The sequence below is a fragment of the Antechinus flavipes genome, chromosome 3 (assembly GCF_016432865.1).
Source record: "Antechinus flavipes isolate AdamAnt ecotype Samford, QLD, Australia chromosome 3, AdamAnt_v2, whole genome shotgun sequence".
Classification (NCBI taxonomy): Eukaryota; Metazoa; Chordata; class Mammalia; order Dasyuromorphia; family Dasyuridae; genus Antechinus; species Antechinus flavipes.
In genome coordinates this window covers 614,074,702-614,210,574 of record NC_067400.1, presented here as the reverse complement: position 1 = coordinate 614,210,574, position 135,873 = coordinate 614,074,702, and the positions used below count along the sequence as shown (strand labels likewise).

Below are 135,873 nucleotides of genomic sequence, written 5' to 3'. Positions count from 1 at the left end.
GAATGACAACTTCCAGATCATGAGTTCCCAGTGGGGCCAGGTGAGCCAGGGCTGGGGGGGCAGGTGAGCCAGGGCTGGGGGCCAGGTGAGCCAGAGCTGGGGGGGGGGCAGGTGAGCCAGGGATCTAGCCACTGCCATCCCCAGCTTCTGAGACCCCAAGAGATCATTGTGGGGCACCCCCAAGGATTATTTAGCTGGAGGGGGCAGTGGGAGGAGGAGGAGGGGTGGGTGCATGGGGAACAATCCAAGGATCAAGACATCCTGGGGAGCCTTGTAAAAGGGGGCAACAAAGAGAAGGACCTGAAGTTTCAAGAGAATGCCGGGGTCAGGGCACTAGTGTACCTGCTGTGAGATTCTAGTCCAAATCTTCCTGATTTCCAGCCCAGAACCCAATGAAATGATTTTGCCATGTCGTTCAGGAAGGATGGGAGGTGGGGCCCCCATGGAAGCTGGTGCAGTGATCCCTAAACACACACACACACACACACTCTCTCTCTCTCTCTCTCTCTCTCTCTCTCTCACTCACTCACTCCTCATCCTCTTGCTTCCTCCCCCCTTGCCCAGATGTACAACATTTTCCCCTCCTTCCTGGACTGGATCCCCGGGCCCCACCACCGCATCTTCAGCAATTTCAAGAAGTTACAGGCTTTCATTTCTGAGGAGATCAAGAAACACAAGGACAGCAGACAGCCTGAGGAACCCCGAAACTTCATTGACTTCTTCCTGGGACAGATGGAGAAGGTTTGGTCCCTCTCCCTCATCCTCTCTGCCCTCACCCCTAAACCCCCAATAAAAAAGGGAAAAAAGCCCAGTTCCTTCATCCAGTGGCCCCTTCTCCCACGAGCCATGGCTTCTTCTCCTACGAGCCGTGGCCCCTTCTCCCACAAGCTGTGGCTCCTTCTCCCACGAGCCGTGGTCCCGTCTCCTGCCTTAGGAGAAGCAGGACCCCGGGAGCCACTTCTACGAGGAGACCCTGGTGATGACGACCCACAACCTCTTCTTCGGTGGCACGGAGACCACGAGCACCACCATCCATTATGGACTCTTGATCCTGCTCAAGTACCCCAGCGTGGCAGGTAGGGGACCTTGTGTGCGACTTCCCATCGCCAGCTCTCCCTCCCCCAGCAAAGAGAAGGGGATGGAGCTGGAGGATCTCCAGGGGTCCTGCCCAGTCTCAGTGCTGTGAGCCAGGAGACCCTGGGAGCAGGAGGAAGCCCTTTCCTTTTCTTCTTTCCACCTTTCTCAGAGAAGATCCAGGAAGAGACAGTCACTTCTATAGGACAAGGCTCTCCCCATACCAAAGTCTGAGACCATCCATCCTACCCTCCACAGGCTCTCAAACCCCCTGGTCTCAGTTCTTACATTTGTATATTGCCTAGGGGCCCCCCATACCCACACAGGGAGGCCCCCAGACTAGGTTTTCCCAGGCTCAAGGTGTTTTCTGGGTCTGCAGCCATTAAAAACCATAGCTCAGGAGCCCCCATCAGTGGGTTCACATTTACTAGACAGAGGATACAATTATTTCATAAGAGGCATTTAAATAAAATAATATGGTAAGAAAAGTAAAACATTTTCTCTTCCTGCTTGGCACATTATCCTAAAAAAAGATATTCATGAGCAGAAAACGTGAACAAACTTGGGAGTTTGTGTAGCCAGGGAAGGGTTGGCCAGGTCCCCCACACAGGTGTCACACTTGACTCCAAGGGCTGCTGATGGCTTTGATGGGGCTGGTCCAGCCTGGTGCCCGGGGTGTGCTGTCTCTGCCAGGCAGGAAACCTTGATTAGTCATTTACTTGTTTCTGGGTGTTGCTGCCTGACAGCTTTGAAGGAATAAGTTTCAGCCTTACATCCCATGGAGGTGGTTTAGTGGATAAAGACCCGGCATCAGAAAGACCTGAGGGCAAAACTGACTGCAGATACTGTATGGGCAAATCACTTAACCTGTTTCTCACTTAACAGCTTCCTCAAATGGGGATTATAATAGCATCTTCCTCCTAGGTTTGATGTGAGGATAAAATGAGTTAATTGTAAAGCCCTTAGCATAGGGCCTGTCACAGAATAAGGGCCATGGGAATGTTTCATCTTTTCCCATTTCCCTTTCTCCCACTGCTTCCCTGGTCCATGGCCACAACCGGTGACGGACAAAATCTTTGAGACTGTGGAGCCGTCCTCTGCTTCTAGCTTTAACTGGAGTCTCCAGATCCACTGCTAACTTTTTAGTCAGGAGTAGGAATTACCAATAGTTTTCATTTAAAGCCTTGAAGTTTTTCTTGCTCTAGTCCTTTCTAAAACATGGACAAACTTTTAAAAATAACCACAGATAATCAAGTGAAGAAAATTTCATTGTCTACATCCCCCAAATATACGCATTTAAAATCCATGACTTCCGTGTTGGGAAGGGGGTAACGTGCATGATTCTTCTGTCCTCTGCTTTCTGATCGGTCATTGTGTGGATCAGAGTTGTAAAGTCTTTCAAAATTGTTTCTCTTTCTAATATTACTGCAAAAATGGTTCTCTTGGATCTTTTCATTTTACCTTGTATCAGTTCATACAACTTATCTCAGGTTTCACAAAAACAATCCATTGCATCATTTCTTTGGTAAAATACTCCGTTGTGTTCATTTACCAAAAAATTTTAGCAACTCCTCAATAGATTTTGATTTAATTGGTTTTTAGTTCTTTCCTGTATGTTCTTTTCTCACTCTTTCATCGCTTTGGAATACATTATTGAAAGTGTGAATTTATTCCTTTGAAAATTAATTATTCATATACTTTATTTATTTATTGGGAAACAGCTCTTATTTTCTTATATTTGAATCAGTTCCTTCTGTATCTTGGAAACAGGAAACCTGAGTAGGGCTCTTCAGCTCTAGCATCTCCCAGTTTCTCAGTTCCAAAACTCCTTGGTTCTCTCAGTGGAAAGAGTACTAGACCAGAAGTCAGGAAGACCTGACCTCAGACACTTAGTGATTTTAAGATCACTTAACTCCTCAATTTCCTCAACTTTCACTTGGGACTAATAAAACCCATTTCCCAGGATTATTGTGAGGATCACAGGAATTAATATTTGGAAAGTGCTTAGCACAGTGGCTGGCACAGAATAGGCAGTTAGTACTTGTTCCCTTCCCTCTTCCTTTTCCCCATGCAGATGAGTGGGGGAGGAAAGAGATCTGAAACTAAACTAAGCCCAGAGGTACCAGGATATTGCCTTCTTATGGCCCAGTCCCCTTCTTGGAGTGTGCTATGGATCTGTCTCAGACTTTGGAGCGTCTCTATATACAAAAGGAAGGGGTTGGAATTGGGGGTTCCTCCAGTTCTAAATTCCATGCAAGACCTAATGGTGGAATTCTGCCTGTGCAGCGGGAGAACTGTTCGGTTCTGCAAATATGTATTGTATCTAGGATATACTGCAACATATTTAACATATATAGGACTGCTTGCCATCTTGGGGGGGGGGGGAAGAGGAGGAGAGAGGGAGGGGAAAAAACGAAACATAAGTGATTGCAAGGGATAATGTTGTGTAAAAATTATCCTGGCATGGATTCTGTCAATACAAAGTTATTATTAAATAAAATTAAATTTAAAAAAAAAAAAAGACCTAATGGTGGGAAGAGACCACAGGAGGACTGGGGCCCCAAGGCCTTCCTTTCTCCTCCCCCCTTCCCTTTCCCAGAGAAGATCCAGGAGGAGATTGACAGCGTGGTGGGTCGGGAACGGCCCCCCTGCCTGCAAGACAGAGACCATCTGCCCTACACGAATGCTGTCATCCACGAGATCCAGCGTTTCATCAGCGTGCTGCCTATGGGTCTTCCCCATGTTCTCACCCAAGACACGCACTTCTGCGGTCACTTCCTGCTCAAGGTGCCCAGCTCAAACTCATGCTCTAGCTTGGGAGGGAGGAGGGCTCAGAGCGGGGCTGGCACCGTGGTGGAATCAGACACCAGGATCCCAGACCCATCCCACACTGACAGGGGGGCTTGTAGTGGTCGGTTTGCTGAGGGAAGGGAGGAAGCTATGAGCTGATTCCACCCAGTCCCCCCCCAGCTCCGCCCACTGAAGGGGAGCACCTTCCTGCCCCCGATGCCCCAAACCAGCCTGGATGTGTCAGGGCTTACACTATCTACGCCCTCCCCACAGGGTACCACCATCATTCCGCTGCTGATCTCGGCCCACCGGGACCCGGCCCACTTCAAGGACCCAGAAAACTTCAACCCCAACAACTTCCTGGATGACGAGGGCAATTTCCAGAACAACGAGGCCTTCATGCCTTTTGCTCTAGGTTGGAACAGATAGTGGCCATAGGGGTGGGGCGGTGCGGGGGAGGAGCTGTAGCAGGGGAAGCTGTAGGGGGAGAGCTGTAGCCTCTAGTTTTCGTTGGACAGTTTGGTGTTAGTTACACAAAAGATCATCTTTTTACACAAAAAAAGCAAGAAGAACCTGAAGGAGTCAGAGATTAGAATACATGTCAGTGGTAGCCCAGGGCCTGGCTCACTCTGGGGATTTAAACAACACTTAGTGGCTGACAGCTCAAGCCAACAAAAGGCTGCCCTGATTTAATACCAGGGGAAACTCCCCAGAGGCTTTCTGGAGGCAGGTGGGAAAGCAGGGACCAGGTGGGCAGCTGCTTTCATGATTGGCTGCAGCATCCAAAGGCCGTCTCTCTCCTCGTGTCTGGAGCTGGTGTCCAAGACTGCGTCAGCTTTCTCCCTCAGTTAGGGGGGACTCGGACAAAGCCCAGGGGAAACCCCGGGCACAGACATTCGGGATGGCCCCTTGCATTGGGCTGGTGAAGTGGGCCCACAAAGGGAAGTGATCTGTCCTTGTGCAGAGAGTTGGGAGATGGCAGACAAGACAGAGAAGGGTCCGAAGGGGACCTGGGGAACGAGAGGGAAATAAGGTGGGGAGGGAGTCCAAGGAAGGGCAGGCAGGCGGGCTCACTGACAGGTGCCACCTGGTGCCCACAGGAAAGCGCATCTGTCTCGGGGCAGGCCTGGCGCGGATGGAAATCTTCCTCTTCCTCACCACCATCCTGCAGCGCTTCACCCTGCACTCCGTCAAGAGGCCTGAGGAGCTTGACCTCTCCCCCAAGTCCACAGGCCTGGGCAACGTGTCCCCGCCCTATGAGCTCTCCCTGGAGATCCGCTGAGCCAAAGGGGACTCGTCACAGACAGCTGCCCCCCCCCCAGCTCCTGTGTCCTTCGGCCAATAAAACCCCAGAATTTGGGCAAAGAGCTCATTACTCATGGAGGCTGGGGGTGGGGGGGTGGGAGGGGGAGGAAGGAGATGGCCATGGAGAGAAGCTGCAGAATACACAATTCTGGGCAAGCTTTAGGGAGCATCCACTGCACTCCCTCCCACAGCCGGGTCTCCAAAAGAAATGAGCCCCAGTGGTTCCTGTAGGGCCATCTCCATTCAAGAGCCAAATCTCACAAGCCCCCACTAATGCACTTCCTTTTACTAGTCATCCACAGAACACAATTAGCTCAGAGCAAAGGCAGTACTATAGCCCAGTGAGCAAAGTAGCAAAAGCACATCCCGCCATAAACTGGGAACCTCCTCTCTCACAAACCCTCCTTCTGCTGATGGTGGGTTTACGGGGACAATGAGAGACGCTTACAGGGACAATGAGGGAGAACACATCTGGAGGGAACATCTGGGGCAGAGACCTACACCTGGGGACCACAGGGACACGGTTAGCCAGGGTGCACACCCTCCACTGCTAAGGGAACAACGATATCCTCTGTCAGTGCGATCCCACAGCTTCTGATGCTCCTGCTCCTTTCTGTGCCTTCCCAGCGGCCATACCCACAGATGGAGGCTCTGCCATGGTTTTTTCTGGAACCCTGAACTGAAGAAGCAGCTATGAGACAAATAATGAATGATACAAAGGAATAAAGTGTTATGCTAAAAAAAAAGAAAGAAAGAAAGAAATCTAGTCCTTAAATCCAAGGTATCTTGCAGGTTAAGGGTATGATAAGGGGAAGAGAGGAAAGGGGAGGGAAAGGGAGTGGAAGGGTACGCTGCTGAAGTGGCCAGTCCCAGTTGGGTCCCCAGTGGGGCAGCTCCTCCTCACAAAGGTTGTTATTAGTCCTTCATTCTCAGAGAGGACCAGGACATCAGGGAGGAGATGCCATGACATGCAAGTGAACTGGATTTCAGCCAGCAAGGACTGGGCAGAGTCACCAGAATGACTAACTTTCTCCTCCAGAACCATGGCCAGAACTTCCCCTCCCAGGAGGATTTTTTGGGGGACAGAGTAAAAGAGGTCATTCTCTGCCTCATTTCTTACCTAGCCTTCATCACTGAGTGGGTGCAGCCTCAGCCAAAAGGAGACTCGGTCAGGACTTTAACTTAGAAAGGCCACATTCTCCCATTACATCCAGAGCCATCTCCAGTGGTTCCTGACCTCTGCCTCTGCTATTGGACCCAGATGACTCTGGAAAAGAAAAGGAGGCTGGTGACTGTGTCTATCCTTTTGCCTCTCCCTCCTTCTCTCTCCCTCCCTCCCCCATCTTCCTTCTTCTTTTCTGCTCCATATGGTTAAATATCCAGGCATAGGTGAATGGGCCACTGGGAGTTATCTCAGATTTCTCATCAGGGGATCGTCTATATTCTTATCACCTCCAGCATCAAATATAAAATCCTGTTTTAGGTTCAAAAACCTTCAGCACCTAGCCCCCTTGTACATCCCAGTCTTCTTACATCTTACATCCCACCCTATTCTCTGTGATCTGGAGACTCTGGTTTCCTGACTGTTCTTTGAGCTAGACTCTGCCATTTCCAGATTAGTGCTTTTCTGTGGGTTGTCCCCCATGACAGAGAGGGGTGTCCCTCTTCTCCACCTCCTGGATTACTTGGCTTTCTTTCCTCTCAGCTAAAATCCTCCCTCCACAGGAGCCTTTTCAGGTCATCCTTAATTCTAGAGCTCTCACTTTGCTGATTATTTTTAATTTATCCCATATCTATTTTGTCTGAATATACTTGTTTACATGCTGTCTCCCCCATTAGGCTGTGAATACTGGAGAGTAGAGATTGTTTTTTGACTCTCTGCCTCCAAGCTTAGCACAGTATCTGGCCCACAGAAGGGGTTTAATAAATGCTTGTTGACAAATTTTAATAGAAAACAATCTAGTAGTCGGCAAACTACAGCCAAAAGTCCACATCTGGCCCACTAACTGCATTTTTTAGCGTGGCTCATAAACTAAGAATTTTTTTTTATATTTCTAAAAACAATAAAAAATGTTTAGACTGTAAAAAAGCTCAAGGGCCATACAAAACCAGGCAGTGCCATCCCTTCTTTAATCTATTCACATTTCAAATTATGAGTTAGTTCCTACTATTCTTCTCTTTAAAACTATTTTTTCCTAATTGTTTTTGTTTGTTCTTCCTCTGTAAAAGCTATTTCCTCAGTTGTTTCTTTGAAGAATGAAGGAAACTTCATTTCCTCAGTTATGTTTCTTTACCCTGCTTTCAAGCAATCCTATTCATCCCCACATACTCTCTTTCCCTCATTCTTGAACCGTGGCCATGTTCTCATTTGCTATTCCTTTCTTCATTTTGAAGTTTTGTTTAACTCATTAATTTCTTGTTCTTTCTTTTATCTTGTTTTCTAATTCTTGTCTTTTTTCTCTCTCAGTTAAGTACTTGGGTAAATTCCTCCTCTTCCATGAAAAAGTAAAATAAAATAAATCCTCATTCTTCTATTTCCCTTCAATTTGCTTTATTAATTTTTGTTTCATTTTCTTTTCTTTTTTTTTTTTTTTGCTAAGGCAATTGGGGTTAAGTGACTTGCCCAGGGTCACACAGCTAGGAAGTGTTTAGTAGCGTCTGAGATCAAATTTGAACTCAGGTCTTCCTGAATTCAGGGTTGGCACTCTATCCACTGCACCACCTAGCTGGATCCATTTTTTTTTTCTTTAAAAGGATTTCTTTTCCTTATTTTCTTCATTATTTCTCTTCCTTTTCTTCTTTAGACTTTTATTCATAGTTCTGATACTTACTTTATTCCTTCTTTAATCTCTGAATTCCTTGCAGAATATCTTGTCGCTTCTAAGGGGCCTCTTTTCCTGTTAAGGGATAACCATCAGGAGCCTAGCCGAAACCTAAAATTTATTTCCTGTAGACTAATAATATTTGAGAACAGAGAGATAAAATTCTAACTCAGTCTCCCCCCTCTATGAGGAGAGAAGATTGGTAGCTTCTAGTCCAAGTTCCTGCTTCCACATCCTGGCAGGAATCAGTTTTCCTTGGAGAAGGGTAGGGGAAGAAATTCTAGAGATACCCATTCTTGCCTCCCTGAAAGCTATTATTGTTCACCCATGTGAATATACATTATCTAAATAGGCAAAAACAATACAGGGCACCCTACATACCCCTACATTTCCCCCTCTTTCAATCCCTTCCTTTGCCATCTCTTCCATTTTCCAAAAGTCCTTTTTTTTCCCCCCAGAGAAAGAACAATTTTCCCTTCACTACTTACCACTGATTTGAATAGGGGACATCACACATTCCCCTCTATCTTCATCTTCCCCTGTCCTCTTTATGAGCCTCCCATTCTATCTGAGTCACCTACAGTGATGGATTGTAAAGTGCCCTCCACAGTGTTTCAGGCCTGGTCCCCCACCAGTGATTCTTCCATTTACCTTCATTTCTCATCTGTCTCTTCTTATGTACTTTTAGAAAGGGGCATACTGTGTGCGTTCAAGGAAGCCTGATCTGCTGGTATGTGAGGGATGCTCATCTTCCTTTGGGGTTCACTTGATTCACCTGACTCTTACCTCTCAACTGTATCTCATATAGCAGGCATGGAGGTCACAATCTGGCAAACTATTTTGGCATTCAGGCTAAACCAGACTGAGGGTAACTGGGAGCTGTAGTCATAACCCTGCACACACATGGCCTGGACGACATGGCGTCATCTCACTGGAAGCAGCAGTGGGATGTGGCAGTCCTCTAGATGTCTAAGTAGTCCTTTTTCTATTTATTTAAGACAAAAACAAAATAGAAAAAGAAAAACCATTGTTATGTACATAGCAGAACATGAGAGGATTCAAAATATTAAACAACAAATCTCTATTTTGAGAAATATATATAACTACATATTGTGTTCAGAGTTATCCATCTTTTTTTATGCCTCCTTGTAGATTTTCTGTTCTCTGATGTGCACTTTTTACTTTATTCTTTTTCCCTCTTTCCTTCCCACCATCTTTCCCAAGCAGGTCACAGTTAAGCACATATAAATTTTCATATGTATATACATACTTCTACATATAGGTAAGGTTATACTATGCTTATTTCTCTGAAGATGGAAAATATCATCCTTCTAAGGTCCAAGCCTTTCCATAATTTTCTAAATTCACCAAATCATCCTATCCTATACCACAGCAACATTCCAACCTTATACTATCTAGTTGTTTTAAATAGTCTAAAACAATATTGATTAATATTGCTGACATATAATGTAGTTTCCCTATTTTATTTCTCTTTTGATTGAACCTATTTTTACTTTAACCTTGTCTGAGATCAATAATTATTGGATTTACTTTTTCTAATAAATTCTATTACTGATCATTATTATTAAATTTGTATCTCATTTTCTCTTTCTGTTGAGTCCTTTTCTTTATTATTATCCCTATTTTAACTTGCTATTACCTAGATCTACTCCCTACTCTGCAAGGATACCTCCCTTTTTCTTTCCTCCTACTCTTTCCCTTCCTCTTTATGCCATTCCTGTTAATCTACACACTTTCTAACAATTCCATTAATCTATACACTCTTCTATACATCCCCCTTATCCTATTGCCTCCCCTTATTTCTTGATAAATTTATAAGACTTATATGTCCTCCTAGATACAGAAGTATTATTTACTCTTTAACCGATTCCCAATGTGAATAGGATACTAGAACTACCAGCCTTCTTTCCCCATCTAGTTCCTGTGTTAGTTCTTGCTCTCATATATCATCAGTCTTTTTATCTTTTCCTACATAGTTTTGTTTTTTAAAATAGCATTACACTCAGCTCTAATCCAATGTTTCTTTCAAACTACCCACTTAGTAATGACAATCTTGGACATATGGTTTATATTCCCTCATATAAAGCATAAACAGTTTGTTCTTATTGAGTCATTTGAAATTAATCTTTGATATTTACCTGATATTTTTTCTAGATATTATATGTCAAACTTTTTGAGTTCAGTTCTTTTTACAACAAAATTCTGATAATCTGGATTTTTTTTATTTGGTATTATGCTTAACTTTGCTGAGTATATTTTCAGCTGCAATTATAGTTCTTTGACTCTTCAATATACAGTGTTATAAGACCCATAGTCTTTTAACGTAGCTACTGTTGGATCTTGTATGATTTTAATTGTTTTTTCTTGTTGCTCCCAATATTTTTTTCTTAATCTCAGGGTTTTAGAATGTAGCTATGATGTCCCTGTAGAATTTCCTCATAAGAGCTCTTTTAGGTGATGATGGTCAGATTTTTATATTTCTATTTTCCTCTCTTGTTCTAACACTTTGGGACTATTTTCTTTAATTATTTATTAATTATTATAGATTCTTTTTTTGGTCATAGCTTTTAGATAATTATTTATCTGAATTATTCTTAAGTTTTATTTCTTGATCTCTTCTCCAGATGTTGTTGTTCTTATAGATATCTCACATTCTCTTCTGTTTTTGTCTTCCTTATATTTTGATTTATAATTTCTTGGTATCTTATAACTTTGTTATCTTTCTCTTATACATTTCCAACTTTTAAGGAGTCATTTTCTTCCTTAAGATTCTGGATCGAACACAAATTGGAGGAAATTCTGGAAAGATGGTAGCACAGATCAGTATATTTTAAGGTCTCCAGATTTCCCCCACAAAAATAAATAAATAAATAGATTTGTACCTCAGGGTGAATCCAGAAAATCAAAGAAATCAAGAGGACTTGGAGCAGAATAGGAGGCCTCCTGTCACAACCCAAGATCTGAAGAAAGACCCCAGATGGGCATTAAAACCTGTGAAGTACTAACACCTCCAGGCTAGCTCCACACAAACACCAAGTGGGGACCCCTGAGACTAGCTGAGACGTGACTGTCACCTCCTGGACTGTTTGTGGCCCTGGACAAGAAGGAACCAGCACACCGGGAGTGCAGAAGCAAGGGGCAGGGATGCTGCTGGCTGCAGGCACTTGCAATAGAGGGCAGCTTTTGGGTTAGGGTTCCAGGTCAGAGGGGATAGCCAAAGTGAAGCTAAAGGCACCATTCCCCCACCCTACAAATAGATGTGCATATACTAATACTTCTTTAAAAAATGAACTGGCAAAGAAGAAAGAATCCCACATAGAAACGATGGGATAGAAAAGATTAAGATTCATCTTCAGAGGAAGACACTGAAGTTAAAAAAAAAAAAAAAAAAGCTTCTTCTACTCCCAAAAGGTAATGTTAAATGACTCTCTGCCCAGAGAATTTATAGAAGAACTTAAAAATGAATTCAAAAATCAAATGAGAGACATTCAGGAAAAACTTAAAGAAAAAAAAATCCAAGAAAAACAAAAAGATTATAGAAAAAAAGTTATCTTACTAGAAAAGGAAATACAGAATCTTGAAGGTTAAAATAACTCTTTGAAAATTAGAATTAGGCAAGGGGAAGCCACTGAAGCTATAAGAAACCAAGAAATAACAAAACAGCATATAAAGAATGAAAAAATAGAACAGAATGTGAAACATAGAAAAAACAATAGATCTGGAGAACAGATCAAGAAGAGAAAATATAATAATTGAGATGCCTGAAAATTGTAAAGCTTAATACAAATAATGTTAAAGAAGCTTAACAAAATAATGCAAGAAATCTTCTATTTTTTCATTTTTTTTATTTTGTTTGACTGATTCTTGAAGTCTTATTGAGTCATTCACTTCCATTTGTTCAATTCTAATTTTTAGTGTATTATTTTCTTCAGTTACCTTTTTTAGCTACTTTTGTCATTGGCTAATTGAATTGTTTTGTTCATTGCATTTTTTTTCCATTTCACAAATTTTGTTTTTCAGTGAATTCAGTAGTATCTTTTTAATGTCTTTTTTGTGGAGCATTATATGCTTTTTCTATTCCTTCTTATAATGATCTCATTTCCTTTTTTCTTCTAATTCTCTTTTAAGATCATTTATGCAAGAAAGGTCATATCTCCCTTTAGGGCTTCATCTGGAGTTGCTTTGCCTTTAGAAACCTCAAGATTTGAAGTCTGTTCTTCTCTCTCTCCATAAAAGCTGTCTATGGTAAGAGTTCTTTTTGGTTTTTTAACTCATTTTTTTAAGATTTGAGGTCTGCTCAGTGCAAAGGAGTGAGAGCTGTTTTAATTTACCTTGGGGCAATTCTGCTGATTGATTTCTGGTGTTGAGTAATTGTAGCTAGGTTCTGCGGCTTGTAATAGCCAGGCTAGCTCTCTAGAGGACCTTGGGATCATCCTGAGTCCTTGGTCTTTAGGGGGAGAAGTGAAGGAGGCAGGGGAGCTACCATATGGATGGTCAAAGATGGAGCGTGGAATCTGGAATCTGGATTCTGAAATCTCTGTGTCTGTGGCTGAGAGAGCCTTCTGTGTCTGAGACTTAGTACAATATCTCAGTACAATTACATCACTACAACCCACTGAACACATGCAACATTACATCACCATAAGCACCATGCTGTCCTAGATTCAAGTATACTTCTTCAGCATTCTGGCCCTGTACAGCAGCTCAGTGGTTTACAATTTGCCTTTTACAAAAGGCAAATCTGCCAAACCACCTGCTTGAAACCAGAACAGAGTGGCCTAAGAGTCTCACAGAAAATTCCCAGGTGCATGGAAGCTGCAACACTCTGACTCTTGGCCCCAGCTTCTTGACCAGTCTCCTTGTGCTGTGATCTGGGCTTGGCATACTGTTCCCTTGCCCATTTGAAACAGACCTGTTCTGACGTTCTTCCAAGGTATTTTATTCTAGGAATGTGTTGTACTCCTAATATTTATGGGATCTGTCACTCCAAAACCAGGTTAGAGGCTTAATCTACTGTTGGTTTGAGAGAAGGTCAGAGGAGGTCACAGAAAGTCGTGTCTGCTCTCCACCATCTTGGCTCTGCTCACTCGGAAGTTTTCCTTAAAATAATAAGAAGCAAACTTTGGTAAGAGAAGAAAAAGAGATTAAAGGAATTAGAATAGGCAATGAAGAAACCAAATTATCACTCTTTGCAGATGATATGATGTATACATAGAGAACCCCAGAGAATCAACTAAAAAGCTTTTAGAAATAATCCACAACTTTAGCAAAGTTTCAGCATACAAAATAAATCCACATATATCATCAGCATTCTTATACATCACTAACAAAATCCAAAGATACAAAGAGAAATTCCATTTAAAATAACTGTTGATAGTATAAAATATTGGGGAATTTATCTGCCAAGAGAAAGTCAGGAACTATATAAACAAAACTACAAAACACTTTCCACACAAATAAAGTCAGATCTAAGCAATTGGAAAAATATCAAGTGCTCATGGATAGATAAAGCAAATATAATAAAGATGACAATACTCCCTAAACTATTGATTTAGTGCTATACCAATCAAACTCCCAATAAAGTATTTTACTGACCTAGAAAAAAATAACAAAATTTATCTGGAAGAATAAAAGGTCAAGAATTTCAAAGGAATTAATGAAGAGAAAAGTGAATGAAAGTGGCCTAGCTGTACCAGATCTAAAACTATATTATAAAGCAGCAGTCATCAAAACCATTTGGTACTAGCTAAGAAATAGAGAAGTTGATCAGTGGAATAGGTTAGGTTCACAGAACAAAATAGCCAATGACTATAACAATTTAGTATTTGACAAACCAAAGGCCCCAGCTTTTGGGATAAGAATTCACTATTTGACAAAAACTGAAATTGGAAACTAGTATGGCAGAAAGTAGGCATTGACCCACACCTAACACCATATACCAAGATAAAGTCGAAATGGGTTCATAATCTAGACATATTGATACTATAAACAAATTAGAAGAACATAGGATATTTTACCTTTCAGATTTGTGGAGGAGGAAGGAATTTGTGACAAAAGAAGAACTAGAGATCATTACTGATCATAAAATACATTATTTTGATTATATTAAGTTAAAAAGGTTTTGTACAAACAAAACTAATGCAAGACAAGATTAGAAAGGAAGCAATAAACTGGGAAAACATTTTTATATCTAAAGGATCTGATAAAGGTCTCATTTCTAAAATATATAGAGAATTGACTCAAATTTATAATAGTTCATGCCATTTTCCAGTTGATAAGTGGTCAAAGGATATGAACAGACAATTTTCAGATGAATAAATTAAAACCATTTCTAACTTTATGAGAAGGTGCTCTAAATCACTATTGATCAAAGAAATGCAAGTTAAAACAACTCTGAGATACCACTACACACCTGTCAGATTGGCTAAGATGAAAGGAAAAGATAATGACAAATGTTGGAAGGGTTGTGGGAAAACTGGGACAGTGATACATTGTTTGTGGAACTGTGTATGGATCCAGCCATTTTGGAGAGTAATTTGGAACTATGCTCAAATCCTTTGGTCCAGCAGTGTTTCTACTGGGCTTATATCCAAAGAGATCTTAAAGAAGGGAAAGGGACCCACATGTGCAAGAATGTTTGTGGCAGCCCTCTTTGTAGTGGCCAGAAACTGGAAAAAGAGTGGAAGCCCATCAATTGGAGAATGGCTGAATAAATTATGGTATATAAATGTCATGGAATATTATTGTTCTGTAAGAAATGACCAGCAGGATGATTTCAGAGAGGCCTGGAGAGACCGACATGAATTGATGTAAAGTGAAATGAGCAGAATCAGGACATCATTGTACAGGGCAACAACAAGACTATTCCATAATCAATTCTGATGGATGTGGCTCTCTTCAATAATGAGATGATTTAAACCAGTTCTACTTGTTCAGTGATGAAGAGAATCATCTACACCCAGAGAGAGGGAACAGTGTATGGAATACAACATAGCATTCTCACTCTCTCTGTTTTCATTTGCTTGCATTTTGTTTTCTTTCTCAGTTTTTCCTTTTCTTCCTTCTTGATCTGATTTTTCTTGTGCAACAAGATAACTGTATAATATGTATACATATATTGGATCTAACATGTATTTCAACATATTTAACATGTATTGGACTACCTGACAGCTAGGGGAGAAGTTGGGGGAAGGAAAATTTTGGAACAAAAGGTTTTGCAAGGGTCAATGTTGGAAAAATTACCCATGCATATGCATTGTAAATAAAAAGCTTTAATAAATGTAATGTTCTGGTTAGCTTTCTGGAGGTCTTGGGAGCAACCTTCTTTTTAGCAGAGTAATCACCACAAAAATAGCAAGGGATAAAGTCCAGATTCTTTATTGTCTCCTTCACAGTCTGTCTCCTTGCCTGGGGCCCAGCTAGCTTTCTCATGGTCTTCAATTGGGCCTTGGTCTAAATGGAGAAATGCAGGAGGACAGGCCAGCCACTACAAAGATGGGAGATGGAATATCTCTCTGAGACTGGAGCTCCTCCAGTCCTCTGTCTTCTCCAAATATGTCTCCAAGTCCTCCTCTGGCTAAGTTTGTCTCAGTTAATATGCTCTATTATAATTACATCATTACAGTATACTGAGTATAAACCAATCATTATATCACTAGGGTAATCATACTGAACAAGAGAATTCACATGCTAAACCAGTCTTATCAATTCCACTGAGTTAACACCTTGTTTAAATCAATCATCCTGCCCTTTACAAATAAAAAAACAATTTTTAAAGCAGCATCCATCTAAAACTATCAGCAAGCATTATTTATAATGGAGAGAAGCTGGATACATTCCTAATGAAGATTGGGGTAAAACAAGTATGTCCATTATCATCACTTTTATTCAATATTGCATTAGAAATGTTGACTTTAGCAATAAAAAAAGAAAAAGAAATTAAATGAATTGGAATAGGCAATGAGGGGATAAAACTATTACTTTTTGCAGATGATATGATGATATACTTAGAGAATTCTAGAAAATCATCCCCAAACCTACTTGAAACAATTTACAGCTTTAGCAATGTTGCAAGATATATAATAAATGCACATAAATCATCAGCATTTCTACATATTATTAACAAAGCCCATAAGTTAGAGATAGAAATTCCATTTAAAATAGCTCTAGAGACCTGAGTTTCAATTGATAAATGACGGACAGAAGCAGCTACACCCAAAGAAAGAACACTGGGAAACGAATGTGAACTATCTGCATTTTTGTTTTTCTTCCCGGGTTATTTATACCTTCTGAATCCAATTCTCCCTGTGCATCAAGACAACTGTTCGGTTCTGCAAACATATATTGTATCTAGGATATACTGCAACATATCCAACATATATAGGACTGCTTGCCATCTTGGGGAGGGGAGGGAGTGGAGGGAGGGAGGGGAAAAATCGGAACAGAAACGAGTGCAAGGGATAATGTTGTAAAAAAAATTACCCTGGCATGGATTCTGTCAATATAAAGTAATTATTAAATAAAATTTTTTTTAAAAATCAGTAAAAAATAAATAAATAAAAAAATAAAATAGCTCTAGACAGAGGGAGGACTCTGGGAAGATGGTGGAGTAGGTTGGTAAATGTCAAGCTCTCCTGATTCCCCCCACAAATAGAACAAATTTGTGCCTCAGGGCAAACAAAGACTGATGAAAAATCAAGAACAACTTGGGGTAGATCTGAAGAAAAAACCCTGAGCTAGCTCCACACAAACACCAAATGGGGACCCCTGGGGCTAGCTGAGACTTGGTTGGAATCAAGCAAGGGATCATTTACCTATCATATCTGTGGAGAAGGGAGGAATTTATGACCAAAAAAGTACTAAAGAACATTAATGCAAATGGACAATTTTGATTACATTAAATTAAAAAGGGTTTGCACAAAGAAAACTAACACAATCAAGATTAAAAAGAAAGCACAAAGTTGGGAGGGGGGGCGGCGGAATTTACAACCAGTATTTCTGATAAAGGCTTCATTCCTCAAATATATGGGGAACTAAGTCAAATTTACAAGAATACATGTCTTCCCCCAACTGATATGGATATATCAAAGGATATGAACAGACAATTTTCAGATGATGAAATTAAAGCCTTTTATAGTCATATGAAAAAAAATGCTCCAAATCACTATTAGAGAAATGCAAATTAAAACTCTGAAGAACCAGCTCACACTTCTCAAAGTGATTAAGATGACAGGAGAAGATAATGATAAATATTAGAGGGAATATGGAAAAACTGAGACACCAATGAACTATTGGTGGTGTTATGGAAATATCCAACCATTCTGGAGAGCAATATGGAACTATGGTCAAAAGGATTCTATAAAACTGCATACCCTTTGACCCAGCAGTTCCACTACTGGATCTGAATCCCAAAGAAATCATAAAGGAAGGAAAAGGATCAATATGTGCAGAACTGTTGTAGCAACTCTTTTGTGGCTTTAAAGAATTAGAAAATGAGTAGATGCCCATCAAGTGGAAAATGGCTGAAAAAGTTATGGTATATGAAAGTAATGGAATATTATTGTTCTATAAAAAATTATGAACAACCTGATTTTGGAAAGATCTGGAAAGATTTACATGACCTGATTCTGATGGAAATAATCAGAACCAGGAAAACATTATACACTGTAACAAGAAGATTGTGTGATGATCTACTATGAAAGAATTGGTTCTTCTCAATGGTTCAGTAATCTAAAGCAATCCCAATAGACTTTGAACAGAAAATGCCATCTGCATCCAGAAAGACAACTATGGACATTAAATTAAGTCAACACATGCTATGCTCACTTTTTTTTCTGTTTTTTTTTTCTCTCTCATGGTTTTTCCCTTTTGTTCTAATTTTTCTCTCCCAACATGATTAATATACATATATAACCAGAAAAAATAAAACAATTCATTAAAATATATGAAAATAAAGTTTTTCTGTGAATTCTTTTTTGGCAGGTGACCATTTGACATTACTCTTTGGGGTAGGAAATGGTTTTGTTTTGTTTTTAATTTCAGTATCTTCCTCTGAAGAAGAATGCAAGTCTTCCCTATTCCCATAGTAACTTTCTATGGTTGGGTTTTTTCTTCTTTGTTCATTTTATAGCTTTTTGTTGGCTAATTACCTCTAACTCTGAGGTATGGAAGATGGAGCCTCTGGCCTCAGATCCTCCTTCAGTTCTCCTCTCCAGCCTAGTACCAAAAACGAAGAACCCCACCCTCCTGTAAGTGCCCACAGCCAGCAGTATCCCTACCCTGTTGCTCCTATACTCCTGGGTTTGTGCTAGTAGCTTCTGCCTGGGGCTACATCTGGCAGCACCTCTGGCAGCACCACTGACCTAATACAATACATTTGGGGCCTGGAGTTCCTTCCTCCAGGGGTTCCCTCATTCTTCCCTGACTCAGATACTGGACTCCTCATACCATCTGGGAGCTGAACTTTCCTGTGGCTAGAGTCCAGGCTAGCACTGACATAGCTAACTCCAGAGCTCACCTGCTATTGGTTCAATGGAACTAAGTAGAGATGGTTATTCTTCACAGGGGTCAAACCTCCAATATTCTCCATTTTTTCCAGAAGGACCACTGTTTTGCTCCATTTTGTTTTTAACTGTTCTACATTAACCCTGAGGTACAATTTTGTCTTGTTTGGGGGAAAAATCTGGAGAGCTTGGAATTTTCTGACTTAGTCCACCATCTTTCCAGAATACTCTCTCTATTTTATTGTTTTTTTTCCCTTTTCCTCTCCCTCCCACCTCTCCCAAGCAGGCTACAGTTAAATAAGGATATATATTTTATATATACATATATATATATGTATGTATATATATATCGCATACATATAAATATGTATATATGTATGTATAATATAGGTATATGTGTACATACATATAATGTATGTTTATATAAATATATGATTTAAAATGTAATCTATACATACATATATACATTGTGTATACACATGAGGCACACATACCTATACATAGATATCTATAAACATCCACGTATAGACACATATCCATTCATTATCTAAGGCTGCACTACACTGGGCTGTTCTCTGTTTCTCTGAAGGTGGTTATCCATCATCCTTCATAAGTCTAAGTCTTTTCCCATTTTTCTAAATCCACCAACTCATCATTTCCTAAACCATAGCTATATTCCAACCTTATACCATCTACCTAATTTACAATGTAAAATAAACAACATTGATTAATATGGCTGACAATATCGTGTAGTTTAATCTTTTGATTAAATCTATTTTAGCTTTATCTTTGTCTGAGCCGTTATTTAAAGCACCACACTGTTCACCTCCTGGTGTGAGGAAGGGGCTAGAAAATGCCCCCTAAAAGTTGTCTCCTTAACCAATCATGGCTTGCAGAAAGTGGGAATCTTCCTCACATCACAGACACACACGCACATGATGTACAAAAACTTCAACAAAAATTATTCCACTCATCATCAGTACATTGAATATGCTCACACTTATGGGCAATACAAAGTCCAGAGGCTCAGAATTCAGCATTTACCCAAATAGCATCCCTGAGGGAAATAAGCTGGCAGATGAAGGCCAGATTCATAAAGTAGTACAGCTCCACACTTACTCGTCCGAGTCAGAGAACCTGCAGACATCCACTGGTTTGGAGAAAACTATGGGGAAATTCAGAAGCTGCCATGTAAAAAACTAGAACTCCATGGGGCTTACCAGCAGAACAGCTCATCTGTCTCTAAGAAAGCAGCATTCAACGCCATCAAAAATAAGTGCAAGCTTAGAAAGATGCAGAATTCTTGGCTCAGTAAGAAAACAGAAGAAATTAAGCTTCACCCTGATAGGAAAAATCCAAAGCCCTTTTATAATATCCGAAGATTATTTATGGGCTAAAGACCTAGGTGCATCTCAACAGATCACCACCAATCGATGCTGAAGCCATTGATTGTTTATCCAGGATGGAGTCAATCTCTCTCTAGCCGAACTTCCCACTGAATAAGATGTTCTGAAGCCCATTAGGTCCCTCTCCTGGGGCAAAGCATGTGATGCTGATTCTATTTCATCTAAGATTTACAAGGAAAGAGGGTCCACTGCTCATACAAAAGCTGGTTGAAGGTTTCCAGGTTGCATGGCAAGAGGAGGTTAAACCCAGGAGTTCAAGGACGCCTCCTTTGTCCATCTCTGTAAAGGAAAAGGAAATAGATCTGGCCAGAATCCTCCTTAACAGTCTGATTCTGGAAGATGGTCATCCAAAATGGCTAAAAAACGACTGCTATGACCAGCCCAGCAACTCCAAGAGAAATGACAAGGGCAGAACAGAGTTCTGTGCACATGTTCATAGATCTGAACAAGACCTTCCTCACAGATAATCACAAGGACCTATGGGAAATGATGTAAAATCTGGTGGCCCAGAGAAGCTCCACGATGGTGTGGAAGACTGGCTTCGGATAACGGACCAGGCTCTCACGCTTTCCCAATGGAGGGAAGCACGGCTGCGCTTGCTCTCGGGCTTTCTTTAGCATGATGTTTTCAGCAGCGTTGTCAGATGCCTTCAGTGGAGGAGGAATATGGCATCAAGGTCGCTAATGAACTGATCCTAAATTACTTAACTTGAAGAGGCTGCAAGTCAAGGCTAAAGGGCAGAGGAGTTGGTACATTTTGTTGTTGTTCGCGGAGGATTGTATTCTCAAAGCAGTCTCTGAAGCTGAGATCCCACAAAAGTAGGATTCAGTTCTCTGCCACTTGTGCTAATTTTGGTCTAACAACTAACACTGGCGCTGCACCAGCCAGCACCGCAATAGCATCTATACGTGGAATCATTGGTTATAGCTAAGGGAGAAGTTTTAAATATCATGGATATTACCTCGGAGGTCTGCTTCCCAAGGATGCACGCACTGATGATAAGGTTGATGTTTAGCTCAGTGTTTGGGAGGTTCTGAAGGAGTATTAGACTGACGATCAAACTGAAGGCCTACAGAGCCATTGTGAAACCTGGAACCAGCCAGGAAACTGGATTACTTCCATTTGAATTGTCTTAGGAAGATTCTGAAGGTCACCTGGCAGGATAAGATAGGACACTCAGGTCCTTTCCTGAGCTGAAATGCCTAGCATTCAAACTGTACTACAGAGCTGCCATCTTGTTCAGATTGCCTAAAAAAAACATTTTACAGAGAACCTTGTGAGGAAGGTGCTCCCATATGGTCAGAAGATGCAGGACAAGGATTCTTTCAAAAATCTCTTTGAAGAACTTTGGAACTGAAGGAGTGACATGGGAGACACGAACAGGACCACCCAGTACGACATGACCACATCAGAGAAGGCATGTTTTTCATTGTGTTTTTGAATGAGGTTTCCTTTTCCAGAGTCATATTTCTGTCATAAATCTCATTCCAACAATTCTCAGGAATACCTATGAGACTCCCGACATTAATTCTCTAGTTTGCCTTATTTGTGTCACGGACTAGGGGACAAATATTTCAATTTTCTCTGAATCCTCCACAGTTGTTATCCATGTATCATACATTTCTGTATGGCCTTCCTAGGCTCATGGTTTTATTAATGAATCATCAATTAATCAATAGGAATTAGTAAGTATCTATTCTGTGCCCAACTCTGACTGAGTGGCTGAGGATGCAAAGACAAAAGGAAGAATCCCAGCCCTCAAAAACATTATATTCTATTATATTACTATTCTATATTATAATATATTCTATATTTATATAGAATATATTCTATTACTATTCTACATTATAAATGATACTACATTATGTTGTTAGCTCCTTTCTTGTATTTTTTTCCCCTTTTATTTTACTTGTTTTCATTGTTACTCTCCTTCCTACATTGAAGGTACTCTCTGTGGCAGCTTGGTGCACACATAAATGATCTTTTGTATGAATGATCCTTTGTGAGGAGAATGAGAAGTTAGGTTTTCATGGGTATTGTCAAACAAGAAAGGGGTGAAATATCGGGTTAAGATATCTCCAACCAATCACCGTGGAAGGCAAGGAACTGGCTAAACAACAAAGTTGTTAACATGTGAGACCTGGGACACCGGTGTTGGCCGAGGAGAGTGACTGGACAAATCCAGGGAAGAGCAAGCGGCCAGCTACCACACGAGTCAATACATGGAACAAGGTATGAAAATTTGGGGCAATTATGGTCCTTGTTGGTCCAGGGTCTTCCTCTTGACTAGAGCAGCCCAGTGAAGGACCCTCTGAGGAAGATTCCTAGAATGAGAGGGACAAAGGCACCTGGGGTGGGGCGCTCTAATCTTAACCCTAATGCTAAGCCTCCCCAAAGTTCCCCAGAATAGTCCACTGGGAAAAGGAGAAAAAAGGGAGTAAATGTTAGTGTGGTCTGAGATCAAGGGACTGTGGAGGATTTCCACACAGAAAGGCAGAAAAGATCTGCACAGGGATGTTTACAAGAAACTCTAGGGGAGAAGGAGCAAAGAAGTGGGGGGGGGCGGCAAAAGAGAAGACCCTCTTTTCCAGGAAACGTTCCTCTGAGAGGAGGTGAAAATAGGGAACACTTATCAGAAAAGAAAGGAATTTAAAAGGAGTGTGTGTGTGTGTGTGTGTGTGTGTGTGTGTGTGTGTGTGTGGTCTTCTGTTTGCTTCTCGGTCAGATGAATCACAAATGAAAAGTTCTGGCCAACTAGAATTATTTAAAAGAGGGATTTCTATTTCTGGTCTCTGTCTCTGCTTGTAAGGGCTCTCTCTGTGAACATTTTTTCTCTTGGTGATTCAAACTGAATTAAATTTTTCTTAAAAGTTAAGTTCTCAAAAGATAAAAGTAGCTTCTAAGCTTCTTTCCCTTACAGACACTGGGAAATGGCCAGCTTGGGGAACAGTATTCCAGTCCAGCCTCTCTAAAGAACAGTGGGCTTCCCAAAAACCCCACCCCATACCCTGGAGGCAGCCTCAGTTTCTCTCTAGGTGTTTCTGATCCCAGAGTCCTAATAGCCTTCTCTGGGGGACTCAGGATTCTGCAGAAGGATGTAATCTTTAAGATTAGATATACTTTCCCCCTCCCTCTCTCTAGACAGACTTCCACATAACTTGGAAAAAGAAATTTTACCAAAAAATGATTTAGATATTACCTATATTCTGAATCTTAAGGTTTCTCGTGCTTTCTTCATTTAACAAAGAAATATACTTAAAGGATAAAGTTCATAAAATTCGATAGAAATTTTTTTAAAGGGGTTTTAAAAAACAAGGGACAAGAAAGCTTGTATTGGCATTAACGGGAGTCAAGTTTGTGGGCCTGCACTAGAGAAAATCTCAAGGTGAAAAGGCTTATATCTTCAGGTAATAACAGGCACTTAACCCTTTCCTGGGTAAAAAGAGAGAAAAGGATCGTGTGAATTGGGAAACAACCAAAAGGTCATTGAATTTGAATGGAACATCTAGTTAGAATTTAGGGAATCTCACAAACTAAAGTACTGGTTGATTATTAAATAATTGTTCCAATTGGTGTGTGTGTGAAAATTGGAAACTTATTATAAATTACATAAGATTCCTATTCATTTCCAGAATACGCTGTTATATCTGAATTTTAAGACTATTTGACTAATTGTGAAATTGTTCATCAAGTCATTTGGGGTGATTGTCATAATATTGGATTCTAAAATTGATAATTACTATGAGTAGAAAAAGCCTATGGTAACTCTAAGAGTAGAAAAAGAAGAGTTGGACTTAACCTCTGCTGTGGGGTCCCTTCCTCTAATTTGTAAACTTGTCAGGTTTCTTGAAATGATTTTTGGTAGCAAGATCATCAATACCAGGAAAAAGCTGGGTTCTAGGTATAAAATCTCAATCTCTTCACTTTTAAATTTTGGAAAATTCTTCATTGGGATTTCTGGAATCTGGAATAATCTGGAAGTTAGGATTGAAAACTGTATACTAGTTATTTGCATAATTTCATGTTTTTATTTTAGATTATTTGATTCTGAAAGATGAGAACATAGTCCACCCTTCCCCTACTGGGTGTGGGTGCTCCTTAGCCTTGGCCTGGGATGGGAAGTGAGAAGATAAACCCAGTCACTGATGCTCACTCCCACCCTCTCTAGGCCCCCTGCTGGTTAAGTGAAATTGCTTCCAGGATTTAAAGGGATAAATTATTCCTCTAATGTTGAAGATCTACATAGAAAAGATGCTATTACATGAGTCTTAATGCTTAGCAATGCAAAGAACTTTAAGAGAAGTTTGTTAGATTGCTGGTTGATTGTAAATTCTCTGAAAATGGTTATTTCAAAGCCCATTTTTCCACCAAGGTCTCAAATTGTCTTCAACAAATTATTTAACATTTATTTAAGTGCATCATGATCTCATTGCTTAATGAATAGAATGATAATATGATCAGTAGCTTTCTTAAAATGCCTAAAAATAGGGCTTTAACCGGATAGACCTGCATCCAGTTTTGACTAGGCCCTGCAGACATATGACAAAAGAGAAAGCATGGCATGAGAATGCTTGCCATCTTATAAGCCCTGAGATGGTTTAGCTTATGCACTATGATTTGTAAGTTTGCTTTTTAGATCTGAAGCCTTTGATGGGGGACTTGGCTATCTGAGAGAAAAATTAGTGGGACACCATAGCTAATATTTCTCAACTTTGAATCCAACAAATTTCTATATTCAAAGCAAGTGGTCTAGCTTAAAAGCCACGAGTAAAGTACAAATATAAAAATCTTATTAAAAATGTGTAGTTCATGCACACCTCTCAGAATGGCTAAGATGACAAGAAAAGATAATGATTAATGTTGGAGGAGATGTGGGAAAACTGGGACACTGATACATCGTTGGTGGAACTGTGAACCATTCCAGTCATTCTGGAGAACAATTTGCAACTATGCCCAAACGGCTACCAAACTGTGCATATCATAGATCCAACAGTGTTTCTACTGGATCTATATCCCAAAAAGATTATAAAAAAGGGAAAGGGACCCACATGTGCAAAAATGTTTGTGGCAGCCCTTTGTTGTGGCAAGAAACTGGAAATTGAACAGATGCCCATCATTTGGAGAATGGCTGAATAAGTTATGATATATGAATGTTATAGAATGTTGTTTTTTATAAGAAATAATTAGCAGGATGATTTCAGAAAGGCCTAGAGAGATTTATATGAACTGATGCTAAGTAAGCAGAACTAGGAGAACATTGTACACAGCAACAAGATTATATAATCATCAATTCTGATGGATGTGGGGCTTTTTAACAATGAGATGATTCAAGTTAATCCCAATAGACTTGAGATGAAGAGAGCCATCTGTACCCAGAGATAGGACTGTGGGGACCGAGTGTGGATCAAAACATAGTATCTTCACCTTTTTTGTTGTTGTTTGCTTTCTTGGATTTTTTTCCCTTTTTTATCTGATTTTTCGTGTCCAGCATGATAATTGTGGAAATTTGTATAGAAGAATTGCACGTGTTTAACATATATTGGATTACTTGCCATCTAGAGGAGGGATGGGAGAAAAAGGGAGAAAAAAATTTGGAACACAAGGCTTGGAAAGGCTGAAACTTGAAAACTACCTATGTATATGTTTTGAAAATCAAAAACTTTAAATTTAAAAAAAATTAAGAAAATGTGTAGCTCTTTGGTAAATGACTGTTTTCCATCATTCAGAAGATGGATATTTGGCCTAGTCATCTGCCTATTACTAATTTATATCTTATTAGAAATGTTTGTATAAATATGTAAAATTCAAAATAATAAGAACTTGGAGCTACAGATACTATTTGTGGGACTCTGCTGCTATTTTATTATTATTGAAACTAAAGTTGAAATATCTTTAGTGTAGTTAGGAAAAAAGTATTTTAGTGTATTCAGGTTTTCTTGAAAGGATGTATTTTCATATATTGTATTTAACATATACTTTAATATATTTAACATGTATGGGATTGCCTGCCATCTAGGGGAGGGGATGGGGGGAAGGAGGGAAAAGTTGGAACAGAAAGTTTTGCAAGGGTCAATGCTGAAAATTTACCCATGCATATGTTTTGTATCTAAAAAGCTATAATAAAAAATAAAATTTTAAAAAAGAAATAAAAGAAAAAGAAAGAAAGGCTGTATTTTATTACATCAATGGGAAATTCAGTTTAAGTTTATTCCTAATGTGGGAATAACATGTTTGTCCTGTATATCCCGTGGCACAAACATGTTTTCTTTTAAATAATTTATGGAATATGAAAAGCTGCTGGCCAATCAGCTGGCCTTTTTCAGTTGATCCTACAACAGACCCTGACAAACAGGGTATATACTCTTCCCCCTCTGGGTGGTTTTAAATCTCCTCAGGCCAGTTTCTAATCCCAGAGACAAGCCAGTGGAAACTTCTCTTAGGTCTGTGCCAGGCTCCCAAAAAACTCTTCAGTCTTGTGAAATCTCTTTTCACTGGTTACTATTAGGTGGAAGGCCCAAGAGAGAGGAGATCTCTCTCTCCAACTCACCTACCTCAATTTTTTGGCCAGACTTCAGGCTGTGAGACGAGCCTCCTCTGAACATTTCACAAGGCCCTGACACGGGCATTGTCTCCAACTGGAGACCCCCTCAGCAATCGTTGTCTGTCTCTGACCTCGGTTTCTTAGGTTCGTTTTCTTCTAGCTGTATCGACCGGCTTCAAGGCTCTGACTCAACCCACTGGGTCTTCGGTCAGTTCAGCGCCTCTCCAAATCGGGATGCTGGAGAATGACTCGGCTCTATGCCCAGTAGTTTCAGAAGATGGGATCATCGCCCCAAACCCCAAAGGACTGTGGGCCTCATTGGTCTGGGGAGGAACTAGAACTGGCTGGTGAATGGACCCCCAAATGCTCAGTGTCTGAGCAGGTCCCCATGAAGAGGGGAGGTTATACAATATTAATGCTCCTCCCCTGCTACAATATAGTATTAGGGACTTAGAGTAAGGAATATCTTTTGTCAGTTTGGTGTTTTTGTCAAATTTTAGAATGTAGAGGCCTGCCTGGCCACAGAGACGCGGTTACGGTATTTGTGCCCTGATGGAGAAAGGTTTCATAAAGCTGCCTTTCCAAATTGGGATAATGTTTGGTTTGGTACAAGGGTCAGACCTGTAGAAAATGAGACCAAAGAGTAAGGTAAGCATGTTTGGGAATCCATGCGATAAATACAGGTCTCTTAGGAAGACTTGGATTCATGGATGAAACTCAAGGATGTAAGGCAAAGGCTAGGTATCAGTGCCTGGACAGAATTGGTGAAGTACTCAGGAAAGAGACGGAATAAAAGCAGTTCTGTGTCTGTGCTTCTGGCTGCCCCATTGCCCAGATAGGACCGTTCCCTGTGGGTAGGGAAAGATATGAGGGTGAATTCAAGTGTGTGGTCCTCCCCTGCTGGGGAGCACTGCCGTGCTTGGTTCTATCCATTCTCTTCTCAGAAGAAACAAACCAGGCTATACCAGCCCTTCATCCAGTTCTGGAGTTCTCTCAGCTTGCCTCTCATGGCAAGGTGAAAGGTTCCCAAACCTAGGGACCCTGGGCATGTGCCCAAGGCGGAATGTGCCTGAGGGTAACCCTGGCAGTTTCTCAGGGGGATGCACACTTAAGCAACTTTGGGTTGTACTGAGGAAGCAGGACTCTCAAAGCCTCTTTGCCTGGGAACCGAGTGGGCACCTGGGCACGGATCCAGTTTGGCTCTTCCTTCTACCCCGGCAATGGAAGAAACAAGACCAAACCAGGAAGAATGAAGTCAAGGGTAGTACCTGGTGGGTTCAAGGGTAGAATTCAAGTTAGTTCTGGATCTGGAGCATTCCCACTCAGGTTGGTAACTAGTATTATTATATTTATTATATTAGATATAATTATTATAAGTTACCTTAGGGGAGGCAGTAAAGGGCACTGCCAGCCAGTTGGATGCTGCAAACAGGATGGCCTGGAGAAACAGGATGGCCTTGGACATGCTGTTGGTAGAAAAAGGAAGAGTAGGCAAGATAGGAGGAGGCAGTTGTGCTTTTATACCAAATAATATTGCCCTCCCCGCCCCTCCTTCCCCCATGGAACCATCACTAGGCTCTAGAGGGGCTTGCTTCCTCTCTAGGGAACTAGCTCAGAATTCAGGAATAGGCAATCCCACCACAGCCTAATTAGAATCCTGGTTTGGCAGATGGAGAGGAAGGGCAGGATCAATCTTCACTGCCCCAGGAGCCCTTTCTGGCTCTCAGCCTTTGTGTAATCCCTTGCAGTAGTTCACAGACTCTTAGAGACCTCGGGACAAAGGGGACCCCAGGAGGTCTTCGACCAATTTGCATTTGATGGGGCCAGAAAGTGAACTGAGGTTACAAAGGCTGGAGGAGGCAACAGGAAGAGTATCAAAAGGTGTGGAAACCAAATCCCAATAAAAGAGAAATGGGGGGATTGGGAGGAGCAGGAAAAGTTAGGTTTCCACAGATTCAGATTGTGTCAGAAAAGGGGAAATGTCTTGTTAAGAGATCTCCTGTGTGAGCCAAGGAAGTGGCTAAATGACAAATGGGTCGGGGCCTGAACTGGCCCAAGCCAGCGAAGGTCCAAGCCTTTTGACATATGGAATGGGAGAAGAAAGAGGATTGTAAATCTGACCAATTGTAACTCCAAGTATAAATCAGATCAATTTTAAGTAACTCTGATTGTAAATCTGACCAATTTTAAGTTACTCAGATTGTAAATTTTATCAATTGTAACTCCGAGTGTAAATCAGACCAATTTTAAGTAACTCCGAGTGTAAATCAGACCAATTTTAAGTAACTCAAATTGTAAATTTGACCAATTGTAACTCCAAGTGTAAATCAGAGCAATTTTAAGTAACTTGGATTGTAAATCCAATCAATTGTAACTCGGAGTGTAAATCCAACCAATTTTAAATAACTAGGATTATAAATCTCATCAACTGTAACTTTAACTATATTAAACCAAGTCTAAATTACTTGGATTGTAAATCTGACCAATTGTAAAGCCAAGTGTAAATCCAATCAATTGTAACTATGAGTGTAAATCCAATCAATTGTAGTAACTCAGATTACAAATCTCATCAATTGTAACTGATTAATTGTAAATCCAATCAATTGTTACTCTGACTGTAAATCCAACCAATGATGAACCTTATAGGAAGGAGTAAGAAACAGCAATAAGAGTATAAAGCTTGCTGGAGCTCCCGTATTCAGTGTGTGGCTGGCTCATCAGCACACCTGATTCTCATGAGAATCACTGAATAAAAGATTCTTCTCTCACTCTAAAAGTATATGGTTTTAACTCCTACACCAACTTGCAACTGGGGAAGGAGTGGGCAGCAACAGCTTGTTCCAGGCTTGTTCCCCAATCCATGGAGTCTTCTGATAACATCTTCGAAACTGTTTTCTCTCACTCCTGCCTTTTCAATTTTTGGTTCAATTTATAAGACTGTAAGTAAAAATTTTACCACCTTTTGTTTTATCCCTTCCATCCCTGGCTAGGATCCTATCATTCCTATATTTTAAGCCATGATTCACAAAGGCACATCCAATCCTTAAAGACCATCTTCTGTTGCTCGCCCCAAACCTTGTCATTTTCAGCAATGTTTTCTAGATTTTCTCCGGCCCGATATTTTATGTGATTCACCAGAGAGGGACAGGGGTCGTCTGTACTGAGGAGTCCTGGAAGATTTTGTATCACATCTTGGATCTGGGCCCTGGAAAAACAAAACAGAGTTACACTGTCAAGAAAACACAGCTCATAAAAAATATATGTTTTAATGTACAAAACACACATAAGGATGGGAGTTGATTTGAGTAAATCAATTGCTATCCCACCCCATTTAAAGTAAGGGATGGCAATGGAATAGTTATGGTTCTATAAAAAATTATGAACAAGCTGATTTTAGAAAAGCCTGGAAAGAACTGATGCTGAGCAAAATGAGCAGAACCAGGAACAGCTTGTACACAATCAGAGATTCAAAACAATCCCAAGAGACTTTGGACAGAAAACACCATCTACATCCAGAAAAAGAACTAAGGAGACTGCATGTAAATCAACACATGCGATGTTCATTTCTTTTTTCTGATTTTTTAAAATCTCTCCCATGGTTTTTCCTTTTTGCTCTGATTTTCTCTCCCAACATGATTCATAAAGTAAGGTGTGCTAAAATAAACAAACAAATCAATGAATAAAAAAATAAAGTAAAGTAAGGGATAAAATGCTACAGCCTAATGCTTTAAGAGGTTGAGAACATCTCAATCAATCAATGAGGTTTAGATTAAATGAAAAGGCCATGAGCAACTGCATTGCATGGGCAGGATGTTTGAACTGGCTGAGAAAAAGTCATGATGCCCCATGGGGCTCATGTAGGTGGTCCACATCCACTTGCTGTGTACCAGGCACTTTGTTATGTCCTGGAGAGGTGAAGGAAGAAAAAAGCAGCCCCTGCCCTCTGGAAGCTTACGTTCCAGTGGAAGAGACAAAAAAAAAAAAAAAAAAAAAAATGGGCTGGGGAGGCTGGCCCATCAGGAGAGGGCTCCGGACTGAACTGGATTTTAGGGAAGCCCGGGGAGCCAGGAAGTGGAGATGGAGGGGAGGAAAGAACATGGCAGGAGCTAGTGCAGAACCAAAGAGATTCAGGCAAGCAGAGAACAGGCATTTTGGCCAAACCATTCAAAGGGAATCCATGACACAATCTCGAGTCTTAGTCTCCCCCCACCTTTAGACTGGAAGACAAATCTCAGCGTTCTGGGAAATCTCCCATCTACCCACTGGTAGATCTCCCAGAGCATTAGGGAAGGCAGCAGACAAGCCTTTATTAGGGACTTTCTATGTGCCAGGCCTGGCAATACTTAGAACTTTACAAATATTCTCTCCCTAGATTGGATCCTCTCAGCAACTCTGGGGGGAAGATGCTATTTTACACCCCAATTTTACACAGGGAAACTGAGGCAAAGAGCACTGAAGTGGTTTGTCCAAGATCACACAGCCAATAAGTGTCTAAGGCCAGATTTGAACTCAGATCTTCCTGACTCTGGGCAAAAGGCTTTATCCGATGCACCAGCTATTGAGTCCAGTCAGCTGATAACAGTGTCATCAGGGCACAGACAGACTGAACAGAGATTCAATTCAGGTTCAGAAAGCTCAGCAGAAAATGTCACCATACTTGAGGGATTCTAGCAAAACTTCGAAGATCTGTGTTACTTCTTGGTCACATGTGTTCTCTAAGCTCAAACTTTTCTCCTGGACTCCATGTATTTTGATGGGAGAAAAATCATAATCCTGACAAGTTGTTTTGCACTGTTTTCTGCTTTAGTAAATGCCCCCTTTTAACCCTAATTAAACTTGGATGACTAATTTATAATTAGTTGATAATGGGTGAGGGAAATCAAACCAGTGGGGGTTTCTGGACTATATACCATAAGAGAAAAAAATACACCTGACCTGAGTTCAAATCTTGCCCCGGTTTCTTATTAGTTATGGGATCGAGAAGATCAAAGATTAGGAAAAGGATCTACATGTCCAAAAATATTTATAATGTGATGGCAAAAAATTGGAAACTGATGAAACCCGCTACCCACCTCCCAATAGAAAAATGATGAACTCAGACTTTTTTTTTAACATAGCCAATGAGAGAGTTAAGTTTTGCTTGACTATACCTATGTATAAAAGGGATTTTGTTTTTCTTACTTTCTCAATGAGAGGAGGGGAAGAAAAAGCCTCGAGCTTCTAACTTACCGATCAGGATAATACCCAAGTTCTCTTCGTGTCATAGACCATCTTAGACCATCCGCTTAGCAAGAAAACCTCGTCCAGCTCTGGCCACAGTTATGATGAAGACTGTGGCAAAGAAGAGACTTTATCATTGTTGATGTTCAGTCCTTTCAGTCTCGTCCGACGGTTTGTGTCCCCATTTGGGGTTTTCTTGGCAGATATACTGGAGCGGTTGGCCATTTCCTTCTCCTGATCACTTGACAGATGAGGAAATGAGGAAACACAGCGAAGCGACTTACTGAGGATCACACAACTGGTAAATGTCTAAGGCCACATTTGAACTCAGGGCTTCCTGACTCCACACCCTGCACTCGGGCTATTGCACCAGTTAGTTGCTCCCCAAAATGGCGGAGATGATCATAAAATACAAAAGCAGTCCATTGAAATTATACAAAATTAAGAAATTCCAGTTAAAGCACATGAATGCAGATAGAAAGGAGATCTACTTGAGGGAGCAGAGATCCCTCTGAGGAACTCCCAGGTGGGGAAACTCCCTCCACGAGCACAGATGAGCACCTTCTCTGCCTCTCATAGTCTTGGTCTATTGTAGAGAGCACCGAGAAGCAAAGTAATTTGCCCAATGTCAGCCAGCCGGCATGGCCATCAAATATCACTGAGGAAAGCCTGATATCCCAGGTCTACAGAAAGATCTCAAGTGCAAAAGATTTCCTTTCCCATGAAATCGAGGATTAAAAGAAAGAGGAACAGGAAGTTTTGAAAAGAACAATTTCCAACAATCTACCAGCAGCTAAAAGAGTCTGGGACGGAAGCCATGGTTTTATTGGTTTAGGAAACTCCCAAGTAGAAAGTCCCTCGCAGGTAAACCCGTTCTCTGAGCTTTCCGGAGGCTAAGTGACATCTGCAGGTCCCACTGGTGGTGTACATGCCACAGAGGTCCTCCAGCCTGGGAGTCCATCCTCTCCCCACCATGCCTTGCTGCCTTTCAGCGTGAGATCAGCTCCCCGTCACTAATCCAATCACAGACGCACATTTCAAGTAGCTTTAAGATTTTACCTCCGGGTGAGCAACTTGGCAAAGATGCCGGTGGAAATCCTCCCCCAAAATGGAAATTATCCGTGTTGGAGGGTGTGGGGGAAGAAAGGCCCGAGAAAATAGCCTTCTGGGAAAAAAAGCGGGAAAAACCACTAACCTATGTATGCCCTTTGACCCAGCGGCTTCAGTGCTGAGCAAGGTCTTCCTCCCTACTCGGCTGGGTCCAAAGCTGAGGCTGGGGCCCAAGTGCCGGTGTCCGGCCGCCTGTGGCTGATCAGAGCACGGCGAGGTCACGGAGCCCAGGACCAGACACCACGACAGGAGGAAGGGACGTTATTTTTTTTTCTCCCCTACTTGTTGCGGACTTCTGGGAGCAGTCAAGGGCTGCCCTGGGTCTGGGGGAGAGGATCCGGGAGGGGGGAAGAGGAAGGAAACCGGCTTCACCCAGAAGGTCACGGGAAGAGCAGGAAGGGTCCCGTGAGGCCCTCCTAGTCCATCCCACTCCCACGCCCATTTTGCAGATGAGAAAACTGACGGCGGCTGCCCCAGATAACGGCAAGCATCCCAGGAAGGCGGGGGAGCCGCATCTGCGCCGGGGAAGCAGGAAAGTGGCGACTGGCGGCTCCGCTTGGCTGGCGCCCTCTCGTGGCCCGAAGGAATATTGCTCCCTGCCACAAGGTGTTGTCTCTCGGCACACACTCCGGGGAAGCGCCACCTGCCGAGAGACTCGGACACTGCGTCCTGAGTGGATCGAGCCCCTTTCGAGGACTTTGAGCGTCCGTCCTGCGCTCCGCGGGCCCCACGGCGAACGGGAGCTCAGTGAGGGAGGGGCTCTCCTCCGGAGCCATCTGGCTCCAGGGCCCGCGCGGAAACCGGGCCCGAGCCTCGGCCCCCACGGGCCCGCGCTCTCAGAGCCTTCTGCAGCTTGTGGGAGGGTCTCCCCGCTGAGGGCCCCGAGAGCGTTTGCCCGCGCGGTGCAGGCGGACACGCACGTGCGCGCACACGTCCACACGTGCGCGCACACATCCACACGTGCACATACGTGTGTGAGTTTGTTGTTGGATCCTCACTCAGGTCTGCCGGGAATGGCCCCATTGGCGTGTTCTGCCATTTCTTTCTGCAGCTCGTGCCACAAACCGGGACACTGAGGCAGGCTGGGCGAAGGGTCAGAGCCACCCAGCCAGGACGCGCTGCCGCCGGATTTGAACCGGACGATAGGTGCTCCTTACTCCGGGCCCTGCACCTCGTCCGCTGGGCCATCTAGGGAGATCAGTTTGACAGACAGTTCCACTCAGCTGCATGGAGCAGGGAGGGACTTGAGCGGGAACCAGCCCCAAGGGCCTGCCCCCTAGTGACCTCCTTGTCAAAAAAGAGAAGCAGGTTCCTGGAGCGATGTTTTCGGGGCAGATCTGGAACCCGTGGGAGATGGGGAGTCATAGGTGGAGCTGCCCTCAACGTCCTCCAGAAACCAGGAAGGGAAGACTTGGGGAAAGATAAGGAGGCCTTGAGTGTAAGAGGTCACAGGCTGTCTTGGCTCTAGATGTCCTAGAGGAAGCTGAAGAAACACGCCTGGAGGTCGGGAGAAAGGGGATCCCAGAGCCATCCCAACCAGGTGATCAGTGCATCCACTGAAACTGATGATGAGAAGTTCGAGGGAGACAGAGGAGAAGAGGGCCCAAGACAGAGTTCTGGGGAACACTCATGGGCTGAAGAGCCAGCAAAAGACTGAGAGATGGGAGGGGGACCAGGAAGAGCAACGTAGGGAAAGCCTAGAGGGGATGAGGGTCAGAAATGGCATTTGGGGGCAGCTGGTGGCGCAGGGGAGAGAGCACCGGCCCTGAAGTCAGGAGGATCTGAATTCAAATCTAGCTCAGACACTCAACACTTCCTGGGCAAGTCACTTAACCTCAACTGCCTCAGGAAAATACGTGCACTATGCTCAATCCTGTGCTCTCTACTTCTCTTCTAGATTCTCTTTTCTGGATCTCACATCCCAATGGAAAACTATCTCCCTTGACTCACAGAATCAAAATTTGGAATCAAAAACTTGAGAGATTGTCTAATCTACCACCTCCTTGTTTTAAAGAAATCATCCATATTTTTTCACATCATCGCCATTTCCCCATATCTCCCTTCCTCCTCTCTCCATCCTCCACAGTTATCAGCCTAGCAAGACCAACCTAGACATCAAGCTCCACAATGCCCCTTCCACTTCAGCCCCTCACTCTGTCACCTCCCCAGAGAAGGAAGGAGGCCCATTGTCTTCTCTCATGTTTGGCCTTTACTGTTGATGCTGTTCAGTCATTTCGGCCCTGTCTAACTCTTCAGGATCCTTTTGGGGGGGATATCTTGGCAAAGATACTGGATGGCGGTTTGCCATTTCTTTCTCCAACTGATTTTACAGATGAGGAAACTGAGATAAGCAGGGTTAAGTATTTGCCCAGCTAGAAAGGGTCTGAGACTGGATGTAAACTCAGGAAGATGAGTCTGGGCTCATAGTGCTTCTCCCTTGTGTCCCCAGCTGCTCGGGGCTTTACTATTATAAAGCATTGTTTCCATATTTGTTGTTATTCTTTGCCTTTATATTGCTGTTGTCGCCATGTGATTACTTTACCTATCTCTATTTCACTCTAGTTCCTTCCCATGATTCTTTGTATCTTTCGCATTCGTGACTTCTTCCCATTCCGTTATATTCCATCACATAAAGGGACCACAACTGCAGGGCCATTCCCCCATCAAGGAGCATCTACTGTATTTCTCGTCCTTGCCACTGCCAAAAAAGGCTTCTCTGAATATCTGAGGGCACTTTGGACCCTGAACCTTCTTAGAATAGATGTCTACCAGTGGGATGTCTGGTCAAAGGTTATGGACATTTTGGTCACTTTCTTTTTTTTTTTTTTTAACATGTCCAAACCGTTATTTTGCTGTACAGAAAGACTTGGACTCTGAAATAGTGTACAATTAGCCTGTGAAGGAAATCAAAAAATGCAGGCGGGCAAAAATAGAGGGATTGGGAATTCAATGTAATGGTTCTTAGTCATCTCCCAGAGTTCTTTCACTGGGTGTTGCTGGTTCAGTTCATTACTGCTCCATTGGAACTGATTTGGTTCATCTCATTGCTGAAGAGGGCCACGTCCATCAGAATTGATCCTCATATAGTATTGTTATTGAAGTAAATAATAATCTCCTGGCCCTGCTCACATCACTCAGCATCAGTTCGTGTAAGTCTCTCCAGGCCTTTCTGAAATCCTCCTGCTGGTCATTTCTTACTGAACAATAATATTCCACAATATTAATATAATTTTGGTCACTTCCTTAAGATATTTGTTTCTGAATACAATGGAAACATAAGAAATTTTGTTTAAGGCATTAGCAGGAATTTAGAGGCAGAAGAATAAGGAAGAAGACTTGAGAAATAAAAAAGGACCTTTGAAATATTTTGACCTATAATTCTAATAAATGTAATATGTCAACATCATCCTATTTTTAAAAATTCCCCAAAATAAAAACCCCTCAAAAATCTTCATTTGAAATTAATAGGAAGTTCAAAAAAAGTTTTAAATTTAAAAAATTTTAAAAAAAAAGAAATATTTGTTTACTAGCTGGCCTTTCTACATTGCTTTCCAGAATCATAGAAACAATTCACAGCCTCAGGAACAATGTCTGAGGGACTTTCTTTCCACATCCACTGCCACGTTAACCCTTCTCCTCCTTCATTATCTTTGCCAATTTTCAGGATGTGAAGTGAAACCTCAGAATTATTTAGATGTGCATTGCTCTTATCATGAGTCATTTGGAGAAATCCTCCTTAAAATTACTAACAGTTGGCTTAAAAAACACACAATTCTGCACACATCCTTCAATGGCTTCTCCATTGGAGCAGCTTTTTGGTTGGGATGTGGGTGGAATGACATTTGGGCCAGGTGGCCCCCAGTCTTGATCTCCATTAAAGACTCTGGGCTTGGATGCTGGGAAGCTGACCCAGAGAGGGTCAGTTTCTCTCTTTGGATCAGTGCTTCCATCTGGAAATGTCTCGAAAAGTCTCTAAACATTCTCCTAGTGTAGCTTTAGAAAGGCACAGAGGACAGAGAGGCAGCCTCGGAATCAGGAAGGCCTGCTTCTAACTCCTTCTGCTAACACGTACTGCTCAGTGACAAGGAGAAAACCACTTAACCTTTCAGAGCCACCCAAGCAGCTCCCTAAAATTACTCATTGCTGAACGGTAGCTAATCGAAATTGGAAAAGGGAGGTTTTTATCAGGAGTCCGTTATAAGTCTAGGTTAGGTATGTCCAAAATGTATGCAGCAAGAGTTCCCAAATCCTTTACAGGCCCTGAATGGCCTAGATGCCTGTCAGGTATAGGACGGCCTCGATTTCCTGCCCAAACACAATGGATAAAGTTGCAAAGGAATCACAAGAATTTATGAGCACACGAACTCTATGAGCACTATAGGGTTAATGAATCATAAAGCATTCGAACATCCGGTTAGACTCTCTCCCCCTCCATGAATGAGTAAAAAGGTCTTTATTGAATCTCCCAGGGTGCCAAGCTCAGAGGGAAGGAATACCAAAAGAAAACACCTGCTTGTTCTAGCAGAGGAAACAACCCTATAGGGAAGGAGCAGCCAGGGAGATCTGGGTTTAGAAATGGGACAGTGAGAAGGGATATGGGGGTCCCAGAGCCCTTCCCCAAAGCAGTGATAAGAGTAGATTTACTTCTACTTTGGGCTGGAGCAGGAGGTGGGGTGAGAAGATGTCCGAAGGGTGAAGAGAGCCCAAGGGAACCTGGGACTAGATGCAAAAACCAATGGGGTATTTCTGGTGCAGCATGAGAAGTGGGGAAATATGCACAGAAGAACTGCGTGTGTTTAACATATATTAGATTACTTGTTGTCTAGGGGAGGGAGGACGGGGAAAGGACGGAGAAAAGTTTGGAACACAAGGTTTTGAAGGTGACTGTGGAAAACTACCTTTACATGTATTTGGATAATAAAAAGCTATTACTAAAAAAAAAAAAAAAGAATCAGGACAGCTGGGGCCCAGGGCAGGAATTCGGGAATGGAAGGTGGGGGCTGCGTACATATCTTCCCCTTCACATCTGACCCGTACTGACAACTCGGGGCAACAGCATGGAGGCAAGGAGAGGTCCAGATCTGCTTCCTTGGACATCAATCAACTTACCAAAAATCAAGAAAGTCTTTATTGAGCACCCACTGTGTACCAGCTGCTGAGCTGCTAAGGTTACAAATGCAAAAATGGGACAGTCCCATCTCCCAGGAAGCTTCCATTCTTCTGGGTGACAGTATTTATTCATAGACGTGTAAGCACAAGATAGACATTAAATAAATACACAGTGATAGAGGAAGAAAGAGGCATCATAACAATTGGGTGAATCAAGAAAGGCCTTTTTAAGGGAAGGGAAAAAGAAAAAACATTTATACAGCGCCTACTGCGTGCCAGGGACTATGAATCCCATATCACCCCTGGTGCTCCACAGCCTTCAGAAATTCTGACCATAAACCCTTCTCCTTCCTTCTCTCCCTGCCTGCCTCACTCCTCCCCAAAACCTATCCCATTCCTCTCACCCCTTCCCTCCAAAGCATCTTCTCAAGTCCATATCCCAGCTCTCAACCCCATAGTTACCAGGCCAGCTCCCCACTATCCTGCACTATGGAAGCCTTCCTTCCCTGATCCAAATATAACTAATCCTTGCCAAATCCCATCCCTGCCTGGCTCTCCTCCTCTTCCTACTCCTCCTCCATCTCTCCCACTCACATTCTGTGCAGAGCTAACAGAGGTTGCAAAACTGTACTGACCACATCGACTATAAATCCATGTTATCTCTTCTCCCTTACTCCTTTACTGGAGAATAAAACAAATTTTGTCTAGTCACGGTGACTCCTTCTTTAAGCTTCTTCCCTCTCACACCCCTGGACATCACACTCGCTCTCTCCTGCTTTTCCAGAGCCTCCCATTCTGGGGAAGGGCCCTTCTTGCCACCACCAGCCCTCCACGTGTGTCTTGGATCCTGGACCTTCCATCAGCCCCAACAGGTTACCTCCATTATCACCCCTCAGCTCACCATCAACTCGCTCTGAGCTCCTTTACTGTTGCCTATAAATGTGTCCAAGTCTCCACCATCCGGACACAGACCTTACCATCCCCTTGAGCTATCATCCTATATATCTATCTATCTTTCTTTCTTTCTTTCTTTCTTTCTTTCTTTCTTTCTTTCTTTCTTTCTTTCTTTCTTTCTTTCTTTCTTTCTTCTTTCTTTCTTTCTTTTTCTTTCTTTCTTTCTTCCTTTCTTTCTTTTTTCCTTTCTTTCTTTTTCTTTCTTTCTCTTTCTTTTTCTTCCTTCCTTCTTTTGTTTTTCTTCCTTCCTTCCTTTCTTTCTTTCCTTTTTTCTTTCTTTCTTTCTTTTTCTGCTGAGGCAGTTGGGATTAAGTGACTTGCCCCAGGTCACATAGCTAGCAATGTTAAGTGTCTGAGGTCACATTTGAACTCGAGTCCTCCTGAACTGGTGCTCTCTCCACTGCAACACCCAGTGCTCTGTAAATGTCTTTTTCAAAAGCTCATAAAGTTTGCTTGGCAAATTGCTAACGGGTTGGGGCTCACAAGCAATGCTGTCCCTGACACTTACCCTGAGAGTCTTGAAAGGAGCCAGCCAACCTCTAGAGACCAAGCATTCCCAGAGCAAGTGCAGAGGTAGTGTGGAGGTAGGAAAGAGGATGGGGAATGGGAGGAAGGGGGGGTTCCCATTAGGCTATAAGGTCCTGGAAGCAAAGAGCATTTTTTGCCCTTCTCTATATCCCCAGCAAAATACCAACACATAAAAGCCTTATGCTTAATTAATGCTGACTGATTGACTGACATTCTCCCAATTGTTGGTGCTTGCCTCAAACTATTTCTATTTATTTTGTGTGTGTGTATACATATATATATATATAAAAACATATATATATATATACATATATATATATCTTGTATATACTTATACTTATTCTGCTTACATACATGCATGTCTTTCTCTAATAGAATATAAACTCCTTGAGAATTTTCATTTTCTTATACTCATATTTTCAGCACCTGGCACATAATAGGTATTGATTGATTGTTTGATTGTTGATTGATTTGGTGCATTTTGCCTTAGGAAACAAGTAGACAATCCAATAAATAGAGCTCTATGCCTACAATCCAAAAGACCTAAATCTAGCCTCACTCGTGAATGATGCAATTCTGGGCAACTCAATACTGTATAATGTATAACCCTGTCTCCAAGGGTCTTATGAGAAGATTTCTGTAAAGTACTTGCAAATCTATGTAAATATGGAATATTATTATTTGGAGACAGCCAAGGGGTAGTGTCCTTAAGGAACTAAAGATGTGGTGCTGGTTCAAGGGAAAGATGAGAAATAGACGGGTGGATATAGGAGATATTTCCACTGAGACCATACTTGATGTCATGAGATCCCTGAGAGAAAACAGAGAGGTAAGGTCCGGTTTCAAAACCGAGCTTTTGGTTACACCTGCAGATGATGAATAGACAAATAAAAAGAAACAATGGGGTTTGTAGTCGCCTAGTCTGCAAGAAAAGCCACTGAGGCAGAGCTCTGAGCCACTGGCCCTTTATAAAAGGGTCCAGGGTCCCTATAATGAAGTGGATCTCAGATCTTCCTCATGCTCTGGTTTGGCCCCTTCCTCCAGGCCGTTATTCTTATAGGGTTTGATATCAAACACTCTAGGGGGAACTACACAAAATACAGAATCCCATTGGTTGACAGACCTTGCTTCAAGGACCAAAAATGAGGACTTCAGAGTGCAATCAACATGATCCCTCATCCCTGTTGGAATCTTTACAAACTGCTAACTAATTAGAGTTGATCTAATCTTACAAGAAGATATTTTGGGCAGAACCTGAAACAAGATACTAAGTAGAACTAATTAATACAAGGCTTGTATTCACACCTTTACTCATCGGAGTTCACAAGTACGCCAGCTTCACAAAGTAAACTTTGTAATTTTGGGAATTCACACCTCCCTTAAAGCTCTTAGGGCCAGAGAGCACTGTGGGAGAAAACCCATAATCCCTCTCTCTCGTATCCCACAATTCCTCCCTCTTGTATAAAAGAAACTGACACAGAGCACTTTGAGAGATTTCTCCGGAATGACATGAAGAGTGGAGCTGGCTGGAGGCTGAAGAAAGCAGAGGCAGAGGCTGAAGGACAAAACCTTTGGATTTGGCGACATTCAGAGGGAGCTCTTAGAACCAAGCAGAGAGATAGGCCTCTAAGCTAACCGGGTTATATTGGAGATAATAAAAGATCTGAACTTTTATCACCTGGCTGCGTTTTGAGAAGAAAAAGATCACAACATTTTGGCGCCCGAACAGGAACCGACAAAATCCTGATTCCAGGGAAGGCACCCAGAGAGAACTTTTATAATATTTTAAAGAAGAACAAGAACCCAACATTTGAACTCCAACATTTTTTTGGACTCACAAATGTAGTTGAAAGAGTAACTCAAAAACCCTTGGAAATATCAGTTTTTGCTACGAAAGAAGCACCCACAGCAGTCCTTCATCAAGGAGACAGTGTGATAGAGTGGGTGAACCTCCCAGCACAACCAGAACAAAGCCTTACGCCTTACCCAGTGCTTGTGGCTAGGATTCTCTTAAAGGCCATTAAGCGAGCAGTACAATTATCTGGGACAAGACCTGACAAGATATACACCTTTTATACAAATGCACAAATTAATGTATGCTGTGAAACCATCCCAGAGTGGCAAATTTTATTGGCCATGGCTCCAAATTTTGCACATGGATCTCCATTAAAGATAACCAGACTACTGCATAATTGGCAGTGGATTTTTGAGGAGAAGGTTTCTAAGGTTCCTCTTGAAGGACCAACTATTTTTACAGACGCAGCCAAACAAAATATTTGTGCTGTATACTCTCATGATTTAACCGTAAAAAGAGTAGTCAGAACTCCTTTTCAGTCCACTCAGCAGAACGAATTATATGCGATCATGCTAGCTCTCACTTATTACCCAGGCAACATAAATATAATATCTGATTCAACCTATTCAGTAGGTGTGGTACAAAGAATTGCCACAGCCCAAATAAAATTTGCAGCTTCTAATATATATCAGCTCTTTAAGGAACTTCAAGAGCGAGTGAGAAAGCATCCAGGAAAGATTATATCCTGCATGTCCACTCACATAGTGGACTTCCAGGTCCTATTTTTGATGGAAATTCAAAGGCAGATAGCCTTTTAACTATGTTGGCCAGTACACCTTTATTTCAGGAGGCCCAGGAATCCCATTCTAAATACCATCAGGCTGCTCGAGCTTTGCGTTTACAGTTTGGGATTAAAAAGAAGAAGCTAGGAGCATAGTGAAAAGCTGTACAGCTTGCCTTCCCTTCCACGCTCCTACACTGCCTCCAGGGAAGAACCCTCGTGGTTTGAGACCCAATGAAATCTGGCAAATGGATGTGACTCATTATAAATCTTTTGGTCGTCTGTCTTTTATCCACGTTGTGGTAGACACCTTTTCAGGATTCACTTTTGCCATACCAGCAGCAAAAGAGACAGCCCGAGTGGTCACTGAATTCCTCATTCAAGCATTCGCAATTATGGGTGTGCCACAAGAAATAAAAACAGATAATGGACCGGCATATACCTCCAAACATTTTGAACACTTTTGTGCACAGTATAAGATTTTACACACTACTGGCATACCCTTTAATCCTCAAGGTCAAGCAATAGTAGAAAGAAGAAACAGAGACATTAAGACACTCCTCCAAAAACAAAAGAAAGGGGGAGCCACGGGTAACCCTAGAGAACTTCTAAATTTAGTTCTCTATACCATTAATTTTTTAATCTTTGATAAAGATGCACTGGCTCCAGCAGACAGGTTTTATAACCCACCAGAAGAGCAGTGTCCAGTGCGAGCAGCTCCACTATCTTTAGATAATCGCCAGGTGATGTGGAGAGATCCAGAAAGTGGTGAATGGAAGGGACCAGATAGGCTAACTGCTTGGGGGAGAGGATTTGCTTGCATCTCTACATGTGGAGAAGGAATCAGATGGGTGCCGACGAGCCGCATTCGCCTTGTCCATCGCAGAGAGATGGAGCAGACCCTTGAAACAAAGGAGAAGACCCAAGAAATATCGGGTGGTCCTGTTGCTGATTGTGCTCACCATTGAAAGAGCATAGCTGACAAGGAGACTGTTAAAAAGACTTTTAAAATCTTCAGGGATCATTGGATTTCCTAACACAAGATGAAACTGTTTTAGTTCTTGAAAAACCAGCGAGAATCATTGGATTCCTTAAGATGAAAAATTGTTGATGAGACTTTTGCAGTACTTCAGGGCTTACAGGAACTATTGGATTCCTGGCACATGAACTAATGGACAATGGATTCCTTATGGACTATTTCTAGGACTTATGGACATGTGTAAATTTTCAGGTTGATTCATGTTGTTACATTACTACTAGCCTGTGTTATATTGCTATGTGCTTTTGTAAATTATGTATAATGCCTCCCATATTGATGGATTTATGTATACCATGTATATCTGTTACAAAGTTCTGGCCCATATTGATGGATTTATGTGTACCCCTTCAGAAACCCACTAATCTGATTAGATTTCCTATTTCCTTTGGTGTTTTCATCTAACAAAAGAAAGGGGGAGATGTTGGAATCCTTACTAACTGCTAACTAATTAGAGTTGATCTAATCTTACAAAAAGATTTTGGCTAGAACCTGAAACAAGGTACTAAGTAGAACTAATTAATACAAGGCTTGTGTTCACACCTTTACTCATTGGAGTCCACAAGTATGCTAGCTTCACAAAGTACACTTTCTAACTTCAAGGGAGTCCACACCTCTCTTAAAGCTCTTTGGGCCAGAGAGCACTATGGGAGAAAACCCATAATCCCATTCTCTCAGAAGATTCACATATAAGGCGAGACAGCCATTCCAGAATACATTTTTTCCTCTTGGCTGGCTGGTCGCAGAAGAGAGTTCAGCTGGACTCGAGAGGAGCGACTCTGGTGGCAGACGAAGGGTTTTCAGAGGATAAAGCTACGAGTGGAGAGTTCAGTGGACAACCAGATTCATCTTTATCTCACACCACTGTAGTTGGTGGCTGGGCTCCCCAGAAGGAGAAAAGAGAGACATTCCATCTCTGTGTTGGTTGGAGGCTGAAGAAAGCAGAGGCAGAGGCTGAAGGACAGAACCTTTGGATTTGGAGATATTCGGAGGGCTCTAAGCCTCTAAGCCCTGTGTTTCGAGAAGAACAAGAACTCCAACATTTGAACTCATAACACATCCCAATTTCAAAATGCCTGTGATAAAAAGCTAGCATTCATTTCGCTTCTTAAGGTTTGGAAAGCATTTTATACCTATATTATTTCATTTTATCTTCACAATAACCTTTGGAACATATGTAATATTATTATAACTAATTAACACCTAAGTAAACTGAGACTGACAGATGAAGTGATTTACATGAGGTCCTAAAGCTAGTAAATGACTAAGACTGTATTTGAACTCAAATCTTCTTGACTGGAAAAGATGGGAGGAACTGGGATTCAGGACACATGTAGAGGGGTTGGCTTTGCCAAGGAGAAAGTCCACCTCTTTGCCAAACTAAGTGAAAGGAGAAGAGAATGAGCGATGATCTCAAGTTGTTGTGAAATGAAGAGAACAGAACAAGGAACTTGCTGTGAATGGTCTCAATTTTCTCAGTAAAATAAAAAGTCCTCATTTGAGAGAGACAGACAGAAAGAGAAGAGGGAAAGATAGAGAGGGAGGGAGAGAGAGAGAGAGAAAGAGAAGGAGACAGAGAGGGAGAAAAAGAGAGACAGAGAAAAATGGGGGAAAGGAAGTGTCTGAGAGACTTGAGGAGAAAAAAGAGACTTGTAAAAGCCATTGTGATGAGAAGTATAGAGAAACAGGAAAGTGAAGGATTTTTTGCTATAAGTAGGGCCTAGCTGAGATTAACTACCACCAGGCTCTTTCAGTGCAAATAACGAATCCCCTGCAGTGGTCACAACAATTGAAATTCATTCGGACTGGAAGTAGTTACCATGCTTTACATGACTATAATTTCAAGTAGTGAGAACTTTCTAATGTTATAGGCCTATCTAAACATAAATTTATGGTGGACCTAGTCAACGGGATGGTGTGACTTCTTACAATTCTATTAAAAACAAAAAAGCAAAAAAACAAACAAACAAAAAAAAAAAAAACCAACCAAAAAAAACAATTCTGTTCAAAGTAGAAGTGGAAAAAGCAAATTGTGAAAGTAACCTAGGACTGTTGTTTGGCTAGAAGCAAATGTCATGCTGGAACATTGGGTGTGGGATAAATCATGCACTGTTAGACGTAGTTCATATGTTGGCTAACTTTGCCAAACTCTTTTTAAACCTAGTTTGAGGGATGGTTCACTAGGTGAAAGAGAGAAGAGGAATATGTTCAAAAAAGAATGTCATGTACATAAAAAAAAAAAAAACTATCAGTAGAAATGAACTAATTTTCTTTAAAAAAAATAATAAAGCAAAAAGTATCCTCTGCTCTTAGTAGAAGAATGAGATTTTTTCTTGAAATATCTGACACGCTCAGATTCCTTATTCTTCAAACTAAAAGGGTTTTTAACTGATCTTTGTTTGTTATGAACTCAATGGCCTACATTGTCTGATACTCTCTTCTGGATCCTATCTATCTTATCGATTTTCTTCCTATACTGACCTGAACACGACACTCCTGTTGAAGTTTAATGAGCATAGACTGCTATAGGACTACTGCCTTCCTGGAAGCCATCCCAGGAGTTGGGCTGAGACAGGGAGGAGAGATTTAGAATTATTACTTGAGGGAGTTGTAGGATCAAGTGAACTTTTTTTTTTTCAGTGAAGAGATATAAGCATATTTATAGGCAGTAGATAAGGAAAGGTAAAAAATCAGGGCAAGAGAGAAGGGATGATTGAAGGGGCAGGCATTTGGAGGAAGCAAGGAGGGGGATTGGGCCCAAGGGTCCAAGTAAAGGGGTTGTAATTGGCAAGGGAAATGGTCGTCTTATGCTCTGAGACTGGATCACAAAGATGGGTTGCAGCTGATATAATTTAAAATGTGGAATTGAGGAGAAAGGGGAACTTGAGACAGATGAGTCCTCCATTTTTCATAGAAGGATGAAGCTAGTTCTTCTGCTGAGGGACAGGCTAGGGGCAAGTATAAGTGGCTTAAGAGATGAGAGGGTCTCCAGTGGCTGAAGAGAAATACAATTAAGGGTCAATCACGGAAGCATAAAATGACTATCCTGAAGTAGCAAAGGCCCAGCTAAGACAGGCTAACAGAAATTTATATGGAATCACAGAACATTAGAAGAAACTCATGTCCACCAGATCATGTTCCACAAGGGTCATCCAGTCTCTGCTTGGAGACCTCCAAAGAGAGGAAATCCACCATCTCTTGATGTGGGTCACTCTGTTTGTGGACTGCTCTCATTAGCATTTATTGACATCCAACCTAAATTACCCCTGCCTTAGCCCTAGCACAACAAATTAATTCCTTAAGACACCCAAGACACCTTAAGTTCACCATCTCCCCCTTTCTGCTTTTCTCCCGGCTAAACAAGCCCAGTTCCTTCAATGAATCTTCATGCTTCAGGGACCCAAGGACCCGACTGCCATACTGTGAACACTATCCAATTTATCATTGTCCTCAAACTGCTCTCATAACCCAACACAATATTTCAGCAGATAATGTTGGACAAATAAATCCAGAGTACTTTGTACTGTAGATGAATAATAGCTAGCAATTACATAGTACTTCCTATGCGCCAGGCTGAGTGCTTTACAAATATTAACTCATTTGAGCCTATCTCCTTCCTGTTTCTGTCCCTGAATATCACCCAAAACTTCATTAGCTTTTTTATTGCGGCATATCGCGGCTGACTCATATTTTGCTTGTAGTCCACTGAAACTACCAGATCTTTTCAGAACAACTACTATTTAGGCATCCCTTCCCTACCTGATTCTTGAAAGGTTGATTTTTTGTGCCCTAATGTAAAACTTTACCTTGCTCCCTGATGAACTTCATCTTAGCAGATTCTGTCCAATTCTCTAGACGATCCTTTGGATCCTGACCGTCATACAGTATATTAGTTGTTACTCCCTCACTCCTTAACCCAGCTTGATGTTCTCTGCAAATCCGATGGACATGCCATTTATTCCTTTATTCAAGACTCTGATTATTTACAAGTATAGATATTTTAAAGCACAAGGTCAAGCATAGATCCCTGGGGTCCTCCACCGGTGACCTCCTGATATGTTGATACTAAAATCTTAACAACTCTTTCACTCTGACCATCCAGAGTAGGGCTGAAGCCATCTAATTATCCTATCATCTCATCCATTTCTCTCCATCTTCTCCGGAATAGCATAAGGTTTTTTAGAAAAAGATTTGCTAAAATGGGAGTAAACGCTCACCTTAATATTCTCCTCATCCACTAATTTGGTGATCCAGTCAAAAAAAGGAAATATCATTGGTCTGACATGACCTGAAGCCAGGTTGGTTCTTTGTGATCACTGCTTTCCTTTCCGGATGTTCATCAATCATCTCTTTAATGGTCCATCTTAAAATTTCCCCAAGAATCAAAATCAAGCTCCCTGGCCCGTGATTTGCCGGCTCTGTTCTCTCCTTTTAAAAATGAGGGAATTTCTCCTTTTCCCAACATCTCTCCCACCTTTCCCATAATCTTTCCCATATCACTTACCCAGGCTCAGCCATCACATCTGCCAGTTCTCTAAGGACTTGAGGATATAGTTCATCCAGACAAGGTGACTTGAATTCAATCAAGGAGGCCTTCCTACTGTCTTTCTTATCTCAGATATCAACTCTCTGTTAGTCATTTTTGTTCGGTTGTTTCCAGCAGAGAGGTCATTTTCCTTTGCAGAAAATAAAAACATAAGATTTAAATAGTTCTGCTTTTTTATGTTGTCAGTTTATCACTGTCCCCTTATTCAGCCCAAGAAAATCCCCTCTCTTCACTGATCCTCCTCTCTAGAGCTAACAACAACCAAAAAAAACCCTCTCTTGCTTTTACTTTGCTTCCCTTCCTTGACAGACTCAGCTTCCCTCAACATTCACCTTCCTGATTCTCTTTTTACTGTATCATAATCTCACATTTATCTTCCATTATCTAACCTTGCTTTTATTTGCTGTGTTTTGGGGGACCTAAAGTGATTTACTGTATGATAATCTCATATTTATCTTCTATTATGTGAGCTCGATTTTATTTTCTGTATTTTGGGGATCTAGAGACCTAAAGTGATTTATTATATGATAATCTCATATTTATCTTCTATTATCTAACCTCGCTTTTATTTTCTGTGTTTTGGGGGCCCTAAGGTGATTTACTATATCATAATCTCATATTTATCTTCTATTATCTGAGCTCACTTTTATTTTCTGTATTTTGGGGGTCTGGAGACCTAAAGTGATTTACTATATGATAATCTTATATTTATCTTCTATTATCTAACCTCGCTTTTATTTTCTGTGTTTTGGGAGCCCTAAGGTGATTTACTATATCATAATCTCATATTTATCTTCTATTATCTGAGCTCGCTTTTATTTTCTGTATTTTGGGGGACTGGGGAACCTAAAGTGGTTCTTTTCTACAGAGAATTCACCCATTTATCCCTTCAATGCAAGCATTTCCCTTTGTGACATTAGAATTTTAAACGTGAGCATTTCTCCTCCTTCCCTCCAAAAGTTCATGCATAGAAAAGTGAGTGAAAAGGCTGAGGTCAATGTCGTCCAAAGTTATTGGAAGTTATATGGATGAATATGCAGTGAATGAAAGGGCTTTTGGGAAATCTAGGACACTGCTGAAAAAATTGTGACTTGGTCCAACCATTCCAGAAAGTACTTTGGAACCATCTCCAAGAGTTACTAAATACTGCATATTCTTTGACTCAGTTATACTATCACTACTATACTAAGTTGATTCCCCAAAGAAATCAAAGAAAAAAGGGAAATGACCTATATGTACTATATGTACTAGTTCTTTTACAAGTTAGTAAAACATATATATATATAGTAGGTTTTTTTATGATTTTTTTGTTTTAATATTTTATTTTATTTTATTTAATAATTACTTTATATTGACAAATATAGTAGTTTTTTAATAAATTATACTAGTTCTTTTCATACTAGCCCAAACCTGGAAATTAGGGAGGAGCTGGGGAATGGCTACATAAACTGCGGTATATAAACGTATGGAATACTACTGTAATGTGTGGTTATTGTTCAGTCCCGTCCAGCTCTTCGTGACTCCACGTGTCGTCTTCTTGGCAAAGATACCGGAGTGATTTGCCTTCTTCTTCTGGGGTTCATTTTACAGATGAGGAACTGAGGCAAGCAGGCTAAGTCACTTACCCAGGCTGACACATCTAGGAAGTATCTGAGGCCAGATTTGAATTCTGGAAGATGAGGAAACTGGGAAGATGTCTCTGAAATGGTGCAAAATGATGAGAATTAGGAGAACAATTTATACAGCGATGAGCACATTATAGAGAAAACAACTTTGAAAGACTTTGGAACTCTGATAAATCTGTGATAATTGTGAAAATCAAACCCAGGCCCAGTCATTTGCTGGTTGTGTGATCCTGGGTAAGACAGCTAACCCTGCTTGCCTCCTCCCCTCCCCCCAAAGGCCTGAAGATGAAACAAGACCTCCCCCTCCCGCCAGAGAGACAGGCATTTTGGGAGATGGCCAGTGTGAGGACTTTTTTTTTTGCCAAACTTCGTAGCTTTGTTATGAGACTCTTATTTTTTGTTGTTGTTATTAAATTGTCAAAAAAGACCGTGAGACAGTGGAGGGGGGAAGAGAGAGAGAGAGAGAGAGAGAGAGAGAGAGAGAGAGAGAGAGAGAGAGAGAGAGAGAGAGAGAGAGAGAAGGAACGGAGGGAAGGAAGAAGGGAGGGACAGGAACAGGGGGAGGAGAGGAATGGGAGAGATATTGAGAGGGAGAAGGAGGGAGAGAAACAGAGGAGAGAGAAGAGAGAGAGAAAGGGAAAGAGAGACAGAGAGGAAGATGGGAGGGAGACAAAAAAAAGAGAGACACAGAAAGAGAGGCAGACATAGAGAGGCCATAACTACCCAGAGAGAAGAAAGGTGGTGAAAGTGCCAAAGGTCATGAAGGAAGAGGATAGGATCAAGGCCAGTGGAAATCTGAGGAGCAGTTTTGGTTGAAGGGTGAGGTGGAAGCCAGCGAACAGAGGGAGAAGGAATGAGAGGAAAGGGAATGGGGGCCATCGTGGAGGCTTTCCCAAGGATGCTGACTAAGAGAGGGCTAAGGGAAGCTGGCTCTGGGGGAAGTGGCAGAAAACAAGGAGCAGAGGGAAGTGCTAAAGGACTCTGAGGTTCTAGCATTGCTCAGACACCCCCGGCCCCACCGTGAGAAGCTGCCTCCGGACAAGGGTGGCTGTTACTCCCGGAGAAACCAAGGGAGACGTGCAAAGGCCTGGAGAGTCAGAGACACTGGCCAAGAGATTCAAAGCTAGACACAGAGGCAAAGGGACAGAAAAAGGGAGCGAGAGACAAACAAAAGCAGAGAGAAACGGTGGGAGGGACATTTCTCTGAAGACCAGACAGAGATGGGGGGCTGGGGGGACAGAGACAAGAACTTTCGGGGGGGGAGGGGGAGGTAGAACAGTAGGGCCCTGGAGCCGGGAGAACTGAGCTCAAACCCAGACCCAGCCATTTGCTGGTTGTGTGATCCTGGGTAAGATCTAACCCTGCTTGCCTCCCCCCCCAAAAAGGGGGGCCCGGAGCTAGGAGACAGACTCTGTGTCACCCTGAGCCCCTGCCCCGCTCCCTGCCTCAGTTTCCCAGCAAATAAGGCTAATCTAGAGCAGTCTGACCGTTTTGGGGGGAAAGAGGGCACAGAGAAAAGCTGACCTTTGACTTCTCCTCGATCTTCCCGGTCTCCCCCAGTTCAAGGAGAGATCGTCCATCCAGGACCCCAGGATCCAGGGAGGAGCACTGAACAGGGGAACCTCCTCATCCCAGCTGTCCTCCAGCAGATCTCCCCCCACAACTCACTTGCTAACTGTCTCTGCCAGAGATTCAAGGCCAGAAGGAGGGGCCGGGGGCAGGCAAGGGGGGCTCCCCCACAGCGGGCGCGGGGCACAGAGACCCCAGGCCGCAGTGGCTGCTGCCAAGGGGCTGTTCACCTGTTCCAAGCTGTTCCGTGGAAACGGGAGCAGGCGGAGGGGGAGTCCCGAGGCTGGAGGCTGGGAGGCTCGGGTGCTGGCCTGCTGATGGATCACTGGAACAGAAACAGACAAAAACACGTGGTGGGGGACAAGGCCGAGTCATTCTGGGGGAGGGGTCTGAAGGAGGGGCAAAGAAGCTACCGGGGAGGCAAAATCCTAAGCCCGAAGCTAGAGGGATCTGGGAGGTCGCTTCCCGCCTTTTTCCAGCTGGACAAGCTGGGCCCAGACTAGAGACTTGCCCAGAATCCCCCACAAAGGCGGCAGAAGCAAATCCGAGTCCCCCACACTCTTCCCGCCGTAGCCCCTGGTTTTGCCGCTCACTGCCCTCCTAACGTTGGCAAGTTCCTTTCACTCCTCCGGTTTGCTCCCCTCTGAGATGGGGACGAGGACGCCTGCTCCGCCAGACTGCGATTCCCGGTCCTGGGTCCGGGGGCCAACGGGCTGAGGAAGCGGGAGCCCGGGACGCTGGGACTGGGACCCCAGTGACTGATAGCTAACTTGGAGCACAAGGCCTGGTCCGCATAGGGACTTAGCAAGTGCTTGTACGGGGGCGCAGAACATCCAGGCCCTTGAAGAGTGGGGGGGAAGGGAGACGTTTTGAAGGAACAGGGTCCCAAGGGGCAGGGAGCCCAGACACTGCGGCTTCAAGGGTGGGGGTGGGCTTTCTAGAGGCCGTGTCAGAAGATCCAAGGGGTAACAGGGCAAGGGGGGAGGGGGGATGGAGAGATCGGGGGGTAACGGGGCAAGGAGGGGGGACGGAGAGATCGGGGGGTAACGGGGCAAGGAGCGGGGACGGAGAGATCGGGGGGTAACGGGGCAAGGGGGGGACGGAGAGATCGGGGGGTAACGGGGCAAGGAGGGGGGACGGAGAGATAGGGGGGTAACGGGGCAAGGAGCGGGGACAGAGAGATTGGGGGTAACGGGGCAAGGGGGGAGGGGGGACGGAGAGATCGGGGGGTAACGGGGCAAGGAAGGGGGACAGAGAGAACAGGAAAGAGACGCAGGGACTAGCCCAGCCAGACTCCAGTGTCCCAGAGGGAGAACTGGCTGGAGGGGGAGCGAGAATGGAGACTAGTTAGTAGGGGCTGAGAGCCGGGGGCTGGGGTCCCAGGTGCCAGGGTCTTAGCACTCAGAGGCTAATAGGGGGTGGGCGGTACGGGGAGGACACCCAGAGACCAAGATGCTTGATTCTCCAGGATTTTTAAAGGCTGAGGCCCAGAATGACAACATCCAAGGCGGGGCCCCAGGACTAACTTCCCATAAGTTGGGCTTCGAAGAATGGGGGCCCGGCTGCTGAATGACAGGGATGGGATGCCTGGCTCTCACTACTGAGGATGTGAGGGGCCTGGATCTCCTCAGCTGGGGGGGGGGAGGCGTCCAGGGTCCCAGTGGTGCCCAACTCTCAGTGCTCAGGATGTGGGGGGCCTGGGTCCCCTCAGTTGGGGTTCAGGATCCCAGTGTCCCAAATGAAGCTCTTGGGTCTGGGCTGGTGGGGGAGGGGGAGGAGCGAGGTGTCTAACTCTCAGTGCTCAGGATGGGGGGGCCTGGGTCCCAATGTCTATGAGTCTGGGCTACCTGTAAGGGTGGAAAGGGGTGCCCAACTCTCAGTGCTCAGGATGGGGGGGCCTGGGTCCCCTCGGTTGGGGTTCAGGATCCCAGTGTCCCAAATGAAGCTCTTGTTCAGGGCTGGTGGGGGAGGGGGGAGCGGGGCGTCTAGCTCTCACCGCTCGGGCTGGGGGCTCCCGGACCCCCCGAGGCGGCGGCCGGGGGTGCCCCTAAGGGTCCCCCCTTTTCTGGGGGCCCCCCCTCCGAGCCGCGGCCAGGGGCGAGCGCTCCCCGCCGTGCTGGGCGGCTTGGGCTGGGCTGCGGCAAGCGCTTCTGCGGCAGGGGGATGCCGCCAGCTCGCGGAACTAAGCCCGCGTTCGAGCGTTTCACCCGGGGCAACGGTGAGCGAGCGAGCTAAAGCGGGTGGGCGGGGTGGGGGGGGGCCTTTCTCCCGCGTGTGTCTGTCCGTTCGTATCTGTCTCTCCACTCCTCGTGTCTCTGCTCCCGCCTCTGTCCCCAGCGTCTTTTCCTCATGTCTCTCTGCTCGTCCCTGTGTTCCTATGACTGTCTGTACCCCTCGTCTCTTTGTTACCCCCGTTGTTACCCCCGCTATTCTTTGTCCTCGTGTCTCTACCCGTTGTGTCTCCCTCCCCCTCTATCCCTGTGTCTCCCCCGTCGCCGTCGCCCCCTGTGCTCCCGAGTGTGCTCCCCTTGTTACCCCCGTTGTCCCTTCCCTCGTCTAACGTGCTCCCTTTTCCCCCGCCTCTCCATCGCCTCCTCAATCTGCTCCTCCTACTCCCTCTGCTCCCCCTGTTCGTCCTATCTGTGTAACGCGTGCTGCACTTCCTGTTAAGTCTGGGGCCTTCGGGCCAAAGTAGACCCCTGGCCCCCAGTCGCCGCCGTCGTCGTCGTTCCCCCCCGGTCCTTGTCGCCCCGTCCCCCATGTCTCTCGGTGTTTGTTCGTCCCCCTGGGCAGGGATCGCTTTCTCCAACGGCCCCCGATGGCACACGCTCCGAACGCTCACAATGGGCGCCCTGAAGGACATGGGGTTGGGGACGCGAAATATTGAGGAACGGATCGTGGAAGAGGCAGCCGCCCTGTGCAACGAACTCGGCCAAAACCGTGGTGCGGAGCCCCGCCGGGGCCGGAGCCGGGGCCGGGCCCGGAGTCCGGGGCCGGCCAGGCCCGCCGGGGGGTGGGGGCGGGGGGCCGTCCGAACCTACCGGCCGGGGAGGGAAACGGCCGCCCGCCGCGGGGAGAGCTCAGACTTCGAGGGACAGGGCCGGGCCTCAGGGGCCGGGGCCGTTAGAGGGGCCCGGGGGCACCCAGAAATACCGACGGGAAGGGGCGGGGGGAGGAGGGGGGGCCAGGACGCCAAAGGATCGTTAGGGGCGGGGGGCGGGGCCGAGACGCGGAGGGACGGGGGCGGGGGGCGGAGCACGGAGACAAAATGGGAGTTTCCGAGAAAGACAGAGGGAGAGACAGAGACCCAGAGACACAGGGAGAGACAAGGAGACAGACAGAGACGGACAGAGGGAGAGACAGAGACCAAGAGAGGGACAGAGACAAGAGACCAAGAGAGTCAGGAGAGACAGAGACAGAGACCGAGAGAGGGAGAGACAGAGACAGAGACCGAGGGAGAGACAGAGACCGAGAGAGGGAGAGACAGAGACAGAGACCGAGGAAAGGGAGAGGCAGAGACAGAGACCGAGAGAGGGAGAGACAGAGACAGAGACCGAGAGAGGGAGAGACAGAGACAGAGACCGAGGGAGAGACAGAGACAGAGACCGAGAGAGGGAGAGACAGAGACAGAGAGAGACAGAGAGACACAGAGAGAGAGAGAGACAGAGAGAGACAGAGAGAAGGAGAGACAGAAACAAGAGACCGAGGGAGAGACAGAGACAGAGACCGAGAGAGTCAGGGAGAGACAGAGACCCAGAGACCCAGGGAGAGACAGACCCAGGGAGAGACACCCAGAGACAAGGGCGGGGAGAAACGCTCGAGAGCAAAGTTACCGAACGATTGTTGGGGGGGAGGGAGGGGGGAGGGGAAGACACAAACAAAAGCAGCATTTTTTGGATGAAGACGCCAAGAAAAGGGGGAGGGGCCAGAAACTCGAAAGGGAAGAACATTGGGGAGCGGAGATGTCAGAGGGCTCCGCCTTCCCCTCCAGAAGGGGAACAAACCGGGGCAATGGGGCAAGGAAACGCTTGGGGGGAGGCTGGGGACGGAGAAATATGGAACACTACAGAAAGGTCGGTTCTTAATGGGCCCGAGGTAGTGACCGGCCTCGGGACAGGGAGAGTCCGGAGACAGCGGAGAAACAGTGGGACAGGGACACCCGGAGAGGGGAAACACTTATAACGGCAGAGACAGAACTGACAGGAGGGGAAGCAGGGACGGACACACAGACCAGGGGTTCTAAACCTTTGTTCTCAGTATCTTCACGTTAAAAAAAAGCCCTGTGGAGGCTCTGTGCAGAGAGTTTTAGTTCCCGTGGGTTATATTTATAGCTATTTACTCTATTAGAAATAAAAATGATTCTGAATTTGCAGCCCCTGGGAAAGGGTTTCAGGGACCCCAACCAGTCTGGGGCCTACACTTTGAGGACACTAATCCAGACCCGGACGCTGAGAGGGGCAGAGGCCCTGGGAGGGAAAAGGCAGACAAAGCCAGAGAGAGGCAGGGCCTGAGGGCAAGTGAGACCCGCACCCAGAGAGGGCAGAGACAGACACTGAGACCTGCTGGGGGGCGGGGGGACCCTCAGGCAGAGGGGAGGAGGCCAGAGCCAGGGCCAGGCTCTGGCTCTGCCCGGCGCCTTCATTATCCGCTTTTTCTCCAGAGGCTCCATTCAACCCCCGGCAGCTCCTGTGCAATGCTGTGTCCAACGTCATCTGCGCGGTGGTGTTTGGACAACGCTATAGCTATGAGGACCCTGATTTCAAAACCCTGTTGGATTTGCTGAACGACAACTTTAAGCTTATAAGCTCGCAATGGGGCCAGGTGAGCCCTGCTCGGAGGAGCCGGGCGGGGGCGCTGGGACTGGGAGGGGGCATTTTGGAGGGCACCGAGGCCGGAGTCCTGGCTCCCACGTGGCCGGCTCTCTGCGGTTGCCGCGGCTGCCACCCTGACCCTCCTCCTCCCGGCCTTCATTTCAGATGTACAACATGTTCCCGTCCGTTATGGACTGGGTCCCTGGCCCCCACCAGCGAATTTTCCATAACTTTGAGTTGCTGCGGGCCTTCATCTATGATCACATATGGAAACACCAGAAAAGTAGGAAGTCAGGAGAACCAAGGGACTTCGTGGACTGTTTCCTTGATCAGATAGAGAAGGTGGGTCCCTGCCCCACGCCCATCCCTTCCCTTCCCCATGCCTGATCTCCCTCCCCCCCCCCACCTCTCCAGCCTTAAGCAGCGACCTCCTCCTTCTGCCACAGGAAAAGCAGGACCCTTGGAGTCACTACTACATGGACTCACTAGTGATGACAACCCATAATCTCTTCTTTGGGGGCACAGAGACCACAAGTAATACCCTTCGCTATGGACTGCTGATTTTGCTGAAGTATCCTGAAGTGACAAGTGGGTACCTTCTCCTGCAGGGGCCCCTCGTGGGTAGGAGGAGGCTGCCCCGGGGAGCTTCCTGGCGCGCTCTGCCACAATTAGAAAAGGCAACGTGGTGCCCGAGGAGTCCAAGGCCCCCCCAGCCCTCTGCACCTGAGGGATCCCAGACCAATTCTCTTATTATATATAAAAAGGGGGCTGGGCTAAAGGATCCTGGGACCCGAGGATCGAAAAGGGGAACTAGGGGCATGAGAGGACTGTGTCTCAATCTTCCTTCTCCCTCCCTCTGCTTCCCCAGAAAAAGTCCAAGAAGAGATAGACCGTGTGGTGGGTCGGGATAGGGCTCCTCGTCTGGAAGACAGAGACCACCTGCCCTACACCAACGCAGTTGTGCATGAGATCCAGAGACTTGTCAGCGTCTTACCTATGGGCCTGCCCCGAGCCGTGACTCAGGACACCCATTTCCGTGGATGCTTCCTACCCAAGGTGCCCACTTTGGATCCATAGCATCCATGGAGGACTGGGAAGATGCATTAGGACAGGGGAAAGGGGGCTGACAGGAGGAGGAGGAGCCCAGTCAGTCAACAATCATGGATTAAGCTCTTAAGTGCCAGGCACTGTCAGTGCTGGAGCTAGTTTAAAAAACAGAACTGAAATCTCCTTGTCTAACTGGGGAGACAACTTGCAAACAATCATGGAGACAGAAATAGAGATAGACTGAATAGAAAGACTGAAGATAAAATAGGATGAAAAGACAAAATGAATAGATGAAATGGATAGGATGAATAGAAAGATAAAATGGATGAATAAATTAAAATAGATAAATAGGATGAATAGAAAGATAGATGAAATGGATAGGATGAATAGATATTTAAGGATGGTTAGGATGAATAGGTTAAAATGGATGGGTAGGATAAAAAAATGGATGGATAGGATCAATAGAAAGGTAAAAGGGATGGATAGAATGATTAGATGAAATTGATAGATTGAATAATAAAGATAAAATGGATAGAATGAATAGATAAAACAGATTGATAGGATGACTAGAAAGATTTAGATGGATGAATAGATAAAATGAATGTATAGGATCAATAGATAAAATGGATGAATAAAATGAATAGAATAGATAAAATGGATGAAAAAAATGAAATGGATGAGTAGGATGTTTAGAAAGATAACATGGATAAAACAAATAGATAAAATAGATGGATAGGATGACTAGAAAGATTTAGATGGATAAGATGAATAGACAAAATGAACATATAGGATCAATAGAGAAAATGAATGAATAAAATAAATAGAATAGATAAAATGGATGAAAGAAAAATGAAATGGATGGGTAAGATGAATAGAAAGATAAAATGGATGCACAGAATGAATAGAAAAATAAAGATTGGATATAGATGAAATGCATAGAATGAAAAGAGATGAAATGGAGAGATAGGATGAATAGAACAATAAAATGGATGATAAATAAAATGAACAGATAGAATGAATAGAAATATAAAATGGATAGGATGAATAGAACAATAAAATAGAAAGATGAAATATAGATAAAATGGATAGAAAGCTAAAAGGAATAGATAGATAAAATGGATTGAATAGAAAGATGGATAGGATGAACAGAAAGCCAAAATGGATGGATAGGATAAAAAGATAAAATGGATGAATAGATTAAAATGGATAGGATGAATGGAAAGATTAAATGGATAAATGATGGATAGGATGAATAGACAAAATGGACAAGATGAATAGCAACATAAAATGGATAGGATGAATAGAAAATGGAGACAGAAGAATGGGATGGATGGATGGATGAATAGAAAGACTAGATAGGATGAGTGGATAGATTGATGGAGGAATAGAATGGTGGATAGATGAATGGACTGATAATAGACAACATAGATACATGGATGGATTGTGAAGTGTTTAAGAGCATTTTGAATGGGATCCCAGAGGGAACTACTAGGGGTTGCCTTGCTCATGGAACAGCCTTAGCGCTTATAGACTTGAGCAGAGGAGTGACATACTCAAACTTGCACTTTGGAAGATCACTTCGATGGCCGAGTCAGACAGACGGGAATGGGAAAGACTTAAGACCAACCAGAAGGCTATAGTTGAGGCATGAGGTGATGAGTGCAGCCCACCAGACCTGAAGGCTCTTACCCAGCATCTCCTCCCTCCTCACACCACGGGTGCCGCCTCTGGTGTTCTCAGTTAGACACCCCGTACAATCTGGCTTTTGACATCAACACTCAGCTAGTCACTCTCTCTAAAATGACTCTTGGTTCTCATGGCCAGACCCAACGGCCTTTTCTGCGTCCTCATCCCCCGATATCTCTGTGGCCTTCTGATGCTCTGCGTCTCCCTCTCTTCCTGAGCCCTCTTTCTCCAAGTCTTCCGAACACCGACTCTTTTCTACTCCTCCTCTGACCCCCCAGTCTCCTTGACTGGATCCTCCTCCAGGTCATGCCCTCTGACCCTCCAACATCAGGGCTCTGTCCTGGGCCTCCTCTCTTCTCCAGTACTTGGGGGAGTTTCCAGGGATTCACTGTGTGTCTGCAGATCATTTTCACAGCTCCATCTTCAACCCCACCCCCTCTCCTGAGCTACTCTGCCTCTTAGTCCAAAACTCAACCGGTAACTTTTTCCCCCGACCCTTCTTTTGAACTTGCCATTAATGGTCAAGAACGTCATCCTTCTCCCAGGCTCAAAAGCTCCCTCTTAGATCCAACTCACTTGACCAAAACACTGCCGTCTGTTGCCATCTTTTCTCCTCTCCTGCACTGACATAGCCAACCCTTCATCACCTCATTTGGACCACTGCATAGTACTATACATCGGATCCCCCCCCCGCCCAGGGGGTCTCTCTTCCCCACTCCAGGCCACCCTCCGACTGCCAAAGTGATTTTCCCAAGCACAGGTCTGACTCCCACCCCTCAATAAATCCCAGTGGCTCCTATTATCTCCAGGATCAAGGGTTCTCTTGGGCTCTTGAAGGCCATGCTCACCCCTCTCCTAGAGCACGATAGCCAGTTTCCCTGCTGATTGTCACTGGGAGCCTGGTAGTCGGCAGCAGACTGGGTGGTATGTGGGGCCGGCTTTTGGCCCCCTCCCACCCGACTGGCCAGTCTGGGATTCAGTCATTCAGAGCCACCTGCTGCAAGTTTTCTCCGCCTCCCCCTCAGACCCCCGGCCAGTGCCTCCCACAGGGCCTCGCTCGCGGGACAGCCGCCTTAACGCTTGTATCTGGCTCCCGTGGAGCGCAGGAGAGGGGGAATCACTTCCAGGCCAATACAAGGCTGCCCGCGGGTTGGGGGGAGACGATGGTGACGGCCTCGATGGCCCCGTTTGGAGCTAGAAACCCAGATCTGGGAGCTGGGGCCGTGGAACCCCCGCTGTGCCCCCGCTTCCTCCTCTGCCCAACGGCCCTGGTGAGATCAGACGAGCCAGTGAGGGTGGAAGGCGCTGAGCCGCTCGGGGCCGTGGCGGCCGGAGAAATCCCAGGAGCGATCCGAAGGGCAGGAGGGAGCGTAGGGACCGGACAGGGAGGCAAACGGGGCAGACCCGACAGCGGAGATGGCAGAGTCTGCAGTGGCTGAAAGCGAGCCCGAGGTCAGGAGGAGGGACTGCATAGAACAGGCCGCGCTCGCCAAGCTTAGTGGCCGAGAGGGACGCTGGTCAGTGAGGACGGCCGGACCGAGGACCGGGAGGGGGAGCGTGGGAGGCAATGGGGGCTCCCGTGCTGGGAGGGAGGGGGAAGGGCGTCGGAGGCTGCGCCGGAGGAGGTCCCCGCGCTAACTTGTCTTCCCGCTCCATCAGGGCACCCACATCATCCCACTGTTTGTCTCCGCATACCGGGACTCAATCCAGTTCAAGGACCCACAATGTTTTGACCCAACCAACTTCCTGGATGAGAAAGGGGCCTTCCGAGCAAACAAGGCTTTCATGCCCTTCGCTACAGGTAAGGGCGCCGGGGCAGGGTTAGAGGCGGGGGCAGGAGGGGGGAAGGGGGCCCCGGCGCAGACCTTCCCCAGCGGCCCCTGACAGGCTCTGCTCTCCGTGCAGGGAAGCGCATGTGCCTTGGGGCAGGCCTGGCCCGGATGGAGATCTTCCTCTTCCTCACCACCATCCTCCAGCGTTTCAAACTGACCCCAATGGAGAAGCCGGAGGACATAGACCTGACTCCTCAGTACACAGCCCTAGGCAACGGGCCCCCACCCTACGAGCTCCGCGTGCTGGCCCGCTGAGCTCCTGCCCAAGGGGACACCTGCGATCCCTCCCACTCCTTACCTTTGTCTTCTGTCCAATAAACCCCCCACCCAAAAGGCACATCTGTGTGATCAGCTTATTGGGGAGAGGGGGCGGGCGGGGTGGGGAGGGGCCGACAAAAGGCGACAAGAGGCAGTGGGCTCTGAGGTAAACTTTATTTGGGGGCGGGCGGCAAGTCTGCAGCCAAGGCTCCGCTGAGCACCCCTACCCCCACAGGAGGCTCAGTCGAGGGGAGGCCAGGGCCAAGGTGGGGGGGACACTTCACATTCCAGGCTGGAAGAGGGGGGCAGGAGTCCCCCATCCCCCCTTGCCAGCAAGAGGCCATGACCCTCCCCACCCCCAACGATCCAATCTTGTATCCTGGTTAGAGGGGCAGTGCCAGGGCAGGGCCCACTGGGGGGCAAGTCCATGGAGGCTCCCGCCTCGCGGAGCCGGGGGAAGGGGAACCGGCCCGCGGGCCCGGGCGCTGCCTCTCCCTGCCCAGCTCCTGTTGTGCCAGGAGGTAGGCACTGCTGCTCCTCGCAAGGGCTGGCAGTAACCCCTCCGCCCACACGGGGAGGGGGAAGGCAGGCAGGCAAAGGCAGAAGCAGCAGGAGAGGGAGCGGCCGGGGCCAGCAGAGCAGCACAGGGCGAGGGGAGCGACCCCTTCGGAGCCTCTTCCCTAGGTCGGCTGGCCCGGCTGGGACACTGGCACTTGGATGCCCTTCTGGCCTGAGGCTAGAGACAGGAGAGACACGGAATTAGCTGGAGGCCCAGGGGCAGCCACGGGACTGACCCGGGGAGGGGGGCTAGGAAGGGAAGCAGACTTGGGGGGGGGCGGCGGCAGGGGGGATGGGGGGGGGCAGCGGCAGGGGGGATGGGGGGCGGGGGCGGCAGGGCCCCAGGGACCTCCGGAAGCGGGTACCTAGCTGATACTTGTCCTTGGCTGCGGCCCGTTCCTTGGCATCAAAATACCAGACCGTGATGGCGTACCTGGGCACACAAAGAATGCCCACCTCATGACCCCAGGGGGTCCCCACGGCGGGGATGAGCCCCCAAACCCGCCCAGGCCCGGGGGAGGAGGGGGGCAGGGGCGCACCTGGTAGCATAGGCAGGCTTCACCTCGTGGGGGTTCCTGCGGTCCGACCAGAAGATCAGCAGCCGGTCAAACAGGGGCTCGATGTTGGCCACCACGGGCCGGCCCTCGGGGAAGATCTGCAGCAAGCCGCCGTGGGTCTGTGCCAGGAAACAAGCGGCCGAGTCAGCGCCTGCGCAAGCTCCCCGCCTCCCGGGCCTGCACTCCCGGGGGCGCCCCGCTAGGGGGCGGACCCCGCCCGGAGACTTTCCAGGCCCCAGGGTTCCCCACCAGGGGGCGCAGCGCTGGGGACGCTGCAGCCCCGCCCCGCTCCTAGCTGAAGCGGACAGAGGACTTCCCATCCCAAAACCCGTTGCCATAGAGATGTCCAGGAAGCCACCAAAGACAGGAAGTGGGGGGAAGGGGGATGTTTATTACAGACCAGGCGGGGCGGACTACACCACTCGGTGCAGGGGGTGGGGGAAGGATGGAAAAACTCGCCCTTCCAGGTTGGGGAGAAAGAAGGGGTGGACCGCACCATTCCGTGCCCTGGGAGGGGGAGCCACGGAGGCGGCCACTCGGAGATGGGGGGCTGGACCTCCCGAGGGCACCCCCCCCATGCACCCGCTTCCCCTCAGGGGCCCTACCTTGATGTCCCAGTTCTGGTTCAGGTAATAGATACAGGTGATGCAGCGCCCGTCCCCGTGGGGGTTGTCCACGTGCCGCACATAGCCCAGCCCGTTGCCAGGGTAACAAGCCACCATGGCCTGCGGGAGGCACACAGGGGCGGGGCCGTCAGGAGGCCTCTCCCCCAAGGAACCAGGCAAGTTCAAGGGAGGCTCAGCGCCTGGCGGCCCCTGCCCAGGAGGCCCGGGCAGGGCTGAGCGGATGCCCACCTCCCCGGGAGTGTGAAAGCCGGGAAAATGCTTATACCGGGAGGGGCTGGGAGGAGCCCCGTTTTACAGATGAGGAAACTGAGGCAGGTTGCGGTGACGGGCTTGCCCTGGGGTCACACAACCAATAAGCCGGAAATCAGGTCTGAGCCAGGAAGCCGCGCCCCCAGCTGCACTTTAGGAAATGAGGTTCTTCAGGATGACAAGATTGTGCCCCTCAGGGAGGCCTGAGGACCCGTGGGAAGAGGTTCTGGGGAGACAGGGCCGGGGGCAGCGGGCAGAGCTGGGCCCTGTTTCTTCGCTGTAAAAGGGGCATCTGCAGACAGGAACAATGTGCTCCGAGGATACATTTCTTGGGCCACAACAGGAAGAATCCCCGGGAGGCCGTCCTCCCTGAGGGATCCTTTCCTCCTTCCTGCCTCAGTCTCCTCATCTGTAACAAACCTAACAGTAGCCAGCGCTACAGGGCGGCGGGGACAACAGGGCGACAGTGAGACAAACTTGCCCAGTGCTATTATCTGTAGTCCAGGAAAACTCAGTTTAAGACAGACCGGGCTTCCCGCAACCACCCCGAAGGACTTCCCAACCTGGACCGGGCAGCGAGCAGGATCCCAAGATGGCCGCCAGGCGTGGGGACTCCAAGAGGGGCAGTGGGGGGGCTGCCCGGCCTCAGGGGGGAGGGAGCGCGGGGCGTAGTCCCGGCCTAGCCTCTTCACTCCCTCCCGCTGCAAGAGCTTAGGCTCACCCCTTCAAGGTTCACTTCCCACCAACTCATTCCGAGCCCGGGCAAGCCTGGACCACCCCACGCCAAAGCCCTGCATAAAGGTCCTGTGCAGGCGCCCCCACACCCGAGCCCACTCCTGCTCCGCCCGCCCCCTCGTGTTCTTGCTCCCCTGAGCCTTAGGCCCACCCTGGGAACCACCATTTTACAGAGGACGACACAGGGGGCCGAGAGGGGTTAAGGTTGCTGGAAGCACCAGAAATCGTGCAATCTGAACTCAGCCTCTGGATTCCTGGCCAGGGCTCTAACCACTGGGCCAGCTTAGCTTCCCTGAATGTTAAATGGGGAGGTTTAGGAGGTGACACAGATGAGACGGTGAAGAATAAATAAGCTGAAGGTAAATCCAGAAAGGGCTAAAGAACAAGGGAAATGCCTCTGGCATCAACTGCGTCCAGACCCTATACCCGGCCACGGGGCAGTGCCACCCGGGACCTGGGGCCTCGGCTCTCCCCGCCCGTTCCGGCCTCCCCTCGTCTCCCAGGTTTGCTGCCCCTTCTGCTCCCTGGCACCTGGGAAGCTCGAGTTAGCAGGGGAGCGAGAGCCCCAGACGTGGCTGGGACCACCGGCCTTGCCAAGGATACCCTCGCCCGACGGGGGCAGAATCAGAGCCTGGCAGGGACCTCTTCGGGGACCACGGCCCAGCCCCTTCGCTTGACTCGGGGGGGAAGGCGGGGCAAGCTGAGGATCAGAGACAGAGCTGGCACCTGGGACTCCACCAAGGTCCTCACTACCCAGGACTACAGACAAATGGCGCCATCTCTCAGTTTTCCTCATCTGGTCATTGGGGAAAAGGGCTTGGACCGAGGAGCCCACTTTGGGACCCTTCCCATCTGCTCAAGCTAGTGCAGAGGGTTAAGGTGGGACTGGAACCTAAGCCCCCCCCAGAGGGGAGCCCATCGGTGGCACACGGCCAGCCGAGCCCCATCTCCCCACGAGCTCCCAAGCACATGCCTCGGGCTCCCTCCTGGGCAGAGCTCCAGGGCCCCCCCACACACACCAGGGGAAGGCAGACCCTCCCCACTAACTGTGAACCCTCGGGTAGAGGCAAGTGGCCGGGGTCACGCCAAGCCCCACGACCAGGGGGCCGGGAAGTGCCCTGGCCAGGTCAGAAGCCCGCCCTGCTGAAGGCCTCCCGAGCTATTCTGACCATGAGCCTGGCACCCAGTGGGGTCTCCTCAGAGGCAAAGCCGGTGTCGGACGGAACAACGCTCGGGCCCACCCTCTGGTCTCACAAACAGAGACTGAGGCCCAGGGAAGGGCCTGCTAACGACCCACTGCAGCCAGGCTCCCCCTCCCAAGGCAGGGCCCCGGGCCAGGCCTTCCCCGCACAGCTTCCCTGGAGCCGGCCTCTTCCCACAAGGACTGACGCGGGCCGGGAGCACAGGGCCAAGGGCAGGGCCGAGGCCTGATGTCTGCCCACAGGTGTGTGCGTGTGCACACACACTCTCACACACACACTCACACATACACACTCTCACACTCATATACACATTCTCACACTCACATATACACACTCACACTCACTCCCACTCACTCACACACACACACACACACTCACACATACACACTCTCACACTCACATATACATATTCTCACACTCACATATACACACTCTCACACTCACATATACACATTCTCACACTCACACACTCACACTCACACACTCTCACTCACATATACACACACTCACACTCACATATACTCACACACACACTCACATATACACACACTCACGCACACACACTCTCACACACTCACACACACCTACACTCATACTCACACTCACACACTTCCAACAGGCCTCAAAGCCAGTTTCTGAAGGGGGGGCTGGGCCGGCTCAGGAAGGCCGCGAGCAGCTGCGATGGGGCTCCCCCTCTGGTGTGGAGGAGTCTCAGTCTCACCAAAGTGCAAGGACACCTGTGGGCAGGCCCGGCACCGGGCAGGGGAGAAGGGGGGCAGCGGCCCTTGGAGGGGCCCGGGCCCGGGCTGGCTTCTGGCTCTGGGAAACCTCCACTCCCTGCTGCGGACCCCAGGAGCAGAGTCACAGCACAAGGTGAGGTGCCCCTGCCCCGCGGCCCCCTGCAGGGTGGGAGCCCCATGTCTGCCAAGGGAGGGCTTAAGGGCCCCCAGGCTAGACTTCCCAGAGGCGGCAGGCCCCGCCCACTCAGAGTTAGGTCCCTGGGCCCAGCCTGTCCTCCCCTCCCCCAGGCAAAAGGCTGTGTTGGGAGGGGGGGGGGGGGGATAGCTGTGCCCGCAGCCTTCTATGAGCCCCCAGCCTTGCCCAGGTTTAGCTCCAACAGCCTGACTGACGAGGAAGCTCAGGGCCACAGGCGGAGGGACTGGGCCAAGGTCACGTGGGTGAGATGCCCCATGGTGGTCAGTGGCACACGGAGCCAAGTCACCCCCAGCAGCCGGAGGAGCCCAAAAGTCACCAAGCTCTGGGGGGAGGGGAGGGAGCCCACCCGAGAGCTGGGGCCAGGCCAAGAGAGAAGGACCGGGCGGGGGGAGGGGGTCCAGTGGCCCAGGCCTTCCAAGGAGAGCTGGGGGGGAGGGGGGAGGGGAAGAGGGCTAAGAGGAAGGCGAGCCAGTGAGGGGCAGAAAGGCCCCCCCGGAGACAGACACACGGAGGCGCGGGCACAGGCCCCCCCACCCTAGGATTCCGCAGCGACGGACGGGTGCAAACCCCTTCACTCCAAGGAGAGGTAGCCGATGTGGCCAGAACCACGGCGGGCGACGAGTGCCCCCGCCCCCTCCGGCCGGCCCGGCCCGAGCCCCCCCAGAAGCAGACGAAGCTGGCGCCGGGGGCCCGGCCTCACCTTGGTCCGGCCATTGATGACGTAGCCGCCCAGGCGCCCGGCGCAGTGCAGGATCACCTCGTCCACGTGGGCCATGAGGACCCCGATGCTCTCGCAGCCGGGCTCACGCCCCTCCACCCAGGCGATCTGGTCCCCCCGGATGCTCCGCGAGGGGATGGCGTGCTGGCTGACCAGCTGTCCGTCCCGAAAGCGCCCGCCGCGGTTCAGGGCCTCCACCTCCGCCAGCACGCGGCCGCCCAAGGCCGGCCCGAGGAAGCCGTCCTTGACGCAGATGCCGTAGCAGCGCATGCAGGGGACGATGTAGTCCACGGCCAGCCGCTCCGAGGCAGAGAGCCCGGCCTCCCGCTGCACCGGCGTCTCGCTGCCCGCGCCCGCCCAGCGCCGCTTGCCGGGCGGGCTGTCGCCGCCGCTCTCGGCCCGCCGGCGCTTGGGGGCCTCGGGCTGGGCCCCTCCGGCAGCCAGCAGCGGGCACTCCCTGGTGATCAGCACAGTAGCCCCCTCGCTCTGCAGGGGCCGCAGCTCCCCTCCCCCCTGCCCGCCGCGCCCCTCGGGCATGGGGCTGGCGGCCGCCGAGGGCAGGCCCGGGCCCGGGGGCAGGGGGCCGCCCCCGCTGCCGCTGGGGCCCGCGGAAGCCTCGCAGGGCCCCGAGAGGTGGAAGGAGGGCTGCGAGGGGCAGGACACGAAGCTCTCCAAGCCCATCCTGGCGAGGCCGTGCCCAGGGGTGTCTGCAGTGGGCAGCTGAGGGAGACTCCTCAGGAGGTCGGGTTGGCAGGGGCTGTCCATGGCAGCGTCTTCATCCCCCGGGCACGGAGGACACTGCCCGAGCCCATGGTGCCAGCCTCCTCTCACTGCAGCCGGGGATGACAGGGGCAGAGCCTGGCACGGGACTGGCGCGGACGGGGCAGGCGGCCCTTCTCATAGCCCGGGAGCGCGGCCCATGATTCCCCGAGGTCCCCGGGACTCTGAGAGGCAGCAAGGAGCCCAGGAGGTGGCCTGCGGGGGCTGGAGAGAGACAGGGAGCGTGAGGGCCAGAACCGCCTGGCGGGGGGCAGGGGGGCGGGCGCAGGGGGCGGCTCAAGGCCCAAAGAGGAAAGGGGGGGCCGATGGGGAAAGGGGATCCCGGGGCAGGGGAGGGGCGGGGCAAAGGGACTTGGCGAAATGAGGGGGGAGAGGAAGCAGGACCTTGGCCGGAGAGCAAGAGCCGGGGTCTGGGAGGTCCAGGGGGGTGGGAAAGGGGAGCGAAGGAAGACCCCACGCCGGAGAGGAAAGGGGGCAGAGGGACTGCTGGAGGTGGGCAGTACAGGAGGGAGATGGGGGGGGGGGGAGCTTGGTGAGACAAGGGGGAAGAGGGAGAGGGTCTTGAGGAAGGGGAAGGACTGGCCCCTAGCCCCAAGAGTGGGGGCCAGAGAAGAACAGGGGCGCAGAGGGGTGAGGGGAGGGGGGAGCACTGACGGAGAGACCGACAAGGGATCCAAGAAGGCCAGCGGGGAAGGAGGAGGGCAGGCCGGCCCGGGGGAGGAGGGCGCTGGGGATGGAAGCCGGGCCGTGGAATCCAGGAAAAGGTGGGGGACCAAGAGGGCCCGCAGGAGGGGGATGGAAGGGGCTGCGGCCCGGGCGGCAGCAGGGAAAAGGGGGCGCTCCTGGACCAGCAGGGAGGGAGGGCAAGAAGCCCGGGGGCAGAGGGGGAAGGGGCTGCCTGGGGGAGAGGACACCCGGCAGTGGGAAGTCAGCGGGAGGAAGCAGGGCCCGAGGGGCGGGAAGGGGCCAACCGGGAGAGGTCACTGCTGGGCAGGGGGCACAGGAGGGACCCGAGGGCGTCGGGGAGGTCAGAGGGCAGGAAGGGGCTGGAGGAGGGGAGGGAAGAGGCGAGAAGAGGTCCAGGAAAGAGAGGGGGAGCGGAGAGAAAGAGTGGGGGGCAGGTGAGGGAGAAGAGGGACCAAGAAGCAGAAAAGAGGGGGCAGAGAGGGGAGGGGAGCAGAGGGGAGGAGGCGGGGATGGAGGAATGGGGGGTCAGGAGCAGAAGGGGTGAAGAAGGGGCCCGAGGTGAGGAGGAAAGGGAAGGTGAAGCCAGAAGTGGGTCCGCAGGAGCAGCGGCAGCCTGGGGGGGAGGAAAAGGTAAGGGCAGAGGAAGGTCCCGGGGCACCGATCGGGGAGGGGAGAGACCGGGCAGAGCGGGAGAAGGGATCTGGGGGGGCGGTGGGGGAGGGGAGAGGGGACGCAGAGACGGCGGAGGGGGGGAGAAGGGGTCAAAGGGGTCGGTGGGGGAGGGGAGAGAAGTCGCCAAAGTGGCAGAGGGAAAGAAGACGGGGTCTGGGGAGTCAGTGGGAAAGGGGAGAAAGGACGCAGGGGTGACAGAGGGGGAGAGGAAGGGACCTGGGGAGTGGGTGGGGGAGGGGAGGTGGGACCCAGAGGTGGCAGAGGGGGAAAGGAAGGGACCTGGGGAGTGGGTGGGGGAGGGGACGGAGGACCCAGAGGTGGCAGAGGGGGAGGGGAAGAGGCTTGGGGTGTGGATGGGGGAGGGGAGGAAGGACCCAGAGGTGGGAGGAGAGGAGGGGAGAGTTCCTGGAGGCTCGAGAGGGGAAGAGACGGGGAAGCCAGAGCTGGGAACGAGGGAGAGGAAAGAGGACTCTGAACGGGGAGAGGGGCGGGGGGGCGCGGGGGTGCAAGGAGGACCCAGGGCAGTGCAGGAGGGAGACGAGCCAGGTGAGCGCCCCCCCCAGCCCCCTTCCCCCCCCCTCCCCGCGGGGCAGAGCCGATACGGCAGCGGTTGGGGGTGGGGAGAGCTGGGGGGGACAGCGCGAGCCCCTCACCTCCCCCAACGGCCGTCCCGCCCGTCCCCCGCCCCCGGCGCCCCCCTCCCCCCCACTCACCGGGGTTTTTCCTCCGGCCCCGGCGCCGCCGCCTGTGCCAGCCGCCCCGCGCAGCGCCGCGCGCCATCCCCCGCCCCCGGCCGCCCCCAGGCCCCGCCCCGGGGGCCCGCCCCTGCACGTGACCGCGTGGAGCCGGCGGGGGAGGGGAGGAGGGGGTGCGCGTGCGCACGAACCGGACGGGGTGGGGAGGGGAGGGGGCTGCGAGTCCAGGCCCCTCCCCCAAGGACTCCTCCCGGGGCTGTTTTTTCGGTCACTCTCCAGCCCCGGTCCCCAGAGAAGCTTCCCCGTGTCTCCCTCTCCCTGCCCCAGATATCCCTAGCGACCCCCACGTAGTGTTCCCTCCATCTGCTGCTCCCCGCAGTGATCCTTGCCCCGTCTGTGGCCGCTCTCCACAGCGGTTCACCCCACCTCGTCCCGCATGACGCCCCCCAGCGTCTCCCCTCCCCGTACCCCCCGTGGCTCCTCCCTCCGTTGTCCCCTACGATCGCTACACCTACAATCCCCGTGGCCCCTCCCCCGCGTCTTTTCGCTCCCCCCTCCCCTTGTTCCCCCCCCCCCCCCCCAGTGCCTTCTTCACGGGGTTCCAGATTTCCAGCTGGAAAGAAATCCCAGAAGTCAGCTCGTCCAAGCCCCCATTTTTACCGATGAGGAAACTGAGGCCGAGAGGCGAAAGGATCAGCCTGAGGGGACCCAAAGTAGTGCTGGGACCACAGACACCTCCCCTCCTCCAATGCAGCGCTCTCCCAGGGGGGGCCCGATCCCCCCTCTGCCCAGTTTTAGGGCCCTGGCCCGGATACTGCCCAGGGTTCTCCCCTCCCCTCCCCCCCGAACATTTCCCACCGGAACTGGAGCTGGAAGGGTCCGAGGGAATAGTTCCCGAGCATTGACTTAGCAGCTACGAGTGCGCCAGGCGCATTCGGGGACGCACCGAAGCAGGGTCCCTGCCCTCAGGGGCTCCCGCTCTGGGCCAGGGCAGGTCCGTAGCTGCAGGGAGACTGGAGGCAATCCCGGGGCTGGGGGACGGGGATGTCAGCTTGCTATCCCTGGAAGGGGGATTTGCAGGACTCTATAAATACCCCCTCCTGTGCCCTCCACTCACCCCCTTCCCTGGCAAGGCTGCCCCGCAGGGCCTGGGACGTGGGGTACGTGACCCAGGCAGCCGAGGGGCCAGGAGGGGCCAGGGCACATTCCATGCTCCCTCCCCTCCCCCCACCCAGAACAGGTGGAAGGGGGCTGGGAGCCTTCCAGGAACTGCCCAGGCCCGGATGCTTGGATTGTAGGGGCCGAGATGTGTTCGGGGAACCCCAGGGAGGGGACGGAAGGACACCACTCGTCCCTCTCTTCCCCATCCCCCACGCCACGGAGGGAATTCTCTCCTGAGCTGATGGGGCCTCCTAAAACAAGGCAAGGTATGAGTCATGTCTCAGAGGGAGGGAGTAGGGAACCCCAGCCCCCACCCCCAGACTCCCACCTGCCCTTTATCCCAGTCTCCATTAGGGACCTCCAACTGCAGACCCAACCTCCTTTTCTCTCCCCCCTCTCCCCCCTCAATTCTCCAACCTAATCCCTGACCCCTACCCATCCAACCAACCACCTCTCCCCTTTCACAGTCCCCTCTCTGGCCTGGGACCCAGCCCAGGCCCCGCCCTCCCAAACCTCATCCCTGACCTAGGCCCCCCACTCCACCCCAACCAATTCATCTCCCAGGCTTCAGACCCCACCCAGGCCAGTCCACCCCAGCCAGGACCTAGGGCAGTCCCCATGCCAGCCTTTGCAAGCTGCCACATCCTACACCCCGAAATTGTCATTCTAGAATTCCCGCCCCTTGTCCGGAATTTCTTTGACCCCAAGACTAAAGAAACTCAGACAGCTGAAAAAAAACAACACATCGTTTTATATATCAATATATAGTGTGTGCGCGTGGCGTGTGTGTATGTGGAAACTGACTTGTGATGGTCCCCTCCCCACCTAATGCCCCCCCAGACTAATAAATACCATTTACATGGGTCAGCAGGGCCCTTGGGGTTCTGGGAGGATAGAGACTGGTGGGGACTCAAGCCCCTGGTCCTAGAGTTTCGATAATGGAAAAGGTCATAAGGTTGGTAACAAGCCAGGTGTAGCTACTCCAAGGCTCAGGGTTGTAGATGGGGGGAGGGGGCATTCCCTCAGCTCCACCCCCAATGGCTCAGACGGGGGTCCCTCCCAGGCCCCCCCGGAGTGCAGAGGGAGCCCACTCTGTGTTTAATGCCCTCTCAGAGAAACTGGGGCAGAATGGGAGGGGGAGGGCCACGGGCCAGATCAGGCAAGGAAAGGGAACTGAATGGGGGAAAGGAGCTGGACGTAGCTGGTCCCCGGGCCCCGATCCACAGCTTCTCTCTGGCATCCCGGAGTGGGGGCGGATGTCCAGCCCTCCAAGCCACAAGGGAGAGAGGAAAGTCAACAGCCGCACTGCTGTCTGCTCTGGGCCTGAGTGCCCCGGGGCTGGCGAAGCTGGCGTAAGGAGGCGTCGCCGTACTGGATACCCGACCCCATCCTCTCTGGGTCCAGTTCACCTGGGGAGAAAGGGACAAGGGAGAGGAAAACAGGTATGGGACGTGACAGGCCCAAGGAGCGACACCCACAGAGATGCCCAGAGACAGGCCCGCAGATGGAAAGGAAGGGGGCCCTGGCCGCCCCCCAGCCCCGGCCCTGGCCGCCCATGGGACCTCACCCGAGTCGATCTTGTTCAGGATGGTTCGGGCACACTTGAGAAAAGCTTCTTCTACATTCTCGCCCGTCAGGGCGCTGGTCTCCAGGAACATCAGCTCTGTCAGGAATCGAGCACCACTTGACCCCAGGGCGGAGACATGGCATCTACTTCCCTCCCCCCCAGCCTCTCGAACATGGAGTTGGAACCATGGGGCCCTGAGACCATAGTGTGTTTTGAAGAAACAGACCCCAGGGAGCAACCTCAATGCCAAATGTTACCCTAAGACAGAAAATCCTCGAGGCAGCCTAGATCAGTGCTATCAGAGCCCTTGGGGCAGCCCATAACAGTGTCACAAGTGGACAGAACCTTTGGAGTAGCATAAAAAGGGTATCGTGAGTGGACACAGCTCTTGGGATATCCTAGAATACAAACGTTCCAAATGGACAGAACCCTTGGGACCCTTAGAACACAAGTGTCCCAAGTAGATGGATCCATCCCAAGTGGACAGAACACTTAGAACACAGATTATCAAAAACAGAACTCTTGGGACCTCCTAAGAGAACAGAGCATCCTAAGTGGACAAAATGCTTGCGGCAGCCTTAAAATACAGTGCCACAAGTGAACAGAACTTGGGCATCCTTGGAACACAGAGTGTCCCAAGTTCACAGAACCCTTGGGCTATCCTAGAACAAAATATTACAAGCAGAATCCTTGGAGTATCCTTAGAACATAGGGCCACAAATGAACAGAACCCTTAGGATATCCTTATAATAGAAAATATCATAAGTAGACAGAGTCTTTGGAGCATCCCAGAATACAAGACAGTAGACAGAGCCCTTGGTTTATCCTAGAACAAAGTGTCATCAGTAGAACTCTTGGGGCATCCTTAGAACACAAGAATGTTCTTCTTTAATGGACATTCTCTTTAGCATCCTTAGACCAGAGTATCATAAATAGGCAAACCTTTTGAGGCATCCTTAGAACAGAGTATCATAAGTGGAGACAGAGCCCTTAGGGCATCCTTAGAACAGAGGTCACAAGTGAACAGAACCCTTGGGATATTCTTATAATAGAAAATATAAGTGGACAAAGCCTTTGGGAGACCCCAGAACACAAGACAGTAGACAGAACCCTTGGTTCATCCTAGAACAAAGTGTCATCAGTAGAATCCTTGGGGCATCCTTGGAACACAAGAATGTTCCAAATGGACAGAGTCCTTAGCATCCTTAGACCAGAGTATCACCCTTTGAGGCATCCTTAGAATATAGTATTGTAAGGAGACAGAACCCTTAGGGCATCCTTAGAACAGAGGTCACAAGTGAACAGAACTTATAATAGAAAATATAAATAGACAAAGCCTTTGGGAGACCCCAGAACACAAGACGTAGACAGAACCCTTGGTTCATCCTAGAACAAAGTGTCATCAGTAGAACTCTTGGGGCATCCTTCGAACAGAAGACTGTTCCAAATAGACAGACTCCTTAGCATCCTTAGACCAGAGTATTATAGACAAACCCTTTGAGGCATCCTTAGAACAGAGTATCATAACGACACAGAACCCTTAGGGCATCCTTAAAACATAGGTCACAAGTGAACAGAACCCTAGGGATATTCTTATAAGAGAAAATATAAGTAGAGAGAGCCTTTGGGGCCTCCTAGAACACAAGACAGTAGACAAAACCCTTGGGTTGTCCTAGAACAAAGTGTCACATGTAGAATCCTTGGGGCATTCTTGGAACACAGAGTGTCCCAAATGGACACAATCCTAGAACACAATGTCTCACAAGTGGACAGAACCCTCGGACTATCCTTTAACAGTGTCTCAAGTAGAACCCTTAGGGCATCCTTGGAAACACAAAGCAGCCCTGGTGGACAAAGCTCTTGGGATAACCTTGAAACATAGCATGTTACCCAGTGATGGAGCTCTCAGGACAGCTGCAGGCCCTTACTGGTGGGGAGGTGGGGGGTCTGCTCCTGTCCCACCCCCCTCAGTTGGTGCTGGGAGCTCACCATTCTCCTGGGCAAATCGGGAGGCCTCCAGGAAAGTGACCTCTCGCTCTGAGTCCAAATCCTTCTTGTTCCCACACAGGATGACCACGATGTTGGGGCTGGCCAGTGTCCGGGCATCCGTGAGCCAGTTGGTCAGGGAATTGTAGGTTTCTCGGCTGAGGAGCGGGAGGGCAGGCAGCAGAGACTCAGAGGCCGCGTCCCCCCTCCCGCTCAGCTTCCAGCCGAGTCCCCGTCACCCACCTGGTAATATCATAGACCAGCAGCGCTCCCGCCGCTCCCCGGTAGTAACTTCTCGTCACTGACCTGCAAAGAGCAGCGATGGGTCCTAAGCCGGCCCTTCGAAGGGCGAGTCCCGGGCCCAGGCCAGCCCCGTTTCTTCCCCACAGCCCCCGCGTCCCCACACCTGAACCGCTCCTGGCCGGCCGTGTCCCAGATCTGCAGTTTCACCGTCTTTCCACCCACGTTGACCACCCTGGAGCCGAACTCCACGCCGATGGTGTGGTTGGAATCCTGCTTGACTGAGGAGGGGAGGGGGCGTCAGCACCTGTCCGGGGCAGAAGCCCCCCCGCAACACCCTGACCGCCTGGCTCCCTCGGCCCCTTTCCCAATCAGAACCACGGACACGGGTGGGGGGTCCTTACACTTGTTCTCGATAAACTGGTGAAGGAGACACGATTTGCCGGTGCCGGCGCTGCCAATCACCAGGAACTTGAAGAGGAAATCTGCGGGGACAGGGCCGGTGATGGAGAAGGGGCCCGTGATGGAGACAGGGACTCGCGGGGCCCAGAGAGGGCAGCGCCCAGCCCGGCGTCACACAGCATCGCTGAGGAGGAGGAAACCCAGGGTTCCGCCCCGCCCCGGTCCCGTCCCGGTCCTGGCCCCGGCCCCTCCTCACCGTACGTCTCGGCCATGTCTAGCCGCGGCGGCCGCGGCGGCTCTGGCACCGGCTCCGGTTCCGGTTCCGGCTTCGGCTCCGGCTCCGGCTCGGGCTCGGGCTCCGCCCCCCCAACCTCCCGACACCGCCTTCTCCTCCTCCTCCTCCTCCTCCTCCTCCTCCTTCCGGCTCTCAGCCGCGGTCCCGGTCCCGCTGCGGCCTCCGAGGACACGCCCCCTCCTGGAGGAGGCGGAGCCGCGACCCGAGCAAGGGATTGGTTCTGAGGCCAGCGCCGGGGAGCGAGGATGCGGGGGACGACCAGCAGAAAGGGACTAGAGAAAGTAGGCAGGGGCCTGATCCAGTAGCTCGATTAGTCCTGGCTTCGGAAAGAGGGAGGAGGAGACCGTGGATTGGTTGAGCCAGCAAGGAAGGATTGGAGGCCGGAGTGGGGCGGGGCTTGGCAATCTGAGCCCACGATTGGTCAGGAGAAGGAAGAAGGTGGGCTATGGGATAGAAGGCGGGGCCCCAGGAAGAGACAGCATTTGGAGCGCAGGAGGAGGGACCTGCCGCGGTCCGGGATAGAGTAGGAATGAATTCAAAGGGTCAAGTGGACGGCAAGGGATTGGCGGAAAGGAAAGGACTCGGCAGTCGAAGCCGAGAGGGATAGGAAAGGAGTGAGCACGGGACCGGGACTAGCGCAGAGGGCACGGGAAGAGACCAGCAGCGGCGACGAGAGCACGGAAAAGGGCATCGCCCCACCCCCCCGTGACGACTGATCCAGAATCATCGCTGAACCCCGAGTCCTGTCAAGAGAAGCCGCCTCTCACCTAGGGATTTTTCTGATTGGCTCGGTGATTCCCAAGAGGCTTTTTGTTGAGTGATGGCGACCCTGCTTCGTGATCTGATTGGTCCGTTCCCACTGGGCCCCGCCTACTTTAACATGCCCCATTGAGTAGTCCGTTCTTCCAACCCTAAATCTCTGCCCTTATGGCTCCACCCTTCTAGCCTAGTCACACCCCCACCTTCTGATTGGTTTATTTCTAATGCCTTGCTGGAAAGAGGCAAAAATAACCGGGTCTTCGGATCCCTCTGAAGGGAAAGTCTGCCTAGCAACTAATTACACCTACACACGCTAACGCGTACACAAGCACATACAAATTCACCACGACCAGACTCTGCTGCACACGGGTGTTATTGGCACAAAACTGGGCAAGGGGCACGGGAAGGGGAGGGGCGGCAGACGTCCCGGGGCTCGGGCCAACATCTGCTTCTCCAGCCGGGCAGAGACAGGGCCAGGGGCAGCCTGGACTCACTGGCAGTAAAAGTCCCACTTCTGAAATGAGAGATGAGGTGGAAGGGCAAAGGGCGCAACCTTGCGGGCGGGAAGAGGGGGTAGTGGAGAGTGGGATGCGGAGGGACGCGGGAAATAGCAGTTTGGGCAGAAGGGGAAAGGGTCCCCAAAATGCCAGTCCCCGTGTCAGGGAAACCAAAATGTTTCTACAAAAAAGCTTAGGAGCCAGGGATTGGCAGGGCAGGCAAATATCAGAAGAGATTAACCAAAAATGTGAGCCTTAATAAAGGCGTTAGAATGATTTCATTTAACTCTTCCCAAACTGTCAGATGAGGAAACTGAGAGTAGCTCGGAGAAGCCATCGGTCTGAGGCTCTCAGCCAACAGCCGGGGAAACTGAGACCCAAGAATGGTAAAGGGGCTTGCTTGCCTCAGGCCATTGGTGGTTACTTTGGTGGGTCAGGGATTAGAAGATAGGATTTAATCATCAAGGGAGCAAAAGGGGGAGAAAGGTAGTGACGGGGGCTGCTGGTCACTCACCTCCGTTTTAACCTCCACCTTTCCTGGCTTCAGGACATGGTCCTCTCGGAGGATGCTGCTTGGGAAGTAGCCCAAGCGGGCAGGCTGGGCCCCATAGTACTCCCCCTGAACCTGGTATGGGGGGTAGGGAGCATATGGTAAGAGCTTGCAAGCCAGAACCACCCCCGACCATCCCAACAGCCCTGCAGAAATAAGGCTGCAGACAGAGGTGATCTGTTCGGAGCCAAACAGCTAATAAATATCTGAGGCCGGCTTAAACTTAGGCATTACTGTGCTATCTAGATCTCTTAAAAAAAAATGGGGGCTTCAGGATCCCTTCCACCACATCTTTTTCTCCCCACCCTCATCCCCAAACCCCAATCCTAGCGTCCCTCCCAATTTCAGGGTCCAGCCAAGACTCACACTGCCTCCCCAGAAGAGGCGTCCTCGGCCCATCAGCTTAGAGTAGACAAAGACGACTTGGCCCTGCTGTACAGATAGAAAACGGCAGTCTGGGGCTGAATAGTCTTGCAGGGCGACGGCCTGAGAGATAGGGTCTAGGGCAGAAAGGATTGTTGGGGGATACTTAGGAGGCGGTTTCCTGAATGTACTCTACTCCGGAGCAGCCACAGGAAAGCCCAGGACTGTTCAGATCCAATCCTGGCACCGGAGATGACATTTGTTCCACTTTCTGGGAAAATAGAAGGTGCCCATCGCAGTCCCTCTTTTCCTGGCCCAAAGCACCCACCCTGTCCCCCTCCAGCACCCGGTGCCCACCACCCCCCATGCCCCAAAACCTCACAGCTGCATTCTTCATCTGCACACAGCTTCCTGGCTGCCAGTTTGGCCATCAGTCGCCCCCCAAAGCCCAGATTGGGGAGGCTGCTGAGAATAATGGCAGCAAGGAGCAGAGAAACAGGGGTCCGGATCATGATGCGCGGATAAGTTTGGGTCTGTATGCGGTCTAAGGGACAGACTGAGACTACCAGAACTCCCTTGTCGCTTCACCTGGGGGGTCTGCCTGTCAATTCTGTAGTTGCCATCCCCGCCCTGAGTCCTTCTCCACTCTGTAAGCTGCCAAGCTCTCACCAACTTGGACAGATCCAAGTCTCCAAGTGGTTTAGGGAACTGCTATTAACCCTGCTCTTGGGGAAATAACTAGTCTGGTATTTCCTGCCCTCCTGCAAATGCTGAAAAAGAGCTCTATTCTCAAAAGCTGCCCAGGTCCCAGCCAGCATCAGCTCCCAACCTCGAATCTTGCCCTCCTGCACCGCCTCTGGCCCCTCAACCAGAGAATTCAGGCGAGGAAGGCAGAGCCTGAGAGGCGGCTCCCTCTCCACCCAATCTCCTCAAGAGCCTCCTTGTTCCCTTGCCATTCCTCCCTTGCCCACAGGAAATTCTCCGCAGGATTCCAGGCTCTGCCTTCCTCTCCTGACTTCTCGGGTTGTGGGGCCGGGAGGCAGCGCAGGAGGCCAAGATTCAGTTGGGATTTGATGCTGCCTAAGTTCTGGGCAGATGATAGAGAGGGGCTCCAGGGGGACCAACCCCCTCATTTCAGAAAGAGGAATAAGAAATGGAAAGTTGGAAGGCACCTGCTCCAACCACTGCACTTTACAGATGGAAGAGTAGAGACCCAGGAAGGGGAAGAGACCCCTAAGGTAATGAGGGAGGGAGCTGCAGGGCTGAACTCGGGTCCTGAATCCAGTTGTTTTCCCCAAAGCACCAGAAACCCGTCATCTTATACAAGTGGGAAAAGATCCACTCAAAGGGGGAAAGACAAAGTTGAGTTGTCACAGACTCTAATTTAGAAGACTTTGCCAGGGCCTTCCTCCAGGCCACACCAGGGCAGGCATTTGTCCTACAGCATCCTTGATCGGTGGTCGTCCAGGTAGGAGCCTCCAGTGAGGGAGCTCACTACCGTCAGCTCTCAACATCAGCCGATACTATATTTGGATCCACTGAGCTGAAATCAGCTTCTTCCATGATTCCTTTTTGCTCCTCTGCCACCTGCCATCTTTTGAGCAACACTAGGAGCCCAAAAAATATTCAATGGAAGCCTACTGTCTACCTGTCTCACCAAGGCCCTTCACAGCTCTTCCATTTCTGGGGAAACTCTTAGTTCTCATCCCACCCCCTTCTACCTCATGAAACCTGGCATGACTGGGATGGAGGTTCCTTATGGTCTACTGAAGTATTTCCAAGGTTCAACAGATGTGATTTCCACCCTGACCGTTTTGGGGGATCCTCCTGGGACTGGGAATCCCTTCCAGCTCCCTCATCCCCAGCTCCTCCCAGGACTATATATTCACCAGGAGGGCAAGGCCGCCATCACCAAAGCAGTGCACTCAGCATAGCCTGGGATTCCAATGCCCCATGCAGGGGTATGCTGGGATCCTCAGCCCCGGCCCTGTCCTTCCTTGGTCTCCCCAAAGCTTTCTCCTCCCATCATTCCCTATTAATTCTCCCATCATTCCCTATTCTGTGTCCTCCCATCATTCCCTATTCCGTGTGTCCTCCCATCATTCCCTATTAGGTATCTCCCCTACTCATTCCTGAGCCTTCCACCTACAAATGTGCCCAGGTCTCCCATGTTTTCAAAAATTCATCTGGCCCTGCCTGCAGATGGTCGATTCCTTCCCTTTTCTCCAACTTTTCAGCAGGTTTTGACACTGTTAACCACCTTTGCCAGACCTTCTTCCCTTGCCTGGTCCCAAAGCATGTGTGTCACCCCCAGGCCCTCTTCTGTGATCTCAGGGCTCCATGGGTTCAATTTTCAGCTCTAATATGACTCCCAAATCCACATGTTGCCCCCTCCCAACTTTTCAACACGTGTCATGGATGCCTGTACGCTACCCATCACCAGCTCCTCATGAAAGGTTGTAGACCTCACCTTCTCCCCCAAATCCTGTGCCTCCTTTAGGCCACTTGAGAGCACTCCCTGGGAGTGACCCAAGTAGGCTATTTTGGCCCTGACTGCTTTCTTATTCCCCCTAGCCATTGCTTCGTCTCATCTCTCCTCAATGTCTTCTCTTCACTCACATTGATTAGGTCTCTAAATCCATTGTTTCTTGCTTTTAACCTTTTCTTTTGCTGAGGCAACTGGGGCTAAGTGACTTGGCCAAGATCACACAGCTAGGAGGCATCATGTGTCCGAGGCCAAATTTGAACTCAGGTCCGGTGCTCTACCCACTGCGCCACCTAGGTGGCCCTCTTGCTTTTATCAGCCAAATATGCTCCTTTTCCCTTTCAAGCATCACCCTTGACCCAACCCATCTTCCAGAGTTACTTTAATACCCTAAATCCTAAGTCTGAGTAAAAATCCTCAGCACCTCTTGCCGCCACACTCTTGAGAAGAAATGAAAGTCCTGCTGGGTACAAGCCACTTCTTCCCACCCACCCCTCCTTCCAAACTTCGCGGTAGCCAGGAGGCCGATCGGAGAGCCGGCCCGGAGCGCCAGTGTTGCCTGTGGCCCACGAGCATCATTAACCCTCTTGGGCAACTAAGTCACAAAGACAGGCCTGACCTTCCTCGCTGGAGTTCTCCATGCAGTCCCAGGTCTCATCCTCCCTGGGGTTCCAGCCACGCTAGGATCAGTCCTTTCCTCCCCAGGCTCACAAAGCTAGTGCTGGGGGCCAGATCTGAACACCGGGCCTTAAGGGCCAACGCCCTACGTGCTGCACCACCTAGCTGCCTCGCCCAGCCCTTTTCCCGAGTCCTCCAGGTCCCTGGTTGATGCAGAGATGAAAACCTCCCGTGGCTGTTCCACGCCTTGCTTTGGGGTAACTGATCTCTAAGAAGAAAAATCACAGCAGCTGCTGAGCCCACGTGGGGCCTAGGAAAGCCATTTGAAGAGCACCCATGATGGGGAGCTGGCCAAGGTGCTAGAACATGCCATCACCAAGCCTCTGCCTTCAACCCCCGGCCCCTCCTCCGAACCTTCCCTCTGGTCACCCCCATCTTCCCCGAGCAGGATTTCTCCCCTCTCTCTGCTTTACTTGACTGCACCCTCAATCCTGCGTTCTGTTCCCAAAGCTTTGGGGAGGTGAATGCCCCTAACTTCCTGGCTCCCTTCCTCCCCCGGGGCAAGTCGGTCGCTCCCGCCGTCAAAGGAGCACAAAACTAGGGCTCACAAGGTGCCCCGTTTGCAGCTGTGCAGTCACTTGGGTCGGGTCTGACTTGTGAATCCATTTTGGGGTTTTCTTGGCAGAGAACGAACCGCAGGCTTTGCCACTTCTGTCTTCAGCTTGTTTTACAGAGAAAACTGAGGCAGACAGGGTGAAGTGATCTGCCCAGTGTCGCACAGCTAGGAAGTGCTGGAGACCGAGTTTGCACCCAGGATGCCAGGCCTGGTTCTATATACTGACACCCCAGTTGCCCTCCCCATTTTACAGAGGGGTTACCCAAGGCCCAGGTTTTGCCTGGTCATGCATGACAGATGAAGGGCACTGAATCAAAGCTCATGCCAACTGCAAATCCAGACGTGTGTGGACCCTGCTGCCAGTTCAGGAGCCAAACAGTGGGTGGGAAGCAGGCCCCGGGGCCCCCGACAGGGGGTCTGTCCTGAAGAAAGCAGGGGGTCACGCTCTAGACAGATGCTACACAATCCACACATCCTCATGTAGGGAGAAGTCTGATTTGGGTGTGCGCACTCCCGCCCCCGGGGTCCAAGATTGACTGACCCAGGCCCCGGCTCGAAGCCCTTTTGCCAGAAAGGTGCCCCAGACCAAGACTACGTGCCGGGAGAAAGCTGGCAAAGGGGTGCAGACCGGACAAGCCTTCCTGGGCCAGCATCCAGGCCCGGCGCGGCAGGCTCCCGCGTCGCAGGGGTCACGGCACCCTGCAGCCCAGGCCCCCCTTGCACCCAGTGGGAGGAGGGCGAGCGCCTACTAAGCCCAGCGGCCCAGGGGACCATGGGAGAGAGGAGGACCACGCAGTGAAAAACCAAGGCTTGCAGTCTTTTATTTTGCCCCACAGCTCCAGGTGCAATGTCTGTAGGGCAGACTCTGGGTACAATGCTGAGGCACATGCACGCAGGGCAGGCACACTCACGCAACAGGGGGAGGAGGGAGCAGGGACTTACCTTCAGGGGACGACAGCCCCGAGCAGAAGAGCAGGGGGAGGGTCACCCTGGAAGGAAAGAAGGGGGAGGGGGGGCCGGGAGAAGGGGCGGGGCTATTTCTTGGCAAAAGAGATCTTCATGGCATTGTTCTGGGTGATCTTGAAGCCCTGCAGGGCGTCTCGGGCAGCCCCAGCCTGCACCTCGTTGTCAAACTCCACAAAAGCGATGTCGTGGCGCCCAGGAACCAGGCGCACCTCCTTGAAGCCAGGAAACCTGGGGGGAAGCAAGGCTCTCAGATGAAAGGTCCCAGACGGAAGCTCCGATCCCCCGCTTCTTACACAGGGGAAACCGAGGCCCACAGAGCCGGGATTCAGACCCTCGGCCTCCACCTCCACTTGGAATTGTGGAGGTGACGGCTGCCGACACAGGGTCACGAACCCGGCATTTGGCCCAGAGAGGGCAGAGGGACCTACCCAACGTCCCGTGTTGTCCAAGGCCCAGCTGTGGCTGAGCGTGAAGAGGGGAGGGGGCTGCTCCAGAGATGGGGATGATGGTCTGCACTGGCCTCAGGCCCCCCGACCCTGGCTCTCCCAGGCCCATCCCCAAGACTTACTGATTGAAGAGCATAGACAGCATGAGCTCGTTGGTCTCCTCTGGCAGGTTAGTGAGGAACAGGATATGGTTGGGTGGGTTTTCAGACAGCTACGGAGGAGGAAAGAGCCGGCGTGAGGTGGGGTTCCCAGGCTGGACCTCAGCCAAGGCCGCTCCCCCTCCCCCCTCCCCCCCCCCCCAGCCACATCCCCAGCGGAGCAAAAGGGACCAAGCTGGGCTCACCGGCTGGGCGGGCGGCATCTGTCCAGGCATCATCTGCTGCGGGGGCATGGCGCCAGGTGGGATCTGCCCAGGGGCCAGGCCGGGCGGGGGGATCATCCCTGGGGGAGGCATGTATGGTGGCTGCCCTGGAAGATGGTGCATGATGCGGGGGGCCTGGGTCATGGGCGGCATCCCCTTGGAAAAAGAAACAAAGGATCAGAGACCCGGACAGGAGGCGCGGTGAGGAGGCCACGGGGACCGCCGATCAGGGAGGCCGGGACACTCACCGGGACAGGCTGGACAGCAGCCACAACCGGGGCCGCCGCCCCCCCGGGAACAGCCTTCTTGACCGCAGGGGTTTCTTGGCCTTTGGGCTTTCTCTTCTCCCGCTTCCGGTCACGCTCCACGTAGGTGCCCTTCATCTTGGCAATGATGTCGGAGTCCGACTTGGCATACTGGATTCTCTGAATCACCCAGAAAGATGAGTGAGCAAAGGGCTCCCTCTCCCACCCTCCCCCATGGGGCCAAGCACTTGGGGGGAGGGCCGGCAGCAGACGGGCCCTGCAGAGGCCCACAGAGCCAACGCAAGCCCGCCCCTTTCACAGATGAAGAGCCTGACATGCAGAGAGGCACTCAGTGCCCAGGAGCAAGGACCACAACCCAGGGCCGCTGAGCCAACTGAAGCCTGACTTTCAGACAGAACCCAGGGCCTCTTTCCTCTCCAAACAAGCAAGAATTAGCGAACCAAACTAGCCGGGACTAAGATGAGCTCTTCCTCTACAGATAACGAGGTCCCCATCACCAGTCCCTAACAGAACCAACAAGATGTGTCTGGTCAGGTGACCGAGACTTCTCAGAGCTTCCACTGATTCCTGGCTGAGGCTCAGGGCTTACTACACAACATACTTTCCACTTTACTAAGGTTCAAAAAGCACTTTCTTTATTCCGTAAAACCAGCATTTATCAAGCACCTACTGTGAGCCTGAAGGACTTTGTGAATATGTTCTCATCAAGTCCTCATAACTCTGGGAGGAGGGGGCTGTGATCATCCCTACGTTACAGGAGAGGGAACTGAGGCAGACAGCAGTGAAGTGACCTGCCCAGGATCACACAGCTGGGGATATCTTGAGTCCAGATTTGAACTCAGGACATCTTCATGGGTCCAGCCCCAGCTACTCTCATCTTTATCCTGCATGACGCAAGCTCCCCGAGACAATCTTTGCATTCCCTATACTCGGCACATAGTAGGTGTTTCCAAAACATCAGCTGAGCAATCCCTGGCTCTACGAGGCAGGTGGTTCAGTTACTCCCATTTCATGGAAGACACTGGCTCCCAGAGTAACTGACCACGGGACGGTACAGAAAACAAGTGGGCAGGAGCTCAGATCTGACCAGATCTGGAAGGGCTCTGGGATGCAGGGAGATCCTGGGGCTGAGGAAGGATGGGACGGCCACTTCTCCCAATGACCCGAAGGCCCCAAGGCTGGCTGGCCCACCCTCAGGGGTGCAGCAATTCTCCCGCTGGCTGCCAAGGCCTGGAAAGAACTAGGGTGCCAGGGCCCAGATTCTAACACTGCCTCTGATGTTTACCAACTGGGTGACCTCACTGGGCTTCAGTCCCCTCCATAAGAGAACTGGAGGAGACGCCTTTAAGGGCCCTTCCTGCCCTAGGTCTGTGGACCAGTGAAATTTGGGCCCAAGGTACACAGCAACCCCTTCTCCACGGCTTGCGGAAATCCTTCTCAGGGCTCTAACACCCTCGATGCAGGAGCCAGCCCGCCAAGCCGTGGGATCTCTGTCCTCTCCCAGACAGCCTTCCAAGAGCTACGTCAAAGATCCTGGCCAAGTCGGCCCAGACGACTCCCTGCGCAAAAGTCTTTAGGGCCGAGGGACCACCACGGGACCAGGTTAAAATAGAACTGAGGTTTTCTGGGTGGGAGGCGTTCAACAGCCCGTTTTAACGGATTCCCACTGGCTTATGGCTAAACTACCAAGTCCTCCTCATTAGAAGGTGGGCTTGCTGACTCAGCCTCCTAACTGGGCCTCCAGCTGCACTTTGCACACAGTGAGTTTTATTAGATGCCTTTTCATTTATCCGCCCGTAAGCAGAGACGCCTCTCACCTACTTCTCCCATCAGCTTCCACCTCCACATTCCAGCTTCGTGTTACCAGTCAGGACGTTCCCTCGCCAGCCCCCTGCCCACTCGCTCCGTCTGCTCCACCTCGTTCGGCCTTACTGGCCTGTGCTCTACCTCTATCCCCTGGACCGTGGGTGGGGTCTCAGAAGACCGATCAGTGTTTTAAACTAAAGTGAATCTGTCAGAGTTCTTACCATGGGCTTGTCGTAGAAGGGAAAGCCCTGCATGGATCGGAGAGCGTTGGTGGCGCTGCTGATTTCCTTGAAGATGACAAAAGCCTGGCCCCTCATCTTCAGGCTCCTTGATACCAGGATGTCCAGAATCTGACCGAACTGGGAGAAGATGGCGTAGAGGGATTTCTTCAATTCTGGGGAAAGAAGGCCCAGAGACGGGGCAGTCAGGCCAGGCCTCAGACAGCAGCCCGGGTGGGGGGGAGTCAGCGGTATGGGAGGAGGGGCGGCAGCAGAGCCTCAGACTCACCATCCTTCTTTATCTTCTCATTAAGGTTATTGATGTAAATGGTGTGATTGGGGCGCGACTCCGGCACCGCCATAGTAGAAAAGTCTCGTGTTTGGCCTGCAAGGACAGCGGACCCGGGTTAGCGAGCCTGGGGGCCTCCTTTGGCCTCTCACCCTACAGAATCCCAGAGCCATCACCCAGGCCCTTCTTGCTCCAGCACCTCTGGTCAGAGCAGCCTCTGCCACAAGACCTCAACACCCAAGGGGCGCTTACAACTGGCCACAACCTGCCACCTCCAATTCCAGTCCAGCCCTCTAGACTCAAGTGGGGAACTCTGACTCCTGCTCCCTCTGGACCTATTTCCCTTAACTTCCATGGGACAGCGGGGCAAGAGACCCCCACCAACCCAGTCCTAGGCACCCGTACTTAGCAGCAAGCCGTCGGCCCACCCTCACACCCAAGAAACACTGATTGAATGGGGTCCCCACACCTCATGGAGGGCCTCCCACAAAGCAGGCTCTTGGGGGCTACATATGCTTGTCAGAAGTAAAGATCGCAGGAGAATCACTTCCCCGGGCAATGTGGACGCCATGGCCGCCTTCTCCTGGACAGTAAGACCAGAGGATCCACAGGAGAGGAAGGTCACGGCCTGGGGGTCAGCAAAGGGCCTTCGCAAAATCCCAAGAGATCATGGGCAAGAGCAACAGTCCCCCAGGAGCTGCTGACTGGACCAGGGGGAAATTCCCATTCAGAAGTCCTTTGGTCACAGAACACGGTCATTATCTCAACAGCCCAGAGAGGAAAGGAGAAGGAAGCCAAAAATGCAAAGAGTTCACAGGCTCCGGGGCAAAAAGCTTTATGAGGATGTCAGAGGGCAGGAAGGGCAGGACCCAAAGCAAAGGGCGCTAACTGGGGGGAGGGGAGGGGCAGTTTAACTCCTTCAGTGCCCCCCTCCCTCACTGCTAGCAGGGGCACGGCCTTTAGCTGGTCTCAGTCACCCCCTCAGGGCCAGCCAGATTAGAAAAAGGCCGCTAACAAACAAAAGAACTCCGGCGCCCAAGCACGAGGGGAACAGAACAATGTCACGTGGCTCGGGGAAGAGAGGATTCGAAACTGCGGGGCCGCCGGGGGGCGCGCTGGGGAAGCGCCGGCCCAGCGCCCACGACCTGGCTACGGGCGGGAAGGGCCGAACCAAGGCCACCGGCGGATGCCCACGGGCAACGGCCCTAGGTCCGGAGGCGGGGCTCCGGCCACCGCGTCCAGACGCCGGCAGCTCGCCGAGGCGCCTACAGAGCGGCGGGAAGAGGCGGAAAGCGAGGGGGAGGGTACCCGGCAAGGCCCAGGCCACGTGTCCCAAGCCGGACCCGGCGCGCCGCCATTGGTGCACGCTCGCGAAGCCCCGCCCTCTCCCCAGGGAGGAGAACCCCGAAGTGGGAGCCGGTAGGGAAGAGCGGGAGAATTAGAAGAGAGGAGTCGCTGAGAAGGGATCCGAGCACCGGAGGCCTAGCGCGCCGCCCGGCCGGCCCAATGACGGCCACCCACGGGGAATACTTACTAATGGCGTTCGTCCGCGAGTGCTACCGGCGACTCTCTGGTGGGTCCTTCCTCCGCGGGGCTCGGCAGCGCTAGGCTCCGCCCCCATCATTAGGGGAACCAGTCCAGATGCTTGACGCCTGAACGTCTGACCAATCAGAGATAGCCCCACCTCACAAGCGCACCCTTTGCCAATCACAATGCAACTTTGGCTCCCGCTTCGTCTTGGAATGGCCGAGAAGAGGAGGGGCATGTCTCCTAGTTTCATTCCTTCTCCGCGTCTTACGTAAGCAATGCGTGACCTATTACGGACTCCCGTGGCGTGTGATCTCATTCGGGGAGGGGGATGGACGCTGAAGAGGAAAAGGGAAGGTATCTGTCACGTGGTTCGGCGGCGGCCGCCATCTTGAGAAGGTGGAGGTTTGGGGGCGTGGGCGGGAGCCTAGAAACACCGACCTTGATACCCTTCTCTCCGCCCTACCTCCCGGGTCCCTGCCCTTTGGGACTTGGGCCCTTCAGCTCACGTGCTTTCCTGACCCTTGACCTTTCCTGGCTCCTTGATTGGGCTCACCTTGACCTTTGGCCTCTGACTTCTCTGTTGCTTCCTAGGCCATCCCCACTCTCTAGACCCCCAGACTTGAACTTCTTTGCTCAAAAGTCACTTTCCCCAGACCTGTTCTTGGCCTCTACCCCTAAAACTCGCACCCAGGTCCCTTTCTGGGTTCCCACACGCTGTAATTCTCCCGTGCCAAGCTCGGAGACTCTGAGCCCCCAGAATGAGTGCCCCGGGGTGCCCGGTGCCCCCTCCCCTGCCCCCTGCCCTCCCTGCCGCGCCCCCCCACGTCTTCGGCCTGGAAAAGAGCCGCCTGCTGCAGGAGGCCCTGGCCGGCTCCGGAGGGAGTCCGGGCGCCCGGGACGATGTGCGGCGGCTCCTGATGCACAGCAAGGACCGGTAGGGCCCAGCGCCCCTTCCCCCAGTCCGGCACTGACCTCCTGCCTCTGATGTCGGGGCGGCCTGCGTCCTGTGCTGAGTCTGCGGCAGCGAGCCTCTGGCAGATGGGGGCGCAGCAGGGGGCATCTCCTGGAACCTCTAGAACCTCTGGGCAGATGGGGGCGCAGCAGGGGGCATCTCCTAGAACCTCTAGAACCTCTGGGCAGATGGGGGCGCAGCAGGGGGCATCTCCTAGAACCTCTAGAACCTCTGGGCAGATGGGGGCGCAGCAGGGGGCATCTCCTAGAACCTCTGGGCAGATGGGGGCACAGCAGGGGGCATCTCCTGGAACCTCTGGCAGATGGGGGCGCAGCAGGGGGCATCCCCCAGAACCTCTGGCAGATGGGGGCACAGCAGGGGGCATCTCCTGGAACCTCTGGGCAGATGGGGGCGCAGCAGGGGGCATCTCCTAGAACCTCTGGGCAGATGGGGGCACAGCAGGGGGCATCTCCTGGAACCTCTAGAACCTCTGGCAGATGGGGGCACAGCGGGGGCATCTTCTAGAACCTCTGGCAGATGGGGGCGCAGCAGGGGGCATCCCCCAGAACCTCTGGCAGATGGCACAAATGGGGGCAGCACAGTGGGAGGGGCTTCCAGTTCCTGTGCGATGGGGGCAGCAGAGCCGGGAGCACCCCCAGAGTCTCTGTGTAGCGGGGGAGGCTCCCCCCCACTTCAAGTCTTTAACCGCTCACTTGCCAGTTCATGTGATACCTTTAGTGACCAATAATCCATTTCTTCATTTTACAGATGGGGAAACTGAGTCACGGGTCAGGAAGGGTTTTGTCCAAGGTCTCGCAGCCAGGAAGGGACGAGGCTCGGTCGGGGACCAGGGGCTCCTGCCTCCGTTTGTCCCAGGTGTTCGGCGACCACATGACCTCGGCTTTCTCATCCACGTAATGAAGAGATTGAGCCGGAGGAACCTCTGCTAGTGGGGGCCTGTGGGCTTGTGGTACATGGCGTCCGGGAGATCTGAGTTCAAGTGTGGCCTCAGATACTTTCCGGCCCTGGGACCCTGGGCAAACCCCTTCGCCTCAGTCTGCCTCAGTTTCCTCAGCTGCCAAATGGGGAGAATGGCCGCCCCTGCCCCCGGGCCGTTGTGAGGTAATGATCGTTGCCCCTTGCCCGGGACGAGCGCTCTGCCTTCTGGGACCGGGCTGACCCCGGAAGCCTCCGAGAAGTCTGAGGCCGAGCCCGGCCCGCTCTCTCTCCTACGTACGCGGCGCGGGAGTGAGTGTGAGGGGCCGCCGGAGGCCGCGAAGTCCCCCCCGCATTGTTGGCCCCCTGCCGGCCTCTCTCTGGGACGGGCCCGGGCCGGCTTCTGAGCGCTCCGGGCAATGTCTTCCTCCAGGTTCAGGGGGGACTTGAAGTGGATTCTCTTCTGTGCGGACGTGCCCTCTCTCATCCAGGAAGGCCCCCAGTAGGTAGCCCTTGACCCCTCTCTCAGACTCCCGGGCCGGGGGGAGGGAGGGGTCCCTCAGAGAAGGCCCCCAGAGGGCTGTGGCCCAGGGAGCAGTGAGATGGGAGGAGGGGGGCCTGGTCAGGAGGGGGCTTGGCTGGCCCCGCCCCCGCAGCTTGCCTGGGACCAGGCTCGGGCCTGTCCCCCCCTCCCCCTGGAGCACCGTCGCTCCCGTCCGGATTCCCCCGAGGACGGGACAGGGCGACGTCAGGATGCACGAAGCAGCATCAGCCCTTCGGGGACCCATGAGCCGAGTCCGGCCATGTAAACCTCGGCCAAGGACACAGGCAGGGGCCGGGCAGTAGGACCCGGTGCGGGAGCCCTGGAAGGAGCCACGGGGCTGCTGGGATCCCCGCCCCGGCTCTCGCTCATTCACCCGTAGCGTGAAGGCTTTGGACTAGTCCAGAAAGGTCCCTCCGGGCTCCAGGCTCCAGGAGGGTCCGGACGAGGGGGGCCGGCCCGCAGGGAGAGCCCCCACCCCAGCCCGGCGCTTTCCCCCCGAGGGTTCTCCCCCTCCCATCCTCCCCCGGCCCTCCCTCCCTCACAGGTGCGGCCTGGTGGCGCTGTGGATGGCGGGCTCTCTGCTGGCGCTCCCCCGGGACGTCCCCTTGGAGAGGATCGTGGCCCTGGCTCGGGAGAGGGGCTACACTGCGCACGGAGAGATGTTCTCAGGTCGGTGGGGGCCGAGCAGGGAGGGGAGGACCGCGTCTGCCCGCGCTGACCCCCTGCCCGTCTTTGCCGCAGCCGCCAGCATGGCGAGGCTGGCCGAGGAGGTCTTCGGCTGCCAGGCGGAGCTGCTGGCCGGAGGCCTCGGGGAGCCCAACCGAAGCCGCGTGCTACAGCACCTCATCTCCGGCCGCCCGCTGCTGGTCCCGTATCCTTCACGTGCCGGGCGTCCCCGTCCGGGTGCCCCCGGGGTGCCCTCCCTGCCCTGCCCGCTTTGGCCTTGACTGCCCCCGCCCAGCTACGACGAGGACTTCAATCACGAGCCCTGCAAGAAGAGGGGGCACAAGGCGCACTGGGCCGTGGGCGCAGGTAACGGGGGTGGGACGGGCCCGAGGGCCAAGCTCTGCTCCTTTCAGAGGGACCTGCTGGGCTTGAGGCACCGGGCAGAGGGCCCAGTGAGGACCCCCCCAGTGTTGGATTCATCATCTTTGGGAGGGGTGCGGGTGCCCCCCCGCCCTCAGAAAGGCCACCCTAAGTAGTGCAGGTGGCACCTTCACATCTCATTTGACTCCCCCAGAGGGCACGCTGTTATGGCGTCCATTTTACTGATGGGGACACTGAGGCAGACAGAAAGCAACTGAGAGGCTCACGCAAGGAGGAGGGCCCGAGGCCGCGTCTGCAAAGCCCCCCTGTCCTCCCACAGGCGTGCTGCTCGGGGTTCCTGGCCCGGCCCTGAGCCCAGATTATGAGGAGGACACGGAGCTGAAGGGCCTGTTCTACCCGGCCTCCGGCAAGCCCCCACCACCCCTGCCAGATCCCCCGGAGGCCATCTACCTCCTCTGCAAGCAGGGCAAGAGCTGGCACTATCAGCTCTGGGACTACCAGCAGCTTTGTGAGAGCAATCTGCAGCTGGCACAGCTGGCCCCGAGCAGGACCACCGACGGCAGGGTCTACGTGGTGCCCCCCGGAGGGGTGCTGGCCGGCCTCTGCGGCCAAGCCCTGCTGCTGCGGCCCCACCCGGGGGTGACGCCGGGGCCCGAGGGAGACGGAGCATCCAGATGAGGGGCTGACAGCCACGGCCGTGGCCGAGTGAGGAACATGGGACCCGGAGGCCCAAGGGCTGGGTCCTCTGGGCCACAACTACTTTTGGGGACCCTTTGTACGGTGGGGTGGGCTGTCGGGGCTCATAAACGGCTGTGCTGCTGTGAGGAGCGTCCCGGGTCGTTCTTCCCCCTGCAGTGCTCGATGCTGCCCCGTGAAGGGGGCTCCCCAGAACTCAACTCACAGAGCTTGTGGAAAAGTCACCAGGCTTTATTTTGGGGAGTACCGAGGCCCCCGCCCCATCCCCTCCCTCCCAGCATCAGCCCACCCCTTTATAAATAAGTAGAAAGAGCATACCCCTGTTCTCCCTCCCTCCCCTGCCCCCCGGGCCAGGAAGGAGCTTCATTAAGGCTAGGACTTGGGGGGCAGCCGACATGTAGTGAAAAAACAGTGCTGGGGAGTTGGGGTCTGGCCTAGAACCCCAGCTCCACCACTTTCCATTTCTCCAGAAGGAAACCGTGAGGAGCTAGTTGTAAATGCAGGCTCCTCCCCGACTCCTTGGGGAGCAGGAAGACAAATAAGGGCCGGGGTTTTCTCCCTCGCCCTCAGGTGCACGGATGGCCTAGTCTTTGGTTCTTGGGCTCCGGGGTTGGCCACCAGCAAACCCTGACCCGGCTTGAAGCCGAGCAGCCGGCCCAGAGCCCCGGGCAGAGGCAGTGGTGGTCACACCAAATGGGGAGGGCAGAGAACAGCCAGCCAGCCCCCCTTCAGCCTCCTTCCCTCCAATCCAAGCCAGGAAGCAGAGGCCTCTGGGGAGGAAGAACCGGACCAAGATGACTTCTCCCCTCCCCCAAGCCTGACCAAGGCAGGGCCAGGAGAAGGGGGACGCCTTCATTAAGAGTAGGAGTCACAGTGTAAGCTGGGGGCCAGGCTCCTCGTTCCCCCAAAGCTGGTGCTGGTATTGAGGTGAAAGGCCCTCAGAGGGAGGGCCTTCTCCGCCCACAGGTCACCCGCGGCACAACAAGCAGGCATGGTACCCAGATACCGAACCTGGAGGGGCAGTGCTCAGCAGCCAGCTCCCCCCCTTTGTGTTTCCTCTCTTGGGTCCCCCTACTTGGAGCCCAAGGGGTCAGGGGGCACAGACTTCTCGCTTCAGATGCCACCCCCCTGCCACCTGTAATACCCAAAAATAAATAAATCCCAGGGTGGGAACAAGGGGCCCCCAAATCAGTCCTGCCCTTGGGACCCCGGGCTCAGCTCTGGGCCAGGCTGTCCAGAAGCTCGATGACGTTGTCCAACCCCCACAGGTAACCGTCCTCCCGGTTGCCCTCTTCCCAGGGCAGCCGGTGGCTGAGGGTCTGGGGTGGCGGCAGAGGCACGGTCTTGCCAAAGTCGATCATCCAGACCTTGGCCAGACCACTCTGGTCGTGGACAAAGAGAAGCGAGCTGCCCACCACCTGGGGAGAAAGGAGAGAAGGCTGGGTCGGGGGACTGGGGAGGGCGGAACCCTCCCCTGGGTAAGGAGAGCAGCAAAGGTCAGGGAGCAGAGTCCAAGAGTGCACCGGAATGGGGAAGGGAGGTGCAGGTCAGCAGGCAGTGCAACAGAATGGGGAATCGGAGGCACAGGTGAGCAGACAATGCAACAGAATAGGGGAATGGAGGCACAGGTGAGCAGACACTGTAACAGAATAGGGGAATGGAGGCACAGGTGAGCAGACAATGCAACAGAATAGGGAAACGGAGGCACAGGTGAGCAGACACAGTGTAACAGAACGGGGGAATGGAGGCACAGGTGAGCAGACACTAACAGAATAGGGAAACGGAGGCACAGGTGAGCAGACACTGTAACAGAATAGGGAAATGGAGGCACAGGTGAGCAGACACTGTAACAGAATAGGGAAACGGAGGCACAGGTGAGCAGATAATGCAATAGAATAGGGAAACGGAGGCACAGGTAAGCAGATACTGTAACAGAATAGGGGAATGGAGGCACAGGTGAGCAGATAATGCAGCACAATAGGGAAATGGAGGCACAGGTGAGCAGACACAGTGTAACAGAACGGGGGAAATGAAGGCACAGCTGAGCAGACACTAACAGAATAGGAAAACGGAGGCACAGGTGAGCAGATAATGCAATAGAATAGGGAAACGGAGGCACAGGTAAGCAGATACTGTAACAGAATAGGGGAATGGAGGCACAGGTGAGCAGATAATGCAGCACAATAGGGAAATGGAGGCAGAGGTGAGCAGACACTGTAACAGAATAGGGGAATGGAGGCACAGGTGAGCAGATAATGCAATAGAATAGGGAAACGGAGGCATAGGTGAGCAGATAATACAACAGAATAGGGAAACAGAGGCACAGGTAAGCAGACACTAACAGAATAGGGAAACGGAGGCACAGGTGAGCAGACACTAACAGAATAGGGAAACGGAGGCACAGGTGAGCAGACACAACAACATAATAGGGACACAGGCATGGGTGAGCAGACAGTGCAACAGAATGGGGAAACAGGTGAGCAGACCTCTTTCCCAAGCCCTATTGCACCCCAGTCTAGGAGAAAGCAGACTCTGGTAAGTGCCTTACGAGTGCCCTATTCGAGCCGAGGCCGCAAGGCGGCCCTAGCCCGGCACAGCTCCCCTGCTCACCTCATGAGTTCGGAAGAAGGGGGAGTTTTCCAGGGTTCCTCGAAGCTCTTGCAGGCGTTCCACATACTTCCTCTGTGGAGATGGGGGAGCTGTTAACTTCAAGACTGGGGACGTGCCTCTGCACTCCCCATGGAGTGAGCCTGAGCTCACTCCTGCTTCCCAGAGAAGGACCCCAGGATTCTGAGCTCATCCGGTCAGGACCAGAGCTCTAGGGCTGGAAGGGGCTTTAGAGAGCAGCGGTCAGCTCATTTCACAGAAGGGGAAACTGAGGCTCCCCAATATTCAGTGAGCTAGAGGGTGAGACCAGGATTTGCACCAAAGGCAGGGACAGGGATCTGGAACGGATGGGAAAGGGGGGACACAATGTTTCGCTCACCAGGAGGTCTCGGTCACCGTTCACAAAGTCCTCCAGGACCCGGGTGACCTGCTCCGCCCTCTGAGTCTTCTTGAAGTTGGTGTTGCAGGTGCCGTCTGCCTTCTGAGGGAGCGCAGGGGGGCAGCGGGTCACTGACCGGCCCTCCCCCCAACCCGCCCCGGGGGCCACGGGCACACAATCCCACCGCCAGCAGCAGCTGCTGCTCCCCAGCCCAGCCCTGGCGCTCCTGCCTCACGGAAGCGTGGGGGGTGGTAGGGGCTGGCCGGCCTTTGAAAGGGATCCAAGCCCCACAAAGAAGGGCAGGACCCTCTTTTAGCCAGGGAAAAGGGAGCCGTTTAGCATCCCTCAAACATCGTTATTCCCATTTCATTTTAAAGGTGCCAAGTTTTTTTATGATAGCCCTTTGAGAGATAATGCAAGTTCCCATTCTGCAAATGAGAATCTCAAGCTCAGATTAAGCAGATGGCTGCAAGCTTGTAAGTGCCGGGGACCCCAGACCCCTCCCGATGTCCCCTCGCCTCTGTTGTCCTTCAGTCCCGGCCACCGCCCCCCACTCTCACCCAAAGGCCTCCTCACCTTGATGCCCTCGATCCGGAAGCCCAAAGTGGCCGTGGAGCTCACGGTCTCTCGCCACTGCATATAGCGGGGCTTGGTGACGGCGCCCTGGGCGTGCTCCTCCGCGGTGGGAGCACTGGGGTCCACGGCCACCATCTTTTCATACATGTCCCGACGAGGCCGGGGACGCTCCCTGGCCTTTGCCAGCTCTTCCTCCAGGTACGTCCTTGGGGGAAGATGCCAGAGGCCGGGCTTCAGTCAGCTCCAGCCCCTGCACCCCCCCCCAGTCCTTTCAGACCCACAGTCCCCAGAGCCCAGGAGAGTCAACGCCCCTTCAGATGCCCCTTGCGCTCCCCGGCGTCCCCCTCAGCTTCCCGATGGCTTCTGGGCCTCCTGCAGTACCCCGTGGCACCCCGCCAGAGCCCACCTGGTGCCCATCTTGCAGTCCATGATGGAAGGCGTGCTGAAGTCAGCCAGCAGGTCCTCCATCTGATTGAAGGCTTCTCCGTCCTGCTCCACCACCCCATAATAGGCAGGCACAAACGGGCGAAGGGCATCCTCCATCAGCTGCTCCAGGCTCCGCTGTTCACTCTCACAGAACCTTTTCAGGATCCGCCCATCTTCCCCGGCCTGGAAGTTGCCTGGAAGCGAAGCAGCAACTCTGAGGGGCAGAAACCGGGCAGAGCCCCCCACACACACCAGGGCCTCCAGGCTGCCTCATTCTGCTCCCGGCCTCCGTTCCCCTTTCTACCCAGAGGGGAGAAGGGACGGACGCTAGTCGGGGCCAGAGCGGCTCCATCCCCCCCAGGCCCAAACCTGGCGCGTACCCTTGTGTCCGGACAGCTGGACCCAGGGATAGTGCTTCCGGAAGGACACCACGAAGGGCGCGTAGTGCACGGCCGACTTCAGCTTCCTCCAGGACACGTTCTGACCGAGACAGAGAACAGATGACCTTTAAATGGGGGAAGGGGAAGGTGCTGGCAGAACTCCCCAGCCCAGAGAGATGAGCAGAAGGATCCAGGAGAAGACCCTCCCCACCAGGGGCTCCCCATCTCCAGCCAAGGCAGCCTTCTCAATAAGGATCATGGGAGGATAGAAAATGGAGAGAGACAAACAAAAGGAGAGGGTGAGGAAGATGGGAAGACAAAGGGAAAGCTTTGGGAATGGGAGCTGGGGAATATGGGGAATGATGCTAAAGGAAAGCCAGGTTTCTAGAATAACATTCCCCCCCCCTCAAAAAAAAAAGCCCAAACTCATTCTGGGGACTGAGATGGGGGCACGAGGCTGGGGTCTGGCTCCAGCCCTCCCTGGACCAGCTTAAAGAGCAGTTCGATGGGGTGTGAGTCGGGGGAGATTAGTGGGTGATGTCCAAGTAGTTGGGGTGCGCTCTTGCGAAAGAGACAGATGGCCAGAGGCCAAAAGAGCCCTGTTCCGAGATGGGACCCTGGGGACTTTCCTCACTGACTCACGGGACCGCAGTGGGAGAGTCCCCATCCCCTCGGCCTCAGTCTTCCCGTCTGAAAGGCCTGGGGTGGACGGGGTCCTTCCACCTCGGAGACGGAGGGGAGACGAGTCTGGGAGGCCGAGAGCAAGGTCACGTGCCAGGCTCCCGTACGCACCGGGCGGCCCGGACCTGTCGGGTCATGTGGCTGTTTACGTGCCCCTGGCCCATCCACCTTCATGCCTAGGCAGGAATCCGGCTGCCCTCGGAGTCCCTGCCCGGGTGGGGGAAGGGGCCTCTCGTGAAGCTCCTTCCCAGCATGAGAAGCCCACCCAGGCGGGAGGTGGCCGTGGGCAGCCACAGCTGGCACCTCTTGCCCCCAGCGCCAGATCAAAAGGATTCCTGCTCCCTCACTCACACACCTGGCCCGGGCCTTCCAAACCAGCCTGGCGAGGGCTGGCGGGCCCTGACTCACCAGGGCCCCACCCCATGTTTTTGAGAGATGTGGGATGGGACAAGGAGGAAGAACAGGCCGAGTGAAGACCGTCCTTCAGGGCCAGTGGGGGGGTCACAGGGCAGGCCAGGGCCGGGGGGGGGTCACAGGGCCAGTGGGGGTCACAGGGCAGGCCAGGGAGGTGGGGGTCACAGGGCAGGCCAGGGCCGGGGGGGTCACAGGGCAGGCCAGGGAGGTGGGGGTCACAGGGCAGGCCAGGGCCGGTGGGGGTCACAGGGCAGACCAGGGCTGGTGGGGGTCACAGGGCAGGCCAGGGCGGGGGGGTCACAGGGCAGGCCAGGGCGGGGGGGGGTCACAGGGCAGACCAGGGAGGTGGGGGTAACAGAGCAGACCAGGGCCAGTGGGGGTCACAGGGCAGGCCAGGAGGTGGGGGTCACAGGGCCAGTGGGGGTCACAGGGCAGGCCAGGGCTGGTGGGGGTCACAGGGCAGGCCAGGGCCGGTGGGGGTCACAGAGCAGGCCAGGAGGTGGGGGTCACAGAGCAGACCAGGGAGGTGGGGGGTCACAGGGCAGGCCAGGGAGGTGGGGGTCACAGGCAGGCCAGGGAGGTGGGGGTCACAGGGAAGGCCAGGGCTGGTGGGAATGAGGAAGAATAGCTCAGAGCCAGTGGGAGTCAGAGGGAGTCCCACCAGGACTGGTAGGAATGAGGAAGGACAGACCAGGGCCAGTGGGGGTCAGAGGCAGACCAGAGCCGGGGTCAGAGGGCAGACCAGTGGGGGTGAAGGAGATTAAGAACGTTGTCTGGGTGTGTGGACACCAGGGACAGCGGGAGGAGAGGGGGGGCTCTATTCACCCTGGGACCCTCCTCAGCATCACTGCCGCCTCCGCTGCCGACGACCACGTCATCCTCGGACTCATCGAAGGACGAGGCAGATGACAGGCCTCCGCTGCCTCCAGGGCCCCTGGCCGGGGACCCCACGGCATGGGGCCAAGGGGCTTCCTGCTCCCGGCCCTGCGGTCCGGCCCCGGGCTCGGGGGTGATGATCACCCGCGGCACGGGCCCCTGGGGGCCCCCGGAGAGCAGGGTGTGGCACCGCTCTTCAAGCAGAAGGAATTCCAGGGCCCCGCCGGGGCCCCCCAGCTCCAGCTGCCCCGGGGGGCGGTCGACGTCCAGAGCAGCCAGGGCCCCAGCACGGACCAGCCCGGGTTCAAAGCCGTCCCCGAAGTGTCCACAACCCCCAGGGCTCTCTGGCCTTCCTGGGGGGCCGTCTCTGAGCCCCACGTCCAAGGTGTCCCCGTCCAGCCGCCTTCCGGGGCCAGCATCTCCGTCCCTTGGTCCCCAGAGGCCATCCTGCTCTGCCCCCAGCGGGGGGCCGTCTCTGCGGGGCTGCCCCGGAGGGGCCTTGCTGTCCAGCCGCGGCTCAGGTCCACAGCTGGGAGGCCGTGCCCAGGCACCGGGTGGCTCTGCCCTCCCCAGGGAGTTAGCCCCGTCTCTGTCCGGAGCTCCCATGGGGACATCTTCACCCCGCCGTCCCCAGGAGCCAGCCCTCTCTGGCTCCGGGAAAGGACCGTCCCCGGCGGCCTGCTTCCCCAGAGGGCTCTCGTGCTCCGGCTCGGGTACGGGGCCGTCTGTGCCCGGACAGCCTGGCTGCCCCTGGGCCACGTCACCGCCCAGCCTCCCCGGCAGGCCCCCCGCACTGTCTGCCCGTCTCCAGCAGTGGAGTGACCGTGCCTCCGATCTGTCTCCCTTGAGCCACCCGGGAGCAATCTGAGCATCCAGCCTCCCCGCGAGACCCTCACCAGCTGGCCCAGCCCCAGGGCCCTCTGCCCCATCCAGCTGGGCCCCGAGGGGGTCCCCCTCCGGGTCATCTCTGTCCGGCCAGCCTCCCAGGGCGTCTCTGCTCAGGGCCCCAGAGGCCCTCCGCTCTGGGCCACACTGGGGGATGGCTGCATCCGACGGTGCTTCTGAGTGGTCCTGCGGCCCCCAGGGACCCGCCTCCCCCGGGCTCAGCCGGGAGGGGTCGGTGTCGGGCTGTCCGAGGAGGCCGGCTCTCTCCGTCCCGGGCAGCTTTGTGGCTCCTCGTTCCCCAAGGCCAGCCGTGTCCCCGGGTGTCCCCTGGGCCCGGCCACCGTCTCCGTCGCTCCCCGCCCAGGGCCCCGCTCTGCCAGGTGTCGCCGGCTGATCCCCGGAGCCCTCCTGCTCTGGCCTTGTCGGCTCCCCCGGGGGGCGGCCTCCATCCTGCCGGGTCTCAGAGCTTTCCCCGGCCTTCAGTTCCCAGGGGCCGGCGCCCTCTGGCCATCCCCGAGAGCCTTCTCTGTCTCCGTCCGGCGGTCTGCAGGGCCCGTCTGGCTGGTCCTGGGACCCGAGAGTGACCAGCATCCCCAGAGCTCTGCCCAGCTGATCCCGGGGTTGGGTGGCGTCGGGCTGCCCGGTCCCGGCGGGGTCTCCCTGGTCCCGGGGCCCCGCGCTCACTAGGTCACCTGGTGCCTCGGTGCTGCCCCGGGGCCCCCGGAGCCCAGCTCTGCCCGACCCACCTGAGGGCCCCCCGACATGCGGCTGAGGCTCAACATCCCCAGCAGTCCCGGGATCCCCGGCCAAGGCAGGGACCAGCGTCCACTCGGCCCCGGCGGTGTCTGGTGCCCCCCGGGGCTCAGTTCTGTCCGGCTCATCCGGAGCGCCAGCGGTGTCCAGCATCCCCAGTTCCCCGGCAGAGTCCGGCGTCCCCCGGGGCCCAGCAGAGTCCGGCGTCCCCCGGGGCCCGGCAGTGTCCAACGTCCCCTGGGGTCCTACAGTGTCTAGTGTCCCTCGCGGCCCATCCCGGCCCCCGGTAGTGTCCGGCGCCCCCCGGGCCTCGGCGGAGCCCGGGGGATCCCCGGCGGTGTCCAGCGCCCCCGAGGCCCTCGCGGCGTCCGGCCGATCCCGCGGCGGCAGCAGCCCGCCCCCCTCGGGCCCCGGGCCTCGGCTCCGCCGCCTCCTCGCCTCCGTGGCCGGCGGCGCCCGGCAGGGACAACGTCTCATGCCCTCCCAAGGCCGCTTCTCTGGCTCCGGCCGGCCCGGCCCGGCCCGGGATCCTCTTCGGGCCCCTTTAAAGCCGGGGGTGTGGCCGGCCCCGGGCGCCGCGGTTCCGGGTTTCCCTCCCTCCGCAGCTGCCGCTTCCTTCCGGCCAGACCGCGGCGACCAAGGGGTTAACCGAAGCCACGCCCCTCCCGGCCCCGTCCCTCCCCGGGGAAGCCCTGGCCCCGCCCTAGGACGTGCGTGCGGTGACGCACCTAGGGGAGGGAATCCCTGGCCCCGCCCCCCGCCTTTCTGACCGAAACTCGGCTAGTCTCGTGAGCTTCTAACCCTGCGTCTTCTAAACATCCGGGGCGTGCCGCAGCCGGGGGGCCCGAGCCGGATTCGGGGGGCTACCAGGCCCGGGGCCCAGCTTTAGTTCTCTTAGCATTTCTCAGCCCCGTCCGGGCCCTGGTCTATAAAAAGCGACCGCCTCAGCCTCAGTCTCCTCCTCTGTAAAATGGAACCGCGAGCTCTCCTCGCCGTGCTGACCCTCTGCTGACTATTATCGTTTTTGTTGGAAGCGGACGGGGGGAGGTCGCGGCTGCCGCTCCGTTTTGTCCTTTCCCTGGGCTGATGCCCAGTTGTACCGAGCGAGCCTCTTTCTCTACCCCGGCTTGCTTTAATCCATTTAGGATCATCCTAGAAAATGTCAAGGACGTCCCGAGCTCCGAGGCTCCAATCTCCTTATCCGGAGCAAAAAACCTCTCACAAAGAGAGCGCTTAACGATCGCTCATTGGCCGCTTCCTTAGTTGGTGTGTCCTTGGAAACGCTAAAAAACGCTTCTTTCCTTTAGAACAATCTGAGCATCCTCTTTCAATTTAACAATAAGTGCCTTCCACGCCCGGATGGCCAAGCCCCTCTCAGCCAAACTGCTGGATGAGAAAACCCACCTTCTCTTGTGTTATTCTCTGGGGGGGAGAAAACACACATCCGGTTCTAAATAGACAGCAGTCATCCCCGGACCCTGGGGGGCAGTGTGTGTCACGCGTGGGAGGGAACCCACGTCAGTTTGCTCATTTGGGAGAGTGGCTGGTACAGAGCCCGAAAATGATTGCAGCGTTATTGTTGTTATTTTAGGGTGACAATTCCTACGGCCCATAACCCATTGGGCTGTTTCAAGCCTCTGGTGAAACGTGTGGAAAGGGATTTATTAGCCTTAAAACGAAGTACAAAAGTTATTATTATTGTGAAGGGGAAAGTACCGGATGCACAGAATCCTCAGCCGAGTCAAAAGTCAGTCTCTTTGAGCGATGAGCATTTATTAAGCTCCATGTATATACAGTGTGTGTGTGTGTGTGTGTGTGTGTGTGTGTGTGACAGCGAGCTTTAAGGGGAAGGCAGAGGGTGGGATGAGGGTCTCGGTGGTACTGACTGGCAGTGTCATCTCTGAAAGAACTCAGGCTCAAGCATTTCCAAACCAAGCAAGGGCGTTTAATCGGGGCGCCCCCTTAAGGGCAGGGGCAACCCAGCAGAGTGAGTAAGGGTTATAGAGAGAAGGCGAAGGAAGCAGCAGAAGAAAACCCGGCGATTGGGCAGAGCAGGAAAAAAGGCAGGATCTCAGGGGAGATTTTGCAAAATCCCTGATTGGTAAAAGAGAAAAGGCCCTTTTGTTCTAATGAGATCCTGGAAAGAGACAACGACAGGATTATTGGGGCGGGGGAGCCGGGGGTGAGGGACCCACAGCCTTGGAAAGCGTCTGGGTCGGGACGTCTGCACCGGGACGGGTCCGTCAGCAGCCCACCCACCCACCTGACTCAGAGGCCGGCGCCTCACTGCGGCTAAGCCTGGTGGGGGCGAAGAACAGGGGGGACTTTCAGCTGAAACTTGAGTCACTTGCAGGAATCGGAGTCAGGTACAGCCTAGAATGAGTCACGAGGGACCGGGCTGAAAGTGGGGAGATTCCTGGGCCCCGTTTTCTAGCCCCCTGGGGAGAATGGGAGCCAGAAGAACGACAGGTGCCGGGATGAGTCAGCGCCTTCCCTCCTGGGCGGTGTGAGTGGAGGCCGGAATTCTCCCAGGCCCTCCCAGCTGGTGGCCTGATCTCCTCCCCCGCCCCACCCCCGAGTTCCTAAAATGCCCGGGCTGACTCAGGTCCGGGGGCACAGGCCCCTCCCCCGCCCGGCCCCAGTTCTTCCCCTTCCCCCACACCTGGTAAGGGGGGGGGGGGGGGGAGCGTACCCACCCGGGATGGAGATGGGTGTGCGAGCGAATAGCCAGGAGGGAGAAGAACCACTAGTGCTTTAGGAGGAGTTCAAAATTAATGAAAAAAAAAAATCAAATGAAGGCGGCCTAGCTGTACCAGCTCTAAAATTATATTATAAAGCAGCAGTTACTAAAACCATCTGGTATTGGCTAAGAAATAGACTAGTTGATCAGTGGAATAGGTTAGGTTCAAAGGACAAAACGGCCAATAACTTTAACAATCTAGTGTTTGACAAACCCAAAGACACAAGTTTCTGGGATAAGAACGTAGTATTTGACAAAAATTGCTGGGAAAATTGGAAATCAGTATGGCAGAAACTAGGCAGTGACCCACACTTAATACTGTACACCAAGATAAGGTCAAAATGGGTTCATGACTTAGGCATAAAGAATGAGATAATAAATAAATTGGAAGAGCATAGGATAGTTTACCTCGCAGACCTGTGGAAAAGGGAGGAATTTATGACCAAAGAAGAACTAGAGATCACTATTGACCACAACATAGAAAATTTTGATTATATCAAATTGAAAAGTTTTTGTACAAACAAAACAAATGCAAACAAGATTAGAAGGGAAACAATAAACTGGGAAAACATTTTTACAATCAAAGGTTCTGATAAAAGCCTCATTTCCAAAATATATAGAGAACTGACTCTAATTTATAAGAAATCAAACCATTCTCCAATTGATAAATGGTCAAAGGCTATGAACAGACAATTCTCAGACAAATAAATTGAAACTATTTCTAGCCATATGAAAATATGCTCCAAATCATTATTAATCAGAGAAATGCAAATTAAGACAACTCTGAGATACCACTACACACCTGTCAGATTGGCTAGAGTGACAGGGAAAGATAATGGGGAATGTTGGAGGGGATGTGGGAAAACAGGGACACTGATACATTGTTGGTGGAATTGTGAACACATCCAGCCATTCTGGAGAGCAATTTGGGACTATGCTCAAAAAGTTATCAAACTGTGCATACCCTTTGATTCAGCAGTGTTTCTACTGGGCTTATACCCCAAAGAGATACTAAAGAAAGGAAAGGGACCTGTATGTGCCAAAATGTTTGTGGCAGCTCTGTTTGTAGTGGCCAGAAGCTGGAAAATGAATGGATGCCCATCAATTGGAGAATGGTTGAGTAAATTGTGGTATATGAATGTTATGGAATATTATTGTTCTGTAAGGAATGACCAGCAGGATGATTACAGAGAGGCTTGGAGAGACTTACATGAACTGATGCTGAATGAAATGAGCAGAACCAGGAGATCATTATATACCTCAACAACGATACTGTTTGAGGATGTATTCTGATGGAAGTGGATCTCTTCAATAAAGAGAGCCTTAATTGATCAAAGATGGACAGAAGCAGCTACACCCAGAGAAAGAACACTGGGAAATGAATATAAACTGTTTGCATTTTTGTTTTTCTTCCCGGGTTATTTCTACCTTCTGAATCCAATTCTCCCTGTGCAACAAGAGAACTGTTCGGTTCTGCACACATATATTGTATCCAGAATATACTGTAACCTATACAACATGTAAAGGACTGCTTGCCATCTGGGGGAGGGGGTGGAGGGAGGGAGGGGAAAAATCGGAACAGAAATGAATGTAAGGGATAATGCTGTAAAGAAATTCCCCTGGCATGGGTTCTGTCAATAAAAAGTTATTAAAAAAAAAAAAAAAAAGGAGTTCAGAAAAGAACAGCGATTTTAACCTTTATCTCTTAGGATCCCGACGAGTCCCGGCTGCCCATGAGCTATTCTCATTGGGGAAACTGAGGCTCCGAAAGGTTAAAGGACTCGCCCAGAACCAGTTATCCCGGGAGGGAGGCAGGACTGACATCCAGATCTCCCGCATTCCAAGCATTTCCTACTGAGGGGCAGGAGAGAAAAGAAAGCAGGGTGAGGGAGCAGAAAGGGGGGCACCAAGCAAGGGGAGAGAAGGAAAAGCGTGCAAAGGAGGGGGGCAGGAGGGGGGCGTGCACTGGAGGGGGGAAGCAGGAGGGGGGGCGTGCACTGGAGGGGGAGCAGGAGGGGGGGCGTGCACTGGAGGGGGAGCAGGAGGGGGGCGTGCACTGGAGGGGGAGCAGGAGGGGGGCCGTGCACTGGAGGGGGAGCAGGAGGGGGGCCGTGCAAGGAAAAGGATGCAGAAGGGGGGACCTGCACTGGCGAAGGAGGGGAGCAGAAGGGGGGGTCGTGCGAGCAGGAGGGGACCAGAAGAGAGGCTGTTGAGGGAAGAGGAGGGAAAGTGGGGAATGGGAAGGAGGCGTTGGAGGGAAGCTGGGGCCGGGAAGGGGCGTACGCAGCCTAATCCCGCCTCGAGGCCCTGGCCCCGCCCCCGCCTCTGCTCGCGCACGCCCCGCCTTCACTCCGGCGACGCGGCTCCCGTCAGTCTGCGCGGCTGCCCGCCCTCTCATTGGCCAGATTTGAGAAGAGGGGCGGGACCTCCCGGAAGTTGGGGGACGGTGCTGAATTTGTCTCCTGGCCGGGGAGGAAGGGGAGCCTAGCACGAGGAGGAGTTGTAGGTGCTTAGCAACGGGGAGGAGGGCGTCTGGCGGGGCAGGGAGGGGGTGGGAAACGATGCCGGGCGGGGGGCTCAGAGAAAGGGGAAAGGAGAAGGAGGAGGGGCCGAGAGGAGCACGGGGAGCTGCGAGAGCGGGAGAGAAAGGGGGGGGGGGGGTAGGGGCTAGAAAGCCCGGAGAGGTAGAGGAGGGGTCAGAGAAGAGGACCCAGGGGGAGAGAGAAGGAAGGAAATGGAGGATCAAGGGCGAGAGAGGAAGGGGGGAAGGGAGGAGGAGAGGGAGAGGAGGGGGAGGGGCAGCAAAGAGCCACAGAGGGAAGAAACGGCCAAAGGGAGAGAGTGGAGAAAGGAGAAGCAGAGTAGGGGGCGCGGGGACTGGGAGGCAAAGACCCCTGACCCCCAAACAAGGGGAAAGGAGAGGAGGCCCCTGGGAATGAGGGGAAGACCGCAGACCCTCCCCTTCTCTCTCCCCTAGGCCATGTGGACCCCGCACTTGGGAGGGTCAGCCCCCCAGAGACTGGGCCGCGTGCTGGCCCCGCCCACTGTCTCCAGAGGGAAGTGCCCGTGGCCCCCTGCCTCCCCCTGCCACCCCCACCACGGCTCCCAGGCCAGGACTCAGAACAGTGCCGGGCCGGCCTCGGGCCGACTGAGCAAAGAGGACATCCAGAGGGCCCGGGAGGCGGCCCGGCCCAGGGTGGGGCTGAGGCCCCAGGTAATGGCTCCCCGAACCTCCCCCGGGGCCTCCCCCGCCCCTCTCGCAGCTCCCTCTGTATCACCTCCCGATGGCTCCCACTGACTCCCCCGGGCCCCTTCCCCAGGGCCTCAGTAGTCAGCCACCCCGTTTCCCCCCAGCTGAGTGAGCGCGCCCAGGAGCGGAAGGTGCCCGCCTCCCGGATCAGTCGCCTGGCCAACTTCGGGGGTAGGTACCAGTCTGCAGCTGGGGGCACGGGGCGGTGCCCGCCAGGCGGGCCCTTGGGGCCCAGGCTGGCACCGGCTCCTGCCGGCAGAGAAACAGGCCCCTCCCCCACGGAAAGGCTCCTCCTACAGAAGGAGCCAATCGGGCCCTGGCCCTCAGCGGACTTGCAGTCTCCGGGGCGGCCCACAGAGAGCCAGTGTCCTGGCGAATCCTGACACTGCGAGGGACAGAGCTGGGCCTTCAGGGAAGCTCTGGAGTGTCTGGGGAGCAGCCAGAGAGGCCCCGGGGTGGGGTGGGAGGGGCTTGGGGCGCTGCCCTCCGCAGCTGTTGCAGTGATCCCGGGAGGAGGGAGTGAGGGCTGAGCCAGAGAGGAGGTGGGCCAAAGGTGAAACACCTGGGCCATAAATCGGGCTGGAGAGAGACTGGGAGGAGTCCCAGGTCACTGCTGGGTCAGGAGGAGCACCTGGGAGGAGGGCCGCCTCTCCAGTAATGGGGGAGAGGGAGGGTTTAGGGGGAGGACGGTTGGCTAGGAGGTGTTTGCTGCACATTCACTTCAGGGTGCCCAAAAGGCAGTTGGAGGGGGCGGGGCAGAGCCCGGGGGTCCCGAGGGTCAGAGGGTAGTATCTGGGGAGACTGGAGACCGGGCCATTATTACCTTCTCTCTGTTTGGGGAGAGGAGGAGCATAAACCTCCAGGCCGCCCTGCACCAGATGACTGTCCTCTCACTCCTCCCTTTACATTTGAGGAAACTGAGGCAGAGGTGCCGGCAGGGGCTGCTGCAGAGCTCGCACAGGCTCCTCCCGCCCAGCCTCCCCCCCTCGGGCACCAGTCTGCTATAGGGCAGGGCCGGCTTCTGTGTGGCCGCAGTGCTCCGCACACAGTCGGGGCTTAATAAATGCTTTGTGGATGCATAAGCACTTGGAAGCGCCCGGAGGTGATGAAGCCTGAGGGGAGGGGCAGGCGGTGGGGTTGGCCACATCTCTCTGAGGGACCACCCTGCCCAGCCCCATCGGGGGGTCGACAGGGAGAGCGGCCTGTGCCAAAGCAGGGAGGTGGGAGACGGAGCGGAGGTCGGGGGTCAAGGGGGAGAACAGGAGGCGGAACAGGAGGTGGGGAAGGAGCAGGATCCGGGGAGTCCTTCAAGGGAGGTGACCCAGAGAAGGGGGCTCTGCCACTTAGAACCGGGTGCCCTGGGCAGATTACTTAACCTTTCTGGGCCTCGGCTTCCTCATCCCTTCCCTGGGAAAGCTTTAGGACAGGCAGCTGAGAGCAGCGGGTGTGGGGGGGTCTGGGGTGTGGAGGGGCCCTAACTCTGCCTCCTGCCCTAGGACTGGCCGTGGGCCTGGGTCTCGGGGCCCTGGTGGAAGTGGCCCGGACGTCCCTGTCAGGAGCGCAGGCCGGCGGGGGTAAGTGAGCAGGCTGGCGGTCCTGAGGGGCGGGCGGCCCGGAGGGGCTCGGCCGTCCCAGCCCCCACCCTTCCTTCCCTAGGACGCGGCCCCGCCCCCTTCCTCTCGGAGGCCAACGCGGAACGCATAGTGAAGACCCTGTGCACAGTGCGAGGAGCCGCGCTCAAGGTTGGCCAGATGTTGAGCATCCAGGGTATGGAGCCCGTCCTGTCCCTGACCCCTTCCCCGGGCCCCCTCGGCCCCCTGTCCCTGACCCCCCTCCCTGGCCCGCTTGGGCCCCCATCCCTGACCCCCCTCCCCAGGCCCGCTCAGCCCCCATCCCTGACCCCCCTCCCCAGGCCCGCTCAGCCCCCATCCCTGACCCCCCTCCCCGGGCCCCCTCGGCCCCCTGTCCCTGACCCCCCTCCCTGGGCCCACCCGGGCGCCCACCCTGACCCCTCCTGCCCTCCCCAGATAACAGCCTCATCAGCCCCGAGCTGCAGCGCGTCTTTGAGCGGGTCCGGCAGAGCGCCGACTTCATGCCGCGATGGCAGATGATGGTGAGTGCCCGGGCTGGGCCGGGAGCGGCTCCGGGGGCCAGGGCTGCCCTCGTGACTGCCCGGGCCTGCCGCCCTGCAGAGAGTCCTGGAGGAGGAGCTGGGCAGGAACTGGCGCAGCAAGGTGGCCTCCCTGGAGGAGAAGCCCTTCGCCGCCGCCTCCATCGGCCAGGTCCATCACGGCGTGCTGCCCGACGGCACCGAGGTGGCGCTGAAGATCCAGGTGAGCCCCGGGCCGGGGCGGGGGTGGTGCACGGGCCCCCAGCCCGGGAGCAGGCTCAAGGGGCTCGTGTCCCTCCCCACAGTACCCCGGCGTGGCCCAGAGCATCCGCAGCGACGTGGAGAACCTCCTGGCCGTGCTGAAGATGAGCGTGGCCCTGCCCGAAGGTGAGCCGCCCCCGGGGCCGCCCTCGTCAGCGGGAGACTGGCCCCCGGCCTCTGACCCCCGGCCTCCGGCCCCCCCCGAGGTCAGGGCCTCCTGTGGGAGAGGGGTCCGAGCCGCTCGTGCCGCCCTTTCTCACAGGGCTCTTTGCTGAGCAGAGTCTCCAGGCCCTGCAGCGGGAGCTGGCGTGGGAGTGCGACTATCGCCGGGAGGCCGCCTGCGCCCGCACCTTCAGGTGAGCCGGCCCGGGGGCCCCGAGAGCAGCCGGGGGGGGGGGGCGCCTCGAGTCCTCCTGAGCTCCGGCCTCCTGCGCTGGGGGAGGGGGGAGCGGAGAGCACGCCTGACCTCCTGCACACACGCGGGGGGGGGGGGGGGGGGGGTCGTGGCGACACTCGCATCCAGGACATGCTGGTTCCTCTCAGAATTCCCCCCCACCTTCCTCCCGGGGGCAAATGATAAAATATAGAACAAGGAAGTTAGAGAGAAGTTCCCAAAGCTCCGTGTGTCAGAGAAGCCCCCCCCCCCCCGCCTCCGCCCTTAGAAAGCCCCTGCTGGGCGCTGGGCACGGGCGCGCGAAGCCTGGGACCTCAGGCCCTGTGGCCCAGGAAGGCCCTGCTCGGGCTCACGCCGGGCCCTGGAAGCCGCCTCTGTTGGGAGGAAGCCAGGTAAGACCCGGCCCGGAGGAGGCTCCCGAGGAGGAGCCGGGCCTCGAAGGGGCCCGCGGGGCTCATACGCAGAGCCAGGTCCCTCTGCCAGGCCACGGAGGGCACAGCCGGGAGGTCACGCGGCCCCTTCCTCTGCACCTCCCGTCCCTGTGACTGCAGGCAGCTCCTGGAAGGGGACCCCTTCTTCCGGGTGCCCGCGGTGATCGAGGAGCTGAGCACGGGCCGGGTGTTGGCCATGGAGCTGGCCAGCGGGGTGCCCCTGGATCAGTGCCAGGGCCTGAGCCAAGATGTCCGGAACCGGGTAAGGGGGACCAGGGACTGGAGCAGGAGTCGGAGCCTGCCTTGGATGGGCGGGGGAGGGGGGCCCTCGGGGGGCCTGGGGGCTCCGTCTCGTGGAAGGTCCTTGGTGGTCAGCTCTGGGACCACTGGGGGAGGGGTCAGGGTGGAATCAGTGGGGTCAGGGCGGAACCTGCGGGGTCAGGGCGGAACCTGCGGGGTCAGGGCGGAATCAGTGGGGTCAGGGCGGAATCAGTGGGGTCAGGGCGGAATCAGTGGGGTCAGGGCGGAACCTGGGGGTCAGGGCGGAATCAGCGGGGTCAGGGCGGAACCTGCGGGGTCAGGGCGGAATCAGCGGGGTCAGGGCGGAATCAGTAGGGTCAGGGCGGAACCTGGGGGTCAGGGTGGAACCTGCAGGGTCAGGGCGGAATCAGCGGGGTCAGGGCGGAACCTGTGGGGTCAGGGTGGAACCTGCGGGGTCAGGGAGGAATCAGTGGGGTCAGGGCGGAACCTGCGGGGTCAGGGCGGAATCAGCGGGGTCAGGGCGGAACCTGCGGGGTCAGGGCGGAACCTGCGGGGTCAGGGCGGAATCTGCGGGGTCAGGGCGGAACCTGCGGGGTCAGGGTGGAACCTGCGGGGTCAAGGTCTCTGCCTTTGGCCCCTAGATCTGCCGGGAGCTGCTGCGGCTCTGCCTTCAGGAGCTGTTCGAGTTCCGATTCATGCAGACGGACCCCAACTGGGCCAACTTCCTGTATGACGCCTCCAGCCACAAGGTGGGTGCCTGCAGACCCGGCTCACCCGCTGGGAAGGGGGGCCCGCGCGGGGTCCTCGGTGACCCCTCGGCTTCTGGCCCCACAGGTGACCTTGCTGGACTTCGGGGCAAGCCGGAAGTTTGGCTCAGAGTTCACAGACCACTACATTGAGGTGAGTCTCTCGTCCTGGTGGAAGGCTGGCTCCCCGCGGCCCAGGTCACGCAGGGCAGTCTCCCCTTGGGTACGACCCCCCAGGACAGGCTCGGCCTGTGCAGGGACCCCCAGGGCGGCGCTCTGATGGGAAAGTCTTGCTGTCCTGCCTTCAGGGGCCTCCGGGGCTAAGTGCAGGCCAAAGCCTGGGGCACCAGGGGTCACATCCCCCCCCCCCCATGCTTGGCTGCCGCTTTAGGCTTTGCCTCCCCTTCCTGAGGGGCCCCGGGCAGGGCGGCCCCCCGCTGCCCTTGACCCAGACGCCGTGAGGGGGGGCTCTGAGGCTCCGGGCCCTGCTCGCCCTCTTCGAGAACGTGATCGGAGGCTTTAGTTAGAGGGAGGAGGCTTGCCCTGTTTGCCTCGGGGCCAGGATTCTAATGGGACCAGAGGGGACCTGGCCTGGAGTCCTGTGCTGCGACTGCTGCCCCGGCCGCGTTCCTCAGCTGTAATAGTCACAGCACCCGCCTGCCGGGGCTATTGGGAGGTGACACAGGGAAAGGATGCTTTTAGTCTTAAAGTGCTGTTAATACTCTAGAGAACCTACGGATCCCCCAAATCCTCCTCTTTCCCCCCACAAACCTGCTACTGTGGTGGCTTCTGCACGTCCATCTCCAGCTCAGCCCCCTCCCCAGAGAGCCATCCCTCGGAAGGAAGAATCCTTTCATAGAAAAAAGGTGAAAAAAGCAGCAGAGGCTGGCGCAGGCCGCAGCCCCCCCTCCCCCCTCCCCCCAGCGCGCCCTGGTGGTCCTGCTTGTGTCAGCGCCTCGCCAGGCCCCCTCTGGCTCCAGCTCCCGGGCTCTGCGGCCCCCTCCCAAGTGGCTTCCAGCCCCATCGTGGCTCCTGGCCATGGACTCGGCCCCGGGAGCCCGTCGGAGGGAAGCAGGAGGGCTCCGGCCCCTTGGGGCACGGCCCCCGCCCCTCAGGCCGTCAGCGGCTATTTGGCTCCCACTGCTGAGCCCTCGAGGAGCTCCCTGCGTGATGGGGCGCGAGGGGGCGAGGACCGAGGCTGCCCGGGGTCCCATGGGGGACGGCCCCCCGAGCCCAGCTTGCAGACTCGGTGGCCAGCTAGGCCCCGTCCGGGGGGGAGATGCGTCTGGCCTGGGCCCCGAGGGCCATCTTCGGTTAGTGGGGGAGTCCTGGGCCCTCCCCGGGCCGCCTGGTCTCTCACAGGCGTCCTGTCGGCCCCTCCCCCGTTTGCTGATGGTGGAGATCCTGGGGCCGGGTTTTGTCCCGTCCTTTTCCATCCAAAGATCACTCTTGGCAGATTAAGGGAGGTTGCAGAAAACTGGGCAGCTCAGGCCACTTCCCCGGCCTGGGAGGCCATGGTCACTCCCCCATCCTCCTCAGCTTTCCTCAGCAGCCTCCCCTTGTTCTGGAGGCTGGGAATCCGCCATACAATGCCGGGTGACCCCTGGCCTCTACAGAAAATGCCCTCTGACCTTTGACCTCTGTCCTCTTCCCATCCTCCCTGCTTGCTCAGGCCCAGCCCCTCCAGGCTCAATGGAATTCTCAGTCTCCTCCCCCTCCCGCTTTCTGTCCCCCTGCATTCTCTGCAGTGTCTTGTCCCCAAAGCCTCCCCAGAAGGTCTGGGAAGGACTGACATCCCCTCACGATGGCAGCTGCGAGCCCCGGTTTCTCCTCGGGCTCCTCCAGCCCACTCCTGGCCTGTGTAGGGAGGCTTCAGGGGCCCCCGGCCCCCTTCCTCAGACCCCCCAGGTCATTGTACCCTGCCCTGGACCTCGGTCAGGGCCCCCGGCCCTTCCCCGTTGGCAGAGCCCGCTGCCCCCACACCGCGGCCCTCCCTCCCCCACACCGGCCCACCCTCTCTGAGACAGCCCCTCGGGGTCTAGCCGCTCCTCCCCCTCTCTGGCTGGGCCACAACCAGGGGTGTCCCTGGTGGGCTCTGGGCCTCCTCTGCTGCTGATCGCGCCCCGCTGGGCTCGGGTACCACCTCCAGACAGCTGGTTCCTCCCCAGTCCGACATCCCCGCCGTCCTCTGCTGCAGCTGCACCCTCAATTTCTCTCAAACCCGCTCTTCCTCCGTGCTCCTTTGCACACTCAATCCCTCGCTGCCCCCCCTCCCCGCGGCATCCTGGTGCCCCTTCCTCCACCGTGTCCCTCGCATCCTTCCCCAGCTTCTCCCGGGGCAGGGCCCTCCCTGACTCCCTTTGTTCCATCCGGCCAAAGAGTCTTCCCCAGGCAAGGAGCCCACCCCCACCCCCCCCAAAAAAAAGAAAAGAAAAAGAGTGAGAAGAGCAGGGAGTCGGCAAATCAGCATAGACAGCAACAAATCTAAGGTGGCCTTGTCGAAGGGGGGGGTCTCTTTTATTGTTGGAAAAGTGATAACATCCTTTATGTCCTCTGTGCCCGCGGGTGTGTTTATATACACACACACTCGTACATAAACACGTGACCCGGGTTGTGGTTATAGTCTTTATGCCCTCCCCACATGGATGTGTACACACGTATGTGCGCATACACACGCGTACGGTACGTTATCCAGGCTGCCCAAACCCAGAAGGTCGGAGGCCCCCACAAACTCTGGGCGCGGGAGAGGCTGCCAGGTACCGGGCTCCTGCCCGGTTTGTTTGGGGGTGGGGGTGGCCCCCGAGCCTGTGTTCTTCTGTCTTCACCCCAATTCTCCCGACTGTTCACACTCCTCACTCCCACAGCCCTCTCCTCTCGGCCCGGGCTGTGAACCCCAAGCCTGGAGGGGAGGGTCCGCACCCTCCGCTCCCAAATGGTTCGGGAATTCCTTTCTTAGCTGGGGGGACGGTCTGTTCCTGACGCGGCGCTGGCACAGGACCGCTCGTCCTGGTCAGCATCAGGGGCTGGGGGGGGGGAGGAGATGGCGGGGCGCGCTGGCTCTGCCCCGGTCTATCCCCGTTCCCAGATCTCTCCGCGCCCCCTCTAGCTCCGTCGGCTTCCATGTGCTCCCCAGCCACAGTCTGTCGCAGCAGCCCAAGGGGGGCTGGGGAGGAGCCGCCGCCGCCGCGCTCTCGGCTACCCTGGGGAGCCGTGTGTCCCAGCTTCACTGGGGGTCCCGTAGCTGAATGGGGGAGCGGGACGCTGCGGTGGGTGACCAGCCAGTGCCGGGTTTGTACACTCGTTGTAGGCCCCGACGTGCTCGAGGTCACGTAGAAGGGTCTCGGCGCAGGCGCCACCTGTTCTGTCACCGGCCGCTTGTTGAGCCCCATTCCCAGAGCACAGAATGACCTCACTGTGTCAGAGCCAATGGGACCCGTCCGCGCTCGGCATGCCCCGCCCCAGGCGGGACTAGGGGAAGTCCGGGCTGTGGTGCTGCGGGAGCAGAGCCCCGTCTCTGACAGCGGCACCTCCCATGGCGGGCAAGCCTTCACTGAGAGCGTCTCTATGCCGCGCTTGCCCTGGGCGAGTTCTCCATCAGATAATCTTTTGCCTGGAGCAGAGCTTATGGCACTTTAGTCTCTTTACACGGTCCGAGCTGTTTTCCAGAACAGTTGTTTGGGGCGGCAGCTCCACCCACAATGCACCGCGGCGCCCCTCTTCCCGCGACCGCTCCCCTGTGACCGAGTGCCCCCCTCGTCACTTTGCTGGCGCCTGGGGAAGGCCAGGGCCGGCCTTGCGCTTCCCAGTAGCTGCCCTTCTTTTGATGCCGATTTGCTCAGACCCATCCTTGGGCTACTTTTCTGCCGGCCGGTCCCGCTTTTTCAAACCCAGCTCCTGCCCCGTGGCACTTGCTCCTCGGTCTCGCTGGAACCGCTTCTCTCGGTGCCTCAGAAGTTGGTTCTTGAGGGAGGGCCGTCCCTGCCGACTGGGGCAGAATTCTAGCCCTCTTTCCCTAAACTTCCTGAAGTCTCCTCCTCCGGGAGGCCCCAGGCCCTCGGGCAGCTTGGCGGCCGCCGGGGCTCTGTCCAGGAGCTTTCCCAGGCCCAGACCAGAGTCGCCGCTGCCTTGGTGCTGACCCCCCAGCCTCGCTCTCTTGGGCTGAACTTGCGCCCCCTTTGGCCTCCTTGGCTCTGGTCGCAGGGGAGCGCCCGTTCCTGGGTTCCTCCTCACTCTCCGAAGCCGGGACTGACGGCCCCCGTTGGCCACCAGCCGCGGGCTCGCCCGCTTTCCTGCAGGTGCCTGGGCCTGGACACCGAGGGTGGGGGCCCTCTCCTAGATCCGGTCTCCTGTGAGATTCTGGGTGTCTCTGTGGCCCTTGGGGTGTAGAATATTCTCTCCCCCCCTTCAGTTTCTGCTCTCTTTAATTTGATCTGCTCCAGGAAAATGAAATCTGCTCAGCCTTTCTCAGGTGCATTCGGTTCAGCCACTGCTGTGTGCCTGGCCCTGGGGGAAGGGGGAGAGGGGGGAGAGAAAAGCGGCCCCTTCCCTTCCCTGGAAGCTTCCATTCTCACATCAGGAGTCGCTGTGGCCTCGGCTTCCCCCTCTGCACCATGGGCCCTTTTGTAGTTCTACTTTCACGATGACCGTGGGCCCCGGGGCTGGGGCCGAGCTGCTCCCCTGGCCCCCTGGCCCCAGCCGTCCAAGAGCAGGGAGCCCCCTGGGAAAGCCCCGGTGGGTCAGCAGGGGCAGCGCCAAAGCATGGGAGGACAGTCTTGGGGCTCGTTAAAGTTCACAAAGTACTTTAAATATGATTTAACTTGACCCTCAAAACACCCTACAGAAATAGATGAAGGAAGGGATAGGAAGGAGCATTTATGTAACACCTACTGTGTGCTAGGACTTTTTACAAATCTCATTTGATCCTTAGAGGAATTTTTGTAATCCCAGTTTACCTGGGGGAAACGGAGGTAAATGGAGTGAGCTACCCACTGTCAGGCCGCTAGTGTCTGAGACAAGGATTTGAACTCGCGTCAGACCCCAAGGCCCAGCACTCTCCAGCAGGCTGCCCGCTGCCGCCAGCTTTTCTTGGTGATTGAGAACTCCAGGCTCTGGGGGGTTGGTAGAGGCCCTTTGGACAAGCTGGCACCTAGGGGTCCTTATGCAGGGCACCGATGGCAGGCCTGTGTGCCGCAGGACGGGGCCCTCGGAGCAGCAGCCATGCTTTTGGGCGGAGCTTGGAGGTGTGAGGAAGGACAGGCCAGAGCCAGGAGATGAAGGGTCGGGGGCCAACGTGGGGAGGGTTAGAGTTAGCCGTCCCGGAAGCGAGAGGCAGGGGCTGCCAACGCTTCTTAGACAAAGAGAGCCTTGCTTGGGGCACAGAAACCTGGGGGCTCGGCTCGTCTGTGGGAGGGAGAACCTGGGAGTGGGGAAGCCACAGATGGGGCAGAAACCCCAAGACAAGGACCACGCCGGAGAGGCGGCCGGCCCAGAAGGGGACACGGCGAGGGAGGGAGGCCTCGGACACCTCCCAGCTGTGTCACCCCGGGCCAGTCACTTCACTCTGCCTCAGTTTCCTCCCTTGTGAAATGAGCCAGAGAAGGAAATAGCAAATGCCTTCACCCCAAATGGGATGCAGAGAGTCAGGTGGGACTCCGTGGAAGCAGAGAAAAGGAAGAGGGGCGCAGCCTGCAGTGGCGGGCTCCCAGAGCTCCATTAAGGAAGAGAAGTGGGGGCAGGATCAGTCAGAGCTAGAAGGGACCTGAGAGCCCGGCGTCCAATCTAGCCTCATTTTGGGCGGGGAAACTGAGTTCCAGAAAGGCCACAGCACTTGGTAGATGTGGGTGACATCCCCATGCCAGACTAGGCTGGGGATGGAGATGGAGCTGGAGCTGGCCCCGGGCTGGGCCTAGGGGTGGAGCTGGGCCTGGGTTGCTGCGCATCCCACTCGGGGCCCTGCCGCAGAGCCGGCTGCTGCGAACTTTGTGTGGGCAGAGGGAAGTCGGGAGGGAGGGGGGGGCAGCCCTGGGGAGGGCAGTCTAGGCAGTTCCCAGCAGATGGCCTTAATTTTCCCAGCGAAGTGGGAGGCTAAATCTTGAGCTCTGAATGTGCGGATTTGGGGGGGTGGGCCGGGCTTGGGGAGTAGCTGTGGAGGAGATGGGGTGCGGATAAGAATAGAGCTGGTCCCCCACCCCCACATGGTTCCTGTGGCTGCCTGCCTGGCCAGGGAGGGATCAGCCAACTCGGAGGCCCCTCCCCCTCCGAAAGGCTGGTTGGCTCCCTGGAAGGGGGCAGGGGAAGAAGTGCCATTGGAGCACCAGGCCTCCAGTTCCCCCTCTGAGGGAGGTTTTTGGGCCAAGTCCCTTCGCTTGCTGGGCCTCAGTTTCCCCTCTGTGAGAGAGGCGAGGCTGCAGGGACCTGCTCCCTGGTGCCCTCTCCCAGGCCCTCCAGAAGCAGGGAAGGCTGGGAAAGCAACCAAGGCCCTTTTGGGATGTGGTGCCCGAGGCCATCCTGAAGAAGGGTCCCCTGGCTGGATGCTGGGGACCAGGGAAGAGCCTCCATTGGGAGGAGAAGGGTGAGAGCTGCCCAGAGATCAGAGACCCCACCCCTGGCCATGCCCGCTGACTGGGGGGCTCATTCTTTCCCATTCCCAGGTGGTAAAGGCTGCTGCCGATGGGGACCGGGTGAGGGTCCTCAAAAAATCTCAGGACCTGAAGTTCCTGACTGGCTATGAAACCAAGGTGAGGGTATTTGGGAGAAGGGGGGGGAGAGGCACTGGGTTGGGCCTTCAAAGCCTTCCTGACCCCTCTCCCACTGTTCTGCAGGCGTTCTCGGAGGCCCACGTGGAAGCCGTCATGATCCTCGGGGAGCCCTTTGCCAGTGCCGGCCCCTATGACTTTGGGGCAGGGGACACGGCGCGCCGGGTGCAGAGCCTGGTCCCCGTGATGCTGCGCCACCGGCTGTGCCCTCCGCCGGAGGAGACCTATGCCCTCCATCGAAAGCTGGCGGGGGCTTTTCTGGCCTGCGCCCGTCTTAGGGCCAATATCCCTTGTGGGGACTTGTTCCATGAAGTCTACCACAATTACTGGGCTCCCCGACCCTCAGGCCGGGAAGAGAGTCTGTGCCCCCCCTCACTGCAGGCCCCAGGGACCTGATGCAGCCCTCACCGACTCCTCAGAGACTCTGCTTGGGACCAGCCCAGAGCTCCCAGAGACGCCCAAGGAGCCCCTCCCTGGCCTGACGCTCAGGGATTCCAGCTCCTGTCAGAGGCTGAGGGACCCTGCGGGGCCCCTCCCCCCCGGGACTCGGGGACCATCCTCTCCCCCCATCGCTCCCATCTGGGGGAGTGGACCTCCAGATGGCCTCCCACCCCCACCAGCTGTCTTAAGCCCAATGGGCAGTTCATTCAATATTACCCTAAATAAAGGGGAACCTCCCTCCCTTTCTCCTACCCCTTCTCATTTTCTGGGATTGGGGGTGGAGTGGGGCTGAAAAGATGGGCGAGGCTTCTGGGAGTGGGGACTCCAGGTGCAGATGGCCTGACCCCTCCCCCTCCCTCAGCCCTGAAAAGCCCAAGCCCCCAACCATCTGTTGCCAAAGGGACAACCTCCCTGCCCCCCACGTGCTGGCCACCTGCTCTGCCAGCTGACAGCCTGGCCCCTACCCCCCCCACATCCCATCTTCTTCGGGGGGCCGGGGGACACCCAGGGGGGCCGGCCTGGCCCTGGGGTCTAGACAAGAGGAGGAGGATTGGGGTGGTGATGGGCGACCTAAATGAGGGTCCCTGCTCTGGTCATCACTGCTGGCCAAAGAGAGATAATTTGAACTGGCCAGCCTGCTAATGGATCTTAATGCCCAGGCGGGGCGGGTTGGCAAGCCCACAGGAGGAGGGGGGCTCGGGGCGGCGGCAAACAACCCCACCCACCTCCCAAAGGGCCGCTGCCTTTACCGGACGTAGTCTCCGCCACCAAGATCCCCCCAAGCCCCGAGGGGCTGAAGCAGCGCACAGCCGAGAACGGGCCTGGCCCAAAGGGTTACCAGAACCCTGATCCACCCCATCACCTAAGTCCCCCTCCCCCAACTCGGGGGGCTCGGGGTCAGAGGCTGGACAAGAGAAGCTATTGTGGGCGCTCGGCTTGAGTCCTCGAGGCGAAGGGCGCCGCGCCGCGGACCCCCGGGATTGGCTGGGCCCGGCCGGGAAGAAGCAACTGTTAGTGACAAATATTTTCGGGGGGCGGCCCAGGGCGGGGTCTAGGAGCGCAGGAGGAGGAGGGGCTGTTTTGCATATTGAGCAGGCGCTGGGCCAATGGGCGGTGTCTTTTGCATACTGAGTGGGCGGTGGGCCAGTGCGGGGAGGTGGGCTCTGTCGGGGATATTGAGCGGGCAGTGGGCCAATGTGGGGGGCACGGGGCGTGGCCAGGCGGCCAGCTCGGACGTGGCGGCGGGGAGGGCTAGGTCGTCGTTTGCATATGGAGCGGGCGGCGGGCCAATGGGCGGGGACGGGGGCGGGGTTTTGAGGGCGAAGGGGGCGCTGTGAGGGGGAGTCGGGGCTGGGGCGGGGGGGGGGGGTGGCCCCCCCAATGGAATCCTCCCGGGAGCCGAGCAGGCGCGTGCGTGTGCGGCCCCCACCATCCCCCGGCCTCCGTCCCTGTGCCCGGACTCCGTCAGTCGGCGCCGCTGCTGCAGAGCTGTCCCGGGGTCGGGCCGGGACTGGAGGGAAGCCGGGCTCGCTGGGGTCCGCAGGAGGCGGGGGCGCCGGGGCCCCTGGATGTCCCGGAGTGCGGCGGCAGCCCCCGAGACGAGCAGAAGGAGCGCAGTAAGCGGCCTGCGCTGCGGGGCGGGCTGGGATGGGGTGGGATGAGATGGAATGGGTTAGGATGGGGGGACCCGGGGACGAGGGGAAGCGGGGAGCGCTCGGGGATGGGGGGAGTCGGGGCCCGGAGTGCTGCGGAGGAGGCCGGAGATGAGAGGGGGGCTTCGCTAGGGTAGCGCCCCCAGCCCCGACGAGCCCCCGCCCCTTTGTCCCCACCCGAGCTGTCCGCGGCCTCAGCCCAGCTGCTGTGGAGGCGACTCCCGGAGGACCCCGCCCGCGGACAATGCGGGCCTGCCTTCCCCCGCCCCCCATCCGGTCCGATTCGACCTGACCCGGGAGGCCCGTGGGTAGGGGGGCTCGGGGGCGTCCCCCTGTCACCTGTCACCTTCCCCCTCACCAGCCCCCGTGGCAGAGCCAGCTGTGCGGGACGGATGTCCCTGCCCGCTCTTGGGTGTCCGTGTGGCCGCGAGATGGGTTGGGGGGCTCTCTTCCCCTTGAAAGTGGAGCTTGGAGGTCTGAGTCCCTGTGTGTGGCCGGCGGGGAGACAGGCTGTGACTCTGCAGGTTGTGGGGGTGTGTGTCCGGCTGTAGTTGCGCTTGTGAGTCTGGGCCCCCGGGGCCTGTTGTGTGAGACAGAAACGGTGCGATTGTGGAGCCTGTGGGCCCGCTGTAGCTCCCTGGGCTGTCTCCGGGGCTGCCGGGGAGTCCGCCTGTACGCGTGTGGCTGTAGCTTGCAGGCCGCGGAGGGTCCGGGCGGTGGGACCGGGGGTGCCCGCGGCCGTGGCGCCCGTCCGGGGCCGCCCCTCCGTGAGGGGGCCCGCCGTGCGCAGGGTGTGTCTCGGCTGAAACGCATCCAGGCCTTCCCTCTGTACCCCAAAGCTCACAGCCCGTTCCTTTCTCCCAAGTGGCTGAGCCACGGTCATAGCCTGTGTAAGATAAGCTGCGGGGGCCCCTGCCGGGCAGGCCCCTGGAAAGGGATGTCTCTGGGAAATAACTGGGGTAACGAGGAGGGTACAACTCCCCATCACCCCATCCCCTCATTCCCGGGGCCTCATAACCATGGGAATGGTCTCCCTGGTAACTGTTGCTATAGCAACCAGGGCAGGAGTCAGGCAGGCCAAGGCAGAAAGGGCAGGACTCTTAGGTCCCTTCCAGGGGCCTGTGCCAAAGGTCATAGAGGTGGAGCAGGGGTCAGTGTGTTCTAGGCAAGGGGAGCCCCATGAGACAGGGGAACCCCTCACAGCCTGGTCCTATGTCTGGGCAGGAGAGGCCCAGGAGGGCCGATCAGCGTTTGTCCTCAGCCCCTCCTCGCCTGGCCCTGGGGCCCCCCCAAACCTTCAGGACGGAGCCCGGTGAGTGAGTGCAACGGGGGCTGGTGGGGAGAGGGGGCTGGGGGAAAGCCCACGAGGGCCAGAGAAACCGAGGCAGGCGTGTTGGGAGGGGACTCGGGGGAGGCAAAGGCTGCTGGGAAGGATCCCATAGAAAGCTGACATCCTGCCTGGGGAAGGCCGGAGCCCAGTCAGGAGTGGAAGTGATGCATCCGGTGTCCGAGCCCCTCAGCGGCCTCCCCGGGAGGCCGGGACACGGGGCCACATGGCCAGAACCGAGCCCCCCGCGCATTCCGCCCCCATTTCTCCAAACCCGGCTGCCCCAAGCCCCGGGCCCTGACCCCGAGACCTCCCTCGCCCCCAGACGGCGCTGGCACCATGAACAAGCTGCGTCAGAGCCTGCGGCGCAGGAAGCCGGCCTACGTCCCCGAGGCCTCGCGCCCGCACCAGTGGCAGGCCGACGAGGATGCCGTCCGGAAGGGCAAGTGCAGCTTCCCAGTCAGGGTGAGAGCGCGGCCCCGAGCAGGGCGCCGACCAGGGCCGGGCCACCCTGGGGGTCGGGCCCCGCAAATCCCCCCGCGCTCCCTCCCCTCAGGCCCCCTTCGGGGAAAAAAGAGGCCATTGGGCCTGAAGACTCGGGGCAATCCCTATCCCGGCTGTTGTCTGAGATGGGAGAGGGAGGGATGGAGAAATAAAGTAGGAGGGAGAGAGAGGACGGGGGAGGGGAACGAAAGGTGGAGAGAGGAGGAAACAAGAAAGGGAGGCCGAGAGAAGAAGGGAGGGAGAGCCAGAGTTAATCCCTCTCCGTGACGTTTGCACGGCTCCCTAAGGTTTGCTTCCATCCGTTATCTCCTCGGATCTCCACCAGAGCCTGGTGAGAGAGGAGCTGCTCTGGTTCTCTCCATTTTACAAGTGAGGAAACTGAGGTTGAAAGCAGCTGATCCACCTGCCCCTAGGGAGTTCAGATCTGAGGCAGAATTGGAGGAAATGTCTTTCAGGCTCCATCCAGCTCCTCTCTCCAGCTCATGCAGGAGTAGGGGGTGCGGAGGACAGAGGGGGTGAGGAGCAAGGAGAGGGCCAGAGCCGAGGGTGGAGCTGGGGCCGAGAGGCCGGGGAGGGGGGGCCGGGCGCCCGGGGCTGGAGGTGCCACCCGCTGCCTCTTCTGCCCTCTCCCCAGTACCTGGGTCACGTAGAGGTGGAGGAATCCCGAGGGATGCACGTGTGTGAAGATGCCGTGAAGAAACTGAAGGCGGTGAGTGAGAATCCTGAGCAGCGGCCCCATTCCCTAAAGCTCAGTCACCATCTGCCCGCCCCGCCCCCCCTGGAAGCTCCCCCCGCCGTCAGCTCTGTCTGCTAGGGAGGCTTATTACAGCGGCTTTCTATGACGTATGTATATATGTACACACGCACACACACGTATATACATTTATATACACACATATATATGGTGTCTTCTGTGTTAACATATACACACACATGCATATACATACATACATTTATATACATGCATATATATATGATGTCTCGTGCGTTAGCTTATATATATACATATACACACATACATTTATATACATGGTGTCTCCTACAGTAACACACACACACACGCACGCATATACATACATACATTTATATACACACATATATGTGGTGTCTTCTGTGTTGACATATATACACACACATACATTTATATACATGCACATATATACACGATGTCTCGTGTGTTATCATACATACATATATACACACATACATTTATATACATGTACGTATACATGTTGGCTCATGTGTTGATGCATATACATACATATACACACATGCATTTATATGCATGGTGTCTCCTGTGTTAACACACATACATTTATATGCATGCACATATATATATATACACGTGATGTCTCATGTGTTAGCATATATATACACATACACATATATTTATATGGTGTCTCCTGCATTAACATATATACACACACACACATTTATATACACACACATATATACGAAATCTCTTGCGTTAACATTATATGTGTGTGTGTGTGTACACACATACACACACATACAAATACATTTATATACACACATATATGTCTCCTGCATTAACATATATATATACACATACATACATACATACATTTATATACACACATATATATGGGGTCTCCTGCATTAGCATATACATATATATATATATATATATATATACATACACACATATTTATATATGAAGTCTCCTGTGTTACCTTTTATACACACACACACACACACACACACACACACACACACACACACACACACGTGACTTCTCCTGCATTGGCTGTCTCACTTTTGTTCTGATCCCCAGGGCCTAGCAAAGTCCTTGGTACACAATAGTGCTTAATAAGTGCTTTTGAATGAGTGAACTGGAGCAAAGCTGGGAGAGCAGTGCCACCCCTTCCCCACTCCCAATACCCCCCTCATCCTAGGCTCCCTTTCCTCCCTCCAGACTGGGCGGAAATCCGTGAAATCTGTGCTGTGGGTGTCGGCAGATGGGCTGCGCGTGGTGGATGACAAGACCAAGGTATCCGCCTCCCCCTTGCGTCTCCCCACCCCCCTCTGTGGCCTTGATCCCAGGGACCCAGAAAGGCTTCTCTCCGGGAGCCTCTCCAGCGTTCCCCTCCGGTCTCTTCTGCTTTCCCTACCTGGGAGAAAGAGGTTTGGACAGAAAAGTGAGCCCTTTCTGTCCCCAGCTGGGCCCCCCTTACTGTGTGATCTTGAACGAGACTTTTTCCTCCTCTGGGTCCTGAATTCTCCATCTGTAAAACATAGAGTTCGTTAATGAGGCTCCTTCCAGCTCTGCCATTCCGGCTGTTCTCCACTGCCCTGACATCCCTCCTCTGTCCCTCCTTCTAGGACCTGCTGGTGGACCAGACTATCGAGAAGGTCTCGTTCTGTGCCCCCGACCGAAATCTAGACAAAGCCTTCTCCTATATCTGCCGGGACGGCACCACTCGGCGTTGGATCTGCCATTGTTTCTTGGCACTCAAGGACTCGGTCAGTGGCCCTGGAACCATAAAACCCCAATCTATCCCCTCGGAATCCCAGTGGGATTTTTTGGGACATTTATTAAGCACCTACTGCATGTAAGGCAATGTGTTACCTACTGGAGGGGAATACAAGGGCAAGAATGAAAAAACAAGCTCCTGTCCTCAAGTAGCTTACAGTCTACTTTGAGGGACTCGAGATATAGACGACATAAAAAAGCTCGGGCAGTTTCTGGAGAAAAGGGGCATTAATTAGCCACTGAAAAGGGCAGAGGCAAGAAAGATAGCTTTTTGTAAGGGACGGCTCCTGAGGGATGTCTGGGAGACCCGGAGGAACCAGCCTCCAACCCCAGCTGGGTGATGCTGGCTAAAGCATTTGTGCTTAAATATAGTAGGTGCTTAAATATAGTAGGTGCTTAATAAATGTTTGTTCCCCGAAAGTTAGAGCTTGCAGAAGGAGGGAGTTAAATGCTGTGCCATCTTTGCAAAATGAGATGCCCCATTTGGGAACATGACTAGGCTACTTTAGCTGGCATGGGGAAAGCCTCTGGGGGAATCGTATGAGTTAGGCCTAAAAATGGAGACGGGAGCCTGCCTTCTGGGCTCTTAATGGCACCTTGAGGGCCCGTCCTCCTCAGCTCAGCCTGATGGGAGGGATTGGCCAACTCCCCGAGATCGGCTCAAGAGCATCTGCTTTTTTGCTGGCCCTCTACAACTCCCCCTTCGCCTTCCCTTGTGCCTGAAATGGCCTCCGCCTTCACCCCATCCCTGGGTTTCTCCAAAGCTCGGCTCAAGGACTGTCTTCTGCCAAACTCTGTTCCCTAACAACCATCTCCCCTCGCTGCGGGACCGCTCGCCCCACCCCCAGTCAAGCTCGGTCAATTACTTATGATAGAGATACAGCTCGAGTGATAGAGAACATGTAACATACACAGAGCATGATGCACTTATACATCCCTAATCACGGGACCGCTCGCCCCGCCCCCAGTCAAGCTCAGTCAGTTGCTTACGATAGAGATACAGCTCGAGTGATAGAGAACATGTAACATACGCAGAGCATGATGCACTTATACATCCCTAACCACGGGACCGCTCGCCCCGCCCCCAGTCAAGCTCGGTCAATTACTTATGATAGAGAACAGGTAACATACGCAGAGCACGATGCATTTCTGTATGTCCCTAACCACGGGACCGCTCGCCCCGCCCCCAGTCAAGCTCAGTCAGTTACTTACGATAGAGATACAGCTCGAGTGATAGAGAACATGTAACATACGCAGAGCATGATGCACTTATACATCCCTAACCACGGGCCCGCTCGCCCCGCCCCCAGTCAAGCTCGCTCAGTTACTTACGATAGAGATACAGCTCGAGTGATAGAGATAATGTAACATACGCAGAGCACGATGCACTTATACATCCCTAACCACGGGCCCACTCGCCCCTCCCCCAGTCAGGCTCGCTCAGTTGCTTACGATAGAGATACAGCTCGAGTGATAGAGAACATGTAACATACGCAGAGCATGATGCACTTATACATCCCTAACCACGGGCCCGCTCGCCCCTCCCCCAGTCAAGCTCGCTCAATTACTTATGATAGAGATACAGCTCGAGTGATAGAGAACATGTAACATACGCAGAGCATGATGCACTTATACATCCCTAACCACGGGACCGCTCGCCCCTCCCCCAGTCAAGCTCGCTCAATTACTTATGATAGAGATACAGCTCGAGTGATAGAGAACATGTAACATACGCAGAGCATGATGCACTTATACATCCCTAACCACGGGCCCGCTCGCCCCTCCCCCAGTCAGGCTCGCTCAGTTGCTTACGATAGAGATACAGCTCGAGTGATAGAGAACATGTAACATACGCAGAGCATGATGCACTTATACATCCCTAACCACGGGCCGCTCGCCCCTCCCCCAGTCAGGCTCGCTCAGTTGCTTACGATAGAGATACAGCTCGAGTGATAGAGAACATGTAACATACGCAGAGCATGATGCACTTATACATCCCTAACCACGGGCCCGCTCGCCCCTCCCCCAGTCAGGCTCGCTCAGTTGCTTACGATAGAGATACAGCTCGAGTGATAGAGAACATGTAACATACGCAGAGCATGATGCACTTATACATCCCTAACCACGGGCCCGCTCGCCCCTCCCCCAGTCAGGCTCGCTCAGTTGCTTACGATAGAGATACAGCTCGAGTGATAGAGAACATGTAACATACGCAGAGCATGATGCACTTATACATCCCTAACCACGGGACCGCTTGCCCCGCCCCCAGTCAAGCTCGCTCAATTACTTACGATAGAGATACAGCTCGAGTGATAGAGAACATGTAACATACGCAGAGCATGATGCACTTATACATCCCTAACCACGGGCCCGCTCGCCCCTCCCCCAGTCAAGCTCGCTCAATTACTTATGATAGAGATACAGCTCGAGTGATAGAGAACAGGTAACATACGCAGAGCATGATGCACTTATACATCCCTAACCACGGGACCGCTCGCCCCTCCCCCAGTCAAGCTCGCTCAATTACTTATGATAGAGATACAGCTCGAGTGATAGAGAACATGTAACATACGCAGAGCATGATGCACTTATACATCCCTAACCACGGGACCGCTTGCCCTGCCCCCAGTCAAGCTCGCTCAGTTGCTTACGATAGAGATACAGCTCGAGTGATAGAGAACAGGTAACATACACAGAGCATGATGCACTTATACATCCCTAACCACGGGCCCGCTCGCCCCTCCCCCAGTCAAGCTCGAGTGATAGAGAACAGGTAACATACGCAGAGCATGATGCATTTCTGTATGTCCCTAACCACGGGACTGCTTGCCCCGCCCCCAGTCAAGCTCGGTCAGTTACTTACAAACAATCGGACCCTCTAACAGAGGACGTGATGTATGTGCACACATGTAATCTCTCTGATGCACATATATGATAAGGGAAAGCTAGATGCTGCCACAGTGCCTCGGACACCAGGTCTGGACTTAGCAAAGACTCATATTCCCAAGTCCAAACCCAGCGTCGGATCCTTTTATCTGTGTGACTCTGGGCAAGTCACTTCACCGTGTCTGCCTCAGTTTCCTCATCTGTAAAATGAGCTGGAGAAGGAAACGGCCGGTCCCTCCAGGGTTTTTGCCAAGGTCACCCCAGTCCCGAAAACTGACCAATGCTCTGGGCTGTGTGTGCGTATGTGCACGTGTGTATCGCAGAGAGTGACAGAGATGGGCTGGCCCGGGAAGCGGGGGGAGCTGGTCGGAGTCCCCACCCCAGAATCTCCGGGCCAGGACATTCGCTCTCTGCGCCCGGCTTTTCTCCAGTGTGAGCTTCTCCTCCCCAGAATTCCTTGGCCCACACGGTGCAGTGACTTGGCTGGGTTTGTGCTCTTCCCCTCCCCCCACAATGGAAAAACAAGTCCTTTGGGGGGCGGGGAGATGGCTTCCTCCTTGTCCCAGCCTGAGCATCTTCCCTCGGAGGCCCAGGGCTGGGGGCGTTTGGGGTGAAGACACAAAGTGTCCCTGAGCTCCGGCCCCCACCCGACCCTCTCGCAGATCTAAGTAGACGTAACCTGGAGGAAAGCTAGGGAAAAGTCCCCGGGGGACGCGGGCTGTGACTCAGTGGCTAGCATGCCAGACCTGAATTCGAATCCTGCCTCAGGCCCCTCAGTTTCCTCATCCAGAAAGTGGGTCCTACCGGCTCTGATCTTGTGTTTGTGTTGCTTTTGCAAGGATTTGGCCACCGAGGGTGGGGGGCGGGGATTGGGGGTGGAGTATGGGACGAGTAACATTCCCGGCAGGCCACAGGAAACAGTGCGAGCCGATGGAGGAGCACACGGAGCTCTTTCCGGGAGCACAGCTCCAGTTTGGTGGAAAGGAAGAGAGTGTGGAGGGGAGAACAGAATGAGGAAAGGCTGGGAAATAGAGAGCAGAAGGTCTCGAGAGAGAGAAGAGGCCAAAAAAAAAAGCCCTGAATGTCAGATCTAGTGCCCCCACTGAGCAGGGCCCAGGAGTACCCTGGGCTTTTCCCTGAGACACACCTGAGCAAGAGCAGTTGTTCCCAAGGCCCTGTCTATCTCCTTCGTTATTCAGATTGGGTAAACTGAGGCCCGAAGAGGGCACAGGTTGCCCAAATAATCTAGAAGGAGAAGGAAACAATTCTGGGCAGGGGAAGTGGTCCTAAGGTAACACACGTGGAAGGGGGCATTTGAATGGAGGCCCCTCTACTCCAGACTCGGGTCACTGCCAAGCTGCTTCCTGGCCCAGCCCCCCTCCCCTTCCCCAAAAAGAAGCAAGAGGAAGTCCTGGGCTGGGTTTCCTAGGAGCCACTCCCTGAGTTCCGTGTAGCCGGGGAGTGGGCGGCAGTGGGCAGAGGCCGCGGCAGGCGGGGACAGCGGGTGCCATCTGGCCCACCCTGGGCCCTCGGCAGTCCCGGGCTCGCCCTGAGCCGGCTCCCCGCCTTCCCCGGGCTTGCAGGGCGAGCGGCTGAGCCACGCCGTGGGCTGCGCCTTTGCCGCCTGCCTGGAGAGGAAGCAGAGGAGGGAGAAGGAGTGCGGGGTCACAGCCGCCTTCGACGCCAGCCGCACCAGCTTTTCCCGCGAGGGCTCCTTCCGCCTCACCGGGGGCAGCCGGCCCGCGGAGCGCCAGCTTTCAGAGAAGAAGAAAGGTGGGTGGCCCAGCCTGGGAGAGCAGCCGGGAGTCCGGGGGCTTCCTGCGGAGGGGCCGGAGTCCTTGGGAGAGGGGCGGGGGGCCGGGGCGGGGTTCTGCCCCAGCAGTCCGGGGGCCGGCCGCGTGATCAGCCTTCCTCCCCTCTGCCTCACGCCCACCACAGCAGAGGCAGCCGCCGTGCCCGCTGTACCTGCTCCGGGCCCTGCCCAGCCAGGCCACATGTCCCCAACCCCCGCGGCCACGTCGCCTGGGGAGAAGGGGGAAGCGGGCGCGCCGGGGCCGGCCCCCCCGGGCCCCGCGGCTGCCGCCATCCCCCGACGCCACGCGCCCCTGGAGCAGCTGGTGCGCCAGGGATCCTTCCGAGGCTTCCCCGCCCTCAGTCAGAAGAACTCGCCCTTCAAAAGGCAGCTGTCCCTGAGACTCAACGAGCTGCCCTCCACCCTGCAGAGGCGCACTGACTTCCAGGTCAAAGGCACAGGTGAGAGGGGGCAGCAGAAGGGAGGCAGTGGGAGCGAGGGGCGCCTGTGCCCAGTGAGAGGGACGCCAGGCTGGGCAGGGGCAGTGGGAGCGAGGGGCGCCTGTGCCCAGTGAGAGGGACGCCAGGCTGGGCAGGGGCAGTGGGAGCGAGGGGCGCCTGTGCCCAGTGAGAGGGGTGCTGGGCTGGGCAGGGGCAGTGGGACTGAGGGGCACCAGGCTGCGCAGGGGGCAGTGGGAGCGAGGGGCGCCTGTACCCAGTGAATGGACACTGGGATGACGTCCCATAGAAGGAACCCCAGTATGCCCAGTGGGGACATGGACCAGATGACTGAAGAATCGCAGATTTAAAGGCCTTAAAGAGCATCTGATTAATCCCCTCATGTGACAGATGAGGAAACTGAGGGCAGGAGAAGTTAAGGCAGCTGGGCAGTGCAGTGGTTAGAGCGCCAGGCCAGAAACCCTGAGTTCAAATCCAGCCTCAGAGCCTTCCTAGCTGGATGATCCCGGCCAAGCCACTTCCCCCGTCTGCCTCCCTTTCCTCATCTGTACGATGAGCAGGAGCAGGAAATGGCAAACCGCTCCGGTGTCTTTGTCAAGAAAACCCCAAGTAGGGCCACACAGAGTCAGACGGGACTGAAAAATAACTGGAAAACAATGAAATGCCATCGGAGAGAGGTGGCAGAAGGGGAGGAGTGCAAGTCCAGCTTCTCGGGTTCAAGACCAGGGACCCTTTCCACGGGAAGGGGCAGAGGGCGCTGGGGCAGCTGGTCCTCATGGAGGCACAGAGAGGTCCAGGACGCACGGGGGACCCCTGGAACTGAGAGAGGGGCGGCTCTTAGAACGGGGAGCGTCAGCGCGGGGAGGGAAGCCGGCCCTCTGCCCGCAGGAGGAGAGCCTTGCTGAAGGGGGTCTGCCAAGAAAGGCGCCCCCCCCTCCCCGAACGACCCCCTCAGAGACAGGAGCTCGGGGTCACCGGGCGTCCTCTGGGGCCACCTTTGTCTGCCCCCCCCGAGTCTGTGTCCCCAGCCTGGCACAGTGCCCGGCACCCAGAAGGGGGTCCACAATGCTTTCTGTCTCCCTGCCAGTGCTGGAGATGGAGCCCCCGGGGGCCACTGACAGTGACGGCATCAACGCCCTGTGCTCACAGATCAGCTCCTCCTTTGCCAACGCGGGCGCCCCTTTGGCGGGGGCCCAGCCCGCGGCCGCAGGTAACACCACGGGGTCCGCCGGGGGAGGGCGGGGCTCCCCTGCCCCCCACGTGCCATCTGCACTCATCCCTTCTCCCCCAGGGCCGGCCACCTGGAGCGAGCCCGGCCTGCCCGCGCCCCCGCCCGGACACAAGCGGACGCCCTCGGAGGCCGAGCGGTGGCTGGAGGAGGTGGCCCAGGTGGCCAAGGCTCAGCAGCAGCAGCAGCAGCAGCAGCAGCAGCAGCAGGGGCTGCCCGGGCCCCGGGCCCCCGCCGCGCCCACCTCGCTGCCGCCGGCCCTTCAGCCCTTCCCCGCTGCGCCCGCCCCCATGGCGGTTTTCCTGCCCGCCCCCCACATGCAGCCTGCCTTTGTGCCCACCTACCCAGGTCTGGGCTACCAGCCGGTGCCCCGGGTGCCCGTGGTGGGCATCACACCTTCCCAAATGGTCGCCAACGCTTTCTGCTCTGCTGCTGCCCCCTCGGCCACCCCGCTCCAGCCGGCCACCTTGGCCGGGAAAGCTGCCCCCTGCCCCCCGGCCCCGCCCCCGCGGCCCAACGGGGCCCCCTGGCCCCCCGAACCCGGGCCCTCCCCGGCCCCCGAGGCGGACCCCTTCGAGGCTCAGTGGGCCGCGCTGGAGGGAAAGCCGCAGCCCGAGCGGCCGTCCAACCCCTTTTCCGGAGACCTCCATAAGACTTTTGAGATTGAACTGTAGCCGGGACCCCCGGGCCCGTGGGCGCCCTCGCTCCAGCCCAAGTCTTCTGTACATCTCCCCCCCCGCCGGCTCCGTACTCCCCGGGGCCTCCCACCCTCGGTCTCCTCTCCCTCCTCCCCACTTCTGTCCAAAGGGAAGAGTTCGTATCCGGGTCATGGGTGGGAAAGGAGGACGTAATTCAGGGATGGGCCCATGTCACTGCCCCTCGAACACAGAACTGGCCTAGCACTGCCCCCCTTCCCTCCTGAGGCCCGGGGGGCCGTGGCCCTCTCCCCCATTTCCCTACAGATCAGTTACTTTCTTCTTCCTGCTGCCCTGACCTGGGGGTGTAAGGTGGGGTGTGCGAGGGAGCACCCGCCCCGGGGTCCACGCCGAGCACAAGACAAGGGCCCCCAGCCCGCCCCACTGCCACTGCCAATGCCCGGGGGACGTCCGGCCCGCCCTCCCGCCCGGGGCTGGGGGTGAGGGAGGAGAAGAGGGGCCTGCGCGGAGCCGGGGCAGGCTGGGGAACGCTGCTCAGTTACCTCACTTCTGTGCCCGCCGCCGAGGGAACAGGGGGCAGGGACCGGATGCTCGGCGGGCACAGGGGCTGTGCCCGTCGCCGCCTGGACTTTTCTATCTTTTATCTCCAATTTTTTTTTTGTATCTAAACCTGCAGATTTGTATTATACCATGAGAGCCAATAAAGAAGGAATATAAAGGAGCTTTGGGGGGTGGGGCGAGGGTCCCGCGTGTGTGTCTGGGCCGAGGTGAGGGGCAGGAAGTTTGGGATGGCAAAGGGCTAGGGACCAGGGTCCTGCGACCCCAGGACAAGCAGGGAGCTTCTACTTTAGTGCTTGACATGGTGGGAGAAGGTCCGGAGTTGGGGGGGCCTATTTAAGAGTGGTTGACACGGTGGGAGAAGGCCCAAGGGGAGCCCCGGAAGTCCCTGGGGAAGCGGCGGGGTACCCCGTGTTGGAGAGCAGGAGGAGGGGCGGCCGTTAACGGAGCGAGCCTCTTCTCCGGGCCAGGCCCCGGCGCTGAGGGCCTCCTGGGGACTCTGGGGGTCCCCGCCCTCCCGGAGCTTACGTCCTAGCTCCTCTGAGGTCACTACAAAGGGAGGGAAAAGGAGGAGGAATCAGAGACGGCTTCAGGTGGGACTCGGTCCTGGAGCCAAGTCCTGGGTGCGGATGTCACCTCATGAACCTTCCGCGGCACCCTGGAGGTGAGGGCCATTAGCATCCCCATTTCACAGATGAGGAAACTGAGTCTGAGAAGAGTTACGTGACTTGCCTCGTGGTCACCAAAGGTACTAAGGGTCTGGGACTTTGTCCCTGGCCAGCCCAGGCGCTCCGTGCGCCGCCCAGAAAGACCCGGAGGGAACTTCAGAAAGGGGCCGCGTCCCTGCCATTCTCTTCCCCACGAGTGTTGGGAAGGAGTGCTCTGCAGACGCAGGGGGCTCCCCTCAGGGCTTAGCACCCCTCCCTGGATCAGCCATTTTTCTCATGGGAACAAGGGCCCCCAGACGCCTGTTCTCCCCGCCTGGCTTCCCGAGAGGGCTCAGTGGGAGCCGGGAAGGGCGACATGGCAGTGGGGACTCTGCCTTCGTGGGAGATACGGCACCGGGGACGGGGAGGAGCTCTCCCCTGCCTGTCCCTGCCTGGATCCGGAGCCCAGACCCCCGAATCCACCCCCAGCCTGGGGGATCCCAGGCCTCAGCCTCTCCCCGCCCCGTAGAATGTGGGGCTTGTTCTAGACCCGAGACCCCCAGGCCTGAGGCTGTGCCGGCCGGGGGAGCCTCCTGCGCATCCCGACGGGCCCGAGGCCAGTTTCTCATGGCATCTTCCAAGCATTCCGGCCCTGCCCGCAGCGCCCGCCTTTTAGCCAGATGTGCCGGCTCCCAGGCCCCCCGGCTCGGGCCCAGAGGGCGTTGCCATTTCTTCTCAGATGCTGGGGGCGGGCGTTATGGAAGGGGCCCCGGGCCCACCGAGGGGGGGAACACCCCCACCCCCCTTCTCTAGAGCTCCTGAATGAAAAACAGCCACGTTTCCCGGAACCCACACTTTGCAGGCCCATTTCCTCACAGTGACTCTGAGGGAAGCAGCATCTGCCTGCGCAGCAGGAAGCCAGGGTCACCCAGCTGGGAAGCATCTCGGTCCCGCCCCGTGTTTGCAACATGTGGGGGGAGGGGAAGTGGGCACAGACAGCATTAGTCCACTTGGCGCCGAAGGAAACTGAGGAGACCGAGTCACTCCCAGTCACACAGTCGTGTTCAGACTCTTTCCACGTGGACGGTGCTGCCCGAGATTAAAGCTGGGATGGGGGCCCAGGGCCTTTTCTGGCCCTCTACCCAACTGGCATCCACGCCACTTAGCCCAGTGCCTGGTACATCGTAGGTACTCAATAAATGCTCATTGACCAACCAACCACTCCTACTAACGCAGTGTCTGGTACATAGTAGGTACTCAATAAATGCTCATTGACCAACCAAGCACTCCTACTAGCACAGTGCCTGGTACATAGTAGGTACTCAATAAATGCTCTTTGACCAACCACTCCTACTAACACAGTACCTGGTACTCAATAAATGCTCTTTGACCAACCACTCCTACTAGCACAGTACCTGGTACTTAATAAATGCTCATTGATCAACCAACCACTCCTATTAGCACAGTGCCTGGTACATAGTAGGTACTCAATAAATGCTCATTGACCAACCAAGCACTCCTACTAGCACAGTGCCTGGTACATAGTAGGTACTCAATAAATGCTCATTGACCAACCACTCCTACTAGCACAGTACCTGGTACTTAATAAATGCTCGTTGACCAATCAACCACTCCTATTAGCACAGTGCCTGGTACATAGTAGGTACTCAATAAATGCTCATTGACCAACCAACCACTCCTACTAGCACAGTGCCTGGTACATTGTAGGTACTTAATAAATGCTTATTGACCAACCAACCACTCCTACTAGCACAGTGTCTGGTACATAGTAGGTACTTAATAAATGCTTGTTGACCAACTAACCACTCCTACCTTGTTGTTAAGAAGATGAAAACAAGCATTAAGTTCCAACTGTCTACTATATGCCAGGTGAGTAGTAGATGTTAGAGATACAGAAAAAGAAAGTCCAGGAGCTTACTTAGAGGTACCTCTAGGTGAATTGGCACAGAACAGGAAGTTAGGCTTCAAGTCAGAAATACCTGAGCTGGACTCGACCTTTCTCAGACTCAGTTACCTCAACTGTAAAATGGGAGCAATAATGGTCCCTTCCTCCCAATTGCTATGAGGATCCAAAGAGATTATATAAGCACCTGGCACACAGTAGGTGCTATATAAATGCTAACTGTGATGGAAAACAATATGTATACAGACAAGTAAATACACATTTTTTTTTATATAATAGCTTTTTATTTTACAAAATACATACAAAAATAGCTCCATATTCAGTCCCATAGTCCTCTCTCTGGGGGCAGAAGGCTGTCTATTGGAACTGGCCTGAACGACCTCATGTTGGAAAGAGCCACGTCCATCCCAGTTGATCGTCGCATCATCTTCTTGTTAATGCAACATAACTTCAAGAGGCAGTAAGTGTTCACAAAATGGGAGGCTCAGGAGAGGTCCACCCAGATGGAGGATCTGAGGTTGCCGGAGGAACAGGTCTCCCAAATCCGGTTAGAGAACCTAGGGCTCCCGATTTCCTGTTCAAACTCCCTTGTTCACCCAAGAAGAAAGAACCCAGAGACAGAGAACTTGCCTAAAATCATTAAACCGTTTGGAGGTAAATTATTGTGATGTGGAGGAGGAAAGAAAGAAAGATAGTCCCGTCAGACTCCTAGTGACAGGATTGGCCAAACTAGATGGACTGGGGGCTGAAGAGAGAGGACCGATATCCCAGAAGTCCAGGGACTAATCACGCCCTCGAACCCAGCTTCCTGGCTTTCCTTTCTTTCCTTGTCCTAAGAGGAAATGAATTTCACGATCTCCTCCTCCAAAACCTCACCTCCATGTGATGAGGTCTAGCTACGGGGCACCTAAATGACATTAGGTTTAGTTGAGGTCTAGTGGCAGGTTCGGGGTACAGGGAGTCAAACAGAGCTCTCCTGCAACCCCTTTGGATTCGGCGCAAGGATACGGAGTTAAATGAAGTCTACAGAGTTCCCTATAAAGGAATTTATTGGCCCGAAAAGCTAGATTGATGAGAGGTTTATTATGGGGTTTGAAAGTAAGGTTCAAGTCTAGTTAAGGAAATAGGAAAAGATAAAGAGATAAGAGGACACCGGAAACAGGCGTTCTGCAAAGAGGGGGTCCCAGCTTGGCCCCCTTTATAATGGGAGAGTTAGCTGGAGGGGCCTGTGGGTGTGGCCCCAAGTTGGCTCAGATCCCGGTGGGCCTGGAACAGGCCAGATCTTCTATTGGAATTCAAAGGGACCAGGATTTGTGAATCAAAAGGTCCTGGATTGATCAACTAGGCGAGGTTGGGAGTCAGAAAGGAATAATCAATTCTTTTTATTTATTTATTTTTTATTAAATAACTTTTTATTGACAGAAGCCATGCCAGGGTAATTTTTTGCAACATTATCCCTTGCATTCACTTCGGTTCCGATTTTTCCCCTCCCTCCCTCCACCCCCTCCCCCAGATGGCAAGCAGTCCTTTACATGTTAAATAGGTTACAGTATATCCTAGATACAATATATGTGTGCAGAACCGAACAGTTCTCTTGTTGCACAGGGAGAATTGGATTCAGAAGGTAGAAATAACCCGGGAAGAAAAACAAAAATACAAGCAGTTTATATTCATCTCCCAGTGTTCTTTCTCTGGGTGTAACTGCTTCTGTCCATCCTTGATCAATTGAAACTGAGTTAGCTCTCTTTATCGAAGAGGTCCACTTCCATCAGAATACATCCTCAAACAGTATCATTGTGAGATATATAATGATCTCCTGGTTCTGCTCATTTCCCTCAGCATCAGTTCATGTAAGTCTCGCCAGTCCTCTCTGTATTCATCCTGCTGGTCATTCCTTACAGAACAATAATAAGGAATAATCAGTTCTTAAAGGGACCACACCCGCATCACACTGAGCTGTGACATTTTTCTCCTAATAACCAGGTTTTTAATGTTCCTTCAGACCTCGCTGTGACATTTTCCACCTCCCCAGTCCCTTTGTTGTTTTGTTGTATTTCAGTCACTTCACTCTTCGTGACCCGATGTGGGGGTTTCTTGGCAGAGATACTGAGGGCTTTGCCAATTCCTTCTCCAACTTATTTTACAGATGAGAAAACTGAGGCAAACAAGGTGAAGCAGCCCAAGGTCATTCAGCTGAAACGTGTCTAGGGCCAGATTTGAACACAGGAAGCCGGGCCTTCATGGCTCCATTCCCGGAATCCCGTCCACTGCACTACTTGGGGAACTGCCCTACCCCATGCTTTTTTAGCCTCATCTTTTTCTGATGAGTCTGGCTAGGGAGCACAATAGATTAAAAGCTGGACTTTGGTGTTGAGGTCTGAATTCAAATCTAACCTCAGACATTTAGTAGCTGTTTGATCTTGAGCAGGTAGCAACCTCATCTACCTCAGTTTACTTACCTGTAAAATGGGGATAATAACACCTCCCAGAGGGTTTGGGAGGATAAAAGGAAATGTTTGTCCATGTTTTGCAATTGTTAAGTGCTTCTATTATTATTAATTAATGTCGTGAATGTCTCTTGGGAATGGACCTTGACAATCCCTTCCTCATGGCCGGCTAGTGTCTTCATGTCTCCAAATGTGGCCTGAGCGGCAGCCCCTTTCCAAGGCCCGGCTGAAGTTCGGCGGGCCCCCTCCCCTGGGTGATCTTTTTTCATGTACCTAAGAGTCCGGGTGACCCCTCACACTGATGAGCGCTCCTTTCCCAAAGTCCTCATGGAATAGGGGCTGGCCCTGCCCCTCCTGCCCCTGAGGGTGGACGCGGGCCAGATGACAAGCCCCTTGGCAGGTGAGCCTGGGGATGGGGGGGCTTAGCACAAGGCCTGGCACACAGCAGGCACATAATGAATGCTTACAGAAAGATTTGGGAAAGAGAAACGGCGGCTCCTAGAGCCAGAGCTCAGCCCCGCCCCCACCGGGTTCCCTCTTCCCACCCCCTTTCTCCTTCTCCTTCCTCAGTTTTTTCCTTTCTTTTTTTGCTCGGGATCGAGGCGCAGGCACACTGAGGGGGCGGGGAGGGAGCTGCGCCCGAGAGCTCTCCGGGAAGGAGCTAATTCTTCCCAATGACGCGTCTCTCCCCGCCCCCACCTTCCTGGGCGCCCGGAGCTAGGGTGGGCCCACCCGGACGCAGGAAGCCCCCGCGCCCCCCCCTCCGCCCCTGCTCCAGTCCCCCATCTGAATGTCATCCTAGAAGGGAGGGCCCTTCCTCCCGGGGAAGTCTGGGGGAGACCGGACACTAAGGGAAACCGAGGCTCCGAGAGTCGGGGGGGGGGGAGGGAGAGGGAGAAGGGTTCGCAGAATCACGCTCCAGCAGTGCCAGGGGAAGAACCAGGCTTCGCTCCGGAGCGTATTTGAAGAGAGCCCCGAATAGCGGGCGGGGGGGCGGGGGGAGCGCGCCGGCTGGGGGGGTCGGGAAGGACAGGCTCCGCACTGGTGGGGGGCAGACTTTCGGGACCAGCGCGACCCACCCAGTCATTCGCCAGCTGAGCGAACAGAAGCTGCCCGGGGGGAGCCGGTCTCCGCAGGGAGCCCCCTCTGGGGAGTGGGGGAGGGGTGCGCCCGGAGGCGACGTGGGCCATCCCGGGAAGGAGCCGGAGATCCCTCCGCTGGACAAGAGGAGTCCCCGCTGGCTCCGACTGCACGCGTCTGCAGGATGGGCCGCCCTAGGCACGGCGGGGCCAAGCCCTGGGCATTTATTTCCTCAAAGAGCAGCCTCTGGCGGGGAGGGGGAGGGGGAGACCAGCCTCGCGCCCTGGGGTGTACCCGGCAGGTGCTGCTTTAGAATGAGTCTCGGGTCTTGTTTCGAATCCCTCCTCTGCCAAGTCATAACATTGCAGGGACTCGCCTCGTCCACAACATGAAAAGTGACTTGGAGAATCTTCTCTGAGAACAGAAGGAGCAGTGGGAGGCAAGGAGGGAGGCAGCTATTTAAATTCAGCCTTAG

At 53.4% G+C, this 135,873-nt stretch overlaps 10 protein-coding genes and 2 long non-coding RNA genes across 24 annotated transcripts in view; 6 read left to right on the top strand and 6 right to left on the bottom strand.

The window, feature by feature from the left end:
* The window catches only part of LOC127556210 (cytochrome P450 2F2-like), a 7,274-nt gene extending 2,045 nt beyond the window's left edge, over nt 1-5,229 (top strand). Inside the window, exons 4-9 of the mRNA XM_051989228.1 lie at nt 1-40; nt 565-741; nt 935-1,076; nt 3,674-3,861; nt 4,138-4,279; nt 4,965-5,229. The exon at nt 1-40 is cut by the window's left edge and continues 121 nt beyond it. Coding sequence (XP_051845188.1) covers nt 1-40; nt 565-741; nt 935-1,076; nt 3,674-3,861; nt 4,138-4,279; nt 4,965-5,146 — 871 coding nt within the window. The 3' untranslated portion in view covers nt 5,147-5,229. The remainder of the gene's footprint in view (nt 41-564; nt 742-934; nt 1,077-3,673; nt 3,862-4,137; nt 4,280-4,964) is intronic.
* A 20,837-nt stretch (nt 5,230-26,066) lies between these two features.
* Nucleotides 26,067-55,388, bottom strand: LOC127556209 (uncharacterized). Its single transcript, XR_007952378.1, has 7 exons — nt 53,776-55,388; nt 50,965-51,059; nt 49,166-49,239; nt 47,499-47,670; nt 29,537-29,666; nt 27,843-27,927; nt 26,067-27,729 (listed from the first exon to the last, which is right to left on the bottom strand). It is a non-coding gene; the product is annotated as an uncharacterized LOC127556209 (long non-coding RNA).
* LOC127556205 (cytochrome P450 2F2-like) lies at nt 52,977-60,447 on the top strand. Of its 2 annotated transcripts, none has more exons than XM_051989222.1 (7): nt 52,977-53,674; nt 55,395-55,555; nt 55,711-55,887; nt 55,992-56,133; nt 56,414-56,601; nt 59,938-60,079; nt 60,184-60,447. In XM_051989222.1, exons 1-7 carry the CDS (start codon nt 53,494-53,496, stop codon nt 60,363-60,365), a joined length of 1,173 nt encoding a protein of 390 aa, XP_051845182.1. In that variant the 5' UTR covers nt 52,977-53,493; the 3' UTR covers nt 60,366-60,447. The 2 variants fall into 2 exon arrangements, with proteins under 2 accessions (XP_051845182.1, XP_051845180.1); XM_051989220.1 differs by having other exon boundaries at nt 52,977-53,677.
* An 81-nt stretch (nt 60,448-60,528) lies between these two features.
* Nucleotides 60,529-69,859, bottom strand: EGLN2 (egl-9 family hypoxia inducible factor 2). Of its 3 annotated transcripts, none has more exons than XM_051989224.1 (6): nt 69,730-69,859; nt 65,932-66,933; nt 62,089-62,208; nt 61,466-61,602; nt 61,292-61,359; nt 60,529-61,104 (listed from the first exon to the last, which is right to left on the bottom strand). In XM_051989224.1, the coding sequence occupies exons 2-6, from the start codon at nt 66,712-66,714 to the stop codon at nt 61,049-61,051; spliced, it is 1,164 nt and encodes a 387-aa protein (XP_051845184.1). In that variant the 5' UTR covers nt 66,715-66,933; nt 69,730-69,859; the 3' UTR covers nt 60,529-61,048. The 3 variants fall into 3 exon arrangements, with proteins under 3 accessions (XP_051845184.1, XP_051845185.1, XP_051845183.1); XM_051989225.1 differs by having other exon boundaries at nt 69,642-69,739; XM_051989223.1 differs by lacking the exon at nt 69,730-69,859 and adding an exon at nt 68,802-68,900.
* An 813-nt stretch (nt 69,860-70,672) lies between these two features.
* On the bottom strand, nt 70,673-74,528 carry RAB4B (RAB4B, member RAS oncogene family). Its single transcript, XM_051989226.1, has 7 exons — nt 74,396-74,528; nt 74,142-74,222; nt 73,904-74,018; nt 73,741-73,803; nt 73,501-73,655; nt 71,512-71,607; nt 70,673-71,353 (listed from the first exon to the last, which is right to left on the bottom strand). Exons 1-7 carry the CDS (start codon nt 74,409-74,411, stop codon nt 71,238-71,240), a joined length of 642 nt encoding a protein of 213 aa, XP_051845186.1. The 5' UTR covers nt 74,412-74,528; the 3' UTR covers nt 70,673-71,237.
* A 1,022-nt stretch (nt 74,529-75,550) lies between these two features.
* On the bottom strand, nt 75,551-79,966 carry MIA (MIA SH3 domain containing). The gene is made up of 4 exons (XM_051989227.1): nt 76,986-79,966; nt 76,607-76,740; nt 76,205-76,315; nt 75,551-75,707 (listed from the first exon to the last, which is right to left on the bottom strand). Exons 1-4 carry the CDS (start codon nt 77,113-77,115, stop codon nt 75,684-75,686), a joined length of 399 nt encoding a protein of 132 aa, XP_051845187.1. The 5' UTR covers nt 77,116-79,966; the 3' UTR covers nt 75,551-75,683.
* Nucleotides 79,967-81,118: 1,152 nt separating this feature from the next.
* On the bottom strand, nt 81,119-86,296 carry SNRPA (small nuclear ribonucleoprotein polypeptide A). The gene is made up of 7 exons (XM_051989211.1): nt 86,209-86,296; nt 84,675-84,770; nt 84,389-84,561; nt 82,344-82,520; nt 82,078-82,251; nt 81,857-81,945; nt 81,119-81,516 (listed from the first exon to the last, which is right to left on the bottom strand). The coding sequence occupies exons 2-7, from the start codon at nt 84,745-84,747 to the stop codon at nt 81,357-81,359; spliced, it is 846 nt and encodes a 281-aa protein (XP_051845171.1). The 5' UTR covers nt 84,748-84,770; nt 86,209-86,296; the 3' UTR covers nt 81,119-81,356.
* Nucleotides 86,297-86,376: 80 nt separating this feature from the next.
* ACTMAP (actin maturation protease) lies at nt 86,377-90,507 on the top strand. 3 transcript variants are annotated; one of them, XM_051989208.1, is made up of 6 exons: nt 86,377-86,472; nt 88,526-88,594; nt 89,181-89,305; nt 89,378-89,507; nt 89,598-89,668; nt 90,003-90,507. In XM_051989208.1, exons 1-6 carry the CDS (start codon nt 86,387-86,389, stop codon nt 90,359-90,361), a joined length of 840 nt encoding a protein of 279 aa, XP_051845168.1. In that variant the 5' UTR covers nt 86,377-86,386; the 3' UTR covers nt 90,362-90,507. The 3 variants fall into 3 exon arrangements, with proteins under 3 accessions (XP_051845168.1, XP_051845167.1, XP_051845169.1); XM_051989207.1 differs by lacking the exon at nt 86,377-86,472 and adding an exon at nt 86,549-87,138; XM_051989209.1 differs by lacking the exon at nt 86,377-86,472 and adding an exon at nt 88,079-88,278.
* Nucleotides 90,508-90,608: 101 nt separating this feature from the next.
* Nucleotides 90,609-102,624, bottom strand: ITPKC (inositol-trisphosphate 3-kinase C). The gene is made up of 7 exons (XM_051989191.1): nt 96,668-102,624; nt 94,748-94,847; nt 94,348-94,561; nt 93,942-94,146; nt 93,366-93,467; nt 92,990-93,061; nt 90,609-91,797 (listed from the first exon to the last, which is right to left on the bottom strand). Exons 1-7 carry the CDS (start codon nt 98,831-98,833, stop codon nt 91,594-91,596), a joined length of 3,063 nt encoding a protein of 1,020 aa, XP_051845151.1. The 5' UTR covers nt 98,834-102,624; the 3' UTR covers nt 90,609-91,593.
* On the top strand, nt 91,804-92,793 carry LOC127556204 (uncharacterized). Of its 8 annotated transcripts, none has more exons than XR_007952374.1 (4): nt 91,804-92,335; nt 92,460-92,541; nt 92,624-92,664; nt 92,706-92,757. It is a non-coding gene; the product is annotated as an uncharacterized LOC127556204 (long non-coding RNA). The 8 variants fall into 8 exon arrangements; XR_007952371.1 differs by having other exon boundaries at nt 92,583-92,664; XR_007952376.1 differs by lacking the exon at nt 92,624-92,664 and having other exon boundaries at nt 92,460-92,500; nt 92,706-92,793.
* An 818-nt stretch (nt 102,625-103,442) lies between the features above and the next one.
* On the top strand, nt 103,443-115,996 carry COQ8B (coenzyme Q8B). Its single transcript, XM_051989198.1, has 14 exons — nt 103,443-103,598; nt 104,074-104,310; nt 104,451-104,517; nt 105,843-105,920; nt 106,003-106,113; nt 106,374-106,459; nt 106,539-106,679; nt 106,762-106,843; nt 106,980-107,073; nt 107,663-107,804; nt 108,445-108,552; nt 108,638-108,703; nt 115,200-115,286; nt 115,371-115,996. The coding sequence occupies exons 2-14, from the start codon at nt 104,077-104,079 to the stop codon at nt 115,698-115,700; spliced, it is 1,626 nt and encodes a 541-aa protein (XP_051845158.1). The 5' UTR covers nt 103,443-103,598; nt 104,074-104,076; the 3' UTR covers nt 115,701-115,996.
* Nucleotides 115,997-117,118: 1,122 nt separating this feature from the next.
* NUMBL (NUMB like endocytic adaptor protein) lies at nt 117,119-129,463 on the top strand. The gene is made up of 10 exons (XM_051989197.1): nt 117,119-117,361; nt 118,622-118,709; nt 119,050-119,189; nt 119,863-119,937; nt 121,165-121,239; nt 121,572-121,712; nt 126,192-126,381; nt 126,547-126,861; nt 127,946-128,068; nt 128,150-129,463. The coding sequence occupies exons 1-10, from the start codon at nt 117,314-117,316 to the stop codon at nt 128,758-128,760; spliced, it is 1,806 nt and encodes a 601-aa protein (XP_051845157.1). The 5' UTR covers nt 117,119-117,313; the 3' UTR covers nt 128,761-129,463.
* Nucleotides 129,464-135,873: the final 6,410 nt, after the last annotated feature.

Coding starts and splice junctions, on each gene's coding strand:
- LOC127556205 (XM_051989220.1), top strand. CDS start 53,494: ATGTCTCTCGGTGTTTGTTCGTCCCCCTGGGCAGGGATCGCTTTCTCC. Junction 55,556..55,710: donor TAAGCTCGCAATGGGGCCAG/GTGAGCCCTGCT, acceptor CCTTCATTTCAG/ATGTACAACATGTTCCCGTC. Junction 55,888..55,991: donor TCCTTGATCAGATAGAGAAG/GTGGGTCCCTGC, acceptor CTTCTGCCACAG/GAAAAGCAGGACCCTTGGAG.
- EGLN2 (XM_051989224.1), bottom strand. CDS start 66,714: ATGGACAGCCCCTGCCAACCCGACCTCCTGAGGAGTCTCCCTCAGCTG. Junction 62,209..65,931: donor TCATCAATGGCCGGACCAAG/GTGAGGCCGGGC, acceptor TGCCTCCCGCAG/GCCATGGTGGCTTGTTACCC. Junction 61,360..61,465: donor AAGCCTGCCTATGCTACCAG/GTGCGCCCCTGC, acceptor TTGTGTGCCCAG/GTACGCCATCACGGTCTGGT.
- RAB4B (XM_051989226.1), bottom strand. Junction 74,019..74,141: donor CCAGTTTATCGAGAACAAGT/GTAAGGACCCCC, acceptor TCCCCTCCTCAG/TCAAGCAGGATTCCAACCAC. Junction 71,608..73,500: donor CCGATTTGCCCAGGAGAATG/GTGAGCTCCCAG, acceptor GATTCCTGACAG/AGCTGATGTTCCTGGAGACC.
- MIA (XM_051989227.1), bottom strand. CDS start 77,115: ATGATCCGGACCCCTGTTTCTCTGCTCCTTGCTGCCATTATTCTCAGC. Junction 76,741..76,985: donor TGCAGATGAAGAATGCAGCT/GTGAGGTTTTGG, acceptor TTTCTGCCCTAG/ACCCTATCTCTCAGGCCGTC. Junction 76,316..76,606: donor GCCTCTTCTGGGGAGGCAGT/GTGAGTCTTGGC, acceptor CCCCCATACCAG/GTTCAGGGGGAGTACTATGG.
- SNRPA (XM_051989211.1), bottom strand. CDS start 84,747: ATGGCGGTGCCGGAGTCGCGCCCCAATCACACCATTTACATCAATAAC. Junction 82,252..82,343: donor CTGCTGTCCAGCCTGTCCCG/GTGAGTGTCCCG, acceptor TCTTTTTCCAAG/GGGATGCCGCCCATGACCCA. Junction 81,517..81,856: donor CTGTCTATGCTCTTCAATCA/GTAAGTCTTGGG, acceptor GCTTCCCCCCAG/GTTTCCTGGCTTCAAGGAGG.
- ACTMAP (XM_051989207.1), top strand. CDS start 86,963: ATGAGTGCCCCGGGGTGCCCGGTGCCCCCTCCCCTGCCCCCTGCCCTC. Junction 89,306..89,377: donor GCACGGAGAGATGTTCTCAG/GTCGGTGGGGGC, acceptor TCTTTGCCGCAG/CCGCCAGCATGGCGAGGCTG. Junction 89,669..90,002: donor GCACTGGGCCGTGGGCGCAG/GTAACGGGGGTG, acceptor GTCCTCCCACAG/GCGTGCTGCTCGGGGTTCCT.
- ITPKC (XM_051989191.1), bottom strand. CDS start 98,833: ATGAGACGTTGTCCCTGCCGGGCGCCGCCGGCCACGGAGGCGAGGAGG. Junction 94,562..94,747: donor CCAGCTGTCCGGACACAAGG/GTACGCGCCAGG, acceptor CTTCGCTTCCAG/GCAACTTCCAGGCCGGGGAA. Junction 91,798..92,989: donor CCTTCTTCCGAACTCATGAG/GTGAGCAGGGGA, acceptor CTTTCTCCCCAG/GTGGTGGGCAGCTCGCTTCT.
- COQ8B (XM_051989198.1), top strand. CDS start 104,077: ATGTGGACCCCGCACTTGGGAGGGTCAGCCCCCCAGAGACTGGGCCGC. Junction 107,074..107,662: donor GCCTGCGCCCGCACCTTCAG/GTGAGCCGGCCC, acceptor CTGTGACTGCAG/GCAGCTCCTGGAAGGGGACC. Junction 108,704..115,199: donor TCACAGACCACTACATTGAG/GTGAGTCTCTCG, acceptor TCCCATTCCCAG/GTGGTAAAGGCTGCTGCCGA.
- NUMBL (XM_051989197.1), top strand. CDS start 117,314: ATGTCCCGGAGTGCGGCGGCAGCCCCCGAGACGAGCAGAAGGAGCGCA. Junction 119,938..121,164: donor CCGTGAAGAAACTGAAGGCG/GTGAGTGAGAAT, acceptor TCCTCCCTCCAG/ACTGGGCGGAAATCCGTGAA. Junction 128,069..128,149: donor GGCCCAGCCCGCGGCCGCAG/GTAACACCACGG, acceptor CTTCTCCCCCAG/GGCCGGCCACCTGGAGCGAG.